Source organism: Artemia franciscana, unplaced genomic scaffold (assembly GCF_032884065.1).
Source record: "Artemia franciscana unplaced genomic scaffold, ASM3288406v1 PGA_scaffold_49, whole genome shotgun sequence".
Taxonomy (NCBI): domain Eukaryota; kingdom Metazoa; phylum Arthropoda; class Branchiopoda; order Anostraca; family Artemiidae; genus Artemia; species Artemia franciscana.
The window spans coordinates 445,083-589,261 of record NW_027062689.1 but is presented as its reverse complement, the minus strand read 5'-3'; the positions used below and the strand labels follow the sequence as shown (position 1 = coordinate 589,261).

At 35.4% G+C, this 144,179-nt stretch overlaps 1 protein-coding gene across 1 annotated transcript; it reads left to right on the top strand.

Annotated features, from left to right (window-relative positions):
* The first annotated feature begins 45,157 nt into the window (after nt 1-45,157).
* LOC136041890 (myotubularin-related protein 5-like) lies at nt 45,158-133,553 on the top strand. Its single transcript, XM_065726682.1, is given in 21 exon segments — nt 45,158-45,411; nt 48,356-48,668; nt 50,494-50,835; nt 53,860-54,123; nt 56,384-56,676; nt 59,254-59,422; nt 64,605-64,944; nt 73,576-74,021; nt 74,024-74,455; nt 83,559-83,837; nt 90,053-90,238; nt 102,492-102,705; nt 105,484-105,620; nt 106,879-107,057; nt 108,348-108,495; nt 113,583-113,831; nt 118,142-118,289; nt 119,520-119,705; nt 126,681-126,733; nt 126,735-126,764; nt 133,152-133,553. Coding segments are annotated over 21 exon segments (4,665 nt in total). The 5' UTR covers nt 45,158-45,250; the 3' UTR covers nt 133,248-133,553.
* The last annotated feature ends 10,626 nt before the right edge of the window (nt 133,554-144,179 follow it).

Sequence of the window (144,179 nt, the reverse complement as noted above, 5' to 3'; positions counted from 1 at the left end):
CAGTCAGACAAACCAGACAGACAAACAGACATACAGACCAGAAAAACAGCCAGACTAGACAGACAGACAGAAACTCAGACTGAAACAGACAGGTTTGTCTGTCTGTCTAGTTTGTCCTTCTATATATATCCTGCTCATTGCTGCATTTATTGTTGACTTGAGCAGCTGTTCTATAGGTGCAACACACACCAGGGTTGTATCATCAGCAAATAAGGGTATAGTAACCTGGGTCTTACTCAGACCGTTTTCACCAAAGTCGTCAATTCTGGGCAGAGCCTTCACAACATTCGGTAGATCATTAATAAAAATTTAAAACAGAGTCAGTCCCAGTACTGATCCCTGGGGAACTCCCGAACCAAAAAAAATTTACTAGACAAAAATCGTTGTGAATTGACATAATGCTGTCAATTTTAAGTTAATTGCAAAGCAAACCCATTGTGGCACCCCTTAATCCATAAAATTCACATTTTTTTTAATAATATTTGATGATCAATAGTGTCAAACGCCTTAATTAAATCCAAAAATACACTAGTTACCCAAAGCTTTTTATCAAGAGCATCATTAATTATAGTTGTAATAAATAAAATTGCCATTGTGTTGGTTTACCCTTTCTGAAACCAAACTGATTTGGATGTTGCAGCTTATAACACTCCAAGTACTCTTAAATTCTAATATTAATACATTTTTCTATAACTCTTGAAGCAAAAGGTAATAATGACAGATAGACCAGACAGATAAACCACCAAACCAACAATATATTTATCTAGACTGATATTCACTTTAGCCCGTGTCAACTGCTTCCAATCAACAAGCTCAATTTTACTTTTCGATTTGAGCCCCCTCATATAAGGTCTGGAGATGATCGGCAGAGGTTCCGGTTGCAAATTTATAATATTAACTACACACTTTGTACAATTTTCGAACATGGGTACGAAATCGAGCAGAGTGAATGGCAAATAACCAATAAGCCGTATCGTTGCTAATTTCTTACATACATTTGTGCCAAACACTCGCCTGACTTCTCAATACCAGAAAGAAGTGACGGTTTTGATCTGTCAAAAGTTTGACACAGCAAACGGAATGAATGCTTGCCAGCATTCATTCCGTTCAGAGCTAGTGCGCGTTGGTGGATGCTATTGCTTATTTAGGATATTTGTTCTGTTTGAATTGTTTGAACACTTGCCAGTAAGTCTCTGTTTAATGGATTTTTGATTTGGTTATTAGCCAATCTAGGGGAGATTATTGAATAATTTTATGATGTCTCTCACGAAGTCGTACTTTGATCAGAAACACACTGAGCTTATGATGAAGATTCTTAGCCTGGAAAAGGGGATTGAGGCTTTGCGAAATGAGAATTTGGAACTCCAAGAAGAAAACACGGTTCTCAAAACCGAAGTAGTAAATCTAAAAAAGTCTTGTCTTCAAGTTGAACTTGTTTCAAAAAGACAGAATATTCTACTTCACGGTATACCAGCTGTTAAAGGTGGTAACTCAGAAAATGCTACTCGTGAGTTTCTCTCTGAATTAGGAGTCAGTAACGCAAATTCAATGCCCTTCGTCAAGTGCTATCGTTTGAATGGAAATAAACCACCAAGCTCTAATACTAGGGCAACGTCTAGGACTACACTAAAAGCCGGGCCAGTTTTCGTGACTTTGGCTAATTTAGCAGATAAAGACGCTATTATGAAAAATTGTGGTAGGCTGAAGGGATCTGGAAAAAGTATCACTTCCGATCTCCCGCGTGAATTGGCACGTCGTAGAAAAGAACTGCTATCTTTTGGCTATAATCTGCGTACATCATCTGACACTTCAACTAGAGTTGCTGAAACCCGAGTAATAACGAAAGGGATTAGCGTATGGATTGAAGCGAAAAAGTCTTTAAAGAGTTAGACTTGGTTGCGAATAGAGGACTCATGTTTTGATCCCTTTAAACTATCTAGTAATGTGACCTCTGTGGTTCCCTCCCCCGCTGTGATAGTCGGAGGTGATGAGTAATATGTGTGATTTGCTCATTTTTATTTTTTTTTAGTGATTTGTTTGATGTTTGTTAGTTGTTGTTGTTTTGGTTTTTTTTCGTAAGTTATGATATATAAATTTTTCTCCTGGATTGGGAGATTTAGTTATGTTTTTGTTGTTTTTCATTTTGTATGCAAGTTTTTTTCTTATTCAAGTTTTCTGTTTTTGGCCTTTATTTTTTCTGTTTCAGTTTCTTTTTTCACAAAAAATGAGTTCATCGTTCTGTTTGCCTAGTTGCTGTCCACATGTCATTGTTATGAAGATGCCAAGCTGGGTGGTGGGTGGCGCATGATGGATCATAGTTTGTATTTTTTTTTTTTTATTTGTCTGACTCTAGTTTGGGTGACATCTCCTCCTTGGGTGAGCGACTATCTCATCTTCAAAATAACCCAATTGATGTTCTTAGTTTGATAAATAATTCAGTAGGTCAGTCTAACAAATCACCATCAAATCCCCATTTTTCAGTTAGTAGTAAATACGTATCTGATTTAGATCGAGTATCCAAACGAGATGGTACATTCTCTGTACTTCAGCTTAATGTTCAGGGTCTTTGCTCTTCGTTTGATGAGTTGAAAAAATTAATGCATAGTGGCCACCCTGACTTCATTGGTCTTTGTGAGACTTTCCTTGATTCAAAAAACGAATCTCTATTGCATCTCCCTGGGTACAAGATGGAATATTTGAATCGAAGTAGGATGGCTAAAGGTGGCCTTGCTGTTTATGTTTCGGAATGTCTTCCGTACTCTGTTAGACATGACCTGTCAAGAAATGAAGAAGGAATTTTTGAATCCATATTTATTGAGATTAAAACCCAAGCTAAATCTTTGATTGTTGGTAATATATACCGGTCTCCTAGTGGGTCTGTTCCCTCTTTCCTTCAGATTCTTGATGAGGTCTTGGAAATAATCCAACTTCATTCATGTGAACTTGTAATTATGGGCGACTTCAACCTTAATTTGTGTGACCGGAGGTCATCCCCGTCCTTGGATTTTCTTTCAAATCCCAATGCTCGCTTGTGGAACACTACCTTCTGCATGCATTCCAACTCGCATAACTAACACTACCGCTTCTTTGCTTGATAATATTTTTTCATCTTTGACGTTGGTGCGAAATTCTATATTGATGAGTGATATCTCAGACCATTTTCCTGTTTTTTCCATGCATGATTTTTCTGATTCGTTGCCAAGGAGGAGCCAAGAAGCTGGTTCTTCCTCTTTAAAATTTAATGATCAGGGCTTGCATATTCTTAGGTCACGGTTGGCAGGTCGTTCGTGGAGTATTTCTACAAATGGATCTCACATAGATTCTTTGTTTAATTCGTTTTATGATTCTTTGAAAGAAGTTATCTTTGATACATGTAATGCACCCCAGTCGAATCCAGCATCGAAAAGAACAACACTTTTGAATCCTTGGATGACCCCTGGACTTCTTAAAAGTTGGAGGAAGAAAAATTATCTTTGGAAGGCTTACAGGTGCTCTAAGCCATTTTTGCGTGATTCTCGGCTTCAACTTTTCAAAGCTTATAGAAGAGTTTACAATTCGCTTGGCCGAAGGGCTAAATCGTTATTTTATCATAGAAAATTCTCTGCGTGCGGTAAAGACATTAGGAAGACGTGGCAAGTAATCAATTCTGTTATCAGGCCATCTTTTCTGCCTCCTTCTGTCCCTTCAAGTGTTGTGATTGACGGGAAAAATGTAGAGGGTGAGCTAAAAGTTCAAGATGCGTTTACTTCCTAATTTGCTAATATCAGCAAAACTACAGCCTCTTCTGTAAGTCCTTCTTCTTCTCTACCTGATTTTAGGTCTTATCTAGGACCACCTTGTCCTAAATCAATGGCATTGGAACCTGTCTCTGAAGCTGAAATAGCCAGAATTGTCAATTGTTTGAGGGGTTCTTCATCCTCTGGCCCAGACCGTATTCCGACTAAGGTTGTCAAGTTCATTCTTCCTGTCATTGTGTGTGCCCTCACGAGACTTGTCAATCTTTCTTTTGAAAATGGTGTCTTCCCAAGTGCTCTAAAGCGTGCTCGTGTTATCATCCTTTTTAAAGGTGGATCAAGGAATGATCCTGCAAATTATCGTCCCATATCTCTTTTATCAGTGTTTAGTAAAATTTTTGAAAAAGTTATGCTTTCTCGACTTCTTGATTTTCTTAATTCTAAACTCTTTTTTCATGATTTTCAGTTTGGTTTTAGGGCCAAACATTCAACTGAGCATGCACGTGCAACTCTCTTGAATTATTTAAATTCAGCTCTTGACTCTGGTTTGATACCTGCTGCTCTTTTTCTTGATGTTCGAAAAGCGTTTGACTCATTAACACACAAGATTCTTCTTCTGAAAATGTGCCATATTGGAATAAGAGGGAATGCTTATTCATGGTTTCTATCATATTTATCTGATCGAGTCCTCTCGGTTCATTCGGACTTTTCTAATCCTTCTGGAATAGAGTTTGGTGTTCCACAAGGATCTGTCATTGGGCCAATAGTCTTTTTAATCTACGTCAATGACCTTATTAATGCGGTTAAAAATTTAAAACCTACCATTTGCTGTCGTCTTTGTCAACCAGTATCCGTTACTAGCTGTGACAAGAGTTTGTCCTTACCGGATACACTTATTGCTTTTGCTGATGACAGTACTCTTGGCACAACTGGTAGAACTGAGTCTGATCTTCGTTCAAGGATGATAGCCCTTTTTGAAAGAGTTATCCAGTGGTTTGATGTAAATTATCTTTACATCATAATTGCCTTAAAGGTCGAAAAGTCATGTTTTCTCATTTTCTCCAGAGTCTCAAAGGCTTGCCCTGATTTAAATGAAATAAATGTATCAAGAGGTTCTCTAAGTAGACCTAAGGAACGTTACGTTCGATTCCTAGGCATCTTGCTTGACGAAAATCTTTCGTTCAAGTATCATATTGACCTGATTAAAATGAAAGTCTCCAGGAGTCTTGGAATCCTTAGAAAGCTCAAATATATATTTCCAGGGTCGATTCTTAGACTCTTGTTCTGCAACCTAGTTCAGTCTTATATTTCATATTGTTCTGTTATTTGGATGTCAACTTTTCCCTCGTCTCTGAAGCCACTTTCAAAACTTTATGATAAAGCAAGGACTCTTATTCAGGAAACTAACCGTTTTTCACTTAAACCCTTGCTTGATTTGAAATCTCTCTATTTTCTTTCTTGTTCTTCTTTCGTTTTTTTACAGTTGCACGGTCATCTTCCTGCTGTCCTATGTAATAATATATCTTTTGTTTCTGATCAATCAGAAACATCTCCGCACTTCCAACAATTTACTGGTTCTTCACACACCGTCAGTGAGGTCTGACTTCAACCCTCTGACAGCTTGCAACAGGATCTGGAACACGCTCCCAGAGTTCGTACGAAGCTGCCACTCGTTTGGTATGTTCAAAAATTATGTTAGAGATTTTCTAGCTAGTAAATAATTTTGTTTGTTTGTTGTTGTTTTTTTCTTTTTTTGTCTTTATTTCTTATTCCGGTTTCCCTTGGAGTTGATGTCTCTGGATTGAGTTGGATATTTAATTGAGTTGGTGAAATCATGTGCTACCCCCTGCCTAGCTTGTCATTTTTTGGAGATTATTAAGGTGGGCGACTCAATTTTCGGTTTTTGTTTATATTTTTTTTTTTTGGTATTTTATCTCCCCTGTTCTTTCCCGGCCATGGAGCCTTATGGGGGAGATTGTCTTGAAGTAATTTTTTGTTTATGGATTTTAATGTTAAATAAAGAACTCAGAACCAGACATAACCAAGTGAAACTGAAAGGGAACATTAGAGCTCTCTCTCTTGCACTCTCTCTCTCTCTCTCTTTCTCTGTCTCTGTCTCTCTGTCTCTCTGTCTCTCTGTCTCTCTCTGTCTCTCTCTCTCTCTCTCTCTCTCTCTCTCTCTCTCTCTCTCTCTCTCTCTCTCTCTCTCTCTCTCTCTCTCTCTCTCTCTCTCTCTCTCTCTCTCTCTCTCTCTCTCTCTCTCTCTCTCTCTCTCTCTCTCTCTCTCTCTCTCTCTCTCTCTCTCTCTCTCTCTCTCTCTCTCTCTCTCTCTCTCTCTCTCTCTCTCTCACTCTCCCTCTCTCTCGCTCTCTCCTTGGGTCCCACACTGGTATGCTAGTCAGCTTTGCTTGTTACTGGTTTTCAATTCCATACACAATCTACCTCGTCCATTGATTACAGCTACACTGGTACACGGATGCTTAAGGCCGTGAATGGTTAGACCTTAGCTCAAGTGGTAACCATGTACTACACCAATACCAACAACATGTTAATCTATAATGAGATTCACTTTAGCCCATTTCAACTGCTTCCATTCAACAAGCTCAATTTTTCTTTTTGATAGTGACCGCCTCATATAATATCTTGTGATTATCGCTGGGGTTCTGGTTGCAAATATATGATTTTAATTAATTAAACAGACTTTTAACATTTTTCAACTTGGGCAATGAATTAACCAATACAGATAGACCAGACCAGACAGACAGATCAGACATACAGGAAGACAAGACACACAGAGAGAAAGACAGAAAGTTGGGATTAGTTACACCAATTGGTGTGTCAAACTTTGACAGATCAAAACTGTCACTTCCTTCTTGCATTGATAAATCAGGTGAGAGTTTGGCACATATTTATCTATGTAATTAGCAACGATAAGACTTGTTGGTCACTTGCCATTCAGTCTGCTTGATTTCGTACCCATGTTCCAAAATTTTCCAAAGTGCGAAGTTAAAATTATAAATTTCCAACCGGAACCTCTGCCGATAATCTCCAGACCTTGTATGAGGGGGTTTTAATCGAAAAGAAAGACTGAGCTTGTTGATTGGAAGCAGTTGATACGGACTAAAGTGAATATCAGTCTAAATGAACATGTTGTTGGTATTGGTGGTCTATCTGTCTGGTCTCTCTGTCATTATTACCTTTTGTTTCACAAGTCTTAGAAAAATTTATTAGTATTACAATTTATGAGCACTTATGAGCATCATAACCTTTCACATCCAAATCAGTTTGGTTTCAGGAAGGGTAATACAACAGAAATGGCGATTTCATTTATTACAACTACAATTAATGATGCTATTTATAAAAAGCTTAGGATAGCTGGTGATTCTTGGACTTAAATCAGGCATTTGACACTATTGATCATCAAATATTATTATAAAATTTGAATTGAGTAGATTAAGGGGTGCCACATTGGGTTTGCTTTGCATTTAACTTAAAAATTGAAAGTGGTATGTCAATTCTCAAGGATTTTTGTCTAGTAAAAATGTTATTAATTGGGGAATTCCCCAAGGATCAGTACTGGGTCCGACTCTGTTTTTAATTTTTATTAATGATCTGCCGAATGTTGTGAAAGCTCTGCCCAAAATGTTTTCCTGTCTGTCTGTATGTCCTGTCTGTCTAGTCTGTCACCCTTTCTGTCTGTCTGTTTTTTTCTGTTTGTCTGTCTGTCTGTCTGTCTGTCTGTCCGTCTGTCTGGTCTGTCTGTCTGTCTGTCTGTCTGTTTGTCTGTCTGTTATAGTTTGTTTTGTCTGTCTGATCTGGTCTGTCTGGTCTGTCTGTCTGGTCTGTCTGGTTTGTCTGTCTAGTGTGTCTTTTTTTCTGTCTGTATGTTTTTCTGTCTGTCTGTATGTCCTGTCTGTCTAGTCTGTCACTTTTTCTGTCTGTCTGTTTTTTTCTGTTTGTCTGGCCTGTCTGTCTGTCTGTCTGTCTAGTTTGTATGTCTGGTCTGTATTGTTTGTCTGTCTGATCCTTCTGTCTGTCTGTCAGTCTGTATGTCTGGTCTGTTTTGTCTGTCTGGTCTGGTCTGACCGGTCTGTTTTTCTGTCTGTCTGTTCTGACTGGTCTGTCTGTCTGTTTGTCTGTCTGGTCTGTCTTTCGGTCTGTCTGTCTCTCTGTATTTCTGTTTGTCCTGTATGTCTGGTCTGTATGTCTTTCTGTCTCTTTGTATGTCTGGTCTTTCCGTCTGTCTGTCTGTCTGTCTGGTCTCTCTGGTTTTTTTGTGGTCTGTCTGTCAATCTGTCTGTCTGTCCGATCTGTCTGTCCGTCTTTCTGTCTTTCTGTCTTGTTTGTATGTCTGGTGTGTCTATCTGTCTGTCTTTTTGTCCATCTGTCTGTACATCTGTCTTTCTGTCTGTCTGTCTCTCTTTTCGCCTGACTGCTGTTTTTGTCTGTTTGGTCTGTCTGTCTGGTCTGTTTGTCTAGTTCATCTGTCTGATCTGTCTTTCAGTCTCTCTGTCTGTCTGTTTTTCTGTCTGTCTGTCTTTCTGTCGGTCTTTGTGGTCTGGCTGGTCTGTCTTTTCTGTCTTGTCTCTTTGTCTGTCTGATCTATTTGTCTGTCTTTCTTGTCTGTCTGTTTGTCTGTCAATTTGTCTGGTCCGTCTTCCCGGTCTGTCTCTCTTTCTGTCTGTCTGTCTGGTCTGTTTTGTCTGTCTGGTCCGGTCAGTGGTCTGTCTTGAAAGTCTGTCTGTCTGTTTTTCTGTCTGTCTGTCAGTGTGTCTGTCGGGTCTGTTTTGTCTGTCTGGTCCGGTCTCTAGTCTGTTTGTCTGACTGGTCTGTTTGTCTTCTTTGTTTTGTCTCTCTGGTCCGGTCAGTCTAGTCTGTATGAAAAGTCTGTCTGGTCTTTCTTTCTGTCTGTCTGAATGTCTGTCTATCTGTTTGTCTGTCCTGTATGTTTGGTCTGTATGTCTTTCTGTCTATCTGTTTGGTCCGTCTGTCCGTCTCTCTGTCTGGTTTGTATGTCTGGTCTGTATGTCTGTATGTCTGATCCTTCTGTCTTTCTTATCTGTCTGTCTGTCTGTTTTTCTGTCTGTCTGTCAGTGTGTATCTCTGGTCCTGTCTCTCTGGTCTGTTTGTCTGTTTGTCTGACTGGTCTGTCTGTCTGTATTTCTGTCTCAATTTCTGTCTGTCCTGTATTTCTGGTCTGTCTATCTTTCTGTCAATCTGTTTGTCTGGTCTGTCTTTCTGTCAGTTTTTTGGTCCGTCTGTCTGTCTATCTGCTATGTTTGTATGTCTGGTCTATATTTCTGTCTGTCTGTCTTGTTTTTATGTCTGGTCTGTATGTCTGTCTGTCTTGTCTTTCTGGTCTGTTTTGTCTGTCCGTCTGTATGTCTGTTCTGTCTGGTCTGTTTGTCAATCTGGCTGTCTGCCCGGTCTGTCTGTCTGTGTGGTCTGGTCTCTCTAGTCTGTCTGGATTTAATGTCTGTCTGTCTGTGTATCTTTCTGTCTGTCTGTCTGTCTGTCTGTCTTGTTTGTATGTCTGGTTTGTCTGAAAAGTCTGTCTGGTATGTCTTTCTGTCTGTATGTATGTCTCTCTATCTGTCTGTCTGTCCTGTCTCTCTGGTCTGTCTGTCTTTCAGTTTGTCTGTCTGTCTGTCAGATTGGTCTGTCTGTCTGACTGTCTGTCCGTCTTTCTGTGTGTCTGTCTTTCTGGTCTGTCGTATAAATCTGGTCCGGTCTGTCTGGTCTGTCTGTCTGGTCTGTCTGGTCTGTCTGTTTGGTCTGTCCTTCTGCCTGTCGGTATGTCTGTCTGTTTTTCTGTTCTTTCTGTCTGGTCTATCTCTCTTTCTGTCTCACTTTTTGGTATGTTTGTCTGGTCTGTCTGGTATGTACATCTTTCTGTCTATCTGTTTGGTCGGTCTTTCCTTTTTTATGTCTCTCTTTCTATCTGTCCTGTATGTTTGGTCTGTCTATCTTTCTATCTGTCTGTTTATTTGTTCTGTCTGTTCGTCTGTCTGTCAGTCTTTCTTTTCGTCTGTCTATCTATCTTTCTGTCTATCATTCTGTCTCGTTTGTATGTCTCGTCTGTCTGTCTGTCTGTCTGGTCTCTCTGATCTGTTTGGTCTGTCTGTCTGTCTGGTTATTTGTCTGTCTGTCAGTCTGTCTGGTCTGTCTTGTCTGTGTCGAGTGGTCTCTGTGATGACAAACAGAGAGACAGACAGACAAACAGACACACACACAGACAGACATACAGACCAGACATACAGTGAGACATACAAATAAGACAGAACAGAAAGACCAAACGAAACAAGACAGACCAGACAGACAGTCTGTCTGTCTGTATGTCTGTCTGCTTGTCTGACAGACCAGATAGACCAGACCACACAGACAGACAGACATACAGACCACATAGATAGACAGATTGACGGACAGACCAGAATGAACAGACAGACTGACAGACAGAAAGATAGACATACAGACATACAGACCAGACCTACAGACCAGACAGAGAGACATACAGACTAGACAGACAGACAGACAGACGGACATACCAGACAGACCAGACAAACAGACTAAACTGACAGACAGAAAAACAGACAGACAGGACAGATAAACCAGACGGACCAGAGAGACAGACAGACAGACAGACCAAACAGACCAGACAGACAGACAAACAGACCAGACAGACCAGACAAACAGACTAAACAGACGGACAGAAGGACACAAAAGACAGATTTTTCAGACAGACCAGACTGAACGGACCAGACCGACAAAACAGACCAGACAGGCAGACAAACAGAGAGACAGACAGACGAGACAGACAGACCGGACGGACGGATAGACAAACAATTAGACAGACAGACCAGAAAGACAGACTGACATATCAGACAGACCAACCGACTAGACATACAGACAGAAAAGACAGACCAGAGAAACAGACAGAGAAGACAGACAGGAAGACAGACAGACAGAAAAGCAGAGAGACAGAAAAACAGACAGACAAACCAAACAGGCAAACCAGACAGAAAGACTGGACAGACAGACCTGAAAGATCAGACAAACAGACAGACAAACAGAGAGACAGACAAACAGACAGACAAACAAACAGACAAAAAAACAGACCAGAAAGACAGACAGACATACAGACAAGACAGACCAGAGAGACTAAACCACAAAGACAAGACAGACCAGAAAGACCCACCGAAAAACAGACTAACAAAACGGATAGACAGACAGATTGACAGACAGGCCAGACGAGCCAGACAGACAGACAGACAAACAAACAGACAGACAGACAGAAGGACCAGATATACAAACGAGACAAACAGACAGACAGACACACGGGCAGAAAGACCGACCGACAAGACATACAGGACAGACAGATAGAAAGACAGATCAGACAGACAGACAGACCAGTCAGACAGAAAGACCAACAGACTAGACAGACCAGACAGACAAAAAAGACCAGACAGATAGATTCATGCTTATGAAGGGGACTGCCAACATATGACGAAGGTAAAATCGTTTATCTTCCAACGTTTGTAGTATTACTGTCATTTACAACTGCATCTCGCAAATGAATGTATTGTTCAGAGCGGAGCTGGGTCTGATTCAGACAGATAAATAGTAAACGTTTTTATTCAATTTTTGCATACATATCAACGACGTATTGGTAGAACAACTGACAGCATTTTGAAATATAATTGTCTTCATACGGCCGATTCATTACTCCATAGAAATAATAATGCATTGCACTGCATTTCTTATTCATTTCTTTGTTAGTGGCTGGATTCATCAATCTAATATTAAAGTGATAGCCGTCGGCTCCATCCCAAAAAATGATAGGATATTGTAGGGCATCGTAGAATTGATGAGTTTCAGCAATTCTTTCCAACTGAGCGTTTTGCTTATGAAGAATAATATCTCGAGATAAAAACTGATCACCGACCATAACGATTGCCACTTCTTCTATAGCTGGAGCATTGTATCTACACCGATATTGGCCAGGAGGCGTTTTGTCAGCGGAAATGACAATTTTATGCGTATCAGTAAGCATTAAATCCATGGCTGTTTTGAACAGACGCACTAGATTATTATTTTCGTGGAAAAGATGTTGCAATTGGGAAACGATTGTCCTTTCAACGTCGGGAGAAATTTCGCAACGTGCATTCAATTCAGAATTTCTATCACTGATGAAGTATAATTGCAAAAATTTATGATTCTTGCCTGAGAATGGTAGAAGGGACCCTGCTCTATGACAAATTTGCCCTTTTACTTTGAAGGAGAGATATGCCCCATAGCCATAGAGCAAATAAACCCATAAAGCCTCTTGGCTTTAAATCACATGATTTCTGAGCAAAAATAAAGATGTTTTAAGTTGTCCAAAGACTTAAATTTTGTCGAAATTTTTTTGAAGAATAACCTTCAATTTGATATTTTACTGAGGATTAAGGAAATGGTCGTTAGATCTTTCCAACATGATTTCCGCTTGTCAAAGGTTCGTTTGGTCGACAAGTTCAATAGCCTTTTGTTTGAAAAGTTCCAGAATTCGGATACTTTTTATCCTCGTCTTTGTCTGGGTCCTGCCACTATAAAATTTTCGTCTAAAACTCTTAGTAGTCAACAAGAGGCAGTTTTGTCGAAGAATTTAGATTCTGTTTTCCAACACCAGTTTCTTATTCAAAAATAATTTCCAAAGTAGAGTCAGTAATTATGGCTTCTATTGATAAAGTCGAAGCTCCTCAAGAACTTAGAGCTGAAATTATAAGGAAACTTAAGTCTTTTAACATGAAAAAAATTGATAATGATATAATAAAAATGACATTAAAATGCTTTCTGAATTGAAAAAGGATGAGACCCTTACTATCACTAGGGTATTGCCTTTAGATAAAGGCAATACCATTTTAATTATGGACACCAATAATTATGATCATAAAATGAATACAATCATTTCGGATAACACTTTGTACAAGAAATTGGATATCAATCCTAAGGATAAATATGTAAAATTGATTAAAAAGGAGTTGGAGTCCCTGAAAAATAATTTACACATTACCCCACAATTTTATAAAAAATTTTATCCAAGAGGTTGTTCCGCACACAAAGATCTATGGTCTACCTGAAATTAATAAGACGGGAGTCCCCCTCTGTCCCATTGTATAAACTTTTTTATCAGCAGTGGCAAAATTAGGAAAGTGGTTGTCGGTGGCATTGCGTCCACTCTTAGGAATACAAAAATCATATATACAAAATTCCACTGATCTTACTAATAGGATCAAAAATTTCACATTGGAGGAAAATTCAATTCTCTGTAGTTTTGATTTAGTGTCCATGTATTCAAATTGTAACGTGAAAAAGTGCGAGAATATATTAAGGATTAAATTACAAAAGCACTTTGATTTAATACAAGAAGTGACAATGCAAGGGGTAATACAAGCGGTAGCTATTACAAAATAAAACATCCCTCAAATATAACAATTCAGAATCTAAAAACTCCCGGGAACAAATTCTGAAAGTTCTATCCACCAGTGCAATCACAACCCCTCGTTTCACTGAGATAGGGTGGCAAGAGTGAAAGTTCAAATACCTACCAATGTGGGTAGGCTTTCTGTAAATTGAAAAAAGTAAATGGAACTCACTTTTGATCAATAAAATATCCAGAAAAGGTAGTTTATCACTTTCTTCAAACTCCACTGTAAATTTTACGATTTTGTCAAAACTATTTAAATGTTTATGGAAAAGGTCTAAAGACTCTAAACCGTTTTTCCAAATGCAGACGACAACATCCATAAATCTGCCCCAGAAACAAGGAGAGAGCCTAAAACTGTGTATGGCGGAGGTTTCAATAGATTCCATGAAGAGATTTGCCAACAAACGGGAGAAAGATGCCCCATAGCCAAACCAAACACCTGTTTATAAAATTCAACTCTAAAACCAAAATAAAGAGAATGTTCATTTGCAAGAATAACCAATTTCATATTTACTTCAATCTCCAAACTCGCCATGGTCACATCTTGTATCAAATCAAAGTGCTTTTGTAATTTAATCCTTAATATATCCTCGCACTTTTTCACCTTACAATTTGAATACATGGACACTACATCAAAACTACAGAGAATTGAATTCTCCTCCAGTGTGAAATTTTTAACCTATTAGTAAGATCAGTGGAATTTTGTATATATGATTTTTGTGTTCCTAAGAGTGGACACAATGCCACTGACAACCACTTTCCTGATTTTGCCACTGGTGTTGAAAAAGTTGATACAATGGGACGGAGGGGGACTCCCGTCTTATGAATTTTGGGTAGACCATAGATCTTTGTTGCGGAACAACCTCTTGGATAAAATTTATTATAAAATTGTTGGGTAATGTGTAAATTATTTTTCAGGGACTCCAATTCCTTTCTAATCGCTTTTACATATTTATCCGTAGGATCGAAATCCAATTTCTTGTAAAAAGTGGTATCCGAAATGATTGTATTCATTTTATGATCATAATCATCGGTGTCCATAATTACATAGGTATTGCCTTTATATGCCCTAGTGATAGTAAGGGTCTTATCCTTTTTCAATTCAGAAAGTATTTTAATGTCATTGTTTATTACATCATTATCAATTTTTTTCATGTTAAAATATTAAGTTTCCTTACGATTTCAACCGATGAGTTTTTAGATTCTGAATTGTTATATTTGAGGGATGTTTTATTTTGTAATAGCTACTCGATTAAATTCATTGATAAAATAATAAAAATAGACACATTAAACACAACAATAGGGTTTTCGGGGTTTCAGAGTGCACAGAATTAGACTTACCGAAACGTTTCATTTCTTTACCTTATGTACCTACTATGAGGGAGATGTTTAAAAGAATTTTGGGTAAACATAACATTGATACTTGTTTCCAATCAGTGAGACCATTAGGCAGTTTTCTTAATTCTGGGAAGGATTTAACCAGGGGAGATTTAGTTAGTGGGGTATATAAAATACCTTGTTCCTGTGGAGAGTTTTATTTTGGTAGAACTCACCAAAAATTTATTGAGCATCGCAACTCAATAGAAAAAACCCTACAACTGAGAAAGCCTCCCGAAACTTTTGTTTCGGCTCTATTGGAACATACATTCTTTTATCCTGAACATTTTATACAATTTGATGAGGCTACAGCTATTTCTAATGATAGAGGTTTTTCTCAGTGAGCAAGGGAGGCTATAGAAAATAAAAACATATATTTGCTAATATTTCAAAAAATAGTGACACAGGGAATTTAAATATTGACCCAATTTATGATATTCTTTTAAAAAATGAGCCAATAGTTGATGGGGGTAATTAAATTTTTACACAATCACCAGGGGACAAGATTACCCACTAGACCAAAAAGAGTTGCTTCGATGTTAGCTTAAAAGAGAATTAATTCGCAACAGAATAATTACTAAGTTTCAATTTTCATAAATTTTTCCTCAGTTGCTCTTTGATTCTCATTGAAGTAACTCGTATAGCTGCTTTTCCCTACGTGGATCAGTAGCGACAATTGTATTTATTATATTTGGTGGTGGTTTTTATTTGTTTTTAGATTAGTTTTTTTCTTAAATTTTCTATCTCGTGCTGAAGATGTCTTGTTTTATACAGGCGAAATATCCGCGCTGTTTTAGTCTTTTAATTCTACTGGCTGTCCTCTCGTTTGAAGCTTTCTTTTTGTAGAGTTTTATCTCTCTTGATTGTTTATTGTCATGTCTGGCCAGTTTGGCTTAAGAGCTTTCATTCGTCAAGCTTACGGGCAGCAATTAGCCGCTTCTTTCAATTATTATTTATCTTTGGTTAAAAAACATGCAAATCTGTTAAATCAGCAGATTTTCTGAAAAAATTGCAAGAAGGAATCAATGATTTCTAGACCTTTTAGAATCAAAACCCATTTTGGTACTGAAAATGAATCAAAATTAAGAAACAAATTAAGCCTCATGGCTTTAAATCACATGACTTCCGAGCAAAAACAAAGATGCTCTAAGTTATCCTGAGACTTAAATTTTGTCAAAAAATTTTTGGAAATAACCTTCAATTTGACATTTTTTTGAGGATTAAGAAAATGGCAGTTACATCTATCTTCCATGATTTCCATTTGTCAAAGGTTCGTTTGGTCGACAAGTTCAATAGCCTTTTGTTTGAAAAGTTCAAGAATTCGGATACTTTTTATCCTCGTTTTTGTCTGGGCCTGCCACTAAGAATTTGTCGTCTAAAACTCTTAGTAGTCAACAAGAGGCAGTTTTGTCGAAGGTTTTTAGATTCTTTTTTCCAACCCCAGTTTCTTATTCAAAAATAATTTCTAAGGTAGAGTCAGGAATTATGGCTTCTATTGATAAAGTCGAAGCCCCTCAAAAACTGTGAGCTGAAATCGTAAGGAAACTTGAAACTTTTAACATGAAAAAAATGATAATGATATAACAAAAAATGACATTAAAATAATTTCTGAATTGAAAAAGGATAAGACCCTTACTATCACTAGGGCAGATAAAGACAATACCATTGTTATTATGGACACCGATGATTATGATCATAAAATTAATATAATCATTTCGGATACCACTTTTTACAAGACATTGGATTTCAATCCTACGTATAAATATGTAAAATCGATTAGAAAGGAATTGGAGTCCCTGAAAAATAATTTACACATTACCCAACAATTTTATAATAAATTTTATCCAAGAGGTTTTTCCGCACCAAAGATCTATGGTCTACCCAAAATTCATTGGACGGGAGTGCCACTCCATCCCATTGTATCAACTTTTTCATCACCAGTGGCAAAATTAGGAAAGTGGTTGTCGGTGGCATTGCAGCCACTCTTAGGAACACAAAAATCATATATATAAAATTCCACTGATCTTACTAATAGGTTAAAAAACTTCAAACTGGAGGAGAATTCAATTCTCTGTAGTTTTGATATAGTGTCCATGTATTCAAATTGTAACGTGAAAAAGTGCGAGGATATATTTAGGATTAAATTACAAAAGCACTTTGATTTGATACAAGAAGTGACCATGGCGAGTTTGGAGACTGAAGTCATAATGAATTTGGTTATTCTTGCAAATGAACATTCTCTTTATTTTGGTTTTAGAGTTGAATTTTATAAACAGGTGTTTGGTTTGGCTATGGGGCATCTTTCTCCCCTTTGTTGGCAAATCTCTTCATGGAATCTATTGAAACCTCCGCCATACACAGTTTTAGGCTCTCTCCCTGTTTCTGGAACAGATTCATGGATGATGTGGTTTTCATTTTGAACCACGGCTTAAAGTCTTTAGACCTTTTCCATAAACATTTAAATAGTTTTGACAAAAATGTAAAATTTACAGTGGAGTTTGAAGAAAGGGATAAACTACCTTTTCTGGATATTTTTTTGATCAAAAGTGAGTTCCATTTAATTTTTTCAGTTTAAAGAAAGCCTACACACTGTAATAGGTATTTGAACTTTCACTCTTGCCACACTATCTCAGTAAAACGAGGGGCTGTGATTGCACTGGTGGATAGAGCCTTCAGAATTTGTTCCCGGGAGTTTTTACATTCTGAATTGTTATATTTGAGGAATGTTTTTGTTTGTAATAGCTACCCGATTAAATTCATTGATAAAATAATAAAAATAGACGCATTAAACACAACAATGGGGTTATCGGGGTTTAAGAGTGCACAGATATAGACTTACCAAAACGTTTCATTTCTTTACCTTATGCACCTACTTTGGGGGAGATGCTTAAAAGAATTTTGGGTAAACAAAACATTAATATTCAAATCCTCGTTGAGCAATTGTGCAGTCATTCCCAAGTAGTTTTGTTGTTGGCAGACCAAATGTTTGTTGTCAACGACATGGAGTCGGTGAGTTCAAAATCACAAACCATATCTTTCTGTACTTCAACAAACTTAGTTTCAATTTGCACAGCTAAAGCTTTTCTTCCTGGAACCTTTGCATAACGTGGAAGACCTGTTATCAGTTATTTGAATAACGGCCTTTCAGCAGTGTAAAGGGGTCAGATCTCACCCATAATATAGTCCAGTACCAATGAATTCACTTTTGACTTTGTCAATTCCAATGGTCTTGCAGCAAAGAAATCTCCCTTAACTTTTTTAGAAGGTGAGCAATAATCAGGGCCAGTATTATTTTCATTAACTTCAGCTTCAGGCGACTCCAAAAGTGAGCCTACAAGTTCACTAGCTTCTTTGCTACTTAATTTCCTTTTGTTCTTACTGTTCTTGTTCAGCTCAGCAAACTTCTGGTAAATAGAAGGATGGACAAAATCACCTTGAGATGCTTGTGGAAATGCGTTGTTGCTTCCGTGTGACCCTTCAGAATTTTGTTTGAACAGTTTTTGCATGTGGCAGATACTGTAACCTCCTTCTGAAATTTCCCATTTATCATGAAAAACTTTCCATTCAATAAATATATGGTAGTTCCGCCATAATAGCTTCAGTTTTTGAAATTTTGCGCCGGGCCGAGCCGCTGTTCTCAAAGACTAAAATCCATTCATCCGCTAACAAATAGGTAGTTATATTATCGCATGACCCTGCGTCATGCCGGTATAATTTTTCTGTGCCATGAAGAAAGTACTTGAGCACTTAAGTACCCTTAAGTACTTCAATTTTTTACTTAAGTATAAGTATTATGTACTGTAGAAATTTTTTACTTAAGTAGAGTACAAGTACTCAGATTTTTTACTTTAGTAATTACTTAAGTATTTTACTTAAGTATTTCCCAACACTGGGCAGTGTTGTGCCAAGTACTTATTTTTTTTACTTAAGTTCAAGTACCAAGTACTCAGAAAATTTTTACTTAAGTACAAGTATCAAGTACTTCTCTAAAAATCTACTTAAGTAATAAGAATGTGAAGATGATTGGTTACTTCACCAAATGAGAACGGTGAAAGCTTCAGCCACCATACAAAAAATGCTGAAGACACATCAGGAGAAGATGAGGTCTAATTACGTTTTAAAAGTTCCAATTGAACATTATTAAACATCTTGTGCTGTAATCTACATTACAGAATTACATTTTCTTTTCGTATTTAGCTGATGATTAAAAAGCATTTTAAACGGCATGACAGGACATTATCTTATGGTACTGATAGCTAGACTTCAATCTAAGAAGCCAAAATATGTTACCAGTTCAGGGAGTAATTAGAAAATGGGAGATTTTTAGGGATTTTGTAACTGAAGATGGGGATTTCTAGGGATTTTTCAGCTCTTTAATAGGGATTTAAAAAATGAGAAAGTGGAAACACTGCGTCAATTGCGAAGTCATCGCTCAAGGGCACCGGCAGAAAATTTTCCAAGGGGTCAAATGCCAAAATTTCAGTGGTGGTTGGGTGACAGGGAATATTTTTCAGGAAATTGTTTTGTAGGAATAAGTTTATTTCTAAAAATTTTAGGAAAGAAACCCTCAAATAAAAAAAAACAATTAAATTCAATTTAATATGAAGCAAAATACTGTAACTTTTAAACGACAAGGACTCCTGGTAAAGGGATCAATTTTTTTCATCAATAATATTTTTAATTATTATACATTTAATTTTAAAAGAAAATCAAACTCACACCAAAATTACAGAACGATTTATTATTTCCCTAGATTATAACAGATATAGACTTGTCTTTATGCAATTTTCCACGCCTTAGAATAATTTACAGAGTTAGTAGAGATACTCAAAACTCATCCTGCCTACATAGATTTCACGTTTTAACTTTATGGCAGTCATTTAAAATATACCTCTTTCAAAACAGGACCACCCCCCCCCCCCTCTCGAGCTCAAAACCCTTATATATTCAGATATAAAAAAAAACAGAACAGCGAAAGAAAAACTAAATTTAAACTTATTACTCAGCTGTCAAATTAGCCCTCTTTTTTTGTCCCATTTAACTAAAGAAAATGAATAGATTCAAAAAATGTTGTCATAAGAGAATCTTATCAAATAATTTGTGATAAAAAAAAAACTGAAAGTAAAAACTGAAAACTGACTTGGCCCAATATTCAATAAAACTAAAAATGAAATTTTCATGACAATTGCTATATCGGCAGTATTGGCGTTTTATGCTGATTCTAAATATATAAAATTCTTTCAGTTTATTAATACCCACCCAAAATCAAAAATTTGAGAAAGTTTGCCTGATTTTTGAAAAAAATCAAGTATTTTTTCCCCCAGGCGAAAAAGTGTTTTTTCTCAGCCAAAAAAAGGGTTTTTTCCCCCAGGAGTGATTGTATAAACCGATGGTCCAAAATAATTTGAAGGAAGCTCATTCAAACGTAAATTTAACGCTCTTTTTTAAGTGACCATGCATATTATATTACACTTATTATAGAAGGAATTTTTATTATAGAAGGAGGGATTATTATTATATAATTATTATAATTGAAGGAAGCTCATTTAAACGTAAATTTAAAGCTCTTTTTTAAGTGACCAAACTATACATATTAGGCCAGGGAAATGTCATTATTCTGCCATTTTAGGGCATCAAACTACGACTTTATCCCAAAGAGGACGAATCTGCAATCAAACCAATACAAAACACCACCAAATATAATAAATACATTTGTCGCTACTTATCCACGTAGGGAAAAGCAGCTATGCGAGTTACTTCAATGAGAATCAAAGAGCAACTGAGGAAAAATTTATGAAAATTGAAACTTGGTTAATTATTCTGTTGCAAAATAATCCTCTTGTAAGCTAACATTAAAGCAACTCTTTTTGGTCTAGTGGGTAATCTTGTCCCCTGGTGATTGCGTACAATTTTAATTACCCCATCGACTGTTGGTTCATTTGTTAAAAGAATATCATAAATTGGGTCAATATTTAAATTCCCTGTGTCTCTATTTATTGAAATATTAGCTAATACATGTTTCGTTTCGAGAAATGAGACGTTTCAGTAAGTCTAATTCTGTGCACTCTGAAACCCCGATAACCCTATTGTTGTGTTTAATGCGTCTATTTTTTAATTTTTTTATCAATGAATATAATCGGATAGCTATTACAAGATAAAACATCCCTTAAAAATACAATTCAGAATCTAAAAACTCCCGGGAGCAAATTCTGAAAGCTCTATCCACTAGTGCAATCACAACCCCTTGTTTCACTGAGATAGGGTGGCAAGAGTGAAAGTTCAAAAACCTATCACTCTGGTAGGCTTTCTGTAAACTGAAAAAAGTAAATGGAACTCACTTTTGATCAATAAAATATCCAGAAAAGGTAGGTTATCACTTTCTTCAAACTCCACTGTAAAATTTACGTTTTTGTCAAAACTATTTAAATGTTTATGGAAAAGGTCTAAAGACTCTAAGCCGTGTTTCCAAATGCAAACCACATCATCCATGAATCTGTTCCAGAAACAGGGAGAGAGCCTAAAACTGTGTATGGCGGAGGTTTCAATAGATTCCATGAAGAGATTTGCCAACAAAGGGGAGAGAGATGCCCCCATAGCCAAACCAAACACCTGTTTATAAAATTCACCTCTAAAGCCAAAATAAAGAGAATGTTCATTTGCAAGAATAACCAATTTCATAATGACTTCAATCTCCAAACTCACCATGGTCACATCTTGTATCAAATCAAAGTGCTTTTGTAATTTAATCCTTAATATATCCTCGCACTTTTTCACGTTACAATTTGAATACATGGACACTACATCAAAACTACAGGGAATTGAATTCTCCTCCAGTGTGAAATTTTTTAACCTATTAGTAAGATCAGTGGAATTTTGTATATATGATTTTTGTGTTCCTAAGAGTGGACTCACTGCCACCGACAACCACTTTCCTAATTTTGCCACTGGTGATGAAAAAGTTGATACAATGGGACGGAGCAGGACTCCCGTCTTATGAATTATGGGTAGACCATAGATCTTTGGTGCAGAACAACCTCTTGGATAAAATTTATTATAAAATTATGGGGTAATGTCTAAATTATTTTTCAGAGACTCCAATTCTTTTCTAATCGATATTACATATTTATCCGTAGGATCGAAATGCAATTTCTTGTGAAAAGTGGTATCCGAAATGATTGTATTCATTTTATGATCATAATCATCGGTGTCCATAATTACAATGGTACTGCCTTTATCTGCCCTAGTGATAGTAAGGGTCTTATCCTTTTTCAATTCAGAAAGTATTTTAATGTCATTTTTTATTATATCATTATCAATTTTTTCATGTTAAATGTCTTAAGTTTCCTTACGATTTCAACACTAAGTTTTTGAGGAGCTTCGACTTTATCAATAGAAGCCATAATTCCTGACTCTACCTTAGAAATTATTTTTGAATAAGAAACTTTGGTTGGAAAACAGAATCTAAAACCCTTGGACAAAACTGCCTCTTGTTGACTACTAAGAGTTTTAGACGACAAATTCTTAGTGGCATGACCCAGAGAAAAACCAGGATAAAAAGTATCCGAATTCTGGAACTTTTCAAACAAAAGTCTATTGAACTTGTCGACCAAACAAACTTTTGACAAATGGAAATCATGGTGGAAAGAGATTTGCCAACAAAGGGGAAAGATATTTCCCCATAGCCATAGAGCAAATAAACCCATAAAGCCTCATGGCTTTAAATCACATGACTTCCGAGCAAAAATAAAGACGTTTTAAGTTGTCCAAAGACTTAAATTTTGTCGAAAATTCTTTGAGGAATAACCTTCCATTTGACATTTTGTTCATTTTTGACATTTTTGTCAATTTGACACCAGTTGGTGTGTCAAACTTTGATAGATCAAAACTGTTACTTCTTACATGTATTGAGAAGTCAGGCGAGAGTTTGGCCCCAATTTATGTATGAAATTGGCATTAAAATAGCTTGTTGGTCACTTGCCATTCTGTTTGGTTTTGCGGTCTAGTCTATCTGTCTGTTTTGTCTTTCTGATTCGTCTGTCTGTCTTCCAGTCTGGTCTCAGTATGTATATCTTTCTGGTCTGTCTATTTGTTAGGTCCTTGGGTCTGTCTTTCTGTCTGTCTGTCTGGTCTCTCTGTCTGTCTGGTATTTCTCATATATCTTATCTGGTCTATCTGAACTGTCTGTCTGTCTGTCTTGTTTGTCTGACTGGCCTCTCTATGTTTCTTGTCTGTCTGTCTTTCTGACGTGTTTGTCTGACTTGTCTGATTTTCTGTCTGATCTGTGTGTGCCTAGTGTGTTTGTTGGTCTGGTCGGTCAGTCTAGTCAATCAGTCTGTCTTTCCACTTGGCCTGTCTGTCCGTATGGTCTGTCCGTGTGTCTGGTCTGTCTTTCTTGTCAGTCTGTGTCTATGTCTGGTGTGTCTGTCTGTCTAGTCTATCTGTCTGGACTATCTGTCATTATTAGCTGTTTTTTCGAGAGTTTTAGAAAAGTGTGTTAAAAGAAGAATTTTTTAGCACTTGGAGCCTCATTAACTTCTACATCCTTATGAATGAAGGGATGCTACATTTGATTTGCTTTGCAGGTAACTTTTACATATAATAGACTGCAGTATGTGAATTCACAAGGAGTTTTGTCTCTTCCATTCTGTCTGATCTGTCGTTGTGTCTGGTCTGTCTGTTTGTCTTGTCTGTCTTGTCTTTCCGTTTGTTTGTCTTGTTCGTCTGGTAAGTCAAGTCTGTTTGTCAGTCTGGTCTACCTGGTCTCTCTGGTTATCTAAACTGTCTGGTCTGTCAGGTCTTTCTATCTTGTCTCTCTGTCAGTCCGTTCTTCCTATCGGTCTGGTCTATCTTTCTGTCTTTCCTTCTGTCTCACTGTTTGTCTGGTCTCTTTGTGTTTCTGGTCTGTCGGTTTTTCTGTATATTCGGTCTGTCTGAGTGTCTTGTCTGTCTGTCTGTTTTGTCTGTTTGTATGTCTGGTCTATCTGTATGCCTGGTTTATCCAGAACTGTCTTTCTGTCTGGTCTTTCTGGTCTTTCAATCTGTCCGTTCTGCCTTTCTGTCTGTTCTGTCTTTCTGTCTCTTCTCTCTGTCTGTTTTCCTTTTGTCTGGTCAGTCTGTTTATCTGTATGCTCTTTCCGCCTGTGTGTCTCTCCTCCTGTCTGTCTGTTCTGTTCATCGGTATGACTAATCTGTCTATCTGGTTGTCTGTCTGTCTTTTCTGTATGGTCACTCTATCTATCCATCTATTTCTCTATTTGTCTTGTCAGTCTGTCTGTCTGTCTATCTGTCTGTCTGTCTCCTCTGTCTGTCTGTTTGTCTGTCTTTCTCTTCTGTCTGGTCTGTCTGTCTGGTTTGTTTGTGTGTCTGGTCTGCCTGGTCCCTCCTTCGGTCTGGTCATTCAATCTGTCTTGTCGGTCTGTCTGTCTTGTCTGTCTGTATAGTCTGTCTGTCTCTCTGTCTAGTCTGTCTGTCTGTCTTGTCTGTCTGTGTGTCTTGTCTGTTTATCTGGTCCATCTGGTCCGTCTGCCTGTCTGTCATTTTTGACTGTATGTCTGTCTTGTCTGTCTGTCTGTTTGTTTGTTCTTAGTGTCTGAAAACTCTGTCTGTCTGTCTTGTCTGTCCGTCCGTCTGGTTTCTTTGTCTGTCTGGTCTGTCTTTCGGTCTAATTTGTCTGTCTTTCTGGTCCGTCTGTCTGTCTTGTCCTTCTGTCTGTCTGTCTTTCTGTCAGTTTTGTCTGGTTGTCTGTCCGGTCTTTGTGTCTGTCTTTCCTGTCTATCTGGTCTTTCTGTCTGTTGTCTCTTCTGATATCTCTCTGTGTTGCTTGTCTGTCTGTCTTGTCTGTCTGTCTGTCGCTCTGTCTTGTGTGTCTGTTTGTCTGGTTTGGTCTGTCTGTCTGTCTGTTTGTCTGTTGGCATATCCGTCTAGTCTACCTTTCTGTTTTTTTGTCTGTTTGGTTTGTCTGTCTGTCTTGCCTTTCTGTCTGTCTGTCAGTCTGGTGTGTTTATTTTTTATTTTTTTGGTCTGTCTGTATGAGTTTCTTTCTGTCCTTCTATCTTGTCTGGCTATTTGTCTGTCTGTCTGGTCTGTCATATCTGTCTAGTCTGCTTTTTTTTCCTGTCTTTCTGTCTCTCTTGTCTGACTGTCAAGCTGGATGTCTGGTCCTTCTGTGTGTCTGTCTGTCTGTCTGGTGTGTTTTTATCCTCGGCTGTTTGTCTATCTGGTCTTTCCATTGGTCTGTCTAGTCTGTATGTCTGTTTAGCCTGTCTTTCTGTCTGGCCTGTCTTACTCTCTGGTTTATCTGGCCTATATTTTCTGTCTCTCTACATGGGTGGTCTGTCTGTCTGTCTTGTCTATCTATACGTCAGGTCTGTTTGTCTGTATATTCCGTCTGTGTGTCTGGTCGGTCTTTCTCTCTTGTCTGTTTTGTGTTCTGTCTGTTTAGTCTGTCTTGTCTGTCTATCTCTCTGTATGGTCTGTCTGTCTGTCTGTATGTCTAGTATGTCTGTCTCTTTGTCTATCTTACTGGTCTCTCTTTATGTCTGCTATGTCTGTGTGTCTGTCTGCCTTCATTGTCTGTTTTTTTTCTGGTCTGTTTTTGTATCTGGTCTGTCTATCTGGTCTATCTGTCTGTCTGTTTATTTATCTGGTCTGTCTATTTGTCTAGTATGTCTTTCTGTCTGTCTGTCTTGTCTATCTGTCTGTCTTTCTGGTCAATCTTTCTGTCAGACAGACAGAAAAGACAGACCAGCCAGACCACTAGGACAAACAGAAAGACAGACAGACAGAAAGACCGACATACAAACCCGACAGAAAGACAAAACAGACCAGACAGACATACAGAGAAGCAGACAGACAGACAGACACACAGACAAGACAGACAGACCAGATAGACAGGACAGACATATCAGACAGACAGATAGACAAACTGGACAGACAGACCAAACAGACCAGAGAGACGGACAGACAAACAGACAGACAGACAGACTAGAGAGACAGACCAGACACACAGGCGAGACCAATCTGACAGATCAGACAGAAAGACTGACAGATAGAACAGACAGGTCAGACGGACAGAGAGAGCGATAGACAGAAAGACCAGACAGACAGACAGAAAAATAGAGAGACAGAGAGACACACAGACAAACAGAAAGACAGACAGACCGAAAAGGCAGACCAGCCAAACCACAAAGACAGACAGAAACACTGACAGACAGAAAGACAGACAGACAGACAGACCGACAGAGAGACGAGACACTCAAACCAGACAGAGAGACTAGACAGATAGACCAAACAAATAAGACAAACAGTCAGACGAACAGAGAGAAAGAAAGATATTGACAGACAGACAGGCAGGCCACGCAGAAAAACCACAAAGACGAGACAGACCAGACAGACCGACAGACAGACCAGACAGACAGGAAAGAGAGACAGACAGATCAGACAGACAGAAAGACAGACAAGACAGACAGACCAGACAGAGAGACTTTTAAGACAGAAAGACGAACCAAGAGACAGACAGACAGACAGATAAAATGACAGACAGACAGAAAGATCATCAACAGCCAGGAAAATGGCAATATCGGAGCCATTTTGCATTTCCATCAACCTCAACGTAGGAAATATTTTCAGCGATTGCAATTACAATGGTACAACCACGGTGTTAACTCAAGTAAAGTTAACTCAATAAGCCAAAGAAAAGTTTTGTGTTTTTATACACGTTCATACAGAACTTTAGCTATGACTATCCAAAAAATTCACGAACAGGTGAGACAAAATTTTTATCAGCCGGGAGAATTGCAAGTCTGGACCCAGTCTATGCAAATACAATGCTGAAGCCACGGTGTTGACCAGCTTAATTTCAATTTACCAGAGCCCCCTGGCGTTACTGCAAATAGTCTAAATAAATTTCTCACTTCCATTGGCCAGAGCTTTCCAGCATTGCCAATCCAATTATCAACAGAAGCCTTATCCCTCGTTTTCCCGACTGTTTCCCTGTCTGATATTGAGAGAAGAATTGATAAACTAAGAAAGACAAATGTATGTCCTTTGGATATCCCGTTTCCCCTTATTAGAGCCTTCGGTGTCTTCCTGTCTAAGCCCTTGTCTGTCCTGTTTAACGAAATTACTAAGTCTGGGCAAAATCTAACAATTTGGAAACAGGGTTTCATTACCCCTTTTAAAAAGAAAAACGGAAAGCCTGGCTTTGATGGCGTTCGACCTATTACACTTACTTCTTTTTTTTCAAAATTGTATGAAGGATTCCTTGCAGGTTGGCTAAAGGAAAAAATCCTACCTCTTACTGACCTGAAGCAATTCGGAAACCTAAAATCAACTTCTACTTCCCACTACCTCGTTTCTCTTATTGACCATATCGGGAAAATCCTTGAAAAACCTAATTCCTGGCTAAACTTAATTTCTATTGACCTTCAGAAAGCCTTTGACCTTGTTAACCACAATATTTTAATTTAGAAACATGAAAGCGAGTTCAATATCGATCCCTTACTGGTAAAATTGGTTGCCTCCTTTTTAACAAATAGATCACAGCAGTGCTGTCACTTACTTAAAGTACTTTTACTTGAAGTACTACTTAAGTAAAATTTTCCATTACTTGTACTTGTACTTAAGTAAAAACTCTAGGGTGTACTTATTACTTGATACTTAAGTAAGATTACGAAATACTTACTACTTAAGATACTTTTAATGTACTTGTTTTTCATATACTTCACCTTTGACACCAAAATTTTGTGTGTGTGTGCTTTGGCAATGTACAAGAAAACATCACTTTTAGATTTAGAGTAAACTCAGATATACCTCCATGCCCTATTTTTGGATATGAAATAAGGTATTTGTTTTTAACGAAAAAAATTATGGTATGATTAACACTTGGTTTAACTTTTGTTTAAAAGTTATAGAACAAAGAAAATTGAAATTATTTCACAGTCCACTGGTCAACAGTGAGCTAAAATCCCTTGTTTTGTACTAAATGTTGAATACTGTAGTCAATTTGGGCTTATATTTCCGACATTATTGTTTAAGTTTTGTCATCTTGTCAACTGAACCAGATTTCTACCATTTCATTATCTTCAGGACCATATTATTGGTAAAACTACTGAAGCTATGAATCTTTGCCCATCTAAATGCTGTCTGCAATAAACAAGTCTAGGCAATTCTAGCTGGATTCAATGCAATGGTATTTTGTCAAATTTGTTCCAACAAATTCAGGTATTCAGACGAATCTGACTTCAGATTTGTCACTCCATTCATAAGTTATAGGCCCTACTAAACTAAAGGAAAACTCAACTTTCTTAAGACTTGAAACCCTCTCCCCCCTCGCCCTATTTGAGATAGGGTTTTTGATACCAGAACTTGATATGAGCCCAGATCCTTGGCATCTTTGGTCTAGTTTTCATTCTGATCCGTTACTCAATTTGCAAGTTATACTAAATTAAACAGAAAACTTAAATTTTCAGGAATTAAAACCCATTCACCCATGTTAAATTTGAGCTAAGGTCTTTATCTCAAAACTTGATATGTGTCATGGTCGAAAAACGAAAAACTGTTTTTAGCAGGTAAAGCCTTCTCCCCCCTGTTTTATTTGAGCTAGGGTCTTCATCTTTCAACTTGATGTGACTCATGATTCTTGGTACCAAATCTGGCCATCAAAATTTTCATCCAAATCCAACCAGCGTTTCTCCCCCTATACGTGATTACACAGACGGACGGACAGACAGAGAGACGGACGAACGGATTTTGCAACGTCTTAGGTAGCCATGTTGGCTAATTGGATCCAAAAAAAGGAAAAAATGGCATATCATCATCCAGGTATTTGGATATTGGAAAATATCCATCAAGATAGGTTTTTGAGATCTGTCTGTCTGTCCTCCCGTCTGTGCAATCGACTATAGTGGGAGAATCGCCAGTCAGATTTGTATTGAATTTGAACTATTTGGATTTAAAATTGAGCTTAATTAGGGCGATGGGGCTTTAAGTGTTAAAAAAATTCAAGTTTGTTTATTTAATTCACTGTAACTTGGATATGGAGATGAATTTCGATGCAAATTGAATAAAGATGCCTAGGAGTATGGTATGCATTGAGTTCTGGGATGGAGACCCAAGCTTAATTAAAAGTTGAGTCTTTCATTTCATTTAGTTTAGCTTGCGAGAGATTGATGGATATCAGTGAGGCTTTTGGTTTAGTTTAGTATAACTTGCGAGTGGAGCAACGGATCCAAATGAAAGCTTGACCAAGGATGACAAGGATTAGGGCTCATATCGATCTCTGATATCACAAACCATATCCTCTGATTTCACTTTTAAATTAATCTATTGATTCTTATAATTTTGCTAGAGCTCATGCCATATGAGCTCTTGGCTCTTCCGACCTCGTCACAAGTGCCATAGGAACTCTTAGTTCTTGTTTATTCTTTTTAATCAGAAGATTTTCGACTTAGTCTCGTGGTTTTTGCCACTTCATGGTATGCAAACTGCTGCTAGAAATAGATAGGTTCTGCCGTATTTTCTTTTAGTATATTTAAATATGTGCTTGTATCGTGCCTGCGTCCCTTTTAAAGTTATGTTTCTTACGGTAATATTAGCCTGTCTTCTGTTGCATATGCAGACGACGTTCTTCTTGTTGCCCGGACTCATCGTGAATTGCTTTCCAATTTTACTATATTAACCAATGAGCTATTTAGGATTGGACCGTCAGTTAATGCGTCTAAATGTGAATTTATTTGTTTCAATAGCCCTTATGCTGTCGCTCCATTCGTTGCTGGGACTGCAATTCTGCCATCTTCTTCTTTAGTTAGTTGGCTTGGTCTGTGTTTCGGTCCAACACTTTCCACTACCTTTACATCCCTAGTGAATCAAGCCGTGAAAAACCTATGCGTCACTTACGAAAAAATGTCTCCAAACAAAAGCCGTTACAACCGCAACGGTTTGTGCATGATTTGTAACGCTTATTGCGCCCCTGTGCTTTTATTTTTATCAGGCATTGCTCATCTGTTTCGTAAGAAAAATCCCCATACTCTACATGCGGCTTATATCAGGTAGGAGGATATTGCAAAATCCTCCTCCGGCTTCCTAGATGGCACCGAAACAGAAAAATAATTGATTGATTTGGTTTAATAGATATGCCTTCTTGGATTTGGTCTTCCAGTCATGATTTATATAAAAAGACTGTCTACTTCATTCACGTTTACGACCCTCTGCAGCCTTTTTTCTATATTGATACTGGTTGATTAGTCCATGTTGTCTTTTTTAGTTTTTTTTTTCTTGCTGTTTATAGTTTTTGTTTTTTTTATATATAATGCTCCATACTTTGTGTTTTTTTTATAAAGTTCATTCATTTATTTATTCATTTATTCTGCAGCTTGACCAGCCGTATAGAATGCGTTTGAATAAGCGGGCTTGCTGCAGGCCCGTGATTTTATAATATATGTTTATAAGGAGTTTTACCAACCATCTGAATTGACTACACACCATGCGGCTTGCTTGAGTGAAAACCAGCCAAAGGATATAGATGACATACATTTTCATAGCGTGTCTGAAATTTAACTTGAAAACTTGAGGCAGTTTCCTTGTAAAGGTGCCGAGGGCGAGACATGCCATCAATTGATTTGTGATTATTGAGCTTTAATTTTTCTTATTAAAACAGTCTTCAACTGACTTCTTACTTTTTACACTTCGTTCCTTACTTTTAAATTTGATTTTTTGGTGTTGCTAGGGTTTTTACTTATTGAATCAGAGTACCGACTACTTTATTACCTTTTATCTGTTTTAAAGCCAATCCAAAATTTATTTTTCTATTTTCATAATTTTTTACACCATTCCGACATGTTTCAGAATAACCCTGTTTTTTTTAATTGTGCCCGATTTGACAGAACACCAATCGCCAGAAGTTCAACTCTATGTGCACTGTATTAATCCTGTCATGTGATCTGTCTGATCCAATCAGAAGTTTTTTGACTGCACTTAATTGTTTTGATAGTCTTTTTCTTTCATGCCGTTGTGTTGAAAATTTGTTCAGATTATTTTTTGGACTTCGTCGGGTGTCTACCAGCAAAACAAGGGAAAAATATTATCAATATTTTTTTTTAGCATTCCCACATTTTTCAGAATAACCGCGTATTTTTTCAAACGTGCTAGATTGGCTGAACACTAATCACCAGAAGTTAAACTGTATGTGTACTGTGTTAATCGTGTCTTGTGATTTTTCTGAACCAATCAGGAGTATTTTGACTGCACTTAATTGTTTTGAAAGCCTTTTTCTTTCAAGCCATTGTGTTGAAAATTGGTTCAGATTATTTCTTGGACTTCGTTGGGTGTGTACCAGCCAAACAATGGAAATAAAACTTTCAATATTTTGTCCATCATTCCCACATGTTTCAGAATAACCTTGTATTTTTTCAAACTTTCCACATTTGATTGAATACTAATCACCACAAGTTCAACTCTATGTGTACTGTATTAATCCTGTCATGTGATATGTCTGATCCAATCAAGAGTTTTTTGACTGCACTTAATAGTTTTGATAGTCTTTTCCTTTCAAGCCGTTGTGTTGAAAATTGGTTAAGATTATTTTCTTGGACTTCATTGGGTGTGTACCAGCCGAACAAGGGAAACGGTTAAATACTATAAAACAAAAATTCTGGTTCTTGATTAAGATTTCCAAGAGAGGAATGACAGAGGACATTTTATAGGCAAGGGAAGGGGCCTAGAAGCCTTCAGAATGGCTTTAAAAAGGTAGCATGGGCTTTATATCAGAAATATATATATATATATATATATATATATATATATATATATATATATATACTAGCTGTTGGGGTGGCGCTTCGCACCACCCCAACGCCTAGTTGGTGTGGCGCTTCGCACTCCCCAAGCCCCCCCCCCTATGTGCGTAAGTCGTTACGCGCTATATTAGTTACGCACTATTGTAGTTATGTCCCTGTGTCCCACCTGTAAATAGAGATAGATATATCTATATATGTTTTAAACTACGTAAAACATACAAATATACAACATTCTTCGCTGTCCCATTGTGTGTGCATATAAACAGATTGTCAGGTTTACTGACTCTTGAACATGCAACATATAAGATATATCTATATATGTTTTTAAATAAGTAAAACATGCGAATATACGACATTCTTCGCTGTCCCATTGTCTTTGCATATAAATAGATTGTCAGGTTTACTGACTCTTGAACATGCAACATATAATTGTCCATGGGAAGAACAATTCGTATTCAGATCTATACCTCATTATTCCAATTATGTGTCCCTGTGTCCCAGTCGTCATTTATATTCCCTGTGTCCCGGTGTCCCGGTCGTCATTTTTGTCCCGGTGTCCCGGTCACAAATTTCTATTCGAACAATCCCTGTGCCCCGGTCCTCATTTATATATCCCGCCTGTGCCCCCGGCTTCCCCGTTGTAGTTGTGTCCCTGTGTCCCGGTCGTCATTTATATTCCCTGTGTCCCGGTCGTGATTTGTGTCCGGGTGTCCCAGTCTGTAATTTCTCTTTGAGGTTGCCGTTCGTCATTTATATTCCCTATGTCCCGGTCGTCATTTGTGTCCCGGTGTCCCGGTATAGAATTTCATCAGTTGACAGACATGACGTCAGTCGACAAACAACTTCATGACGCATACTGCCCAACCCTTATAATGACGTGAGTCGACAAACATGACGTCAGTCGACACATAAACATGATCTCACTTGACACACACACACACACAACTTATTTTTAAATATATAGATATATATATTTATACATAGAATAAATACTTGAAGTAGTACTTGAAGTATTACTTAAGTACAATTTTGGCAAGTACTTGATATTTGATACTTAAGTAAGAATTTAGAAAGTACTTATTACTTGATATTTAAGTAAAAAAACAATGAGTACTTAATACTTGATACTTAAGTAAAAATTTGGAGTACTTGTTGCAGCACTGGATCACAGGTGGTTAAATACCAGAACCATTATTCAAATCCTCTCCCTATCTACAATGACATACCCCAAGGAACTCTCCTAGGCCCCCTCCTTTTTTCAGTCATTGTTAACAGCCTCGCGAAGGAAGTTCCTGACCGTTGGAAATTTGTTGATGACCTAACGATTGTTGAAAGTTGCTTCAGAAATTTAAGCGACCCTATGAGTATTCTCAATGAAATTGGAAGCGAGGCTTTGGACCTAGATATGACTGTTAACCCCTCTAAGTCCATGATAATGCCGATTTGTTTCCTCAAATCCTCGCCCTGTTTTCTTAATCCTATCCCTCCTGAAATTTATGTATCCTCGGTTAAATTACTTGGAGTCACAATTTCTTCAAATTTAAAGTGGGATATCCACGTTAAAGATATCATCCATAAAGCTAATGCGTCTATCGCCCTCCTTAAGCTCTGAAGTAAATATAGCGTCCCCCCTTCTCAATCCTTCAGGTTGTTCCCGTCTTTTGTCCGCCCGCATCTTGAATATACTTGTCCAGTTTGGCACCCTGGCATCTCCCATAAAGAATCTGACAAAATTGAGTCAATCCAAAAAAGAGCCTTGCGAATAATTTTCAAAGAAGGCAAGATGTCTTACTCTCTGCTCCTAGGAAAAGCTAGTTTGGAAACTCTTGAGCGAAGGAGGTCGTCGTTGTGTCTCCGTTTTTCAAAAAATGCAATAACGAACCCTCGGAAGGCAAGTATTTCCCCCAAACATCAACGACAGCTTCGAGCTGTTTCTGAGCCTATCCCAGTTTTGTCTCCCATTCGCTGCGTTACATCCAGATACGAAAAAACCTTTGTCCCCTTCATCACAGAAATAATAAATGCAAAATCCAACTAGTTTCCCCCCCCCCTCTTTTTTTCATGTGAAGTGCTTTAGGTCGTTACACTATTTTGCCTGCCCCCCGCTGTTTTGGTTTAGTTTCCCTTTTAAGTCATATGTGTTTTCGTGTGTTTTATACTTCGTTCTTTTTTTGTGAGTTTTTGGACTTTTTTTTAGTGTCCCTTTTAATTTGTAGATATATATATTTATTTCTTGACTTTTTTATGTCACCTTCCCTTTTTTTCTGACTTATATTTTTTTACTTTTTTTCTGACTTGTATTTTTTATACATAATTTGATTATTCAGCATTGTTAGTGTTTTTTTGCTTTGTTTGTTTTATTAGTCGACTCCGAAGTCCGAATTTGGCCCCTTGACGGCTTGTGATAGTGATTTTTTTGAAATAAATATCTTATCTTATCTTATCTCAAGTAAAATTAACAGAGTAAACCAAAGAATTTTTTTCACGCCCTCTTACAGAACTTAACTACGACTATCCAAAAATTTCACCAATAGCGGAGACACAATTTTTATCAGCCGGTGGAATGGCAAGTTCAAACACAGTCTATGCATTTCCATCATCCTCAAAGAAGCAAATATATTCAGCGATGGCAATTACAATTGTGAAATCACGGTGTTAACTCAAGTAAAATTTACGCAGTAAACCAAAGAAATATTTTTTTACACGCCTTCATACAGAACTAATGCTAGGACTATCCAAAAAATTCACCAATAGCTGAGACAAAATTTTTATCAGCCGGGGTAATGGCAAGTTCGGACGCAGTCTATGCATTTCCTTCTACCTGAAAGAAGCAAATATTTTCAGCGCTGGCATTTACAATGGTACAACCACGTTTTAGCTCAAGTAAACTAACGCAGTAAACCAAAAAAAAGTTGTTTTTCTTACACGCGTTCATATAGAACTTTAGCTAGAAAAATCCCAAAAATTCACCAATAGGTTAGACAAAATTTTGGTTTCCCCCTCCAGCTCCCCCCAACGTCACCAGATTAGGTCGGGATTTAAAATGAGAGTTCTAAAGGACAAGTTTTTTTTCTAAAGATCAAATTTTATTAAGATCTAATCACCTTTTCGTAAATACCTCATTTTTTCTAATTTTTCAAAACTACTACCCCCCCTTCCTCGAACTCCACCAAAGAGAGCAGATCCGGTCCGGTTATTTTCGTCATATATCTTTGACTTGTGCTTATTCTTCCCACTAAGTTAGGTCCTGATCTCTCCGCTTTAAGCGTTTTCCAAAATTTCTGCCCCCCCCCAATGACACTGAATCTGTTCGGGATTTAAAATAAGAGATCTGAGTTACGCCGTAATTCTGTATGGTCTGTCTTTCTATCTGGGTTTTCCGTCGGTTTGTTGCGTCTGTATGTCGCCTAGTCTCTCTGAAGACCAGACAAGACATGAAGACAGACAAGACAGAAAAACCAGACAGACAAGCAAGACAGAGAGAAAAGACAGACAGAAAGACCAGACAGAAAGACAGACCCGAAGATCTAACAGATAGACGAACACAGAAATAGATAGACCAGAAACATATATAGACTGACAGAAAAAGAGATCAGACTGAGAGACTGATAGACGATAAAGAAAGACAAGACAGACAGATAGACCAGACAAAAAAAACAGACTGAATGGCAAGTGACCAACAAGCCGTATCGAGGCGAATTTCATAGAGATAGAGACTGAAAGAGAGACAGACAATATACCGACAAACCAGACTGACAGACAGACAAAACAGCAATGGAAGTCCAGCAGAAAGACGAACAAGACAGAAAAAAGACCAGACAGACCAGAGAGACAAACAGAACAGACTTACAGACGGGCCAGACCGAAAGACAGAAAGAAGGACAGACAGAATAGAGAGACAAACAGACAAGACAGAAAGACAGACCATACAGACAGATAGACCGAAAAGACGGACAGACCAGAATGATTGATAGACAAGACTGACAGACACTCCAAACAGAAAGATAAACCTGACAGACAGAAAAACAATAGACGGACAGACCAGAACGAGAGACAGAAAGCCAGACCAGACAGACAGACAGACCAGACAGTAGTAGAAGTAGAAGAAAAATGTTTTTAGAAATACACATGTCTTAATAAATAGCACAAAACAAGTGAAGCTTGCAAGACTGTCCTAAATTCAAGGAAAATAAAGACAGAGAATGGAGAATGAGACCATATACCGAAATCGACAAAAAAGAATATAAACATTATATTACTTTGCGTGACCCCAAGATCTGCGTTACGCCGTCCCTCTAAATTTGAAATTTCATTAAGATCCAATCACTCCTTCGTATGTTAAAAATACCTCAATTTTTCTAATTTTTTCGAATTAACCCTTCCCCACCAGCTCTCTAAAGAGAGCGGATCCATTCCAGTTATGTCAATCACGTTTTTAGGACTTGTGACCATTTTTCCCGCCGATTTTCATCCCAATCCCTCTACTCTAGGCGTTTTCCAAGATTTTAGGTCCCCCCCCAACTTCTCCAAATGTCTGATCTGTCTCGTATATCTGTATGTCTAGTCTGTCTGTCTGTATTGTCTTTCAGTCTCTCTCGTTTGTCTGTCTGTCTGTCTGTCTTGTCATTTTTTCTGTATGGTCCGTTCGTCTGTCTGTCTTTCTAGCCTGTCTGTCTGTCCTTTCTGTCTGTCTTTCTGGTTTGTCTGTCTGTATTGTCTCTCCGTCTGTCTGGCTGGTCTGGATTTTTAGTCTGTCTTTAGTCTTACTGGTCTTTCTTTCTGTCTTGTTTGTCTGTCTGTCTGATATGTCTGTTTGTCAGGTTTGTTTCGTCTATCCGGTCTGTCTAGTCAGTCTATGCGTAGGTCTGTCTGTCTGCCTGTCTTGACTGTCTGTCTGTCTGGTCAGTCTGTCTGTTCTGTCAGTCTGTCTATCTGTCTGTCTCTTTGTCTGTTTGTCTGGTCTGTGCGGTCTGTTTGGTCAGTTCAGTCTGTCTCGTCTTTTTTGTCTTTTTGTAGTATGTCTCTCAGGTCTGTCTTTCTGTCTAGTCCGTATGTCTGTCTTAATTTTCTGTCTGTCTGGCTTGTCGGTCTGTCTGTCTTGGCTGTCCGTCTGTATTGTCTGTCTGTCTATCTAGCCTGTCTATCTGGCTCTCTAGTCAGTCTGTTCTGACTGGTTTTCTCTACATGTCTTATCTGTCAGTCTGTCTGGTCTGTCTGTCTGGTCAGTCTCTATTGTCCGTTTTCTCTCTGGTCTGTTCGTCTGTCTGGCCTGTTTATTTGTCTTTCTATGTGTCTGTCTTGTCTGTCCGGTTTGTCTCCTACGTATGTCTGTCTATCTAGTCTGTCTAGTCTGTCCGTCTCTCTGTCCAGTCTGTTTTTTATCTGCCTTGTCTGTCAGTCTGTCTGTCTGTTTGTCTGGTCTGTCGGTCTGTCTTGTCTATTTTGCCTATCTTTCTATCTGTCTCTCTGTCTGTCTGTTTGTGTCTGGTGTCTTTGTAAGTCGGTTCTGTCTGTCTAGTCCGTGTGTCTTTCTTTCCATCTGGTCTGTCTGTCATTCTGGTCTCTCTGTGTGTCTGGTCTCTAAGTCTTGTTTGTCTCTCCGTCTGGTGTGTCTATGTGTCTATGTGTCTTTATTTTGAAAAAGTCTGATGTTCACCACCATATTACTCGGATTCGAGGTAATATTTACGTTCCTCGATTACTTTCAAGTAGGTCTTCTTTTTCACTTATTTACAAAGTTTCAAAACTATGGAATAAATTGAGTATAGATATTAAGGAAAAAGGTAGCCTTGACCAGTTTAAGTCTGATTTACGTGTGGAGTTAAACTAGAATAAATTTTCCATAAGTTATTCATTTGTAATATTTATGTATTTTTTTTGCTTGTTAATTTTGTTGTCTTGGGGTCACGCAAAGTAATATATTGTTTATGTTCTTTTTTGTCGATTTCGGTATATGGTCTCATTTTCCATTCTCTGTCTTTATTTTCCTTGAATTTAGCACAGTCTTGCAAGCTTCACTTGTCTTGTGCTATTTATTAAGACATGTGTATTTCTAATAACATTTTTCTTCTACTTCTACTATTGTCTGGTCTGTCTGTCTTGTCTGTCTTTCTGTCTCTCGTTCTGGTCCGTCTGTCTATTGTTTTTCTGTCTGTCAGGTCCATCATTCTGGTCTGTCTGTCTTTTCGGTCTGTCTGTCTGTATGGTCTGTCTTTCTGTCTTGTCTGTTTGTCTCTCTATTCCGTCTGTCCTTCTTTCTGTCTGTCGGTCTGGGCCGTCTGTCAGTCTGTTCTGTTTGTCTGTCTGGTCTGTCTGGTTTTTTTTATGTCTTGTTTGTCTTTCTGCTGGTCTTCAATGGCTGTTTTGTCTGTCTGTCTGTCTGGTTTGTCGGTATATCTGTCTGTCTCTCTTTCAGTCTCTATCTCTATGAAATTCGCCTCGATACGGCTTGTTGGTCACTTGCCAATCAGTGTGGTTTTTCTGTCTGGTCTATCTGTCTGTCTTATCTTCCTTTATCGTCTATCAGTTTCTCAATTTGATCTCTTTTTCTGTCAGTCTATATATTTTTCCGGTTTATCTATGTCTGCGCTTGTCTATCTGTTAGGTCTTTGGGTCTGTCTTTCTGTCTGGTCTTTCTGTCTGTCTTTTCTATCTGTCTTGCTTGTCTGTCTGGTTTTTCTGTCTGGTCTGTCTTCATGTCTTGTCTGGTCTCCAGAGAGACTAGGCGACATACAGACGGACCAAACCGACAGAAAGCCCAGATAGAAAGACAGACCATACAGAAAGCTAAACCAGATGCACAGACAACCAAGACAGAAAGACACACCAGACAGATAAACAGATTGACAAGACAGACAGACTGACAGACAAGACAGACAGACAGAAGGACATACCAGACAAACAGACAAAACAGACCAGAAACACAAACAGACCATACAGAAAAACAAACCAGACAAACGAGGCAGACAGACGGACACACAGAAACACAAAACAGACAGACAGACTCGACAGAAAGACAGACCAGTAGACAGAATGACAGATCAGACAGAAAGACAAGACAGACAGTCACATGAGACAAACTGACCCAAAAGACATACAGAAAAGACACACCGACAGCCAAAATAGACAGAAACACAAGATAGACAGACGGGCCAAACAGAAAGACAGACAGAGAGAAAGACAAACCAGACAGACAGAAAAACCAGAAATAAGGACAGACCAGACAGACAGACAGACTAGACGGACACAAACAACCGACAGACAGATAGACAGACAGGATAGACATACAGACAGACATGGCAGACAGGCAGACAGACCAGACAGACCAGACAGACCAGACACATAGACAAACACGACAGACAGACAGGCAAGCCAGACATACAGGCAGACAGACAGACAGAAAAGACAGACAGACAGATCAGACAGAAAGATTGACCAGACCGACGAAGGGACGGTAGATAAAACTAGATAGACAAACCAACCATAGAGACGGAAAGACAGACAGACAAAGCAGAGATACAAACAAGACAGAACAGACGGAAAGAAAGACAGACAGAGAAGACAGACCAGACCAACAGACGGACGTGACAAACAGAAGTCTGTGTGTCTTTCTTATTAAAGATCTGCCGCATGTTTGTCTGTCTGTCTCGTCTGTCTTCCTGTCAGACTATTTTATCTGCTCTGTCTGTCGCTCTGTCACTTCTGTCTGTCTACTTTTTCATTAAAGACCTGTGGCATATTGTAAAAACTCTGCCAAGAATTGACGACTTTGTTGACAGAGGGCCGAGTAAGACCAAGGGTAGTATGCCCTTATTTGCTGATGATACTCCCTTGGTGTGTTTAGCTCCTACAGAACAAGTTTTAAGTCAACAATAAATGCAGCAATGACCAGGATATGTACATGGCTTATTATAAAGACCAAAAAGACCAAACAGACTAGACAGACTGACAGACTAGACAAAAAGACAAACAAGAAAGACTGACTGGCAGATCAGACAGACAGACCAGACACAAAGACAGATAGATATATCAGACACACAGACAGAAGAGACATTCAAAAAGACAGAAAGACCAGACAAACAGACATACCAGAAAAACAGACGGACAGACAAGACAGAAAGACGGACATACAAACCTCAAAGTCAGGCAAGAAAGACAGACAAACATACAGAAAGAAAGACCAGGCAGAAAAAACAAACCAGACAGACAGATTGACCGGACCGACAGACAGACCCGACAGACAAACAGACCAGACAGGCAAACTAACCAGACATAAAGACAGACCAGAGAGACCCGACTAACAAACAGAAGAGACAGACACAAAGAGAGAGCAGGCACACAGAAAGAAATGCCAGACATATAGACAAACAGACAAATAGACGAGAAAGAAAGACAGATCAGTCGAACAATCAGAATAGACAGACAGATAGACTAGATCGAAAGACAGACCAAACAATAAGACAGAACACACAGAAGGATTGACCAGAACAACGGACAGACCACACGGACAGACATAAGAGACAGACAGACAGACAGACAGAGCAGACAGACAAGGCAGAAAGAGAGACAGAGAGACAAACAGACCAAAAGGACCAGGATGGCCGACAGACAAGACAAACTGACAGACTAGACAGTTAGACACAAGAGACAAACAAAACTACCAGACGGACAAACAACCCAAACGGAAGGACAGACAGACCGACTAGACAATCAGACAAAACAGACAGATCAAACAAACTGGACAGACAGATAGAACGGACAGACAGACGGATCAGAGAAACAGACAGACGAGACGAACAGACAGACCTGACAGACAGACAGAAATACAGACCACACCGAAAGACAGACGAGACACACACACAGACCAGACAGATCGGACAGACAGTTAGACTAAACGGACAGACAAACAAGACAAACAGACAGACAGAGGGACAGACACACAAGACAGACAGACAGAATATACAAACAAACAGACCAGACAGACTGTCTGGATACAAACAGATACAAGCAGACAGACCAGACAGACTTTCTCAGGCAGAGAGAAAGACACAACAGTCTGTCTGGGTTGTCTGTGTGTCTTGTCTATCAGTCTCTCTGGTTTGTCTTTCTGTCTGGGTTGTCTGTCTGTCTGGTCCGTCTGTATGTCTGTTCCTTCTACTCTGTCTCTCTGTCTGGTTTGTTTGTCTGTCTGTCTCGTCTTTCTTCTTGTCTGTGTATTTAGTCTGCTCTGTCTGACTGTTTTTCTTTCTCTTCTGTATGTCTACCTTTTTTATTAAGGGTGTACCGCATGTTGTGAAAACTCTGCCCAGAATTGACGACTTTTTTGACAAAGGGCCGAGTAAGACATAGGGTACTATACCCCTATTTACTGATGATACACACTTGGTGTGTGTAGCTCCTAAAGAACAACTGTTAAGTCAACGATAAATCCAGCAATGAGCAGGATATGTACATGGCTTAAAATAAACCACCTTCACCCAAAAATCTTATAGCAGAAGATCAGAGAAGCTTTGGAAATTGCTAAAAATAAACCAGTCATCAATAAAGACAATGGTGAGTTTCATATTATCGAAATTTAGGAACCCATCACCCATCAATTTAAAACTCACAAAAGCTCCACCCCTTTCCTAAAGGTAAGTTTCATCAAATTTAGTCTTTGTCATCAAAAGTTACGAGCCTGAAAAAATTTGCCTTATTTTAGAAAATAGGGGAAAACACCCTCTAAAAGTCACATAATCTTAACAAAAATCACACCATCGCATTCGGCGTATCAGAGAACCCTATAGCAAGGTTTTCAAGCTCCTATCTACAAAAATGTGGAATTTTGTATTTTTTGCCAGAAGACAAATCACGGGTGCGTGTTTATTTTTTTTTTATTTTTTTTTCTTTTCCCCAAGGGTCATCGTATCGACCAAGTGGTCCTAGAATGTCTTAAGAGGGCTCATTTTAACGGAATTGAAAAGTTCTTGTGCCCTTTTTAAGTGACCAAAAAATTGGAGGGCATCTAGGCCCCCTCCCACGCTGATTTTTTCTCCAAAGTCAATAGATCAAAATTTTGAGATAGCCGTTTTGTTCCGCATAGTCAAAAACCGTAATAACTATGTCTTTGGGAATGTTTTACTCCCCCATAGTCCCTGGGGGAGGGGCTGCAAGTTACAAACTTCGACCAGTGTTTACATATAATAATGGTTAATGGGAAGTGTACAGTCGTTTTCAGGGGATTTTTTTGGTTGGGGGATGGTTTTGAGGGGGGCTATGTGGGAGGATCTTTCCTTGGAGAAATATGTCATGGGGGAACAGAAATTCAATGAAAAGGGCGCAGGATTTTCTAAAATTACTATAAAAAAACAATGAAAAAATAAAGATGGAAAAGTTTTTTCAATTGAAAGTAAAGAGTAGCATTGAAACTTAAAACGAACAGAGATTATTACGCATATGAGGGGTTCTAAAAATACTTTAGCATAAAGAGCGAGGTATTTCGGAGGAGATAAATACCTTGCTCTTTGTGCTATAGTATTTTTAGTAATTTCAACTATTTATTCTACGGCCTTTCTGATTCAGGGGTCATTCTTAAAGAATTTGGACAAAACTTACGATTTAGTGTAAAGAACGAGGTATTAACGAGGGTACAAACCCCCTCATATACATAATAAAAATTAAAGAATATAAAAGTTTGTTACGTAAGTTAATTCTTAAGTTACGTATATTTTTTACTAATAAAAAAATTCGTTAAAAATTTAAATTTATAGTTGCCTTTTTATGTAACCGAAAAATTATATGGCAACTAGGCCTCCTTCCTCATCCCTTATTTCTCAAAATCGTCTGATCAAAACTAAGAGGAAGCCATTTAGCCAAAAAAGGAATTAATATGCAAATTTCATTTTAATAATTTATGTGTGGAGAGCCAAAATCAAATATGCATTAATTCAAAAACGTTCAGAAATTACATAAAGAAAAATTAGTTTTTTTAACTGAAAGTAAGGAGCGACATTAAAACTTAAAACGAACAGAAATTACTCCATATATGAAATGGGTTGTCCCCTCCGCAATCCTTCGCTCTTTACGCTAAAGTTTGACTCTTTGCCACAATTCTGCTTTTTAAAACAATTAAAAGCTTTAGCGTAAAGAGCGAGGGATTGCGCAACTTTGTGTAAAAAGAACAACTTTTTACACAAAAGGAGTTTCCAGAGAAAAGTAAAAAAAAAAATCTTAAAATAATTCAAATTTCAGGTTGTTTTACAACCTGAAATTAATGTGAATAGATAAACCTAAAACTAACAAAAACTTACTGAATTAACAGTTAATTCAAACTTACAACTAGAAACAGAGATTACTATTAATAAAGATAGAACTACCGCCCTTCTAAAACCTCCAATTTTTAGGGAATGCCAGAACCTGATTTGCGCGTTATTGAAACGATTCGGAGTTCGATTTGTGTGTTTCTATTAGTCATAACAGGGAAAACAAGGGCAAAATAGTATCACCAGGCTATTCGGTCGTACGAACTAGAGCTATCATAAATAAGGGAGGTACCTCTAAGGTTTGGTTGGCATCACGTTTTAGTGAAAGAGCTGTGTATTTTGAACAGTGCGGTTATATTTACAAAATATTGACTCAAACCACAGCAAAAGAGAAAAAGATGATAACTATTAAGGTTGTTCGAAGAACGCATCAAAGTAAATGGATTGTTTAAGAAGTAATGAAATTGATCCTTGGAAGTTCAAACAATTTTTTAATTTTGGTGTTGCAATTATGGAAGAAAAACTGTTTGAGTTTTGTATTGTATTCAGTCAATTACAAATCTTTCCTATAAAGCTGTAATAGCCTCTTCTTTAAAACTGCACTTGTAGTGTGATATTTTTGTTGTTTTGTTGTTGTCAATTTTATAACGAATAAAAGACACACTGCTCGAACTATATATTATTTTAAGTAAACCACAAACCGCGTTCTGGCCCTAGAAAGTTTTAGGGTGACAATAATTCTACTCTTATTTTTTTGGGGTTTCTTCTATTCATTCATAGTAATTTATTGCTTGTTCTAGATTTTAAGATGGATTCTTTAATTTTGCGTGAAAAAGTCCTTTCATGAAAATTTGTGTAATTTCTTTCTGTCTATATTTATTGACCTAGTTTTATTACCGGTCAATTGTAAGACCGCTAGTAAAGATTTTATATATTTTTTGGATTAAAAATTAAAATACTGGTCTGTAGCTTAAATTTTGGGCAGAAGTTTAATATTTGGTCAAAATGTTTCATCATCAATGTTTTGATCTATAATTTCTTGCAAATGTTTTCACTGTATGTTTAGTTTGATGGGGAGGAGAATTTTCGTTTGACATGTCGTTTGAATCTCAAATTCAAATTGTGTTAAAATAGCTCGCTCAAATTTTGAATTGAGATTCTTGCAATTCTTGGCCTTCTGTACGGCCGAAGCCATCATTGAATGTACATATATAAATCCATCATTTTATTCTAAAAATATATTTTTCGTATCATATCTTATTGTAATCGTCTGTTCTCTTTTGTTTAGAGAAATCTATGTCAATTATAAAAAGAAATAGTTCTGTTTTGTCGTCTTAATACTACTACTACTAATAATAATAATAATAAAAAAAATCCAACGTCACAAATCATTACAACCAGATTCATCTCCTTAACCTTTTTGTCTTAAGGGAGCATACTTGCCTCTTTGCATGTCCTGAAATTTTCAAGTCGGTCAGTGAAAATTTTCTTGTATAGTATTTTCACTTGACATAGCAACTTTAAATTTTTGTATTTTTGGGATAGAGGTGTTGGTCTTTTTTGTCTTTTTCCCAGGGAAGCCATTTTTTCCCTTTTTTGGCGTTGTAGTCTTTTTGGCTGATGGAATAAAGGACAGAATTTCTAATTCCTTTTTGGAAAAAATATTTTTGGCCCTTTTTGATTTACTCCTTCCGATCTCCATTTTTAAGCTAGGCATTTTTTGGCCTGGGGTGTTACAGCTGCAAGTTTAAAATTGATCAAAGATATCAAGATTTTTAGCCCATTATCAGAAACCCTTGCACTGTCCCCACTCCAAACAATTTTTTTTGTCCTCTTGGCTCATGTTATGATCCCTCTTAAGTTTCACGCCGATCAAAAAAAAATTGACCCTTCTTTGTCCCCATTTTCAGAAGAATAAACGTGCCCCCAAACTAGAGTCTGCATTAAGTTCCACTTTGCCAAGGGACTTGCAGCTTTAAACTTTAGTATTTTCAAAAAGAAGAGTCTGGTGGCCTTTTCTTTCCCTTTTTTGAGGCAGCGATTTTTTTTTATTTTTGTATTTTCAGTCTTCTTGGCCCAGGGACTAAAGGACAGAAATCTCAAGCTGACCAGAAAGGAAATTTTTGGTGTCTTTTCAAATTCATTTTTCGGGAGACCCATGCCCCTAAGGAACTTTTTTTTTACGTCAGGCATTTTTTGGCCCAGGGAATTACTACTGCAAGTCCCTAACTGATTTGAGATAAAACAGTTTTTTGTCCATTATCCAACCCTTTAGCACCATCCTCCTGCAGACAAAATAGTCTGTGCTCTTGGCCCAGATAATGGCCCTTGAAAATTTCAAACAAGTCGAAAAAAAAACATTTGCTCTTTTTGGGTCACAATCTTGAAAGTTTTCTTGTAGATAGGGGTCCAAGGCAATAAGGGAAAGTTCCAAAATATTTGACTCGAGATATAACTAATACTAAAATATATCTAAAATTCCTATCCGTTTCCTCTGCACCACCTGAAAATTTGGTCTTCAAAATTCGTGTGAGTCTTCATCTCACAGATATAATAGATATTTTATTTAAATAATGAAAATGATTCTTAATCCGTTATTCAAGCACTGGTTTCCTCATTTAGGATTTAGCCCGTCAGCTTTTGATGAATGAAAATCCAGCATCGTCAAACTTTGTCGCTAAAGTTGACAAGCCCACAGAAGGAGCTTTCACCCGAATACATCAACCGATATTTCCTTTACTGGACTCTTTTAAGGTTCAGGAAATTATTGATGAAGGGATATCGCAATGGAGTGTCAAATGTCTGTAGGTATCTTAGACTTGATTAGTGTTTAGTCATTATTATGCTGATTTTGCAATTGCAATTTTACCATATTGTTGAACTACCGTTGCTGAAAACTCACTGCAGCAACAGCTGCCAAGGCTAACACAGCTGCACACGCTCTTCCTCCACCCAAACTTTTCATAATTTAAATATTTACCTACCCCCCCCCCCTCCCAAGAAGTCCCAATGTCCTTTAGCAGTAGTAGTAGTAGTAGTATTAATTTATTAACCAAAGGAAATAACACAGACAAAATCAATCGGTAGCACACCAAAAGCGTTGCTTGCGAGGGTGTGTTACTAACAAAAAGAACAAAAAATAGAAGAAAAAAAGAACAAAAACAAAAAAACAATGAGTTAATCTAAAATGAGCAGAAAGGTGAAACCGTGTACCGAGAAAAAAAAATTATATAAATAATTCATACACAATCAAACAACATAATATCATGATCCCGAAGCAAAATAAAGAAAACAAAAGAAAAAAACAATAAACAATTATTTTCAATACTAAATCAATCAATCTCAATCTATTTCAAAGGTATACCTACCAAGAAACCCCACACGTAGCACGGCCTTAAATTGATTAATGGGCAATTTTTTAATACTTGGAACAAGCTTATTCCATAGCTTAGCCCTCTATAAATAATTGAAAAAGCAGTCCTACTTGAAACTAGGCAAGGAACCTCAATATCTCCACTTGTTCGAGTTCTATGATCATGAATATTAGACCTATCCCGAAAACTTCCTGTAAAACATTCTGGAACGCACCCATAATGGTACTTATACATAAAAACCAGTGTATAAAAATCACGCAATCCGGCTGCAGGCATTATATTTATCATACTATACATTGACCTGACCGAATCCCGGTTCCCTATTCCACAAAGTGATCTAATGGCATTATTCTGCAGTACGCGGATTGGGCGAAGTATTGAGGGGAATGTCCCAAGCCATACAGACGAGCAATACAAAATATACGGATGAATCAGAGAAAAATATAATAACCGTATAACATTTGAAGGAAATAAATGTTTTAGTTCACGGATAATCCCTAAATTCCGCGATAATATTCTATTTATAGCTTTTACATGGCACTTAAATGATAAAATTTCGTCAATAATAATCCCAAGGTACTTAACGGACTTTGACCGCTTAACAATTCCCTTCGGTGTAGCTATTTCCATAATCCAAGGATAATAATTTGGGGACCGTGAAAAAATAACAAAATTTGACTTATTTATATTTAGGTCAAGGCGGTTTATCTTCAACCAAAGACATGTCATAGTCATTGCTGCATTAATTGTTGAGGTAAGTTGTTGTTCAGTTGAGGCAACACACATTAATATCGCATTATCAGCAAATAAGGGCGTAGTGATCCTGCTTCCCGAAGGTGCGGGATTCACTATATCCCCTATTCTAGAAGTAGTTGCAAAAGCATTTGGCAGATCATTTATGAAAATCAAAAAAAAAATAGGCCCTAACACAGAACCCTGGGGGATACCATATTTAACAAGACTCTTACTTGAAGAAAATCCATTAATGTGAATATAATGCTCTCTATTTTGGAGATAATCACAAATCAAAGCTAAAGTAGCCCCTCTTAGTCCATAAAATTCACATTTTCGAAGTAGTAATTGGTGGTCAACAGTATCAAATGCCTTAACCAAATCAAGAAACAGACCCGCTACTCTAAGCTTATTATCAAGAGCTCCATTGATTATCGAAGTTATATATGATAATTCCATCTCTGTGGTTCTCCCTTTTCTGAAGCCAAATTGAATTGGATTTAACAGATTATGCAGTTCCAAATGATCATAAACTCTAGTGTTAATACACTTTTCAAGCAGTCGAGAAATAACGGGTAAGACTGAGATAGGCCGATAATTTCCTAGATCATTCTTATTACCGTCTTTAAAAACAGGGGTAATCTTAGCAATTTTCAAGCAATCAGGAAACGTTCCCCGTTTTAAGAACAAATTAATGAGAGAAGTAAGAATATCAGCAACATAAGGAAACGCTATTTTTAACACCAGAAGATTGAGTGAATCACTACCTGCCGATGTATTTTTCATCCCAAAGATAATTTTCTCTACTTCATCACGAGAGAAGGGTCTCATATACATGGAAATATCAATTGGAGTCTTCCATAAAAAACTCCAAGGGAGGATCATCATCAGAAAATACTATACGGGAAGATAAATCTACGCCAATATTAGCAAAATGTTTGGAAACAGCATTACATATCTCTTCGGGTTCCTTCGTTGGTAGGTCATTCTGCATTACTACTTCATCGGGAATAATAGAGTTCTCTGTCGATATCACACTTTTAATTATTTTTCATGTTTTGGCAGGGTTACCACAAGTCTCAGTGAATTTATTTACGAAATATTTTTTTTTTGCATTTCTCAGTAATTTATTCAGGGCATTTCTATAATTTTTATAAATTCTTAAGTCATGACGTTAAATCCTTTGTCATGACGTCATAGCACCCAGTTCGAGGACGACTTTTTTTTCTTTTTTTTTGGCCTTAAATGGATGCCCAAGAAGAACAATTTTTAGCAGTCATCCTTCTTCCGCAAAATATTTTCTATTCATCTTAACGTTTCTTTCATTTAGCCATAGAATGTGGGTAGAACCCCATATTTCGTACAGTTGTTGTTTGACATGCTATCAGTCAAACGGGTACTTAAAAATGTTCATACATAATTCCTCTGGAAAACAAAAATTAACAAACATTATTTCGGCCATCAAAGTGCCCACGTTTCAGTGCCATATTTGACTAATGGCATTGCTGTAATTTCTAATGTTCTCATTTTTGGTTCGGAAGCTTAATTTTCCATTCTTCCAAACTTTTTTTAACTTGTTTCTATTCAAACAGCAGGTTGTATACAAAAATTTAAATTTTGTATTCGTCTTTTTATTTTTAAGACAATTAACTGGGAAGCCACTGATATCAAAATTTGTTCCTATTGGCCCTGAAATTTCAGTCCTTCAACAATCTCGCCAATTGTTTTCAAATTCGGCCCGAAGACTCGAAGTTTTACGTACATGCGTCACATATATATTTGAGAATAAGATTGCAGATGCACGAAAGATCTTTCCAGCTGTTTTAAGAGCCCTGCAGACAAAAGATGCTAGATTGGCTCTCTGCTCAGAACTATCACACGTGTTCTCTACCAAAGCTTTCTTGGAACCTGCACAGTTTGATATGGTCATCAGACTAATGAATAGAGCGCTAACGGTTTGTGCTTTTTTTCTTCTTTTTTTTAAATTCAAATTTTGAAACGAACTAATCTAACAATTTGTTTTCAATTTGGGAGATATTTTAGATATATTGAACGACTTTGCTGCAACATATATGAATAAGTTTTTTCGAAGTTTTTTTTCTTAGGTAAAGGGTTCTGACAGATACTGTTTTGCTGAGTTAAAAGGAATATGCGCCTACTCGAAACATTTTCTATGTTGAGATTTTCTGTCACATATAGGGTAAAAATTTGGTAAATCACGATTTATGCAAACTTTACTAGTCTTTTTCTTGATTTACCAAGTAAGCATTGCGCTTTTAGTGACAATGCAGGCATCAATGAATAGAGAAAAAGATAAAAAGGTATTTTTAAGGCGTGAAATGTGAAAAAAAGAACATATTTTCATATTTTTCATATTTTTCTAACAAACCTTAGGAACGATCTGGTAGACGCATTGATACGGAAAATAAAAGTTAATCTTTTTCTACATATATTCATGCATGCAAACGGGCTGTTTTGGGTACCCGGCTGACCGACCGTATTTCAAACAGTAGGTTGTACGAAATTAGGTTCAATCTTGGTTTCTAGGACTATAATGAGAGAAAGGTTGAGATGGCTAGGGCACGTTCTGCGGATGAAGGATGACGGATTGCCGAAGGTTGTCCTTTTTGGCCAACCATCTTGGGCTAAACGGAAAGCAAGTCGTCAACAAGTGGACGGGGAGGATGTCTGAGGGAAATCGAAACTTTCTGGGAGGGTTTAAAGAGGGAGGCTTTGAATAGATTAGGATGTAAGAGGAGCGTGCTTAGCTGTGTTGACCTCAGGTGACTTGGTGCTGTAGTGAGTTGTTAGTAGCAGTAGTAGATACTTGCGTAGTCACTTAAGTTCTATAGTTACTAAGTAAATCGTGAAAAGGAATTCTGAGAACCATAGTAAATCATGAAATCTAAACCGAATGTCCACTCTTTACTCCAAACCTGTATTACTAGTTGAATAACGCATTGCTTTAATATTACCCACAAGGATCAATTTTCATCCAGCTGCGTATCGTAATCTAGAGTTTACGTGTCAATATTGACTTAATGAGGAGTCAGGTGCATCCTGTCTCTTCTTTTTCTTTGTCTTCTTCGTATAGAATGGATAGTCTTGGGAAAATGGAAGAGGACTCATTCGGTAGGATATTAAAAGTTCAGAAATTATTTTTATAAGGTAAAAAGCTATTGGAGGACAACTCGCCACCCTTTTAATACTCGGTACGCTCCTGGGTCCCCTCCAATATGTCATGGCATCGAAAAAGGGATTTCAAGATATTTATTTGAATTAGAACGGACTCATTTGGTAGGAAATTAAAAGTTCAAAAACCGTTTTATAAGGTGAAAAGCCTCTGGAGCACAGCTTGCCACCTTTTTAATACCCGGTACGCTTCTGGGTCCCCTCCAACCTGTCTTGGCATCGAAAAAGTAATTTCAAGATATTTATTTGAATTAGAACGGACAGAAGATCCGAAAATACGCCTCCGAGGTTCAGGTTATTTTTTTTAGGTCATGCATACATAGCATACTAAATATACAAATATCTGACAGAGAGACCAGCTATCGACAATCTTCACTTGGTAATCGCAACTCTAGTGGTAAGAGCCCCTGTTATGTAAATAGTCAAGGTAAGACGGAAATTTAATAGATACATTATAATAGAAAAATGGATACGTTATACCCTGTTGAAATCAGAGCTGCGTAATAATCTGTATAAAATGAAATAAAAAAAAAATCAACAAAATAATCATCAATAAGATAAATGAACTAAGCCTTGTTATTCTTGTAGGAGGGTTCTGTCATTGATGAGCATGGTGTTGCTCGCCGGATGTTACCACTCGCCACATCATTTTGCCGCCGTCTTTCACCTGGTGTTATGCAATTTGCTTTTACTTGTATTCAAGAACACGAAGTTTGGAAAAATCCACAGTTTTGGGCGGCAGCATTTTATTCAGACGTTCAGAATGATTCGAGATCGTTCTATGTTGAAAACAACTTATTACGGGAAAATATTCCCGTAAGCCCGTCAAGAGAGGTTATACTCAGAGGAAGAGACAAAGTTAAGAGACAAGATGCAACGATGCTGGAATTAGCTGGAATGCAGCTAAGTGGTATGGAGAATATATCGGACGTAAGTTAAATACTTACTCTTGAAATTTGAAAAAATGTGCATTTGTGTAGTTTTTAAGCTTTTTGCTGAAGCAGTTTTCTTTTTGACGACTTAGGTGGAAAAATCTTCTTAAAATGTGCAAAGAATAAAGTCAAGGATACAAAGAATAAAGATCCTCTGGAGCCGTGATTCCCAACTTGGGGCACAGACCCCACCGGTGGGGCATGGTAATATTTTGGTGGGTCATGGGCTGAACATACACCCTTCGGGTAACTATACTTCAGAGCCTTAATTAAAAAAAGAAAGCGTGCGGGTGACGTTACATTCGTATGTCTCTAAAGAGCAAAAAATATACATGATATTATTGCAATGACGCCATACATTATAAAATGCGGTGTATTCATACTGTTTTTTTCATTAGTATAAATTCTGCCTAGAAGGCGGCCCAAAAAACCATACCAAATTAATGCCTTTTAAGCTTTTTTCAGGTTAATCCATTTAAAATTTTTAATTACACAATTTGAACATCACGAGAGGGACATCAAGATTTAAAAAAAGCCTAGGTGGTGCATACCCCAAAATCGGTTGGAAACCCCTGCCCTAGAGCCACCGCTTGATCCATAGGACGTTGATTTGAAGTTTCCGTTTGTGGGTCTTTTTTTACAGGAACAAATAGCAAGCCTGTCGCCCACCTTTGCTGCAGCGGCATTGATCCCTGGGCCTCTTATTACCAAACAGAGCATTACTCCACTGTACTACCACCCATTTTAGTCGACAGTGCATCAATGATTGTAAATTTATTATAAATTATGGTTGTCTGTGTTCCTGGGATTCTGAAACATTTATGTCTCAATCGTAGCCGGCCCCCCTACCTGTTTCATTTAGTAAATATCCTTCTAGAAATGCAATCATCTGACAAAATGTGCTAGAGTAAAACAATCTTTGTTACTTCTTAATTCAGCCGTCTTCGACCATCGACTTATTTGTACTTACTTGTGCTTGAGAGGTGATACAGGCTCTTCAACCCCTCCCCCTCCTCCCAAAAAAGATAAAGCAAATGCAAAGATGGAATCAACTGTAAAATCAACTTAATCAATTGCGGAATTTACTTGTACAAAAATGCCTGTGTATGGGGTTGATGGTAGTTGCTGATATGTTCCTCTTTTTTCAAGAGTGTTTTTGTAATTTATGTGGATGGTTTGTGAAGTACATTTTTCTTCTCTTTTTTCGATGTTGGTTTTTATGTTCTCGAAAACTGTTGTTGCAACTACTGTATTTGTTGCTTATCATGCGCATTAGATTCTATTGGCTTTGGTTTCTAGCAGTGACGCCAATTCTAGAAAGCTTAGGGGGGAGGATATTTTGTTCGAAGTATAGGGGAGGTGTGCAATCTTTTTGGTTTCTTTCAATGAGAACACTAATAAAGGTATGCTCAAAATCTAGGGGTCATGGGAATATCCCCCTCACTGATTTACCATGTCGACTCCATGACGCCACTGGTGTCTAGGCTACCTTTGTTTGGGGCAAGAGAAAGAAGAAGTTCATTTAAGCATGTGCTTGAGAGGTGATACAGGCTCTTCAACCCCTCCCCCTACTCCCAAAAAAGATAAAGCAAATGCAAAGACGGAATCAACTGTAAAATCAACTTAATCAATTGCGGAATTTACTTGTACAAAAATGCCTGTGTATGGGGTTGATGGTAGTTGCTGATATGTTCCTCTTTTTTCAAGAGTGTTTTTGTAGTTTATGTGGATGGTTTGTAAAGTACATTTTTCTTCTCTTTTTTCGATGTTGGTTTTTATGTTCTCGAAAACTGTTGTTGCAACTACTGTATTTGTTGCTTATTATGAGCATTAGATTCTACTGGCTTTGGTTTCTAGCAGTGACGCCAATTCTAGAAAGCTTAGGGGGGGAGGATTTTTTGTTCGAAGTATAGGGGAGGTGTGCAATCTTTTTGGTTTCTTTCAATGAGAACACTAACAAAGGTATGCTCAAAATCTAGGGGTCATGGGAATATCCCCCTCACTGATTTACCATGTCGACTCCATGACGCCACTGGTGTCTAAGCTACCTTTGTTTGGGGCAAGAGAAAGAAGAAGTTCATTTAAGCCTGAAAATCGCCAAAGATTTGCAATCTTTGTCTTTTCTTAATTCGTTTAACTCGTATAAATAATTTCCAAATGTAATTCTATATTAAATGTAAGAAAGGAAAATGATATAAAAACTAAATTACTAAGCCAGAGCTATAAGAGACATGAAAAAGATAAAAACCTGTAGTGAATACTCGTTTGCGAAGACCGGAGAAATAGTACTTTACCCCCGTCCCAATAAAAGATTCATGATCCCCTTTCAACCATCATTCTCCCCCCCCCCCACAAAAAAAGATCTTGCAAAGTTTCAACTATAATCCCTACTGTGCGATAAAACAGCGTAACCAAACTACATATAAAAATTTTTGTTATGTAGGAAAAGCTACTGACTGTGGATGATATTTGCTTGCCTTCAAGCCTCAGGCACAGAACAGAAAAAAATAAGAAACTTAAACTCCCTCTAATTATCGATAATCAACTGATAGTAAGATGTACAGAAGCAAACAGACCAAACTCAACTAATGTGCCAAATACCAAAGTTAATAACGAAACGCAGAGCAGTCTATGGGTTGTTCAACATTCGAGTTTATATCTGTTGCAGTGCTAATAGAATAAAAACCACTGTATCCTTTTTTTTACTTCTCTGTATTCTGTTTTTATTTTCTATTGTGCTATTATTATTTTGTGATGTTTTATTTTCTATTGTGCTATTATTTTCTATTGTCCTTATTTTATGTTGTATTATTTTAATTTCTATTGCACAATTTTATTTTCTATAGTGCTATTTTCTATTTATATTATTTTCTATTGTGCTGTTATTTTCTATTGTGTCATTTTATATTTCTACTATTTTCTATTGTGCTGGCTCATTTTCTATTGAGATTTTATTTTCTTTGCGAATCAGTCGTCAAAAAAAAGAAAAGAAGTTGTGTTCTAATTAGTGTTCTTCTTTCAGAGAGAACGAGATGGACTTGCTCAAAGTGAAGAAGCAACTGTGTATAGTCAAGAAAAACACTATGCTAATCGTATGGTCTCACTCCTTGTCCCCTTAGAATCGAACAGTGTGGCAAAAAAGCATATATCTAGCGATATTGATAGTATTGCAGACAGCGTTTCCAATAGCAACCCCGAATCAGAAATAGAATCAGGGTTTGAAGAATCCCTTCCAACGGATACTAGTGTCACTGTGTCTAGAACTATTTCTTGCTTTATTGATAAGGTTTGAATTCAATTTTTCCTTTCCCTGCTCAATGCCAAAATTTGTTTTGATGATATCTACAAATATATAAAATTTTGGTCAATGACCATTATCCTCCCATATGAGGTACATATGGAAGAAGGAGGAACTTTATGATTCTCCCCCTACCCCTTCAGTTTCGTGATTTTCTGTTTTCCCTACAATTTCTTATATTTCTTTAACTGTGCTTTTGACATTTTTTAATCTTTTCCTTTCTCCTCCAATTGAAGAAAAAACCTGTTGAAAATTCTCCTTCATATCTATTTTGTTATGAAGTTGTTTGATTCATTTTTTGAAAAGTGATCCTTCCCCTCCCCAAAGTCAATTTATAGGGTTAATCTGGCCTAGGTTCTGTGAATTTTCCTCTGTCTTAACTTCTATCATAAAATCGTTACTAAACTATCAAATGAGATTGAAAACTGAAACAGCCACGCTGTTTGTATAGGTAAATGAATAATAACAAGTTGACAAAATAACATCAAAAATTGTCAAAATGACAAAACAAAGTATGTAGCAACATATAACTACCACTAAAAAACTGTGCAATGATCGATCAATCAGGGACAAAAATACGCTTATCAATGTAAAACCGTCAATGTAAGAGGACTTTTTTTTCTAAGAAAAAAGTTACTGGGTATTAAAAACATTAAAAAAACGTTAAGCGAAGCAAGGTAAATCTCCAAGGTTTCTAATCTTCATATGAAGACCCTAAAAATCACAAAACCAGTGAAAAACAATCTAAAATACTAATTTTTCTGACTGCTAAAGGTTATTTTGCTTTATTTATTCTCTAAGATGATTAAATTCTTCAATTTGTTAACCCAATACTGTTTTTGCAACCCTTCTTCCAGTTTTTCTCCCTTATTTATGTATATTAAATGTTTGAAATATATAAACTTTATCTTGATACAGGGACGTATCCATGATTTTTTTTAGTGGTGGGGGGAGGGTGTGTGATTTTTTCGGGGCATCAAATTTTTTTTATATGCATTTTGTTACATTTTATAAGTCAGAAAAAAATTTGGAGAGGGTTCAAACGGTACCCCCTGGATACGGCCTTGCCTGGAAATAATTAGAAAATATCTGGAAATTTCTATTTTCTGGAATAGATGAACATACATTTCAAAATGTTTGCCGACTCTATTAAATATATTACTATTTTTGATAACGTCGCCTCTTCATTCCTCCAATTCTATATCCATGAAAAAAGTTATAAGCAAAAGTTTTCCTTCAATGCTAAAAAATGAATACTTTTAGAAACATAGGTTAAAAGCGAAGTTTTGAAAGCCGGTTAAATATACTGCTTAGGTTGCTAGCACGCCGCAAGTTCCATAACTTTTGCAATTTCTTTGTATTAGTTTTTGTAACTTAGATTCATTAAGCTTTATAGATTATAAACCCTGCGAGGGTAGAAAACGATAATGGATGCCTGTTTTTACTGTACTGAAAGTTGAAGATGCATTTAAATTATCTTTATTTTCCACCTTAAGGTGGCTGCGAACAAATAAACAGTAATCAGCATTAGCCCATGTTTAGAGGTTCTTGGCCATGTTTAGCGGTTCTTGACTTCGTCTAATCGGGTGTATAAAGATATCTAGCGCATATGCAAAAGGAAGTTTCTTTTTTTGTTAAAAGCTTATGACAATATGCTATCAATCACGGCTCATGAGAAAGATACGACATCCTCTATGGTTTCAGGGAATTTTAATATATTATCAAGGCTATGGGCTCGCCTGCCATGATATTACTTTAGCCCAAATTGTTAATAATATTCTGTCAAAACAAAATGTAAATGAATAACGAAAAACTGGATTATGTCTTTGTTCTCATAAGTTTTTAATTGGCCTATTGTTTTGCCATTTTTCTATTTGTTTACGTTGATTTCAATTTTATTTGTTTTCAACTCCTAACTTATTTACTTTTTGTCCAATGATTTAAGACAAACTATTGAAAGTTCTGTCTTTGAGCTTCTCCTATGGGGGTATGAAGGTAATATAAACTATAGAAAGAAATATAAGAATGAAAAAAGAAGCTATAAATATGAAAGAATACAAACGTTGCAAAAACGCTGTAAAAACAAACGTTGCAAAAAAAGTGGAACAAGAATATTTACTTACCAGCTTCATAAATTGCAGTCTGCCCTCGATGGCAAAGAGCTATTCTAGCAACAAAAGTCTGTTGATTCCGTTTTTCTTAATTATACTATTGCAATTAACATTGAAAATGCTATGATCACCTTTAGGTTTGTACCCACGGAGAAGTAACAGAATCACACCTTCGTGCTCTTCATCAAATGATATCAGGAGTGGTGGCAATGCACATCGAGTCTCTTGAAGCTGTTCATCGCGAAGCATCAAAACTGCCACCTATCCAGAAGTCTAAAATCGTTTATCCCACTTTGTTGCAAGGAGAGGAGATAATGTTCGAACTATTAAGGGTCTATCTACTTCCAGACGGAAGAGAAGATGGTACTGGACAGTTTGGGGGGCCTCTTCTTCTCCCATCTCAAGGAGCCATTTTTCTTACCAACTATCGGTTAGTTGCATTTTTGTTTATAATTGAAATGCTATATTATCAATCTGATCGTGTAAACTTGAAGTTTTAGTTTTATTAGTTAGTTTTATTGTTGATTCTGGGCAGCGTTGCTTTTATGATGTCCTTTTGGAATGTATTTTATTATCTTGTCTCTTTAGGGGGGGTGAGGGGGTCAAAATCTGATCGTGTAAACTTGAATAACTATTAGTTTTATTGTTGATTCTGGGCAGCGTTGCTTTTAGGATGTCCTTTTGGAATTTATTTTATTTTCTTGTCTTTTTAGGGGGGGGGGGGGTGAGGGGGTCCAAAATTTTGAAGGGGCCCTTGTAAACTTTTAAAACTGTTTGTCATATTTTTTATAACCCCTTCCCCTGCTACGCTTCTGCCTGTAATTTATAGCTATTTTTTTATCTCTAGTTTGAATGCGCACCCCTTGATACCATCATCTTTACCTTTTCTGAGAAAACTACTGAAGATAATAGGGTACTTCTCTGAAAACATTGACGATTAAAGTGTGAAATTATGCCAGGAAAAAGTAACAAAAATGTTGGATGGAATCAAAATGGAGGAAAACTTCATAGAAATGGAAATATTAACAAAAATCTATTTACTTTAACCGATGAAAACGTCAATTGGATGAAGTCCAAATGTATAGAAACATGATAGACGCGGAAAAAGTAAAAGAAATCCACTTACTTTAATATATGAGAACATTCATTGGGCAGAAACCTTATGACGAAAACAATGTAAACGCAGAAAAATTATCAAAAACTCATGTACTTTAATGGACGAAAACACCTATCTAATGGTTGTTTATATACCAATATATAAGAAAAGATAGCCATCCTATACTTTCGTACTAAAACTGTGCTTCAATTCCATTGGTGTATGCCTGTGACGTATTTTGGCAAGCCGAACACCTGATTCCTTATTTCTTGAGAGAAAATTACCCCAATTTCTTAAGACACGGTTTAATAATGCTGAAAAACCCAATGAGACACACAAGCAAATGCGATTTCTGAAGAGACAAATTCAAAATCTGATTGGTTCTTTAGTCAGAAATATTAAGAGAGTAAAGAGAAAGAAATGATTTCTGAGCCAGTACAACTCAGATAAACTCTATTTCTCTTTTACCTCACAGCATAACAATATCGTAACAAATACCTAGTAATATTATCAATATCAGTAACATTATGAGTAATGAAGACCTTTCTATTGATGGTTGTCATGGGGACATCCTATATATGGGAACATTTTCTCTTTCCCCATAGGATAAATCAGATCTATAACAAAGAGCTAGTAATGCTATCAATATTAGCAGTATTTTCAATAATAAAGACCTGTCCATCGAAAGCTACTATGTGTGCATCTGGATTGTGTCAATATTTCGTATTTATAAATATTTTTGTCCGTATGTCATAAGAAGTTTTCTGTGTAAAGTTTGTCAAATGAGGTGAATGATGAAACTTCTTCTCGCAAAAGATAATCTGAAATATTTGAAAATGTTATTATTTCTTTTTTTTCGAAATGATAGAAACACTTCATAATAATACAAAAACAGCTGTATTATATCCATTAAGAATCGTCTGACTTTTTTTGCATCTATTTATTTGAAATAACTGATAGCTTGTTTTTTAATTTTGTTAATATGTAAAACAATAAAAACAATTGCAAAAAATGTTTTTTAGTATCAAAAGCCTATATTATCCAACACTCTCGATTTAGGTATAACAACTGATAGCTAGACAAAGCACTCAACAAATTTTCGCTGATTTTCCAATGGTTAAAAATTTTTTAGACCCTAGTACTAAAATGTTGAAAAGGAAGGAAGTGTTATGGGATATTATTAATATGTGATTTTAAAACACAATTATAGTAATGGCAAACTCAAAAAAGAAAAAGAATTGGGTGACTTGTGTGCACCTTATGTGACTTTGCTTGAGTTTGTTATTTTGTTATTGCCTAGTTCTTTTTAGCATTTAATTTAGGCATATAATGTATTCGATTCATCTTATCGGAGTGGTTAGCTCACTGAACTTAAAATCCTGAGAACAGTGGTTTGGTGCTCGAGTGCTCGAGGTTCGAGTGCTGGTGCTGCTGGTTATTTGGTTTGGAATGGGGGTTAATGGCGTGACTCTAGATTCAGAGTCGACCCAGCCTTAAATGAGTACGTGGAGAAATCTAGGGGGAAAATACGCGAAGCGTTTTGGGATTTTCCCCTACCAGGCATTGCATTCCCGGCCGAAGGCAGTGAATCGGGAGATCTACGCAACGCAGACCATAGGTCAGCATGCGAAAAAAGTTAGTTTTAATATAATATATTTGGATATTAGAAGCCTCTTTAATTTTTTCTTTTTGTTAATCTCAGTCGTCTTACATTTTGAATAATATAATTTTTTGTTTATATGCTTTGGAATGTAACAAAACCAAAATGCTTTAACTCGCGCACACACGTAGAATTTTCTCTAGGGCAGCGAATAATAAAAAAAACATTTTTGTTTGACAATCAAGCCCCCACCCCCTCCTGATCCTTCTCCGTCTCAGCTGATTCATAATTTCAGTTGATCTTCTCTGTAGGTTGATTTTCAAAGGCTTTCCGTATGATGCATTTTCTTCAGAATTGTCTGTTGTTAGAGTATTTCCTGTCTCATCTGTCACCAAAGAGAAACGTGTCACGGTGCAGCATGTAGCTCATATTGATCAGCGGCTTCAGGAAGGACTTCGACTTCGATCTAATACTTTTCAGGTAATGTAGATTATCTTCCTTCTTATTTTAGCCAATGCTGGTTGTCAATTTAACTTTTGATCTTTCTTGAAATAATTTTTGTAAACACCATATTTAAAAAATCACCGGTAAATATGAGATTTTCTTACCATCTCTGTTCCTTCTGAGATATTTTTTTTTTTTTTTCGGGGCCGGTCATTTGATTAGTGAAGCCAAAACTGATTCTAGCAAAAACCTTAGTATGCCATTCTGCTTAAGTAGCAAAGAATCACTATTAATTTTAATTCTTCTGAAGTATCGTGCAAAGAGTAGGCAAAATATCAACTTCAAACGTCGAAGTTAAAGATACCGACATAAAAAAACAAAAATCCATATGTAACCCATTAGTATTGTATTTAGGGCGGGAGGGGGGATAGATCCGCCGCAGCTTTTACTCCTTGTGCTGATGAATTACCCCCCTCACTCATTCCGAAAGAGCCTGCATCCATGATACCAAACATCATACTCCAATCCCTTGATTTTATTTCTTTTGCTTCTTAAAAAAAAAGCCCCGAAGGAGGACTATACTTTTGACGGATAAGAATTTGTCAGCACAATAATTGAAATTTAAGCGCAATTTATTAGACGCAGAAAATATAACAACTATACCACTAATAGCCGCCTCAGAGTACGATACAAAAAAAAACACTTGCAACATTGTGGCTACTTATATTTTTTTTTTTTTTTACAAATAATTTATTTAAGAAAAAAAAATTACACAGCTAGAATATTTGACAATTTTTGTAAATTATGCACATAACCAAAACCCGAACTATTACAACTACTTATCGCTCATGAACCATTCTACAATCAGAAAAAATAATAACAAATAATCAAAACTATATTTTCTCGATAAATGTCTCCTCAGTTTACTTTTTAAACAACTCAAGCCGCTCTAATGCTATCCATTCTAAATAGTAAAAAGATTCTAAATTTTTCTTCGTATGCACTTTATACTTCACTGGAAAACATCCTAACTAGGTCTGTACAAAAATACGAAAACTGACAAGTATAAAGCGTAAAAAACTTGTCACAAGAACAAGACCTCCTCTTTGGCAGTTATAAATGTTCATTATATATTCATAGCCTATACCAATTGGTGTTTCTGACATTTTTCTAAAACGCTCCTCTAATAAAACCTTGTCCACTGGACATATTTGCTGATTACACTTAAGTTGTAAAACATGGGGAAAGAGGGGTATTCCACAATTAAGAAAAGAGCGTCTCAATGCCTCTAGTTCGAAGACTCCCTGACTTGGTTTTATGGCCCCTTTGCCAAAACGAACATGCTTTGTTTAGCCACTCTGTAATCTTGTTAAAAAAAAAATGGTTTCCATGGATAGTTTCGAAAGCCTATTTTCTTATAATATGAAAAAAACTTCGTTTTCTTAAAGAATTAAAGAGGCTGCGTCCCAAAGTCAAACCTTAAAACGTATTGGAATTAGAAGAGCCAGTTGGGGGGCTGCCGCCCCCCCAAACCCCCAGCTTTTAAAGACTCTTTTGTACAGTTTTTTTTGTGGGGGGACTTCATTGTTACTAATTACTAGTTTCGGCGCAATGGTTCTCCTGTCCTCTTGTGTTTAACATTTTTCGAAGTTATTCCATTATTCATTCATTTCAATTTTTTGTTTATTAAAAGAGGGCCTTTCCGAAGCCAAGAGCGGGGGGTTAGCAAAAAAACAAAAAACCTGTACAAAAGAGTCTTTAAAAGCTGGAGGTTTGGGGGGCGGCAGCCCCCCAACTGCCTCTTCTAATTCCTGTACGTTTTAAGGTTCGACTTTGGGACGCAGCCTCTTTAACTCTTTAAGAAAACGAAGTTTTTTTCATATTATTTCTGTAAGTTTTTCTACAATCCACGGTGGATGTAATTTAATAATTCCTGTACTCCTCGTACAGGAATTAGGAGAGGAACTTGGGTGGCTGCCGCCCCCCCCCCCCCCCGCTTTTAAATCATTGTATAAAATAGAAAAAAAAATAGATAGAATGACCGAAATGTTTCTTTTGCTCATAAGAAGCTAATATTCTGTTATCTCTCAATTGATAAGCTGTCCAGGTGTTATCAAAATTATACACTTTTATTTTGATGTTGTTAAAAAAAACCACCCGTAAGGGACTTGAACCCCTGACCAGAGGATTAAGAGTCCCACGCTCTATCGATTGAGCTAATCACTTGCATATGTGTAAATTTAACTTCTAAATAATTTTTAAAAATTTCAAATTAACATGAGCTCTTATGGAGAGAAATGCGTTAATTAAGTAGCTAATGCGTGGTTTCTGGAAAACAGGGAAGGAGTTATCGGATCGAGCTGAAATTTCGCGGATAAGCTCCTGGGCCGTAGGGGACCTTAACTTGTGAATTTCAGCCTGACCGGGAAACGTTAAAAGGGGGGTGGGGTTGGGGGGTCGAAACTTTCGGGGGGTTAAGATTTTCGTACGAAACTTTCCAGGAAAATTACTCGGAGAATTCCGCATCGAATGAGTCTTCGTACACCCAGATCCGATGTCGTCTGTGACCTGTAGGCGTCTAGGAAAGAAAGAAAATGAAATTTAAGTGTCTATTCGTGGTTTCTGGAAAACAGGGAAGGAGTTATCAGATCAAGCTGAAATTTAGCAGATAAGCTCCTGGGCCCTAGGGGACCTTAACTTGTGAATTTCAGCCTGGTCAGACAACGTTAAAGGGGGGCTGGGGTTGACGGGTGGAAACTTTCGGCCAGATTTTCCCCATGAAGAAAAAGTTGGAGGGGGGTGAAATTTGGCAGGTTTCTTAGTTGGAGCTCGGGCTACGAAATGCATCCCTCCCCATTCCTCTGCGACCACTGAAACTGAAGATCGCTTAACATGTCGTGGGTCGCCTCTTTATAGAGGCACGAGTGTGCCTCCTTGATTTTCCCCAAAATTTGAAAAATTTACAAAAACTATTTTAGATGTAAAACTAAATATCAGTTGTTGTGTCGAAGTACTGTCGACATCGAAATAAAAAACTTTTTTGTTCCCTGGACCTATCTTAGGTACAGACAACCATGGTTTTTTAAAGTTTTGTTTTATTTTGTTTTCATGGCACTTGGTATTTACCAGGTGACATATAGCGATCGCAAATTCTGTTGGTCTGTCTGCCCCTGTTTTGCTAGTTTAGGCACTTCCAGATATGCTAGGACGATGAAATTGAGCAGGCGTATCAAGGACCAGACCATATCAAATTAGAAACAGTCGTTTCCCCGATTCGACAATCCGGGGGGAGTAGGGGAACGGTTAATTTGGAAATATTAAAAAAAATGAGGTATTTTTAACTTACGAACGGGTGATTGGATCTTAATGAAAGCTGATATTTAGAAGGATATCGTGTCTCAGAGCTCTTGTTTTAAATCACGACCGGACCCGATGACATTGGGGGGAGTAGGAAAGGGAACCTAAAATCTTGGAAAACGATTAGAGTGGAGGGATCAGGATGAAACTTGGTGGGAAAAACAAGCACAAGTTCTAGATACGTAATTGACATAACCGGAACGGATCTACTATCTTTGGGGAGTTGGGGGGGGGTGTTAATTTTAAAAATTAGAAAAACGAGGAATATTTAACTTACGAAGGAGTAATCGGATCTTAATGAAATTTCATATTTAGAAGGACCTCGTAACTCAGATCTCTTGTTTTAAATCCCGAACGGATCCAATGTCATTGGGGGTAGTTGGGGGGGACTGGAAATCTTATAAAAGGCTTAGAGTGGAGAGATCAGGATGAAACTTGTTCGGAAGAATAAGCACAAGTCATAGATACGTGAATGACATAACCAGACCGGATCCGCTCTCTTTGGGGGAGCTGAGGGGGGTATTTCGGAAAAGTTAAAAAAATAAGGTATTTGTAACTTACGAATGGGTGATCAGAACTTAATGAAATTCTATATTTAGGTGGATCTTGTGCTTCAGAGCTCTTATTTTAAATTCTGACCAGATTCGGTAACATTGGGACAGTTGTAGGGGGAAACTGAAATCTTGGGAAACGTGAAAATTGAGGTATCTTTATCTTACGAATGGGTGATCGGATCTTAATCAAATTTGATATATAGAAAAATCTTATGTCTCAGATTCTCCATTTTCAATTGGAATCGGATTCAGGGGCATGGGGGTTGGAGGGGGGAAACAGAAATCTTGGAAACCGGAAATCTTGGAAAACACTTAGAGTGGAGAGATCGGGATGAAACTGGATGGGAAGAACAAGCTCAAGTTCTAGATATGTGATTGACATATTTAGAACCGATCTGCTCTCTTTGGCGGAGTTGGGGGGGGGGGTTAATTCGGAAAAATTAGAAAAATTAAGGTATTTATAGCTGAAGACCGGGTGACCGGATTTTAATGACATTTTATGTTTAGAAGGAACTCATGTCTCAGAGCTCTTATTTAAAATCCCGACAGAATCTGGTGACATTGCGTGGAGTTGGAAGAGAAAACCGGAAATCTTAGAAAACGCTTAGAGTGGAGATATCGGGAGGAAACTTGGTTGGTAGAATATGCAAATGTTGTAGATACATGATTAACGTAACCGGACTGGATCCGCTCTCTTTGCCATATGAGCTTTTAGCTCTTGTCGAAGTTATTAAGTTCTAAGGGTAATAAATTTTATTTAATGTTGCCAGACAGAACCATGAAAATAAACAAGCAAGACTAGTTCGTTAATTTGGCAACGCTTTTCGTCCGCAACAAATTCAAATAATATTGAGTTCTTTTTGCCTGATAAACTGATTGAGTTCAATAGGTTATTGAATAGGTATAGGTTATTGATAAACCTACTGAGTAACTTATTGAGTTCAAAAGAGAACTACATCTCCAAGGAAAGCTGTAAAGTTCTAAACTGTTTGGTACTCCATGTTCTTAGCTTATTTTTTTGCTGACTTTTCACTCACACTTCGTTTTTGTTTTGTTTTAATTTGGCCCCTGCTACTACCAGAAATTGCATAGCTCTACATTGAGGGTTTCTCCATTAAATACTTAGATCCTGATTTAAGTGTGATTATGTATTTGTCAGGATATATATGGTTGTTTAAGTTTTCACTTAACAAAGAAAAAACAGATGTCATAGTACTTAAGCGCTCGGAAGCACACATGTGCCTCTTTTGTTTTAGGTTCTAGTGCTTAAATATTCATATTTCTAATTTACTCTGTTTGAATTTTAGCTAATGCGTATAGCTTTTGATGAAGAAGTAACACCAGAAAAAGCGCAAATCTTTCTGAAAAACATACTCCAATTTCGAAATCCTTCCTCGGTATCCCACAAGTTCGCCTTTAGAGCGTTACGAATTCAAGGATTTTCACCTTCTGTTTTCAACCAGCCTGCTGTACGAGATAAGGATAAGAGTGGTACTCGTCGAGGTATTGCTAAAAACACTTTCTTAAAGACTGCCCACCAAGTTGGACTGAAGCCAAAAAAGGAGAAAGAATCTCCTTGCAGAATTCAGCTTTCAAATAGTGGTGTATCGATTTCTGAGACTAGAGAAGAAGAAGACGATACATCTGGTAAAATTGAAAAAAAATTATTTACTTACTTATTTTAAAGCTTATCTACTGTGTATAGCTTATTTTGTAAATAATGAATACAGTAAAATACCGATCAAGTAAAAATAATAATTATTGTAAAGCAATATTTCTAATGAAGAATTAAAGTAATGTTATAGTAAAATTTGGTCTTCCTCTAAAGAAGGAGAAGATGATACTTCTGGTAGACTAGAAGAAAAATCGTCTTAGTTTTATTTTTGCTGCTTTATTTTTGCAGCTAATTTTGTAAATAATAAAATATTAAATAAAACAAAAATAATAAATAGTATATATGCAAACATTTCTAGAGAAAAAATAAAGTAACATGTAAAATAACATCTTTTCTTCTTCTAGAGAAGGAGATGTTGCTTTGGTAGGCTTGAAGAAAGATAATTTATCTTATAGCTTTCTTAGTATGTAAGGTTAATTTTATAAATAAAATTGGATCTAAATTAATAAATTAAAGGCAATAAATACTATTTAAAGTGATAAATCTTGAGAAGAATTAAAATAATGTATTTAATAATATTTCTTCTTCTTCTGGTGAAGAAGGTGTTATTTTTAATAGGTTTGAAGAATGAAAATTTACCTTAATGCTTAATTACCATGTAAGGCCAATTTTATAACTAAAAAATAAACTAAAATGATCAATTTAAAGTAATAAATACTATAAAGTTATTTTCTGGAGAAGAATTAAATTAATGTATATAGTCATATTTCTTTTTCTTCTATAAAAGAAGATGATGCTTCTGGCAGACTTGACAAAACAAATCGTCTTAACTTTATTGTTATACCTTTATTAATATTTAAAGCTAATTTAATAAATAATAAATATGTAAAAATATTAATAAAATAAAAATAAATACTGTATACAGAAATAGTAATATATCTTGTTTGTTTAGAGGATAAAATGCTACTTCTGGTGGGTTTGAACAAAAATAATTTACCTTATTTGTTTACTTTTATGGCTTCATCAAACAGTTCGTGGTAACGAACTGTAGTAAGGAGTGACCCGGCTCAATAGTAACCAAAACTCTAAAACATGGAATTTTGATACCAATAGCTACACCAAAAGAATCGCATTTTAATGCTGATTTCAAATATATAAGTTTCATCAAGTTTAATCTTACCGAACAAAAGTTACGAGCCTGAGAAAATTTGTCTTATTTTAGAACTTAGGGGAAAACAACCCCTTATAGAATCAATCATAGAATCTTACCGAAAATCACACCATCAGATTCAGCGTATCAGAGAACCCTGTAAAAGTTTCAAGCTCCTATATACAAAAATGTGGAATTTTGTATTTTTTGCCAAAAGGCAGATCACGGATGCGTGTTTATTTTTTTTTTTTCCCAGGGGTAATCGTATCGACCCAGTTGTCCTAGAATGTTGTGGGAGGGCTCATTCTAACGGAAATGAAAAGTTCTAGTGCCCTTTTTAAGTAACCAAAAAACTGGGGGGGGGGCACCTGGGCCCCCTCCCACACCAATCATTTTCCCAAAGTCAACGGATCAAAATTCTGATATAGCCGTTTTATTCAGCGTAGTCGAAACACTTATAACTATGTCTTTGGAGACGACTTACTCCCCCACAGTCCCCATGGGAGGAGCAACAAGTTACAAACTTTGACCAGTGCCTACATATAGTAATGGTTATTGGGAAGTGTACAGGCGTTTTCAGGAGGATTATATTTGGTTTGGGGGAGGGGTTGAGAAGAGGGGGATATGTTGGGGGAACTTTCCATCGAGAATTTGTCATGGGAAAAGAAAATTTCCATGAAGGGCGCGCATGATTTACTAGCATTATTAAAAAAAAACAATGAAAAAATAAACATGGTAAGGTTTCTCTCAGCTGGAAGTAAGGAACAGTATTAAAACTTAAAACAAACAGAAATTATTACGCATATGATGGGCTGACCTCCTCCTAATACCTCGCTGTTTATGCTACAGTATTTTTAGTAATTTGAACTATTTATTCTACGGCTTTTGTGATTCAGGGGTCATTCATAGTGAATTGGGACAAAATTTAAGCTTTAGTGTAAAGAGCAAGGTACTGACGAGGGGGCGAACCCCCTCATATATGTGATAAAAACATGAAAATACAAAAGTTCTTAACGTAAGGTAATTTATAAGTTACGTAAATCTTCTACTAATAAAAAGATTCGTAAAAAATTAAAAGTTCTAGTTGCCTTTTTAATTAACCAAAAAATCGGAGGGCAACTAGGCTTCCTCCCTCGCTCTTTTTTTCTCAAAATCATTCTATCAAAATTATGATAAAACCATTTAGTCAAAAAAAAATATATATACAAATTTCGTTTTAATTATTCCTCTGCGGAGAGCCAAAATCAAAACATACATTGATTCAAAAACGTTCAGAAATTATATAAAAAAACAAGTTTTTTTAACTGAAAGTAAGGAGCGCTATTAAAACTTAAAACGAACAGAAATTACTTCTTATGTGAAAGGGGCTGCTTCCTCATCAACACCCCGCTCTTTACGCTAAAGTTTTTTACTGTTTTAAAAAGAAGAATTGAGAGAAAGAGTCAAACTTTAGCGTAAAGAGCGGGGCGTTGATGAAGAAGCAGCCCCTTTCATATGCGAAGTAATTTCTGTTTGTTTTAAGTTTTAATGTCGCTCCTTACTTTCAGTTAAAAAAACTTGTTTTTTTTATTCAATCAATATATAAGGTCAATTTTATAAATAAAGAAAAATAATAAATTAAAAGTAGTAAATACTATGTAAAGTAATGTTTACAGAGAAAAATTAAAGGAATACGTAAATTGTTGTTTCATCTTCTTCTAATGAAGAGGAAGATGATACTTCAATTAGGCTTAAAAATACGAATCATTTTATTGCTTTTCTTTAAGCTAATTTTGTAAATAATAAGAAAATTAAAATGCAAATAAATGAAAAATAATAAGTACTATATAAATAAAATTTTATAACTATAAATATGACTATAACTATAGTTATAATATATTTTATAACTATAATATATTTTATAACTATAAATAAATATAATAATATTTTATAATATTTTATATATATTTTAAATAATATTTTATAAAAACAATAAATAATATATAATAATATTTTATAAAAATATATTATACGTAAATAATATTTTAAAAGGGCCTTCTTGTAACTGTATAGCTCTATTAGTGTTATAGCTTAATATATACCTTTAAATAGCAAATGGCATTATTTCTACACTTTTAAATCCTTACTGTTGCTCATTCTCTATATTTTCTTTATTAGTTATTTTTAATATTTGCCTGTTTTATTAGATTAGGAAGCTTTCCATTGCTTCAAGACAGAAAAATTTAATCAATGCTTAAATTTTTTATTAAAACTTAAGGCAAAAAGCCCGGATTTTTTTTCTAGCATTGTTTACGACCACGTAGACATCCATTAAGAGGTTTTATAATACATACATAATTTTTCATGTTAAGCTCTTAAGGTTCATCTTCCCTGTGAAAGTTGCAGCCGGTTATTTTTCTTCTCTCCTTTGGTTTTAATGTATCAATAAAAGACGAAAATTTTACTATTGATCTGTGGCTTATGATCATTTTTGCCCATTTAATAACTTAAACTTTTTAAATTCGGCATACTTTTTTTTTCTGATTAAAAATATGTTGAAAATCATTGAAAAAAGGATAATTTTCGTCTTTTTTAAGTGAATTTATATCGCTTAAAACTTCAAAGTAATATAACAATTGTAGGTGAATTAATAGATAAGTTTTAGAGTACTGAATGAAATAATATGAGTATTTTGTACTTGTGCAGGTTACAGCTAAAGGTTTCTCACAAAATTTTTTGTATCCGAGGGAACATATACCTAAAATTACGTTACATTAAGTACAAGCTTTCACATTTAAATAGATTTGTTCATGCCAGAAATGTAAAATAAAACAGAGTCATCATAATCATTATCTAAATCATCATAATTATCATAAATAAAATATTTAAATACCAAGCTCTTATCAGGCATGAAAGGCTTTCCAGGAATAATTTGTTTTCAAATATTTAGTAGTTGCTCATTCACAAGTTCCATTTAGCTGCTACTAAGTTGACTTTTCCATAACTGTAACACAAATTTGCGTAAAGTAAAATTACTTGTAGAGCTCGAGTCTACTTCAGACTGGCTACTTCAAAATTCACTTCGTAAGATTACATAACGTAACTTAAGTTGTACTAGTGTCGAAGGTTTTATGGTGTAATTTGGATGCACTATTAGTTAGTGCATCAATGCTTATGACACTTAAACCTTAGCAGATAGCAGTACCTGTGCATTGACCTTTTGCAAGAACTTTTTCTTATAGTCCCAAGGTTAGTATAATAAAGGGATGTGTCCCGGAGATATGGTAATACTACCCACCTAATAGATTATACTAAACCACCCTCATCCCTTAAACTCAAGAAAATAATGTCTTTTGTTTAAAGTATGAGGGATATCAAGATAAAATAATGATTGTCCCATCGACCCATTTTAGTTCTGTTTATACCCGCGATTTTCGAAGATTTATCTTATGGATGTTTCAAAATTATTCAGTTTTTAAAGCAGTATTACATTTTTGTGATTGTTACCACATGAAACCGAGAAAATAAATAAAGAAAACTAATTATCTAAATTTGAAATCGATTTTCGTTTGTAAAAACTACAACTTTAATATCCTGAGGATTCCCAAAGAAAATCACTCCTTGAAATGAAAGTATAAGGTGTTTAGTACCATATTTTTTTTTTTTTTTTTTTTTGCTGCTTTTTATTTCAAGTTGCGTTTTTAAATTTGTTACCCGCTACCGAAAATGTAGGTGTTTTCACTAAAAATTGAATTTTACTTTTTTCTTACTTTTAAGATTTATATGTTTGTGTAAGTTTTCCATCTAGCCAACACAAACAGACATATTTCTTTTTCACTGTCATTGGTACTTTAAAAATGGTTTCCTGGTGTTTAATTTGACCTGAGAGTAATGTTACTGTATGTGAAAAATAAGGTGTACCAAAAATTAAGTTAAAATCAACTCTCTTGGGCTGTAATTATAGAAAGGCTGACGTTCCGTTTTAGGATTTGGGGTTATGGATTTCCAAAAATCGAATTTTTTTGCAAGCCACTCTTGTCTAAACGAAAAGCTGATCCTAACCGAATGGGATGCATATAGGTAGTAAGAAAGGACTTGAAGACAATCCACCTTTTGGTGATTCACTTTTGGCCAAAGAAAAAGCCAGACCTCGTTGAATGGGGTGCAAATAGGTTCTAAGAAAGGATCTAAAGGGGTTAGAAATTTTATGGCAGGGAGGAGACTTGTGCGCAGATCTTTTGGTATGAGTTGGCCTGTTGCAGTGACGAATTAGTAGTAAGAGTCTAGAGGCAAAATCTATTTTTGTGAAATACTGATATTAGGGTGTATAAAATTTTTTGCTGTAGATAGCCTCACCAATATTTTCTTATACCGTTTGATGCTCATCAAATAGCTGGAAGTTTAGTCCCTCTAATTTTAGGAAGCTGTGTGCCTAAAAAGCTTAAAGCTTAAATATTTCACTAAAAATTATACTATTTTGCTTTGTTATATTAAGCGAGGAGCAATTAGACAGGGTACCAGGTAGAAATATGGTGTTTTTGCTAGGAGATTTTAATGCCCAGGTTGGTAGAAATAGGGATAGATGGTATCCTAGCCTAGGTAATTTTGGTGTAGGAAAAGAAAACAGTAATGGCTATAGGCTTTTGCAATTTTGTAGGTATAACAACCTAGTTATAACCAATACGGTGTTTGGTCACAAAATGGCCCATAAGTTGACATGGTATTCACGTGATGGTAAGACAGCAAACCTTATTGATTATGTTATTGTAAACAGAAGACTAGCAGGATCAATACAAGATACTAGGGTGTATAGGAGTGCCGTTATTGATGTTAAAAGTAAAGATCACCATCTAGTAGTGTCTAAGGTTAATTTAAAGCTGAAATTTCGGAAGAGTAACTCCCTCCCGGGAAGTTATGATGTTGGTAGACTTCAGGATGAAAATTTGAGAAAAAAAATTCCAGGAACAGTTGAGTACTAAACTTGAGGGTTTAAAATTTGACAATGTGGAAGATGGATGGAATAATTTCAGAAAAACAATTTGTGAAGTTGCTGATGGTGTCCTAGGGAAGAGTGCTAAGACAGCAACTAGGAATATTAGTGAAAAAGCTTTAGGTTTAATAGAGAGTAGAAGGGGTTTGTATAAGAATTATCTGAGCGACAGGTCGTATGAAAACAAAAGGAATGTAAAGAAAGTGGAGAAAGCATTAAAATATGAACTAAGGAGATGTGAAATGGAGGCGATGGATAAAATTGCTGAGGATCTGGAAGATGCGGCTAGACGGCATAATAGTAAAATATTATACTGGCATGTTAATAAATTGAAAGGGAGTAGCCGATCCGGACTAGTCCCAGTTAAAGATAGAAATGGGGTCACAATTAGTGATAAGGAAAAAGTTAAAGAAAGATGGGTGGAACATTTTGAGAATGTGCTAAACCGAGATACAGTTGCAGGAAAAGATATAGATGAAAATGAAAAAGTTTGTGATACCTTGGATGTGAAGGAAGATTTGTTTAGTGAGGAAGAATTAGCGACAGTACTAGAAGGATTAAAAAATAATAAGGCCCCAGGTGCTGATAGTATGATTAATGAGTTCCTTAAATATGGTGGCTCTGAGGTTAGGAATAAGCTACTGAAGATTATGAACATGATTTTTGAAAAAGGGGAAGTACCCAATGATTTTAGGAAAACCTTAATTAAACCACTGTATAAGAAAGGTGACAAGAGTGAATGTCGGAATTATCGAGGCATTAGTCTGGTCTCTGTAGGTAGCAAATTACTGAGTAATATGATACTTTTTAGACTGAGACATGCTGTAGACAAAGTTTTAAGGGAAGAACAATGCGGTTTTAGAAAAGGTAGAGGATGTGTCGACCATGTTTTCACTCTTAGGTTAATAATTGAGAAGTCCCTTCGTTGTCAAACACCTTTGGTCCTTAGTTTTATCGATTATGAGCAAGCTTTCGATTCTGTTGATAGAACAGCGTTAACAAAGGTCTTATCGTTATATGGTATACCAGAAAAATACATTAAAGTGATTTGCGCTATGTACGAGAATAATACTGCTGCGGTTAAGGTAGGAAATGAGGTTAGCAACTGGTTTTGTATTAAATCAGGAGTTAAGCAGGGTTGTGTTCTATCCCCCTTTATATGGATCATTTTGATGGACTTCGTCTTAAGGAGCACAGGAAAGGCAATTGGAGACCATGGAATCAAATGGGGAGGAAGAACGCTCCTGGACTTAGATTATGCTGATGATTTAAGCATATTAGATGAAAGTGTGAGCAAAATGAATGAATTTTTAGAGGTTTTACGAGTTCAGAGTGCTAAAATAGGCTTGAAAATTAATGTTAAGAAGACTAAGTCACTAAGGTTAGGAATAAGTGAAGATGAACAGGTGACCTTAGGTAACGAAAAGATTGATCAGGTTGGGAGCTTCAGTTACCTTGGTAGTATTATTAGTAAAGATGGTGGGAGCAGTGAAGATGTTAAAAGTAGAATAGCTAAAGCTCAGGGTGTTTTTTCACAGTTAAAAAAAGTTTGGAAGAATAGAAAGATAAGCCTACAAACCAAGATTAGAATATTGGAAGCTACAGTGATGACAGTGGTCAAATATGGCTCTGAAGCATGGACACTCCGAAAAGCAGATGAAAATTTACTAGATGTTTTCCAGAGAAATTGCCTACGGATTGTTCTGGGTACCCGGCTGACTGACCGTATTTCAAACAGTAGGTTGTACGAAAAGTGTGGTTCAATCCCGCTTTCTGGGGCTATAATGAAAGAAAGGTTGAAATGGCTAGGCCACGTTCTACGGATGGAGGATGACAGATTACCGAAGATTGTCCTTTTTGGCCAACCGTCTGGGGCTACACGGAAAGCAGGTCGTCCTTGTCTGGGTTGGGAGGATGTCATAAATAAGGATTTAAAGGAAATGGGAACTTCCTGTGAGGGTGTAAAGAGGGAGGCTTTAAATAGATTAGGTTGGAGGAGGAGCGTGCGTAGCTGTGTTGGCCTCAGGCGGCTTGGTGCTGCAGTGAGTTATTAGTAGTAGTAGTAGTATTAAGCGAGGGTGTCAATTATTTAAGATATTTTCTAATGTCTATTGCTTCTAATTTGTATCAGAACACTTGAAACACTTGATGTTTATTAAATAATTGTGATAAAGTAAAAATAAAAAAAAGACACGATAAAAGTTTCTAATTTGTCTAGTAAATCTGTCTAGTAAATCTGTGTAGATCCACCTCTGTTCAATTTATTTTATACCTAAAGAAAAGAAATTAGGGCCTTAAAAAAGCTTTTTGAGACATCCAAACTCGATGCGTAGATGCATAGCAAACGTATTATTGCTATTTTTTTATTTCGTTTTGCCTAATTACGCCAGCTGCACAGAATATACGACTACATTTGTTCCAAAAATATCTCAAAGTATATAAATGATTTATATCATGTTTGTTGTTTAAATAGGTTATGCTCAGGTTACAACGTTTCAAAACGTTCAAATAATATTCCTAGTAATTACTATGATTATTTTCTAGTTTGTGATGATAATGAGTTGAATAGAATATCTGGATCATCTTCCGTAAATCATCCAATCCAAGCGGACCCCCAAACTCTAAAAAGAATTAGTGAACGTCGATATTGCAAAGACTATGTTCGTCTGGGCCTTGGAACATTACCAGTAACTGCCAAAACGTCATTACGGCAAAGAGATCCTTTCCGTATCAGTCCAGTAAATTCGTATTACGGTTTGTGTAGTTCCTACCCAGCATTAATGGTCATGCCTACTTCGTTGTCTGATGACAGCATTCGGAGGTTAATCAGAAGTCATAAATGTGGGAGGCTGCCTGCAGTTATCTGGAGGCATAAAAAACCGGTGCAATTCTGTTGCGATCAGCCAGTTTCCATAACAAAAGCGTTATGGGACGAATTATTGTGTCTAATGCTCCCACAGCTAGTAGTAATGTTGAAGTGGGTACTGCAAATTTGGAACAGGAAAGGTATTTTTCAGCTATTGTAGCAGCCACACCGAAGTCAGTGCCACGTCTGGGATCATCTTGGGGTTCTGCTGAGAGCATGCTTTCTATCCCTAGCTTAGTTTCAGCAGCTGGTACTCCTGGATTGAGTGTCTCAAACCAGGATACAACCCTTACACCAGACTCTAGAAGAAAGCCTAATCATCTGGGCCAAAAATTTTCTAAAGCTATGCAAAATATTAGAACAAGTGGCAAAGATGCAATTAATAGATCTACCGCTGCACTAGGCCGCTGGCAAAATAGGAAGAACAGTGGAGGTTCTCCGACACCACCTTTACGAAATCTCAGAAGAAGATCTATTGATGTTGACTCTGGCTCTGACTGCAATAGTGTTTTTAAGATGGCAGCTCTGTATATTCTTGGAGAAAAATCTCAAATGAAGGTAAGTGTTTTTATGCTTGTTTTTTTTTGTCTGTTTGAAAAAACTGCGAACTTTCGCTTCTCTTTACGCTGATGTTATTCTGTTGTATTGCCTGATTTTTAACCTTAATTGCATAGATCAGTTCTCCAAAACTACATTTTGATAAAATTCAGCTTCAAGCTTGTAAATGAAAAGAAGAAAGGATATCCCTCACGTAACTGGCGTAATTTACAAGAAATTACAGACAATCAACTAAATATTTTACAATCGATCAAACAGTGTGTTGTAACGAACTGTAGTAAGGAGCGACCGGCTCAATAGTAACCAAAGCTCAAAAAAATGGATTTTGATATCAATAGATACATAAAAGGATCGCATTTTAATGCTGATTTTAAACATATAAGTTTAATCAAGTTTAGTATTACCCATTAAAAGTTACGAGCCTGAGAAAATTTGCCTTATTTAAAAAAATAGGGGTAAAAACCCCTAAAATTCATAGGAATTTAACGAAAATCACAGCATCAGATTCAGCGTATCAGAGAACCCTATTATAGAAATTTCAAACTCCTATCTACAAAAATGTGGAATTTTGTATTTTTTGCCAGAAGGCAGATCACGGATGCGTGTTTATTTGTTTGTTTGTTTGTTGTTTTTTTCCCCAGGGGTGATCGTATCGACACAGTGGTCCTAGAGTCTTGCGGGAGAGCTCATTCTAACGGAAATGAAAAGTTCTAGTGCCCTTTTTAAGTGACCAAAAAAATTGGAAGGCACCTAGGCCCCCTCCCACGCCAATTATTTTCCCAAAGTCAACGGATCAAAATTCTGATATAGCCATTTTATTCAGCGTAGTCGAAAAATCTTATAACTATGTCTTTGGGGACGACTTACTCACCCAAAGTCCCCTTGGGAGGGGCCACAAGTTACAAAGTTTGACCAGTGCTTACATTTAGTAATGGTTATTGGGAAGTGTACAGACGTTTTCAGGGGGATTTTTAGTTTGGGAGGGGGGGGGGTTGAGAAGAGGTGAATATGTTGGGGGTACTTTCCTTGGAGGAATTTGTCACGGGGGAAGAAAATTTTCATCAAGGCAGCGCAGGATTTTCTAGCATTATTTAAAAAAATAAAATGATAAAATAAATATGAATAAGTTTTTTCAACTGAAAGTAAGAAGAAACATTAAAACTTAAAACGAACAGAAATTATTACGCATATGATGGGCTCACCTCCTCCTAATACCTTGCTCTTTACGCTAAAGTATTTTTAGTAATTTCAACTATTTATTCTACGGCTTTTGTGATTTAGGGGTCATTCTTAAGAAATTGGGACAACATTTAAGCTTTAGTGTAAAGAGCGAGGTACTGACGAGGGGTTGTACCCCTTCGTATACGTAATAAAAATGTAAATTAAATAAAAAAATTAATTTGTAAGTTACGTATATCTTTTACTAATAAAAACATTCGTAAAAAAATTAAAGCTTCTAGTTGCCTTTTTAAGTAACAAAAAAATCGGAGGGCAACTAGGTCTCCTCTCCCTCTCCTTTCTTTCTTAAAATCATTCGATCAAAACTTTGAGTAAGCCATTTAGCAAAAAAATAAATGTGCAAATTTCGTTTTAATTGTTCATCTGCGGAGAGCCAAAATCAAAACATGCATTGATTCAAAAACGTTCAGAAATTAAATATAAAAAAAACAAGTTTTTTTAACGGAAAGTAAGGAGCGACATTAAAACTTGAAACGAACAGAAATTACTTCGTATATGAAAAATGATGCTTCCTCATCAACGCCCCGCTCTTTACGCTAAAGTTGTTTTTACTTTTTTAAAAAGTAGAGTTAAGAGAAAGAGTCAAACTTTAGCGTAAAGAGGGGGACGTTGATGAGGAAGCATCCCCTTTCATATACGAAGTAATTTCTGTTCGTTTTAAGTTTTAATGTCGCTCCTTACTTTCCGTTAAAAAAACTTGTTTTTTTTTATTTATCACTTAACAGAATAATAGAATCCAATATGGAAATTTAAAGTAGAAAATTAGCGGTTTGCCCCCTCAGAAGAAAACATTATAAAATTCTGAAAACCACTTTTTAAAAATTCTCAATTACTTGTTTTTATCATTTCTAAAAGCGTTTCACTTTACTTTACCCCGTCCCTCTAATGGTTCAATATATAGCTCAATTTATATGTTCTCTGTGAATTTTTCAACCATGACTGTTTTCTTCAAATACATTGAACGGCTAACAAGTAACGTCGACGAATCTAAGTGACGGAAAAATTCACGGAGAATGTGTAATTTTGGCTATATATTTGATGAAAGAGGGGGGGGGTTGAAATAATGTAAATCGCTTTTTGGACTGATGTAAGAATTTTTTTGTAATTATTAAACCAAAATTAACCAAATTTGCACCAAATTTATTTTTTTTTATTTGTTCTATTTTCGATGTTTCTTTGAGGTGTTTTTTGGCTGAAGCTGCCTGATTATTTTTTGCTGTATTCTAGATGCTTCTAGATTACTTATTGTAGCTTTTATCTTGAACTTGTGCAATATGTTTCTTAAGTGATATTTTTTCCTTTCTGTAAAACACTATGAGGATCTAAAAATTTTTCCAGAATTTAGTTATCATTGCATTAGCTATTTCCTCTATTTGGCTATTTCGGAACTGCTTAGGGATGAAGAAAAACCGAGAGCAAAACTACTACTACTACTAACAAGTTTCCGCAGCCCCAAGCCGCCTGAGGCCAACACAGCTACGCAAGATCCTCTTCCAACCCACTCTATTCGAGTTCTACTCTATTTCATTTAAATCTTTATTTATGACATTCTATACCCCAGACGAGGACGTCCTGCTTTCCATTTAGCCCCAGACGGATGGCCAAAATGGATAATTTTGGCCATCCGTCGGCCACATTCTTCGGCAATATGAGAGCAAGAAATGAGTTAAAATGAGTAAGAATTTATTGAAAATCAGAATATTGCCTCCAATCGAGCTTGTACGGAGAACCAGCAAAAATGGATACCTAAAAATAGGAATGAAATTTTATAACTCAAAAATCTTTCCCTAGGGGCTGGGAGGGTTTATGTTATCTCCAAACGCTTAGTTATTAAGCCTTTCAAGTATGTTGAACAGAATGGCCAAAATTTTTATCTGATGATTTTGGGGAGAATCGAGGCATGGGAGTTAGTTGCCCTATAGTATTTTTAATTACTTAAAAAGGCACTAGAACTTTTGATTTCCGCTCGAATGAGTCCCGGTGCTCTAGGATTATTTGTTCTATGTGCTCATCCCTTTGGAAAAAATAATAAAAATATAAACACATCCATAATTTTTCATCTGAAAGAAAAAAAAATACAAAATTTCGATGTTTGTTGGATACTACCTCAAAATATTTAAAGTGGAGTTCTCTGATAGACCGAATTACCCCGAGCTTTTTGATTTAACCGAAGCCTAAACAAAAGCAGGAGATTCACGAATAAGGTGGAAAGAGGTTATAAGAAAAAATAAATTATAGAAAGTTGAAAATCTATAAGGGAGAGAGGGTTAAGAGTGAAGCTATAAATGGAGTTGGAAGTAAGAAAATGCACAGATGTGTTGACGCCAGGTGGGTTGGTGCAGCAATAAGTTTTTTATAGTTTCTGCAGTAGTAGGAGAGTTGACATTTCCCCTTGCAGGCGTAGGTTACGCGCGAAGATAAGAGACGTGAACTTATCTTATGACTTGTCTAAATTAACTTTTCTCTAATCTAAGCCTTCTAACTAAATAACAAGATCTCAAATGAGGGGAATAAGATAAAAAAATGTTTGAATATGTATCAATAGAGGGTTTATCAACATTGTGTATGTATCAACTTATATGTTTGAATCCATAAACATATTCAAAAAACGTTTGGATATGTATCAGTAGAGGGTTTATTAACCTTGTATATGTACCAACGAATTAGTATCAACATTGATACCTAATATGTATCAATGTATCAATATCTATCAACGTATCAATAACGTAGAAAATATAATAAAAGGAGAATACACCATCTTTATGTTAATTTGTTACTGCATGACTTTAAGATTTAAACCGTCGGGTAAACAAGGGTATGACCAATCACAGCAATGGTTTTTACAGGGTATTAGTTAGGAAAACTATCATAATAGCCAATAAATATAAGCTGTTTGATTAAACCACATTCAAAGGTATGGGGGTATACCGTAAATTAGTGAAAAACCACCAATCAGGCTCGTATGACATTTCCGTTTACTTATTAATGTACTTGTATATTTATTTTGTACTTATGTAATTGTTTAATACTAAGGTACTTATTTAATCTTTGTTCTATTTTCTTGTAGTTAATATAGTTTTATTTTATTCTAAAATTATTTTTCTATCTAATATATATTTTCTTTGTTTACTTTTTCGTAAATTATTCTAGCTGTAAAAAAGATGCACATTTGAATTGTTGTCAAGTGAAGAAGATTGTGACAACGTACTATTGGATGACAAATTCTATTAATTGTAACGAGAGTTAATAGCAATTCTGCAATTTTTGAGTATTTTCAATATGTTTTGCTACCGCTGTTTTGCTAATGAAGTTTTGCTACCGCACACTATCGTTCTCACGCTATTTGTTAGTAATAAACAAACGTACCTTACGAATTAATTTACGTAGCGAACTTCTATATCTGTGTATTTTTATTACGTATATGAGGGAGTTTGTCCCCTCGTCAATACCTCGCTCTTTACACTAAAGCTTGAATTTTGTCCCAATTTTTAAAGAATGACCCTTGAATCACAAAGGCTGTAGAGTAAATAGTGGAAATTACTTAAAAATACTTCAGCGTAAAGAGCAAGGTATTGTGGAAAAGACGAACCCTCTTATATACGTAATATTTTAGTAGTAGTAGTAGTAGTAGTAGTAGACAGGTTTAATAGCAAAAACATGACAGCTATCGCTGATTTGTGTTTCTTTACAACATATACAAAATCAAACTACACTTATAAATATAAATATTAACTCTTATTATACATTTTGACGAAAACCGGGACGAAGGAATTACCATATCGGTTTGTTCTTACTTTAACGGGAACTAACTTATCTTGCTTTTTCATTCTTGATGGTAGAGGTTGATCTGGTAGAATGTCACGGTGCTGAGGTTTAGAAAGCAAGTTCTTTCCGAAACTCATTATCAGAGTTTCGTACCGGTTTTGGAGTGATGGCAGTCCTAGCACTTCCAGAGCCTTTTTGCAGGGGATGTCACGGCGGCCCAAGATGATCGATACCGTTCGCTTCTGAACCGATTCAAGCTCCTGACAAAGATACACTGTTCTAAGTGCTGAGGGCACCCAAACAGGGCAAGCATATTCCAGAATGGGGCGGACATACGCTATGTATGCATACTTAATACTCTCTGTGTTTGCACTGAACCTACGCATACCGTTTAAAGTCTGTAGACTAGTGTTTGCACTTTTAACCACGTTTTCAATATGTGCGGCAAAGCTGAAGTCATTGGATAAAGTAACTCCAAGGATATTGATACTGTTTGTTATAAGGAATGGAACATTTGGCTCCATAACATCACTTTTTAGCGGGCTAAAGCGCACTATCTTCGACTTGTTTACATTAATCTCAAGATTTAGCTCCGCGCACACTTTTGTGAAAACACTGAAAAACTTTGAACTGAATTGTGGCGTCACAACTCTGTTTTGTACTGAATATTTCAGGATAAATGTCAGATCATCCACGAACTTGTAGCGGTTGTCACAGTCAGCTATGAGGAAGTTAATTACAGACGAGAATACAATAGCTGCAAGCTTAGTGCCCTGAGGGGCTCCACAGGTGGATGAGGACCATTCGGAATTGCTATCACCTTCGTAGAGAGCAAACACACGATGCATCCTCTGACTGAGAAAGTCCAACACGAGCGCAAGAGTCTTTTTCTTAGCCCCCATTAGCTTGAGATTAAGGGCAGCTACAATGTGATTGATTAAATCAAATGCCTTTCGGAAATTATGTTCGTTTTAAGTTTTAATGCTGCTCGTTACTTCCAGTTGATTTTTTTTTATTTATTTTATTTTTCTTTTAAATGATGCTAGAAAATTCTGAGTCCCTTTCATAGATATTCTCTTCCCTCGTGAAAAATTCCTCCATTGAAAGATCCTCCCACGTAACCAGCTTCCAACGACCCACCCAACCCCAACGTGAAATCATCCCCCTGAAAACGTCTGTACGCTTCATAATAACCATTACTATATGTAAACAATGGTAAAAGTTTGTAACTTGCAACCCCTCCCCCGGGGACTGTGGGGTATTAAGTTTTCCCCAAAGACATAGTTATTAGGTTTTTGACCAAGCCTAACTTGCGTGGAAGGGGGCTTAAGTGCCCTCCATTTTTTGGACACTTGAAAAGAGCATTCTAGGACCACTGGGTGGATACGATCACCCCTGGAAAAAAAAAACATAAACATGCATCCGTGATCTGTCTTCTGGGAAAAAATACAATATTCCATATTTTTGTAGGTAAGAGCTTGAAACTTCTATAGCAGAGTTCTCTGATATGCTGAATCTGATGATAGTGTTTTCGTTATGATCTTATGACTTTTAGGGAGTTTTCCCCCTATTTTCTAAAATACGGCAAATTTTCTAAGGCTCGTAACTTTTGATGGGTAAGACTAAACTTGATGAAACTTATATATTTAAATTCAGCATTAAAACGCAATTCTTTTGATGTAACCTATTAGCATCAAAATTTCATTTTTTAGAGTTTTGGTTACTATTGAGGCGGATCGCTCCCTACTACAGTTCGTTACCACGAACTGTTTCATTACTTTGAGGTATATGCATTTGGATGCAGAGGCAGAGCTAAAGGGGAAGGAAAGTAATTTTTTAGATGACACTGGTTTTCCATTTACGAAAAGTTAAGAGAGGAAAACAGGTTTAATTTGAATAAAGCATTTTAACCAGCAACAAAATAAATAAAAGCAACAACGAGACTTCAATTAATAAAAAAAAATCTGAATATTTTGGCTCCACATCCGTGAACCTTTCTCAAAGAAAAAACTTTCAAGAAGAAGAACCTGTTTTTTAAAATAAAATTATCTAAAAATGACAGCTAACACACAGGAGAAACAAGAAAAGAGTAACAAGAGAAAGAAAAGAAAAAACAACTAAAAAAGAAACAAATATTTATAGCTCACATTCTAACCCCTTCCAGAACTGTTTTTAATCCCTGATAAGCCAAAACGAATGTGTATTAAACAGTTCTTGGTAACGAACTGTAAGTAAGGAGCGATGCAGCTCAATAGCAACCGAAACTCTTAGACACAGAGTCTTGGCATTATTAAATGTATCAAAATAATCTAATTTTGATGCTTGTTGAGAATGCATAAAATTTATCAAGTTTAATGCTACCAATCAAAAGTTACGAGTCTGAGATTTACCCGATGTTTGAAAAAAGGGCGAAACATCCCCAAAACATCAAGTGATCTCATTGAAAATCATTCTACCAGATTTATCATATCAGAGAACCTTAGAAAGCGTTTCAAGCTCCTATGTAAAAACGAGGAATTTTGTATTTTTTTCCTGAAGCAAGATCACGGATGCGTGCGAATTTTTTTTTTCCAGGGGTGATCATATTGAACTACTTATCCTAGAGTATGGGGGGGGGCTCATTTGATCGTAAATCAAGATTTTAGAACCCTTTTTACGTAACCGAAAATTTTGGAGGGCAGCTAACCCCCCTCAGTCCAATGTCTTCCTATCAAAATTTTGATATAGCCATTTTGGTCAACATAGTCAAAAGAACTAATAGCTTTGTATTTGAGGATGACTTGCCCCGCCCCCTAATAGCCTGTGGAAGAAGGGGTAGACGGAGGAATTTTTGTTTGGGAAGAGATTTTCAATGGAGGTGGAGCTGGATTTCCCGGTATAATTTAGAGAACAATATGATATTAAATAAAAACAAACAAGTATTTTCAACTGAAAGTAAGAAGCAAGATTTAGGGTTAAAACCAAGAGAAACTATTAAGTATATGAGGGGGTTGCCCCATCTCAGTACGTTGCTCTTTATGCTAAAGTTTGACTTTTTGTTCAAATTATTTAACAATGACAATGACAGAAGGAACCGTTAATTACTTTAATAAGCTTTTTTAAAAGTTCCAAAAAAAGCGCACAGAAAATTGACCTCTGTTGCCAAGATCTTGTGAAGTGTTACAGAAGCTCTAACCTACGAGTCAGAGACTCGTCACAAATGACCATTTCAACTTGAACTTAAAGCCCCTAAAAAGCTAACAAAATGCTCAGTTACTAATTTCTGCCAAATTTGGCTAAAAATCCGATGAGTCATTTTTTGAATACGGATGGCAAGGGTCCCTTCCCTTACGGAAATCCAATCAAGCACAAGCACCTCAAACTATAGCTAGATATCTCAATAAGGCTATTTTTTAGACTCTAGACAATCTTGATTCTAGGCTTACGAAAAAAAGACTTTGGTACTTCCCTCCTCCTTCCCCCGCCTTCCAAAAAAGTTCGATCAGTTACAGATTTTACGCTGTCGTAATTATAGGCTTATCTCATAACTGCAACTGAGTTTGGCTCGAATCTAACGCCCAATCTGATAATTGATATTATAGTAAGAATTTGTAACCTGCTTCCTTGTCCTCTGAAGAGGTCAAATCGATCCTTGAGTTAGAAAAGCTTAATTAGGACATTACGTTCAGTTCTGAATTCTGACTTTCAGAAATTTTTTAATGCTGAAAGTCAAAATTGGAAGTTTTGATTTCCAGTTTGACTTTTCTAGTAGATCTTCCTAGAAAACTAGAAGACACACAATGTTTCATATTACTTTGATACTATTCAGTGCGCTAGAAAATAGGTTTTTTTTGTTACAAGCTTTGAAAAATTTTGCAAACTTCCAAGGAACTTTTCTTCTCTGTTTTATACCCTCTAAATTAAAAAATATTTTCGAATTTTTATCTCCTTTATAGGTCATTGTTAGTGAGCTATAGACTGCTGAATACAATACAAAATACGCATTGCTGTGACATAGAAGAATTGTCCCAAATGTAACAACAAATTCATTAGATATTTTTGTTTGACACCTGTTTGAATATATGTTCAAAGTAGGGCTTAGTTTTTTTTTTCTTTCTAGGAAATGAAAGATATTTATCCTAAGACCGATTTCATTGGTGTTGAATATCCAGACGCAAGACAAATCAGAGTATCTTTCAAGAAGCTGATGCAATCCTGTGTTCCCAGCAACTTAGTATCTGAATCAGATCAAGGCTTGTATAAAAGAATTGAATCCTCCAAGTGGCTTGATTGTACCCACAATATCCTACAGGTGGCTGGAACAGTAGTTGATCTTCTTGATATTCAGGGTGCTTCTGTACTGGTGGCACTGGAAGATGGCTGGGATGCCACACCTCAGGTACATTTAGTCTCATTCAATTTTGGTATAAGAATATAAATAGTTCAACCATAACTTTTTATTCGTTGAAGCTAAGTATTACATGACTATCTATCTATTTCGCATCCATCTTTCCAGTTCTTGAGAAGTTGTGCTATCAATAACTATTGTGCAATTTCTGAACCTCATATCCTTATATATGTTTTGTTCGTATTAAACTGGGTATTTTTCTGTGTTCTGTAGTTATTTGGGGGGGGGGGTATTTTTTATGGTTGTCATCTCCATACAGCCTATTGGGTGTAGGGGAATAGATACCAAAAGCATTAAATATAAAGGATGCTCTATAATGGTCACAAACAAAGAAATATGCTTAGAAAACAATAGAGAAAATTTTCCTCAAGACAGTGGCATTCAATTCAGCGAATTCTTAGGCCGTATGTCCAAGGGCCGTCCTCAGCACAACATAAGTAAAAACATACAAAAAGAAACAAACATCAAAATGGAACTTTAAACCTAAAAAGTTTTAAAAAACTTTTAAAACAGCCCTAGTATCCATACTTCAACGAGGCTCAACCAAGACTGATAAATATAGCGAGGTTAGATGATAAACTTTATTCAGACGAAATAAAGTTAATTAAATACACCCTTCCAAAGCTAATTTTGCTTTTTTGTTAGCAAGGTTTAAAGGCCTTTTTGTAACAGGATCAATACTATATCAGAAAACCAACGAAAAAAATATATACCTTTTCATTTTAAATCTAATCAAATTAAACGAGATTAAAATTAAAGGAACGAATTAAAAGAACAATTGTAACTTCTCTCAATGATCGTGCCCTGAAAATTTGCTACGATTTGTGCATAAATGCAGAAACACATTTTATCAGACATATTTTTTTGGTAACGGATATCCCATTCTTTTTGTAAATAATGGCCTTAGCCGTAAACTAAAAATATACTCCTGTAAAATCAAGGATCTTTCACAATTTGAGGCTCCTGGCAAGCTCACAAATAGAATCTATCTTCCACGCATCGTAAAAAACGCAACAAAATTAAAAATATAATTGCAAAAAAAATAATCTGTATGTAGTGTTCACTAATAATTTTAAAATCACAAGTTTCTTAAAATATGGGAAAGATAAAACCCCAGGTACTCGCCAAAGAGGGGTTTATCAAATACCATATGACTGTGGCAATTGCTATGTTGGCAGAATCTATCAAAATTTCGAAAAACGCCTACACCAGCACAAAAAAAAACATAGACGAAGCATTAATTTCTAATAGTTCTAATAACTCCTTTGATTCTACTTTAGGGAGCCATATTTTGATAACCCCAGCCACAAAATAATTTTTGAAAAATCTTCTCTCAATAGTAATAATTCGGGCATAAAACAGAGAGTTAAATAGGGACTTAGAGGAACATTCATTAAATTCTGTATGCACAAATTTAATTAAAAATGATCAAAAAAATATTTTACTAAACCAATAGATAATAGTAGTTAACCTGTAGCAAAAACACCTTTAAGGCTAGCTGCCAAAAAAGCAAGATTAGCTTCGAAAGCGTGTATTTAACTTTTTCTTATTTCGTTTTAATGAATTTTATTATCTCAACTCACTTTATCTATCAGTCCTGGTTGATTGTCGTTGAAGTAAGGATGCCAGGGCTGTTTTAAAAGTTTTTTTAAAAAACATTTGTAGTTATAAAGTTCACAGTTTATTGCAAGTTTCTTTTTTATATTTTTGCTTGTGTTGTGCTGAGGGCGGCTCTTGGACGTAGGGTTGAAGTATTCCACTGAATTGAATTCCATTGTCTTGGGGAAATTTTTCCTATTGTTTTCCAAGTGTTTCTTTGTTTGTGATGGAAAGACAGCGTGGTCCTCGTTACTATTTTCTATGATTTTCATCTATTAATGATTGGAAGGTTAAATTTTAAAGAGACCTAAATCTTTTTTTTTATTTCTACGCGGTGATATTAGGTGGAAATGGGGTTGAGTAGGAGTGTGTGCAGCTTTGCTGGCTTTTGGTAGCTTTTTGCCACAATGAGATGTTGGTAGTAGTAATTGTAGGTATCCCAGCGAAGCTGAAATACATTTGTTTCCGTAGGTTTACGAACTTGCATCGGAATTGCGCTTTGGCAGAGATATGTCAGCCGTTGCTGAAGTCCTCTAAAAATATTGCGCCCCTTCCATTACAGCAGTGAGTCAAGCCCACTCTGTATTGGTTAGGCCACTGTTAACCATATCCTTTAAGCCTCTCAGCTTTTGCCATAGGGTTACTGTAGTTTAAATTGTGAATTGGATTTTCAATCATTTCCGATTGGTCATACAAAACTATAATCAAAATTAATAAATTCAATTTTAGGCAACTTTAATCTTTGGGTGCCCTTATCTCGAAATATTTGTATAGATTATAGATATTGAGGTATTTATGTTTAGATTTAGTCTGCTCTATCCTCATTGCTGAGGTTTTGTGGCAGTTGCTTTGATGTTCCAAAACTTTTCTTTTACCTTTAGGCACCTTTTCGGGAGGGAGTAAAGAGGGGGGCTTTTAATTGATTTGTATGGAGAAGCAGCGTGCTTAGCTGTGTTGACCTTAAGTGCCATGGTGCCGCAGCAAGTTGTTGGTTGTGGCAAATGGTAAATATATCACATCAGATCTTTTTAGGCCTTATTTTGTTTCCATTTCATAGAGATACTTCAGTAATTAGTTATGTGATAGCACTATAAACACTGTTTAGAATACAAAATTAGTACATAAATTGCACAAAGATTATGTTGATGGCTCTGTAAAAAAAAAAAAAAAAATAAGAAAAAGCATGAAAATCTATAGCTCATAAAAATTGCCTGGAAAAAAGTGTAAAAAAAACTACAAAGATGTTTAAATCAAATAATATATAGCCTAAAAGAGAGCGAATAGAAATGCTTCCTTAGATTCTCAATTCGTCTCTGAAACAACTGACAAGATATTCATTTCGAAAATTTTTATCACAAGTCCCAAAGGGCTGAATTTGAGTTTTGAGAACATAAAAAGCAAAACAAGCAAATAAATCATAAAAAAGCTAGAAAACAAAAAAAACTGGTAAACAAAACCAAATCAGCAATTTTAGAATGAAAAATCATGCCTTGTCAAAGTGAATAAAATACAAAGAGTCATATTAAGTTCGAATGATAAAAAATTAGTAAAACTAAAAGCATTACAGGTACTTGTATGATCTACGCTCTACCGCTCTAGTTGTTCATTCATTCATTTGCAGAACCGGTTTTTTTGTTAGTCTTTTGCAGCTTAGCGTGAGACAAGACAAACAGAAGAGACAGAATAGATGCAAATATATATAATTTGGGCTATATATTTGCACATTAGGGGAGGGGGAAAAAGTATTAAACAGTGTGAAGTTAGAAAAGAGTTCTTACTACATAATATGCAGAATGATTGTATCTAACACAGTAGGTATGCAGACCCTCTATAATTTATCCTCCCCTCGCTCTAATTTACAAATATTTAACCCGATTTTGTTTCTAAAGTAATACATTTTATCATACGCGGGTATGTTTCATTAGAATTGAGCGTCAGAAAAACATATTAGAAGAACATTAAGTAGGGCGTAGATCATAAAATACCAAATTTGGTATTATGTGCATTTAAAAAAGGCAGTTAAAGGGACATATAAAAAAGGGGGGACGAAGCCAGCCAAGGAAATACAAACTTCGGTAACATCAGTACCAAACAATAAAAAAGAAAGTTTTTTTGTAATGAAGGGGACAAAGATCCTTTCGTACCTGGAGGTAAAGCAACGAATGGGGGACAAGATTGGAACGGAATAGAACAATTTACTAAATATTCTCAATTTACTAGAAAATTGTTAAAAAATTATAATATACTATAATAATTATGATTACAATATATAATAATATATTATAGTAATTATGAAATTGGTGCAATGACTTAAGAATCAAATCGTTTTAGTTTGTATTATGATAGAGAATCTTCCCATTCATTGTCGTGATGAAATCCTCGTTGTTGATAAACACGAAAATGGTAGTATAATATGGTATCTTACAATTTAGGGTCTAAATTAAAGTATAGTATGGTACAGTAAGTACAGTATTTAAAGTGAATGGTAGGTATAGTATGGTATCGGGAAATTTAAAGCCCTGAGTGTTTTAATGTGTTGGAGCCCTTGTTCAGCCCTTTTTTATTGTTTATTGTAAACTTTTTTCTGTAGTTTTTTTTTTCAATTCAGCACACATGCTTATGGGAATGTAATTCAAACTAATTCAATCAAATTTTCTTGGAAATTGTTAAATGATATTGGTATTTTTGACATGTTGACATAAATGAAATGAGGCTACTAAATTGTCTTGTATTATATTAGAGACATAGAGAAGTGTATTAATTGTTCATTTTTATCAGTTTCTTTTTCCGAATGTTTTATATGTGTAACTAACTTTCCAATTTGGTTTAAGAACACTGATCTACTCTCGAGATTAAAGTTAATAAGTAGCTGGGAAAATGTAAGATTAAAACGGATGGCTCTTGCTGTTAATTTTAAAATATTTTCAAATAATTTCTTAGGCCACAATGCCTTTCTATTTAAAGCCTTAAACAAATGAAAACATAGAAAAACGGGTGCAATATTTTAAACAAGACAGTGGACAAAAAATAAACACACCATCTTTTAATAATAAAAAATCTGAATATTTGCTTATTTGTAGCAGGACTCAAGCATCTCAGCTCTCCCTGGCTTCCAGTAGCTTCGTCATTGTGGTAAGCCAAGATTCTCGGTCGTTTGTGATTAGCTAAACCAATTCGAGCCAGCACTTATCCCATCTTCGTATATACTTCTTGAAACCACCGAGTGGGTTTATGTCTGCCTTGATGCAGGCGATTCTTCTATTCTCTATGTCACTTTTTCCATCTTGGAAGAGGCGTACATCTAACACACCATCACACCAAACACACTATCTTTTAGTAATAAAAAAAATCTGAATACTTACTTACTTATAGCAGGACTCAAGCATCTTAGCTCTCCCTGGCGTCCAGTAGCTTCGTCATTGTGGTAGGTCAATAGCCTCGGTCGTTCGTGATTAGCTAAATCAATTCGAGCCAGCACTCATCCTATCTTTGTATATATTTCTTGAAACCACCGAGTGGGCTTACGTCTGCCTTGATGCAGGCGAGTCACGTTTTCTTCTGTCCTCCATGTCGCTTTTTTCATCTTGGAAGAGGCGTACATCTGAGGATTTTTATTGCCAAAGGTGTGCTGTGAAGGACAATTTGAAGCGAATGTGTGAGCGACTAATGACGAAGGGTGGCGAAGGGAGTTTAAGTATTTAAGCGAGATTAAAGCTTTTTTTAGAATAGCAGACATTCTGGTTTTGGGCTTTCTTGCGTGATTTAGATTTTTATTTAAATTTGAGTTTCTCGTCTTTCTCTCTTGGTTAACGTTTGTGTTTTTTCATTTTTTGTTTATACTGGTTTTTGTTTCTTTTTTCCCAAAAAAAGGGAAGAAAGTGGCTTTTTTTTCTTTACTTTGATAGAGGTTTCCTGATTTGAAACTGAAATATTCACATGTTTTTATTATTCAAATATGTGTTTAACGAAATAAAACAAAACTGTAGTGCCTTATGGATAAGATGATTGCTAATATTTTCGGGACTTGTGCTTTTCTTTTGAAGCAGAATAGCCGAGGCCCACAGCGTTCTTGCATCGTTGAAAAAGATTTTGAATTTCAGTAAGAAAAATCTGCCAACCCAAATCAGAATACTGGAAGCTATGACAGTACCAGCATAATTCTGATACGTGGGCGCTTCGAAAGGCCGAATATAAAAAAGAACGCATTAAAAAAAAATTTTGTAATTTTTGTTACGTTTTTACGAGACGGGCAAATATTTTTTTATGGGGGGAAGGGATCAAACTCTCAACCCTACCCTTGGATATGCCTTGAATAATGCTAACGGTTTTAATACGAATGAATTAAATCCGCACTGAGAAAAAGAAACAAAATAATAATGAAAATTTTTTAGTTTTTCGTTTGTCGATTCTTAATATGTTTATTTTTTTCTTTTGGAGCATCCAAATAAATAAATAAAAAAATGTAATCCATGTAATTGAAGGTAAAACTTAAAATAAAAGTGAATTTAAGAAGTGAACTTAAGCTTTCTGGATTTTAAAGCTTGCACCCAATGATTTTGTCATTGAGGATAAAATCATGATGACAATGATTTTATTATCCATTTCAGATAACTTCAATTGCACAGTTATGCTTAGACTCTCATTATCGTACATTAGATGGATTCAGAGATTTGATTGACAAGGAGTGGCTTGCATTTGGTCATCGCTTTGCTCATAATAGTGGACAAGATGGCTCAACTCAGAACAGCATATTCACTCTTGTGTTTTTGCTTTTTTTGAATGTCGTTCACCAGGTAAATTTCTTATACGCAAAAATAAAATAAAATTTGTCAGCCTTTTAATTCTCACTTACTGCTACAGTTAATAAAAATGTATTCCGTATTGAAATAATTCATCGGTGATATTACTAGTCAATTTTTTTGTTTGTTTAACTTTGTATTATTTCTTGTGCTGAAGATCCCTCTTTTCTTTCTTAATATTAAATAAAAAAAACTAGTTTTTTAAACTGAAAGTAAGGAGCGATATTAAAACTCAAAACGAACAGAAATTACTCCGTATGTTAAATGGGTTGTCCTCTCCGCAATCCCTCGCTCTTTACGCTAAAGTTTTTAATTGTTTTAAAAAGTAGAATTGTGGTAAAGAGTCAAACTTTAGTGTAAAGAGCAAGGAATTGCGGAGGGGACAACCCATTTCATATACGGAGTAATTTCTGTTCGTTTTAAGTTTTAATGTCTCTAGTCATGTTTAAAAACATGGAAAAAAACTAGTCAATGTTTACTTTTTCATTGTTTTTTTTTATAGTAATGCTAGAAAATCCCGCGCCCTTTTCATTGAATTTCTCTTCCCCCATGACGTATTCCTCCAAGAGAAGATCCTCCCACATAACCCCCTCCCCTCAACCCCAACCCAAACCAAAAAAGAAATCCCCCTGAAAACGTCTGTACACTTCCCAATAACCATTACTGTATATAAACACTGGACAAAGTTTGTAACTTGCAGCCCCTCCCCCAGGGACTGCTGGGGAGTGAGTCATTCCAAATACATAGTTAATATGGTTTTCGACTATGCGGAACAAAATGGCTATCTCAAAATTTGGATTCGTTGACTTTGGAAAAAAAATGAGCGTGGGAGGGGGCCTAGGTGCCCTCCAATTTTTTGGTTACTTAAAAAGGGTACTAGAACTTTTCATTTCTGTTATAATGAGCCCTTTTGGGAGATTCTAGGACCATTTGGTCGATACGATGACCCCTGGAAAAAAAATAAAATAAAAATAAATAAAAATAAACACGCACCCGTGATCTGTCTTCTGGCAAAAAATACGAAATTCCACATTTTGTAGGTAGGAGCTTGAAATTTTTTCTTCAGGGTTTTCTGATACGCTGAATGCGATGGTGTGATTTTTGTTCAGATTCTTTGACTTTTAGGGGGTGTTTCCCCCTATTTTCCACAATAAGGCATATTTTCTCAGGCTCGTAACTTTTGATGACAAAGATAAATTTGATGAAACTTACATATTTAGAATCAGCATGAAAATTAGATTCTTTTGATGTACCTTTTAGCATCAAAATTCCGTTTTTTAGAGTTTCGTTTACTATTGAGCCGGGTCGCTCCTTACTACAGCGCTACAAACAGCGCTGATGTCTGTATTTTTTTTACACTGGCAACGTTGCCAATCAAGAGCTTTTAGTAAAAATAAGTGAGACATCACTTATGATATCACTAATATTCATATATCACTTATTTCATATCACTTATGAAATAAGTGAGACGAACTGAGACATCAGTTCGTTACCACGAACTGTTTGATATTGGCGATTTTGAACTTGGTAAACTTGGTGATTTCTAGTATATTTTGGTTATTTTCAATCAGCTATTGTTAATTATATCTCTCCCAAAATTAATAGGTTTTCGGTATCGCTCAAGTTTTTCATTTTTGCGGTAATATTGTGACAATAGAACCCAAAAATGAAAAAGACAAGAATAAGTTGTCTCTTTTGTTATTTGGCGTACTTGGCGGTTATAAATTTATATACTTGACTTATTTTGACTAAAAGCTCTTGATTGGCAACGTCGCCAGTGTAAAAAAAATACAGACATCAGCGCTGTTTGTCTTCTCCTGAGTGGTCTGTCGAGGGTAATTAAAAGCTTAATTAAAAAGTAATTAAAAGCTTAAGCTTAATTAGGGTTGATACTCCGGGTAGTGTGTCCACCGTAGATGACGTCTGTCCTTTGCGTGTGTGGTTGCACGTCCAGCCGTTTGCAGTTGTATCAAAGTCGTCAACGGTAAGTTGAAAGAGTGCTTGAGAAGAAGACAAAGTAGATGATCGCACCAGAGCAGCGATAGTTTCGTCTGGACAGCATCTACTGTCATTGTCTGAGTCTTGGGCCAAGACTGTCGACTACAGCGCAATAATAGCAACTGAGGTGCAGTAGATTCGTCCTCTTCTGATGTGGCTGATCTGTGGTGTGTGAAATATTCTGAGAAGTCGGTGGCAGAAGAACGCATTCAAGTTTGCTGCCCTTGCTGATATCTCTCCTTCTAGATTACCAACTGAGCTGATAATTGTATCAACTTAGGTGACCTACTTGACTATCTTAACATCCTGGCAGCTCACTTTTATGTTTGTGTGTATCCAACTTGATGGAGACTTAGGTTTTAAAGGCCCAGTGCTTCCTCACCCCAACCGGCCGAATTTTTAGTCACACCAATAATCCCACAAAAAGTTAGTACTTTGGTATTAGCGCATCAGTATATGAACCCAAATCTTAAGGCCATAGGATTGCCGGTCCAGTGTATAATGCACTCCGCTATGGTGTCTCAAAGCTCAAAGTGGAAGAGTGGGTTGTTATTAGGTACAGGGGAGCCCTAAAACATGACCAAAGGTTAATGTAGCACCAGTAGAACCGACATCTATCACTATTTTAACTTTTGTCACCATAACTGCTTGTGACAGACACAGTATTCAAATTTCGCCGGAATTGTGTGTGTGTTGTATGCAAGATTGTTTCTTTGGTCTTGTAGGAGATATTTTTAAAGTAAAAAAGGAATATAGTTGGGACGATCCACATATTCTAATCATATGGTGTTTATGTGTCCTGGGATGACTCTTAAGACATGTTTTTCTGTTGCGTTAAGGTTGGACTTCTGTTGTTTTCAAAAATTATATTTCAAAATCATGTTAGGCTTATGCAAAAACAGTGTATTCATCCATTTTAAAAAATTTCTGTGAGTGTGCATAGTTTTCCTTTAAATATCATTCTAGTCCCTTAGTGTAGGAAATCGCAAAAAAGAAAATCTTTTTTTCTTTTTTTTTGTCTCTACCACCACAGGAATTGTTAAATTTTGGGCGTGAGAAAATGCTTCAAATCAAAAACCATGTTGAAAAAATGACACCGTTCGTACTTTTTGCGTTGTCTATTCAATTGTTTATTCAAAGCCAACAGTTGAAAATATCACTCAAGTTTTTAAAAATATCGTTGCAAAGTGTAACATGTTGCGTGGTTGCATGGTAACAAGAATCAGGGTCGGATCCCGGATTTTCTTTAGGGGGGGGGCGCATAATGGGTTGCTTCGATAAACTTGGGAACAAAGCAATACCAGTAATTTAAAGGGAACCTCGACAATTATGCGTTGTAGGTAGGTAGTGGAAATAGTCGTAAATTTTATCTAAAATCTGGTGAGGGTTGAAGTTTCAATAAATCTATTAAAATTAAAATGATATAGGAATATTGATACAAAAATTATTATGTTGTAAAATCCACCCCGCAATAAAAAAATAAAAACCTGATGATCATTTATAAAAAAAGATGATATTTAATATTTTCTGCATAATTGTTTGCCTTTGCACTTCTGACCACTATAATAAATGACTTAAGCTCTGTATTGTCAAAAAATAAAAACAAAAAAATATATTGTCTTGAACCATCTTTTGGGGTCTTGCAATCATTGTAATTATTTTTATAGGTCAAACCATTTGGCATCTTGCATAACTTTATGACATTGCTTAGTAATTATGATAGTAATTAAGAGTATGAAAAGAGGATTAAGATATAACTTTTATACTCGTAAATATGTATTAAACATTAAATACTAGTTCCTTTTACGGGTTTAACAAGGAAAATAGAACATAGAGATAGAAATACATAGAATATATTTAAAACGAGGGCTTTAAATATAGGCAGTAAAGCATTAACTAATCACTGTTTCTTTTTAAAAATAGTGCTTTAATAAACAATGTCAACTTTGACAAAATCTCAAAAATTTACTAATCAAAATTTTACTTTTCATAAAAACTTCGCGTATCTTTTCGCTTTTGAAAGTTTACGATATTTTGCTTAAATTACAGAATTCACAATTTTATAAGAAGAAGCCTATTCCTCTATGTTTACTCCCGCCATATTTATTTTTCTAAATAGAGTTTTGATAAACAGAGTCAACTTTGACAAATATCAAAAATTTACTTATCATAATTTCACTTTTCATAACAACGTAGCTCATCTACTCACTTCTTAAAGTTTGACATATTTAGCTTAATTTACAGAATTCAAAATTTTACAAGAAAACGCCTATATTTCTTTATTTCTACTCCCACTATATTTATTTATTACACGGTCGACGTCTACTTCAAAATTTTGGTGAATGTTCATAATAGCTAATCCTGTCAGTCTAGAGTCCTGTGAGTTTAGAGCCCTTCATTAGTATTTTCTGTTCTAATTATCCTAAAACATTCGACTTAAGACCAAAATCGTCAGAAAAACATGAACTCTAATAAAGATGCATGTGGGAATGTGATTCTAACTGAGTATACAAGTCGAAATACTCCTTTAAAAAAAATTTATGTGTTTGTTATTTTTGTATTTGATGTGTACACTACAATATCCATTTTTTGCTTTACTAGTGTTTGGAATTCTACTCTTGTCACTTTAATGTGCTCTTGTTTGCAAAGAAACACAGAACCTTTCAGACAGTACCTATTGAAGTGCTAAAAAAAGACAAAAAAACACAAAAGTTAAAACAATGAAGAAATTTAATTACTTGGTCATTATAAACTAAAACCTATCTACTAAATACTAAAAGATACTTCAATGGAAATACTTTACTGTTAGACTTTTTCTACTATACCAGGCTTTTCCACCTCTTTGATAGATTATTTATTGGTTCCAGACACACTAGTTTCTTCTTGACCCTCACCATACACAAGTTATCAGTTATCTACTGTTACATCAGCTGTTTTTGGCTCTGAAGTACAGAAATTGGCTTCTGCTTCTTTAGTCGCTACTTCTACTTGAGTCTGAGCAGCATCCTTAGTCTCATTAGGACATGATTCATTCGGATTTACTTTTTCTGTTTTCGCCTCACTCTTGTTCCTAGCCAAATTCTGTTTTCAGTTCGAGTTGGAATTTGATAACATCTTTCTTTAACATGCTTTCAAACTTAGTGTATTTCTCTGTTTTTCTTCTTTTTTTTGCTTTGCCGCAAGTGCTGACGGACCTCACTTTTTTGTTTTTGTTTCTTGTTTTTGCTGGCCGGAGCATTAATAAACATAGCCTCATTGGATGGTTTTGGTTCATTGTTTTCTCTAGAATGATATTTAATCTCATCTTTATCTTCCCATGAAGTTAGATCCATTTTGGATGCTTGAATAGCTACTTATTCTGAAGTTCATCTCCTCATCTTCCTTCGTTTCGGCAGCTGGTTCATTCTTTTCTCTGGGATGAAATTAGAGCCCATCTTTAGGTTCGATTGAAGTTCTTTTGGTGGCTTTAAAGTCCTTCAACCTTTTGGGTATTTAAGCAAAACTTCCCCTTAAATGTTACAGCCACGCCAAAATGAATCGATTCTTGTTTGGCTACATTCCGCCAAGACTAACGAGCAACTCGTTAGTTGAGTCCAACTCGAACTGAAAAAGTCAGTTAAAAGATTAATTTTGATTTGTAAATTTTAAATGTCTTCAACTTCAACTTTTTCTTTATTCAACTTAAAAAACACCAAAACAATATTATGCCCCAACAGAGAGCAAAGCTCGTAAGGCTGGGACAGTGCAAAACATAGAAAAAATATCAACATCTCACCATAATAATGATTCCAAAATTTAACACGGCAAAAGACAAACAAAATAGAAAAAAAAGCTCATAAAAGAAAAGTAACAAGGATAATTAAATGAATAAATATCGGACATGAGGGGTGTGGGAGGCCATCCCAAACACAGGGACACAAAAACAAAAACACACAAAGAAGAAGATCAAATAATATAATTTTCCATCATCAGTGGTGAATACTCAAAATTTTAGCAAACATTCTTTAATATTTGCTTTTTTAAATTTAGCTGAGATTTTTGGAATGGATCAAAACGAATTCTGTCATTCAGCTTATACTTATTTGTAATGAAGGGTGTTTGGCACCTAATCGAAAACCTTGACCTTTCAGAACTTACAAAAGGAATTCGGTGCATCCCAGACCTCCGACAATCCGAACGAGGAAGTAAAATTGACAGAGATTGATCACAGAAATAATTATTAAATTTTGGATTTGAAAATACCTTGCTGAAGTATTTAATACTTTTATACCATTTAAATCTAACAAATTTAAGAAAAGGAATAACGTTTTAGTTTTCGAAACATTTTCACGTTTTGAAGGTCGATGTAAAAAATTTCCAAGTATTCTTATTGCCCTATTTTGTAGTACCTGTAAGGGTTTTATATTCTTCCAAAATGTGTTAAGATATACAACTGAGCAGTAATTCAAATGAGAAGCAATTAGAGAGTAGTAAATTATTTTTAAAATGGTAAAAGGAAAAACATTCGTCACACGATACATCGATCCAATATTTTGAGCAATTTCTAATCTTAAATACTCGATATGATTATGAAATGACAAAAGGGGATCAAGAAAAACTCCCAAATAACGAGGTCTCTTGCCATGATTTATAGACAATAATAAAACAATGGACATATTTACATTTTTCTTCAAGTGGCAGAGGTAGGCATACCCAGGATTCTTCAATCCGGTTTTTTTGTTTATATTTAGAAAGGGCAGATGAATATCTGTTTTTTTTTTTTCGGAATTAAAACTATGCCCTCGTTCTTTAGCCTTTCTTCTTTCTTAGAGTTATTTTGCTAAGGTAATTAACCTTATCCTTCGAAATTTTTTGTTTTACTTTTACTTCTTTATTCATCTTATTTCGACAATTTAGTTTGTTCAACTTAATTTAGCAGATTGCAATGCTGGAGGGGGGATTCAAAGTAGATTTATAGTCAAAACAGCACGAAGTTCTTCATATCTTTGCTGCAACAAGTATAGCCTTTATTCTTCTTGCTATCAAGCTGCTTGCCATATTTTTATGCTTCTGAATCCTACTCTTTCAAATTTAATTTTCAAGAGCTTATTATTTTGTATTATTGACTTCATAAAATCATTCTAGAAAGATTTTCCTGCATTTGTTTTCTTTTTCTGCTGTTTGCTTTATTTATCTTCTGGGTATAAATCCAGTTGACAACAATGCGTTAAGTAGTACTGTAATTTTACCACTGCGCGGTAATGTCTTACCTATGACCTTGCTCTGATACTATTAATAAAACCTTACGTAACCTTGTGTATTGTTGCTAAATGAAACAGGAACAGGTAAATTAGCTAAGGGTGATACATGGTACGGTAGAGCTTTATTTAAGGCCTGGTTGCTTTGCCATATATAAGGTATTTTCTAACTTTAGGTATATGTTCCCTGTTTAACGTTTTGGTATTTATTTTTCTGCAATTCTACTTTTCAAAGGAATTCATTTCTAGATAAGCAAATGGGTCTATAGCCAGTATGAAGGAAAAGAAGATAAACAAATACATAGATATTTCGCCTGTTCAGATCTTTTATTAGTTCTATAGTTTTAATGACCGAAATTAACGCAACAATTGTGGCACCATTGGATACCTGAAATTCATCTTAATCATCTACCGAATTAGTTTTTTTGTCTAATTTGTATTATATTTCATATTGAATGTATTACACATTTTGAAATCTATAATATAAGGAAAAAATCACTATATTTTAAACAAGTTTAACTTATTCTCAATGGAAAACTAATATCATAGCTCTAGCACGATGAATGGATATATTAAAGAGGATGGGTAACTTATAAGAATGAGAATCAGTGCCAGTGTTGATAAAGAAAAACTCTCCATGCCATCGAGCGTTAGACGACCCTTGGTATTTTTTCAACCTCTGTAGTCATTTTTTTAAAAGTTAAAATCAAACACTTGCTACTAATAAGTACTAATAACAAGTACTAATAAGTAGGTAGTCTTTGGGATAGCTCTGAAACTAATGAATTAAATGTTAACAAATATTGTTCTTTCTATGTAGATGTCACAAAATCTCATAATAAAAGGGAATATAGCACTTAATGAATGAGAAGGAAAATGGGTTACATGTAAGAGTGGAATCTGGAGCTAGTATTGACAAAACACCAACGTCATCTAGTATATGTGTCTCCTGGTATTTTTTTCAAGCTTAGTTATCGTTTTTCTTTTATCAAACAGTTCGTGGTAACGAACTGTAGTAAGGAGCGACCCGGCTCAATAGTAACCAAAACTCTAAAAAATTGAATTTGGATACCAATAGCTACATAAGAAAAATCGCATTTTAATGCTGATTTCGAATATATAACTTTCATCAAGATTAGTCTGACCTATCAAAAGTTACGGACTGAGAAAATTTGCCTCATTTTAGAAAATAGGGGAAAACACCCCCTAAAAGTCATACAATCTTAACGAAAATCACAACATCAAATTCAGCGTATCAGAGAACCTGATTGTAGAAATTTCAAGCACCTATCTACAAAAATGTGGAATTTCGCATTTTTTCCAGAAGACAAATCACGGATGCGTTTTTTTTTTTCTTTGTTTGTTTGTTTGTTTTTTTTTGTTTTTTTTCAGGGGTGATCGTGTCGACCCAGTCGTCCTAGAATGTCGCAGGAGGGCTCATTCTAATGGAAACTAAAAGTTCTAATGCCCTTTTTAAGTGACCAACAAATTGGAGGGCACCTAGGCCCCCTCCCACGCTCATTTTTTCCCAAAAGTCACCGAATCAAAATTCTGAGATAGCCATTTTATTCACCATAGTCAAATAACCTAATAACTATGTCTTTGGGGACGACTTACTACCCCGCAGTCTCCCTGGGAGGGGTTGCAAGTTACAAACTTTGACCCGTGTTTACATATAGTAATGGTTACTGGGAAGTGTACGGACGTTTTCAGGGGGATTTTTTTTGGTTTGGGAGGGAGAGTTGAGGTGGGGGGGGGGTTACGCGGGAGGATCTTTCCATGGAAAAACTTCTCATGGGGGAAGAGACTTTCAATGAAGGGGGCGCAGGATTTTTTTGTATTATTTAAAAAAACAAGGAAAAAATAAATATGAGAAGTTTTTTCTGCTGAAAGTAAGGAGCAGCATTAAAACTTAAAACGAGGAGAAATTATTGCGCATATGAGGGGTTTACCTCCTCGTAATACCTCGCTCTTTACGCGAAAGTATTTTTAGTAATTTCAACTATTTATTCTACGGCCTTTGTGATTCAAGGGTCATTCTTAAGGAATTTGGACAGAATGTAGGCTTTAGTGTAAAGAGCGAGGTATCGACGAGGGGTGAACTCCCTCATATACGCTATAAAAATATACGAATATAGAAGTTCGTTGCGTAAGTTAATTCGTAAATTACGTATATTTTTTACTAATGAAAATTTTCGTAAAACAATTAAAAATTCTAGTTTCCTTTTAAGTAATCAAAAAATTAGAGGGCAGCTAGGCTTCCTCTCTCTCTCCTTTTTTCTCAAAATCTTCCGATTAAAACTTTGAGAGAGCCATTTAGCCAAAAAGAGAATTAATATGCAAATTTTGTTTTAATTATTTATGTGCGGAGAGCCAAGATCAAAACATGCATGAATTATAAAACGTCCAAAAATTAAATAAAAAAAACAAGTTTTTTTCAAATGAAAGTAAGGAGCGACATTACAACTTAAAACGTACAGAAATTACTCCGTATATGAAAGGGGCTTTTCTTCCTCAACGCCCTGCTCTTTACGCTAAACTTTTTTCCTTTTTAAAAAAGTAGAGCTAAGAGAAAGAGTCAAACTTTAGCGTACAGAGGGAGGCGTTGAGGAAGAAAAGCCCCTTTCGTATACGGAGTAATTTCTGTTCGTTTTAAGTTGTAATGTCGCTCCTTACTTTCATTTGAAAATACTTGTTTTTTTTATTTAATCACAAACTGAGATCAGACACTTATTACTACGCCAATTACATTAATTAAAACATAATTTTTCTTATTATTACATTAAAAAAAATGTTAAAAACGCCAAACGCTCGATGGTGTTAATGTATGTTTTGTAAACACTATCGCCACTTCCCACCGTTATAAGTTGCCCACACTCTTCGGAATGGGAGTTAAATGGAGTAATACCATGTCAATTAACTGAGTAAAGATGCAGTAAAAGTTGATAATTTTTATAAGAGGGCTGAAGCCATGAATGAACTTTGATATCCTTAAAATAATTTTGAAAGCATATGTATTTCTTTTTTTATTATAGTTATCTTATGGTGGAAAGAAATATCAGCTACTCTGTCTTTAAAAGCAATCAAACAGTTCGTGGTAAAGAACTGTAGTAAGGAGCGACCCGGCTCAATAGTAAACGAAACTCTAAAAAACGGAATTTTGATGCTAAAATATACATCAAAAGAATCAAATCTTCATGCTGATTTTAAATATATAAGTTTCATCAAATTTAGTCTTTGTCATCAAAAGTTACAAAAAAATTTGCCTTATTTTAGAAAATAGAGGAAAACACCTCCTAAAAGTCACAAAATCTTAACGAAAACCACACCATCGTATTCGGCGTATCAGAGAACCCTATAGCAAAATTTCCAAGCTCCTATCTACAAAAATGTGGAATTTCGTATTTTTTTTTGCCAGAAGACAAATCACGGGTGCGTGTTTATTTGTTTGTTTTTTTTTTTGTTTTTTTTTCCAAGGGGTCATCGTATCGACCAAGTGGTCCTAGAATGTCGCAAGAGGGCTCATTCTAACGGAAATGAAAATTTATAGTGCCCTTTTCAAGCGACCAAAAAAATTGGAGGGCACCTAGGCCCCTCTCCTACGCTCATTTTTTCTCCACAGTCAACAGATCAAAATTTTGAGATAGCCATTTTGTTCCGCATAGTCAAAAACCATAATAACTATGTCTTTGGGAATGACTTACTCCCCCACAGTCCCTGTGGGAGGGGCTGCAAGTTACAAACTTCGACCAGTGTTTACATATAATAATGGTTATTGGGAAGTGTACAGCCGTTTTCAGGGGATTTTTTTTTTTGGTTTTAGGGGTGGGTTTGAGGTGAGGAGGCTATGTGGGAGGATCTTTCCTTGGACAAATATGTCATGGGGGAACAGAAATTCAATGAATAGGGCGCAGGATTTTCTAAGATTACTATAAAAAAAAACAATGAAAAAATAAACATGGAAAAGTTTTTTCAATTGAAAGTAAAGAGTAGCATTGAAACTTAAAACGAACAGAGATTATTACGCATATGAGGGGTTCTAAAAATACTTTAGCATAAAGAGCGAGGTATTTAGGAGGAGTTACATACCTCGCTCTTTATGCTATAGTATTTTTTAGTAATTTCAACTATTTATTCTACGGCCTTTCTGATTCAGGGGTCATTCTTAAAGAATTGGACAAAACTTAGAATCTGGTGTAAAGAACAAGGTATTAACGAGGGTACAAATCCCCTCATATACATAATAAAGATTAAAAAATATAAAAGTTTGTTACGTTAAGTTACGTATATTTTTTACTAATAAAAAAATTCGTTAAAAATTAAAGTTTATAGTTGCCTTTTTATGTAACCGAAAAATTGCATGGCAACTAGGCATCCTTCCCCATCCCTTATTTCTCAAAATCGTCTGATCAAAACTAAGAGAAAGCCATTTAGCCAAAAAAGGAATTAATATGCAAATTTCATTTTAATAATTTATGTGTGGAGAGCCAAAATCAAACATGCATTAATTCAAAAACGTTCAGAAATTACATAAAAAAACTAGTTTTTTTAACTGCAAGTAAGGAGCGACTTCAAAACTTAAAAAGAACAGAAATTACTCCGTATATGAAATGGGTTGTCCCCTCCGCAATCCCTCGCTCTTTACGCTAAAGTTGACTCTTTGCACAATTCTGCTTTTTAAAACAACTAAAAGCTTTAGCGTAAAGAGCGAGGGATTGCGGAGGGGACAACCCATTTCATATACGGAGTAATTTCTGTTCGTTTTAAGTTTTAATGTCGCTCCTTACTTTCAGTTAAAAAAACTAGTTTTTTTTATGTAATATTAACTAGAGACAACAAGATTAAAAAAAAAATAAAACAAGTAATTTCTTAGCAGACCGGTTAGATTTAGTTGGTCTAGCTGGTCTAGTTAGATCTAGTTGGTCTGCAATTTCTTAGCATATATGAGAAATCATCCTTCTGCTATTTTACTTTATTGACAATCCTTACTTTTCTCATTTCTTTGTTTACAGATACAACGGCAGTTCCCTATGTCCTTCGAATTTAATGAATTCTACTTGAAATTCATAGCCTATCATACCGTCTCATCCCGATTCAGCGATTTCCTTTTTGACTCTGAAAGAGAGCGACCTGAAGCCAGTGAAGAGTTAAATTTTTCAAATCAAAGGAGTAAAGGTAGTTCCCTTTTCTGTGGGGATTATTCTGATGATGATAGCGTTTTTCCCGGTTAGTTCTTTATTCATTTATTTATCTTAATGGTTTATTTTCTATTTTATTTATTATTTTCTTTTTTTTCTTCTTGTTTATCTTCTTTTTTTGTTATTTTCTATTTTTATTATTTTCTGTTTATTTTCTATTTTATTTTATTCAGATAGTGTTTAAGCTAATTAATTTAATTAAATAATAAAAAAAGAATTTAAATTTTAACAAAATATAGTTTAGCTTTAAATTTAAATTAAATTTCAGTTATAAAAATGAAAATTTATACTTTAATTGAAACTAATTTAAATTTAAACAATTGTAATTTCAATTCAATTTTTTTTATTCACTATTTTTTTTTTTTTTTTTTTTTGATACGCCGTTCATTGTCAAGCTATACAAGGGCTAATATACGAAAGGAAATTATATGCAATGTTTAACCATTTTAGTCGGTCTGATTGCTCTTACAATTAAGATTGATAATTGAAATTTCGAAAAGCCTACCGACTTTTCATTTTAGGTCAAGTAAAGAAAAGAGAAACAGAAAAGATCCAAAAACCTTAAAACTAATAAGAAATTAAACGTGACGAACATAAAATAAACAGTATAAAAATTAAAGGAATTTTAGTATGATTTAGAATACACAGATGACATGTTCACAAGTTAGCTATAATAAACTTTACACAATTAGTAGTAGAAAGGTGGCTGAAAGTAAATTACTAGTAAAAATTATTACACAATTACTAGACGATTCACTTGGTGGAGAATTTTATTGGGGCATTTTTGTTAAAGCAGATTAAGGGAGGCGAAGTCTAAAAAGTTTCTCCGGTTTTATGAAGAGCACCTCCCTTGTTTTTCAATAGACCCCCCCCCCTCTCAATTTATTCTGTTTATGAAGCTACAATGAATTTCTATATATATATATAACAGTTTTAGGCTTGTAATGGAATTTTCGGCAAATTTTTGGAAATCTGGTTGAGTTGGTTGAATTGTTAATTTTTAAGCGTTTATTTAGTATGATTACGTATCCTCGTGCTCAAAGCCAAACGTATTGTATTGAGATATGTGTGTCCACTACCCACCAAAATAGGTAAACATGTATACCACACTTACACCAAGAGCTCACTTATAACTCTCTTTCCTAACCTAAGGCGGGCTAAAGAATTACCAATATCGTTATATTGGTTATATCGGTATATAATAACTAATATCGATATTATTGATCCCAGATTATATGTAACACAGGCCAAAACTTTCAATGAAGCTTAATATGAACTGAACTCCAGAGACCAAAATGAAGATAAGGTAAAGTTGTCTGTTTACGTGAACCAGGAAGTGGTTAGCTATTAGAAGGAGAGTTAATTGGATGGGCCAACGTTGAGGACATTAACAACTCACTAGCTTTTACTATTACGCCCTGTCATCGTGAATTTTGCTATTTCCATGGCAGAAAATTATTTGCCTTCGTATGTGAGTTTTCACTTACCGGGATAAACATAGGAACAGACAGTTTAAAGTTCAAAAGATTCAAAAATTTTCTAAGGGGGTAGTACAGAAATGTTGATGTTTATGAATATTCTAAATGTTGGACTCAGAACTTGAGTAAAACAAGTGCAAGGTCATAGGTAAGAATTGGGAGGGGGGGTTCATTTACCTATCGACTTGTTCCTAATATATTTGATGGTAAGGACAATAAGTTTACATACCCATCACCGAGACTCCCACAGAAATATTTGATTGAGAATTGCAAAACATCGTTTTGCAGTAATACAACATCGTTGTATTACTATTAAATGTTGCATAACCGCTTGTACTAAAACAAATCTACAAATCCTACTGTAAATCCTGCAAATCTTGCAGACTAATTAGCTCAAATTTTTCCACCAACGCCCCCTCCCCCTGACGATGAACATAATTTCTCTACTTTATGTGGCTCTCCGTGATAGATATGGAAGCGAAATTTTGCAGCCTAAATGCATCTAGCAATGCAATTAACGGGCACTTAGCACAAGTATTCTACCCCTCCTCTTGGAAACGAATGTAATCAACGATTCTTGTCTACAAGTCACTCTCTGTGATGATAAAACAAATTCTTCTGAGCCTCAAAAGTACATTAGAAACAAATAAAATGGGGATATACCGCTTATCAAAATTTTTTATTCCCTCATCACCAAAAATGGCTTTGGTGTAACCATTAACCATGACCTTCATATTCCACATATATGTGCATGTTGTGTTTGTGGACGTTAAAATTGAAGTTATAAACCGACTGGAGTTGTTTTCTAGCAGTATATCCCATAAAGGATTTTTAACCACCCCCTCCATCCTCAACTTCACTTGCATAGAGAAGGATTCAAACATTTATTATTAAAAATAATTTAGATAACAGTGTGAATTGCCTAAGGCAAACATCATGAAGCAAGTGTTTATCATTACAATATAAGCGTTCACAACTAAAATAAAAAGTACATATTTCACAAAAATACCTTGTTATACCATGGACATATCGGACGTGATACACTCTGTTACAAATTTTTTAGTTATTTAAAGTACAGCATCATGTAAGTTTTTCATCAGGAGTCGGACAGAAAAAAAGACAAGCACTTTCCATAACAATTTTTTAATGAGCCAAGGGGTAACGTTAAACTATATTTTTAATACAGCTTCACTAGTTTAATCCAGTGCTTAACATAAGAGATACCCCCCTCCCCGATTGGTGTTTTAATATATCCGAAGTCTCATTCTCTTTTTTCCCTCTTTGTTAAGTTTTTGATATTTTTTTTTATACTGTTATTCTGTATTTAGGTGGTCGGCTTGCAGGAAAGCGTGTTCAGTACCAAAGTGAGAACTCCACAACATCATTGTTCGACTACGTTTCAATACAGAATGTTAAATCACCAATATTTCATAATGTTTTCTACCTACCCAACGAAGATTATGAGGTGAGAATCTAAAGAGTACTTGATATAAAATGTTGAGAATAAAATGAATTAAAACTTGAGACAAAGTGAATGTTATGACATAGAAAATTTTTTTTTCTGTAATTCAATCTTAAAATAAGCGCTTTTATTTTGTTGGCTTACGTTTTTGACTCCTTTTCGTAAGCCTTCTCCATTCTTCTTATTTCTGGATAGATAAAGAGCCCCGCCTTCTTGAAACCTGATTGGCTGTTGAATATATTGTGTGAAATTTTAAGCAAGTAGAATGAATGAATCATTTCTGAGTTGTAAGATGTTCTTACAAGCAGTCTTTCTCTGTCCCTGTGGTGTTTGCATAGAAAAGAATATTGACGTGGGAAGTTGCGCATGGACTATACAATGGCGTGGGATTGGTTAAGAGGAAGGGCCTCTCTTCTATTAATATTGTTTGTGTTTTGTCCTTGCTATTTGCATGAAAGTAAAACTTAGTCCCTTTGATTTCTTCGATAAACTAAAGTCAGTGCTTCGGTACCTGGGTTGGGCTTCTTTTGTTGGAAGTTGGGGCAGCAGTCTACTAATTTGGGCTCAAAAGAAATTTACCGATATCTAAAAACGATGAATATGGACTATATTACATCATAGTTTTTCTATATTTGCAGGGCCCCCAGTGGGATCGTTACTTGCTATAACCGAAAAGCTAGAAAAAAAGAAGTGAGGAGTAAAGGTAGAATAAAATAGGGGTAAGACCCTCGTTGAAATACACTACAGCCCTCCTGGCCCTGAGAATCAAAAATATAAAGTCTTACAAATTAAACATTTATTTTTGCTAAAAAGCATTGATGGCTAATGTACCGTATCTCAGGGAGATTTCGTGATGCTATCGATTCAAATTATCCATTTCCTTAAGAAACCGGAAGTAGCAAGCTGGTATCCCAACTTTAGACGTCTTTGGCTCCCAAAATCAGCAAGTTGATACTCTTAATTTAGATCCAAAGAACCACCAACCCGGTGCATCGCTGGTTATTTGATTTGGAACGGGGGTCAGTTGTGTGGCTGTGTAAGCTCAGCCAGAGTCGATTCAGCTCTAAATAATTTTTTTCTCCTCCTCCCCCCTCTCTGATCAAAAATCCTGGATGCACCCTTGAATAGAATCATTGAATCAGCAGATGGGGCTAGTCAGATAAATCTATTTTTCTATTGTACTTCGCTCTCAATCTAGCCAATATTTACGAACAGTGTTTTGTTGATAATGATAATCTCACTAATACTTAAATTATCATAGATACTTCGGCCATGTAGCAATATATCGAGTTTATGCATTTGGAACTACTATTTTGAAGAGAATCTATCCCACTGGCCGTCCTATGATATTGAAGTGGCATCAGAAGACCGTCGAATAATGGAAGAATCGGCTATGGAAGACTATGCCACGTCGTCGCAAAGACGTATTGTAACTGTTGGGTAAGATTGTCAATAATATTAATATTAATATTTATTAATATAATAATATTAATAATAATATTAATAATATTATTCATTATTAATAATATTAATATTTCTCATACAACTGGAAAAAGGATGAGAAAAATGGTCAGCCCGCACCAGCCTCCATTTTCTTTTATGATTCAAACTCAAAAGATGTTACTTGAGAGTTATGTCCCCTCTTAAGAAAGCATGTTAATAACAAAAAATAAGTAGTACCAAACTTACATAGTGCTCCTGCTAAATATCATAGTTCCTTTTCAGACAAAACGCCCCCCCCCCCGATTGTCTTAGATACATACTTAAATAACGGGTTTCTCCGGTGCTTTTGTATCTCGTGATGTCTTCTTTATTAACCGGTCTCTTCAATTCTTTACCCGGTGAAAACCATCTCACTAAGGTATAAACCATCTCACAACAGAATTTTTCGGTAAAAATATTCTCCAAAAATGACCTGAAAATGCGGATAGGTACGAAAGAAAACGTGATAGTATGATCAATCGAAATATGCTGCATAATATAAAGTTATAATTCGATTGTTTTAGCGTTTTCTTTTAGTTTTGTGTATTTGCTAGGACTATATTTGGGAACATCAGGGGGGATGCATTTTCAAAAAAATGACTACGATATTTTTCTGAAAATGATTTTTTCAGACTTTTATTTTGTGTTACCACTTAAAGATGGATGTAAATAAAAAAAAAATGGTACATTCCTGTGGCGGAATCTTCTTCATTACTCCTAATGAATGTAATTTCTGGCTTAAGAAATTATCTTTGTTATTAATTTATTATTATTGTTATTAATTTCTTATTGTTATTATTAGTGCTCTAGCTACTGAAAGTGATGGTAATTTAGGGTAAAAAGGGGCTTTTGCATCTCATAGTTGGCATTAATGTGAAAAGACTATAGGGCATCTACTAGGAATAATAACAATAATAATATACTTATAATTAATAATATTAATTATAATCAGTTATTTGTTTCGTCATATAACTTATAATAATATAAATTATATAAATAATGTTGTTTATAATCAATAATTAATACTTTATTTTCTCAGCTCTTTGCCTTGTAAGTCTTTTAGAGGGAAGAACTAAGGATTTTTTCTCAGGGATTGTTTGCTTATTAGTAATTTTTACTGATTACAGAATTTGAACTTAGTAATTAGCTTTAGTCAAAATTAAACTTTGATTAAAGGTTTAAACTTATTTACTTGTTTTGATGTTCCTGTTTCTTCTGCCAATTCGAGACGTAAATTTTCTTTTCCAGGTATGATAGTGTGGATTTTGTTATACCGGATGCTTTCACTTACTTGCACAGTGAAATTACGAAATTGGAACAAGAACTTCGCCAGTTGCCAATGAAGTGGAAACAGTTGTGGGATAAGCTAGACTACTTACCCTTGGATGCCATATCTGTAAGAAAAATACTTGATTTAAATATTTTATTTCTCACTCAAGGTGTTCCTAATTTTAATACTACTACTACTACTACTAATAACTCACTGCAGCACCAAGCCACCTGAGGCCAACACAGCTACGCATGCTCCTCCTCCAACCTAATCTATGTAAAGCCTCCCTCTTTACACCCTCCCAGGAAGTTCCCATTGCCTTTAAATCTTTATTTATGACATCCCCCCAACCCAGACAAGGACGACCTGCTTTCCGTGTAGCCCCAGACGGTTGGCCAAAAAGGATAATCTTCGGTAATCTGTCATCCCTAGAACGTGGCCTAGCCATCTCAACCTTTCTTTCATTATAGCCCCAGAAAGCGGGATTGAACCTCACTTTTCGTACATCCTAATGTTTAAAATACGGTCAGTCAGCCGGGTGCCCAAAGCAATCCGTAGGCAATTTCTCTGGAAAACATCTAGTAAATTTTCATCTGCTTTTCGGAGTGCCCATGCTTCAGAGCCATATTTGACCACTGTCATCACTGTAGCTTCCAATGTTCTAATTTTGGTTTGTCACACTTTCATCGAATATGCTTAAATCATCAGCATAATCTAAGTCCAGGAGCGTTCTTCCTCCCCATTTGATTCCATGGTCTCCAATTGCCTTTCCTGTGCTCCTTAAGACGAAGTCCATCAAAATGATCCATATAAAGGGGGATAGAACACAACCCTGTTTAACTCCTGATTTAATACAAAACCAGTTGCTAACCTCATTTCCTACCTTAACTGCAGCAGTATTATTCTCGTTCATAGCGCAAATCACTTTAATGTATTTTTCTGGTATACCATATAACGATAAGACCTTTGTTAACACTGTTCTATCAACAGAATCGAAAGCTTGCTCATAATCGATAAAACTGAGGACCAAAGGTTTTTGACAACGAAGGGACTTCTCAATTATTAACCTAAGAGTGAAAACATGGTCGACACATCCTCTACCTTTTCTAAAACCGCATTGTTCTTCCCTTAAAACTTTGTCTACAGCATGTCTCAGTCTAAAAAGTATCATATTACTCAGTAATTTGCTACCTACAGAGACCAGACTAATGCCTCGATAGTTACGACACTCACTCTTGTCACCTTTCTTATACAGTGGTTTAATTAAGGTTTTCCTAAAATCATTGGGTACTTCCCCTTTTTCAAAAATCATGTTCATAATCTTCAGTAGCTTATTCCTAACCTCAGAGCCACCATATTTAAGAAACTCAATAATCATACTATCAGCACCTGGGGCCTTATTATTTTTTAATCCTTTTAGTACTGTCGGTAATTCTTTCTCACTAAACAAATCTTCCTTCACATCCAAGGTATCACAAACTTTTTCATTTTCATCTATATCTTTTCCTGCAACTGTATCTCGGTTTAGCACCTTCTCAAAATGTTCCACCCATCTTTCTTTAACTTTTCCCTTATCACTAATTGTGGCCCCATTTCTATCTTTAACTGGGACTAGTCCGGATGGGCTACTCCCTTTCAATTTATTAACATGCCAGTATAATATTTTACTAATATGCCGTCTAGCCGCGTCTTCCAGATCCTAAGCAATTTTATCCATCGCCTCCACTTCACATCTCCTTAGTTCATATTTTAATGCTTTCTCCACTTTCTTTACATTCCTTTTGTTTTCATACGACCTATCACTCAGATAATTCTTATACAAACCCCTTCTACTCTCTATTAAACCTAAAGCTTTTTCACTAATATTCCTAGTTGCAGTCTTAGCACTCTTTCCTAGGACACCATCAGCAACTGCACAAATTGTTTTTCTGAAATTATTCCATCCATCTTCCACATTGTCAAATTTTAAACTCTCAAGTTTAGTACTCAACTGTTCCTCGAATTTTTTTCTCTCAATTTTCATCCTGAAGTCTACCAACATCATAACTTTCCGGGAGGGAGTTACCCTTATGGAAGCACTTTCAAGTTATCCCATCACTGGAAGCAAATCCCGGGGCATAACTTAATTCACTCATGAATTTATTAACCTGCTTTATCATAATCCAAGCCTTAGGATAATCTCACTTAAGAGATATGTCGCCCATGGTTTTTTTCGTTTTTTTATCTTTTAGCTTCATCATATAGTTACTTCCAGCCTTCGGGTGGATCATTATGGTATCTACTATTTACCAAATGATAGCTTTCCAGCCAGATGGCCTGTTGCTATTGGCTTCCGGATCGTCGGTCATTTTTTGTGCCAGCAATGTCAGCAATTTTAGAAACCGCGATGGGCTGACAGTCCTATTGGTTGCAATTTAAAAGTCAAAAATCAGATTGTGGTCAGTACAAAAATGATGTTTTTTTTTCATTGAAGTTGATAATTAGGGATTCTAAAGTCACTAATTAGTAGCATAAGGATGAAATGATTTTTTTTTAATCAAAGCACATTTTACAGTACAAAATGATGTCAGTATAAAAATGATGTTTTGTTTTCATTGAAGTTGATAATTAGGGATTCTGAAGTCATTAATTAGTAGCATAAGGATGAAATAATTTTTTTTTTAATCAAAGTACATTTTACAGTATGTAAGATAACTCGGAAGACAAATCTCTTCTAAGTTCTAGCTGAGTTAATATGGAAAGATTTTTTTCAAATGCTTGATTACAAATCTGAGGCTGATATTGCAATGTAGAAGTCAGAATCAAAGCGTAAACATACTACAAATTGTTTCTGATGTTCATTACAGTTGGAATTAAAGAGTTTCAAGTCATTAATTATAGGCTACTTATCATTTATAGGTTATAATTATAGGTTACTTTTATTTTACTATATTATAGATTGCTATAATTATAGGTTACTTATAATTATAGGTTACTTATTAAGTCATTAATTATAGGTTCATATGGGGCGGACGAATTTTCAAGGTAGCCATTATAATCAAAATGGTAGCCATTACAATCTCTACTAAATTTCGGAAATTTCCTATTTCAGGACAGAAGCTTCATACATTTTAGTGATCCATTCAAATGATAAATTAAAATACAGAGGAGGAGGCCAGGTTGCAACTTAATGAAAAGATAATTGTGCAAGGATGTTTAGTTTTCTAATAGGGCACCAACTGGGCACACAGGTCCGAGTCCCCCTCCCTCTTTCAACTTTTTACATATTTATTTATTTATTTATTTTCTTTTATTCCCTCAAAAAATGAGGATTACGCTACAATATAATATAAAGAAAAGACAAATGATAACACTTACAATCAAAACCTATCAAATTTTGATAAATATCTTTATTATTCAGGAGCCTTAGGGAGCGACCCTATTACATATTGTTCTATCCTTATATCAGTACATCCATAGCCATCAGTTTAGTTTCACTAGATTTTTTCCATTTCTATCTATGAAAAAGCAATTGACAAAGAAAAAACTTTCATTCTAAGATTATCTTTTTGGTTTCAGAAAAGAGCAAATGATATTGTATTTTTAAGTGGTACTCAGCCCACTCCCCACACTTATAGGGGGTAATATATGTATATTTTGAGTCTGAATTAACTTTTTATTGAATCTTCTGATTAATTTGAGTTTTAAATTAGCTCTTCACTTTTCTTGTGGTCACTTGGTTTATTAATTGAATTAAATGAAAAATATAATGGCTTTTTTTTTCAAATAAAGAATGACTTTAAAACCCAGTTTGAATAACAATTATCCCATATATGAAGGTGGTTGCCGCCCTCCTAAACCCCGCACTCTTCACGCCAAAATTACAGAATTTTATAGGCGCTAATTATTCTATCAATCAAGTAAAATTTAAGCTCTAGTTTAGAGAGTAGTGGGTGTGATGCCAGCTATCCTGGTCTATTGTTTTGTTTCTATTCATTTTGAGTTTTAACTCTGCTTGGCACTTTCATTTCAGAAAACTCCCTTTTTTTTATTTCATTCTTGTTCGTTTTTAACATCTTATGCAGGGTTTTCTTAACTATGAGGGAGCTCGCAACTTTCTTAACCCCCTCCCCTCTAAAAGCCTATATTTAACGCTCTGTAAGTAATCCTTTAAAATGAAAATCACCCCCGCAAAACGGCATACTTTTAACTATAATTTGTGTGTGGTCGGGGAGGGGGTTTTAAATGAGCTTTTGATTTTAGACAATGTTATCTAGATAGTTTATGGGAAAGGGGGACGTGAAATATTGCTTCTAGGGGGATTCCTCATCCCCTATTACCTTTGTGTAGGTAAGCGTGTGAATCTGATTTTTTATTTAAAATTAAAAGCATATCTGCAATTAGAGCAGTGGTATCGTTCCCTCAGCTGCCATTCTGCACCCTTGGTTTGAAAATCTTTTTTGAAATGATCCAGGGGTAAGTACCTCTTCATGTGGTCGGAAGGACTTTTCGCTCTCTTTCTCTCTGACTTCACTGAAAATGTTCGGCACATAAATTTGTAGAATGTATTTGAATCAAGACATACGTGTATTATTCAGCCTAAATGATGAATCAGACTCATTCAAGGAAGAAAGACATTCAAGATTTAGAAAGGAAATAAGGAAGAAGAAAGGAATGTCGAAATGTGTAGCGACAGGAAAGGGTCATCAACATAGAAGCCCACCGGAGAACCTGTCAGCCACTAGTTACTGACCCTTTAAAACGTAAAAGATGGACTTACCTTGGCTACGTCTTTCGTGTCCCAGAGAATAAATTTCCAAATACAGCATATAAATGGTGCCCCGAGGGTAGGCGCATAAGACGTTGACCAAGATACACCTTACAACGGAAGTATGACCGGGACTTGAGAAGTGCGGAGCAGTCTGTTCAGCCACAGTGGGAGGACAACCATGCTAAAACTCTGCTCTAAGTTGTCTGTGAGATTTTGTTGACACTATTCCTGACGCTGGAGGGTCTAAGGTAAGAAAGGTTAATTAAATATAATTAGAATTATACCATGAGGAGTTAAAAATATCATATAAAAGCATTTCATTTATCCTTAAGTAGATTCTTGTTTTGTCGATGCAATGGTATAAAAGTCATTTGCCTCACAATTAGTTTTTGGTCCAACCTTAAAGCGTGGGCACCAAAAAAAACTTGTATCTTTCCATTATTTCATTCTTTATTTTTTACAGCATACCAACTGTGTTTCGGCAGCTGCTGCAAGAACACACGCAAGAACCCTGCACAAGCAAACAAGTGCAGGGCTCATTATACGATCCAAAAGAGGCGTAGCCGCCTCCAGTCTTGGATCAGCCGTTGGCCAAGGTAACGTAGAAGCCAGTGTTCCTGTTTATTCTCAACCCCATCGATTCGAAAAATGTAACTATACAACACCAAGTCATTGTGATCTTTGTTCACACATTCTTTGGGGCATTGTTAAGGTATGTTTCTTGTTGATTAGGCATAGCCCCCATAAATTATTGTCCTATAGATTCAAGAAATGTTACTATACACCACAAATTCAATGTAATCTTTGTTCACATATTCTTTCGGTCGTTGTTAAGGTATGTTTTTCTTTATTCTGTGCAGCCCCATCGATTCGAGAAATATAACTATGCATCAAAAAGCCTCTGCAACACCAAGTCACTGTGATCTTGCTTCACAAATTTTTGGGGGCAGGTGTGTTTCGTGTTTGTTCTGTATAGCCATCATAGCCCCCATAGATTATGGCTCCATAGATACGAGAAATGTAACTACGTGTTATCATTTTATAGTGACCTTTCTTTACATATTCTTTGAAGCATTTTAAAGATATATTTCTTGTTAATTCTGTATAGCCCTATAGATTACAGCCCCGGAGGCTCGAGAAATGTAATGATAATTCTTGTTTTGTTTTTTTCTGGTTTTACGACTGTTTTTATGTCATTATTCGATGCTTGTTAGCAGATATGATGAATAAGTATCCTCAAGACTCCTTTGCGAGCTTGATCGGTTGTGTGGCATCTTTCATTTGAGCCCATGGCGAAATATTCAAAGAAAGAATTTATTTCTGTAAGTTACTTAGAAAGTGGATTGCAAAAAGAAAATAAATATTCCTCTTTTTATGCTACGGATGAAATAAAATACTAATATAATAATTAATAGGAGATCAGTGTGATGACGAGAATAATTAAAAGAAAATAATTGCCTGTGATTTTTATCAGCATAGTCATAAATTTGTATATTTATATATATATATATATATATATATATATATATATATATATATATATATATATATATATATATATATATATATTATATATATATATATATATATATATATATATATATATATATATATATATAATACATATAAATATATATATATATATATATATATATATATACATATATATATATATATATATATATATAATACATATAAAAAACCAATTTTTTTCTTAAAGAATGCGCTATAATTGTTTCTGAAAACTGGCATACTATTATTCCCCGGTGTGAAAATGATCTAGACATGTCACGACTTTAGAAAAATTCGTTTTCCCTCCCAGCTTCCTTGCTATTTTTCATAAATTGTCTGCTGACTGAAACTAGAGATTCCTGAAGGTTAAAGCCTTGGTCATAAGTAAGAGGAGTTCCAAAACACAATTTTTTCTTGTTGACAAATTATTTGATTTCTAGTTTTTAGAAAAGTACTTTCACGTTTGATAAATGCGAAATGAGTTATGGATTCTTAATTGCTTTACGTGAAATGGCTGGCAAAGCTGCCGAAAAAAAACTACTTAATAATGTATTATTCACTTAATAATGTGTATATCAAAGAATCGACCCTCACTCTGTAGCTATTGTTGCTTTAATAAGATTGTTTGTAATAACATTATTGGACTTTTTCTGATGGGAAAAAAAATTAGATAGGTCACGACTAGACAGGTGGAAAAATTCGTTTATGGCCTTATTTAATTTTGGGAAAACATTTAAATGTGAACGACACAAATACCCAAATGTCCAGTAAACTATTGGTTTTACTTTCTACGGCAAATAAGATTAAATGAAATTAAAGTGTTTTGCGAATGAGATTAGAAAAACTGTCTGTCTTGTCACTAAAGGAAGCTCGGTCCCATGGCACTGTCAGTACATCAGCAATGGTTATTGAAATGACATTGTAACTCGTTTCTTTCTCAAAATGAAATTACACTTCTTGCTCTGAAACTGGGCATAATAAGGGCCTTTTGACTCCAATCCGAGGCTCTATCGGAACTAATCTGGTAAATGCGAAAGTAATAGTTAATGACAAAAATGTTTTTAGTTCTCAGGTTCGGAGAGCATTTTCTTTATAATAGATTTAAGAAGGAACATCAAATTTGTCTTATTCATAACCTAAAATGATGCGAAAAACACATACTTATACGTCTTACAAAAATACATATTTCTCTAATAAAACCTAGACAATAAACTTGTATTTGAGTTATTGCTAAATGATGATCTCTACATCAATAACATCAATCCTATGTACTTTAGTATCTAGCATCGATCCTGCCGGTCTTCGATTTAAGATAAAATAATCGATATGGTTGGCCATCTTATCATCATATGAGTACGATACTTCGTTAACTTATCGGCTATTTTATGACCAAGAACTATTTATTATAACTTGATTGTTATACCTACAGTTTTACAGCAGTCTATAACCGTGGCTATTTTTTTTTTTTTTTCTACAACAATTTTTCCTTGGCTATGATAAAATCTATCCTTTTCCTTCCAGCCCAAACATTAAAATCCCCAATTAAAAATTCATATTTTTGCAAGGGATCTTGTCTATTTGTTTCTGTAACTGCTAGTAAAATTCATCTGAGTCCCTATTCTCCGTAAGTCGGTTCCGAAGTGGCTTTTTTTCTTTCTTTTTTCTTATTATAGTGAAATCAAACGATTGTATGTATAAATGTTTTTTATCAGTTCATTCCACGCCAATTGTTTGGTTTTGGGCGAATTATACTGATTTTTGTATGTAAATTGCTTTTGTTGTTGTTAAATAAATATATTATCATCATCATATACTACTATGACTGATATCTTGCAATTTTTAGTGGTAAAATGAACAACTAAAATTTTATTGTTAATATTTTCCCAGCCTAACAAGACTTGGAAGCATCCTTATTCATCACGAGAACTACTACCTATGTACCCTTCCTCCCTAATTAAATAAATTCTATATCACTTAATTTTGTGTTTCCTACTCCTGAAAGATGAACTTTTTAAACCCGTTACAAGTCAAGGTCAAAACGCTTGAATGCCCGGTCAAAATGTCATACCATAGTTGTTTTTTAAGGTTTTACGTTCCAAGTGCACATAATACTGACCTACCAGTGATAATTTAGCCGGTAAAATATCATATTAATAATTCATATTGTCTAGGGCCAATTTAGCTCATTTATTAATATTTAAGAAATAGTTTCAGTTGATGTTAATTATAAGATCTTTAATATTGCCTGAATCATAAAGCAGATATTAAGATACCATATTAATGATTCCTGTGCTACTGATTGAGTTTTTTGGCTCCCTAACTCATCCTGCTTAATAAATTGCCATAGTTTTAAATTGCCTGGTATGGTCGAGCTACTATGCAACAAAATATTTGCTCCCTCTTTCCCATTTTCTAAAAGCATTTTATGGCACAATATTTTTGCTAGAATGTTAGGCTAGAATTGTGCAATCGAAGCCTGTCTATTTTAGAAAGGGTATAAGATACCATAAAATCACAAGCCCCAAAGGGCTGAATTTGAATTTCGAAGTCTTAAAAAAGAAAACAAGCAAAAATTTCATAAAAAAACAAGAAAACTAACAAACTGACAGACAATGCCAAAAAAAGCAATAATAGAATGAAAAATCTTTCTTATGTCAAAGTAATTAAAATGAGTTTCCAGGTTAAGTTAAAAGGGTAAACTAAAAGAATTGGGTAATATATATACTTGAAAAAGACATTTATACGGACATATAAAAAAGGGAGGGACAAAACAAGCGAACAAAATACAAAACTTGGGCAACTCCAGTACCAAATAATAACGAAGAAAAACTAGCGGAATTTTTTTGGTAATGAAGGGGACAAAGGTTTTTTCATATCTGGAGGTAAAACAACTAATGCAGGACAAGATAGGAACGAGTACGGAGACAGTCCGGGGTGGGCAAAATCTGGGTGGGAGTGTCTTTTGGGGAAAATGTTTTCCGTGCGAGGGTTTGCTATTGCTTTTTTCGCAAAACCGAGACACAACGTACTCTCCTGCGCTTAAGTGATTCAATGTGACTTTTATAGAAGAAAAGAGTATGGAACCTTAGCTTCTTTAAAAAATATACACAGGGCTCTTTTTTGAATAGATTAGATTTTACTAATTCTTTACGGGAGATGCCAGGGTGCCACACTGGACAAGCATATTAAAGATGCCGGTGGACAAAGGAAATATAAATCCTTAAATAATGGGAAGAGAGACACTAAATTTATTTAGGAGCTGAAAGAGGGAAATAGACGCATTAGCTCTATGGATCCCACGCTAAATTAGAAGAAATTGTGACACCAAGTACACCATGACACTGAAATTTCTGGAAGGATATGGTTAACAAAAGGGGGTGTGATTTTAAGGTAACATATGGTCATTATCGTTTATTTAGAGGGTTTACTCTCATATGTAAGTTCGATGCATCGTCTGCAATATGATAGTTTACTTTTTTTAAAGTATGACCTTTGCTGTCTTCCTTGTAGGGATTAAAATATGCCGATTGTGGTAGGAACTATCACGATAAATGTGCTGAAAGTGCCCCTCGGACGTGTCCACGTTATCGTGCAGATGGAATGCAGCCGTCACCTGTAGGACAAGGAGCTAATTCTGCCACTGCAGTCAGTATTTCAGGTACGATGTAAATTTATTTAGTTATTGGTTATCAACAATAACCATACAGTGCTTGTCGGGCAAAAATAAACACGGTGGTAACTGAAATGAAAATAAAACTCATGGGAAATGCCTTTATGTCTCTAAGAAAATCTATTATCGTACTGCAATAAGTGGAATGGTTTGCCTACAACTTGAATGTTGAAAGAATTTCTGAACGGGGAGGGTCGTAGCTGTTGGACCCTATTAACAACATTATAAACTTTTATGGGTCGCTGAAGCTTTCTTCTCAAATATTGTTTTTGATTTGCCATCTGTCCTGAGAAAAATTGTTTTAGTTCTTGCTCAACAATCATAGGCAGCAGAATAGCGCTGCCTAAGTAAAGAGTGATGTGTGCACAATGTATTATTATTATCTTTTCTTAAGACATCATAATATTTACTTAGTGTCCAATTTTAGTGAAGAGTCTCCATTCATCTCTTAGGTGAATACTGGCTTTGTTGGTGAATGCACTTTAGTTTTAATGAATAAATAAATATAACCACATTCAGGGTCGTATCCAGGATTTTTGTTCGGAGGGGAGAGGTACAAAAAATGCTTTAAAAAGCATCATATTTTTTTATGTATTTTCGTTACGTTTTCGTAAGTCGGACATACATTGGGGGGGGGATGAAACCCTCCTAAACCCTGCCCTGGATACGGTCTTGTCCACAGTTTAGGTTTTCATAAACATGTTGTTGTTTTTTCTCAGCATGGTAGTTTAAGATAAATAAAATCAGCGATAGAATTACAAAACTAATTTGAAGCCTTCATTCTCAAGCTCTTAATCATATCTTGAGCATCATTGATTGATTATAAGCTGATTATGAGTAAAAACACTGAATTAGTTTGAGATCTAAAATTAAAGAGCCGTTAGAATTAGCTAGAATTAAGAGGGAAAATTTTTATCATAGTCGGAAAATTCTTATTGCAAGTCTGAAAATTTTCTTTTTATGTACAACCTTCTTCCTTTTTCAGAATTTGATTACGGTTTATTTTTTTGCTGTTGTGTTTTTTTTTCGTATTTTATTCTTTTATGTTATTAAGTCTATTCTACATCAATGCTTTGTTTCATTTGTTGAAGTATCTCATTTTTCTTTTGTAATTTCATTTATGTGTGTTGTATACTGCCCAATTTTGAAAGAAATAAGTTCATAAATTAATGATTTTCACTTGTGAATATGAGTCATATCAGCATTTAATTATTTCAGGCTCAAATAGTGCGGCTGTTGGAAACCAAGAATTTCCAAATTTTGTGCTTTGGGGTACAGCAGAGAATCGAACTCTTGAAGGCTATCTCTACAAAAGAGGGGCATTACTCAAAGCCTGGAAGTTACGATGGTTCGTTCTAGACTCTACTATGCACCAACTACGGTATTACGATGCCCAGGTATTCTGACGTACAGTATAAAGGTTTTATCGGTAAGCCAATCTAATATTGATGAGTGGCCCAAGTTTCTAGTTATCTCAGCGTTATTGAATCGAAGGGAGTTAGACCCATGTCCCGTCTTCCCGTGACGACTGGGCTTGGTGATGCATTGACGGTTTTTATTGAATTCCATCAAAGTAGGAGTACATAAGAACTAAATTTTCTTGCCCTCGCGTAAACATTTTTATAATCTAGGACAAAATTGTGATGCACAAAATGAACAGATTACGAGGATATATGATACAAACAATTTTTCCTGTTTGGATACAAACGTGTCCCTAAATTGTGCTACAAAATACCAAAGTAGGATCTGAACACATTTGTAAATATTAGAAACATAAAAACAGCTTATTTTCATTATTTTTAAATTGATGAACTAGATATTACAATTAATTAATATTTCAATGTTTTAATGAATACTTAATAATAATTTTTATTTAATAATGATAATATTTAATAACATTTAAATTATTTTAATTAATCTCTTAATAAATGTTTAAATGATTAATTGATTATTATTGATAGAATATTTCGCAAATGAAATAATTTTAAGAACTTAATAAAATAAATTAATATTAATAGATAAAAAAATTGTTTAAAGTTACTGGCGAAGCGGACAGATAACTGGTAAAATGTCGAATAAACATATCGTTTATCTGCATTTAATTGCCTTCTTTATTTTGTCTGTTTGATTGTTGTTTTTACTCCTGGTTTTTCAATGTTTCTTTCTAATCCCTTTCAGTTACTACAACTGCAACTACAACATTTTGTTGTTTCTTATAGGCTGTGCCACTCTTGCTCAAAAGCCGGCCTGGTTTTGGTCACTTTAGCTTGATAAGGCTTTTCAAATTGGTCACACAAAAACGGGGCGTGTATAATTTTAGGAGACTAGCCCAATCCACCCTCTTGAATCCATGTACCTTACTGAAGTATATGGTGCCGTATCTAGCGATAGCGTATAAAATAAAGTATCTAGCGATAGCTTCGAAAAAAAGCGTCATCTAGCGCTTGGTGTTTGTTTGGTGCACTGTATATAGATAATTAGATATATATAGTAGAATCATTCCCTATCTCAGCTATTAGACAAAGCCGGACCGAAATGCAGCTGCTCCGGAGAACACATAAACAAGTATAAACATAAGCGATATTACATTTTTTTATTGGTAGGCAATCGTGTGGCAGAGGAAAATGATTGGTATGGCTGTAATATTGCAAAAGATAAAGATAACATTGGTTTAAGAATGGAAAGAAAACATATAATGAATTTATAAGGATAATCAAGGTAAAAATAAGTTTTATTTGAACCATACCATAGCGTGAGGTTATTTGATTAGGAAATTTGGCCCTTCGCATTGATATTTCAGTTCCATAGTTTTGTCAAATTTTCCTCAAAGGGAAATTATGTGATCGGCATGAATGCAGACTCGCAGCTATGTTTATGGGTATTGGTTTGATTTTTATTGTATGTAGTACTAAGGAACTCATTAAGGAGATAATCAAATACTAGTTTTTTAAAATTTTGCTTCCTTGGTCAAAAAAGAAGATAATCAAATATTTAAACTACTAAAACTAAAATACTTACTTGCTAGTTTATTTTCCTTGATAGGGGATTCTTTTCATTTCACGATTCTTAAATTTCACATCGTGATATGCACGGGTGCGCAAAAATATCGTATGAACTGTTAAAGGGGGAAGTCCTCACAGTCAGCTTCCCAGTTCGGGTCTTTGCACTCAAGCCAAATTCGATGGATTAGTCCTGGCTACAAGAATTTCTGTAATGTTTCAGGAAAATGGAGTCACAGTCTTGCAGAAATAAAACAACGCCTAACGAGGGGCTGTAAGGTTGGACAAATGTAGACTTGACTCCTCGTAGGACTTATCTGCTAGAAAAGAACAAGTTTCGTCGGAAACTTTACTATCGCCCTGAACTAGCTTTGAAGCACATATCGGACACTTGTGCCAAGTGAGCAGCTTCTTAACAGCATTAAATAAAAAAAAACTAGTTTTTTGTACTGAAAGTAAGGAGCGACATTAAAACTTAAAACGAACAGAAATTACTCCGTATATGAAATGGGTTGTCCCCTCCGCAGTCCCTCGCTCTTTACGCTAAAGTTTGACTCTTTGCCACAATTCTACTTTTTAAAACAATTAAAAACTTTAGCGTAAAGAGCGAGGGACTGCGGAGGGGACAACCCATTTCATATACGGAGTAATTTCTGTTCGTTTTAAGTTTTAATGTCGCTCCTTACTTTCAGTACAAAAAACTATTTTTTTTTATTTAATTTCTGAACGTTTTTGAATTAATGCATGTTTGATTTTGGCTCTCCGCACATAAATTATTGAAATGAAATTAGTATATTAATTTTTTTTGGCTAAATGGCTTTCTCTTAGTTTTGATCAGACGATTTTGAGAAATAAGGGGTGGGGAAGGAGGCCTAGCTGCCCTCCAATTTTTCGGCTACTTAAAAAGGCTACTAGAACTTTTAATATTTAACGAACGTTTTTATTAGTAAAAAATATACGTACCTTAAGAATTAACTTACGTAACAAACTTTTATATTCTTATATTTTTATTATGTGTACGAGGGGGTTTGTACCCTCGTTAATACCTCGCTCTTTACACTAAATCGTAAGTTTTGTCCCAATTCTTTAAGAATGACCCCTGAATCAAAAAGGCCGTAGAATAAATAGTTGAAATCACTAAAAATATTTAAGCATAAAGAGCGAGGTATTTATCTCCTCCTAAATAACTCGCTCTTTACGCTAAAGTATTTTTAGAGCCCCTCATATGCGTAATAATCTCTGTTCGTTTTAAATTTCAATGCTATTCCTTACTTTCATTTGAAAAAACGTTTTCATGTTTATTTTTTCATTGTTTTTTTTATAGTAATGCTAGAAAATCCTGCGCCCTTTTCATTGAATTTTTCTTCCCCCATGACATATTCCTCAAAGGAAAGATCCTCCCACAAAGCCCTCTCCCATCAACCCCACACCCAAACCAAAAAATCCCCATGAAAACGTCTGTACACTTCCCAATAACCATTGCTATATGTAAACACTGGTCAAAGTTTGTAACTTGCAGCCCCTCCCTCAGGGATCGCGGAGGAGTAAGTCATTCCCAAAGACATAGTTATTATGGTTTTCGACTATGTTGAACAAAAGGGCTATCTTAAAACTTTAATATGTTGACTTTTGGAAAAAATGAGCATGGGAGGGGGCCTATTTGCCCTCCAATTTTTTTGGTCATTTAAAAAGGGCACTAGAACTTTTCATTTCCGTTAGAATGAGCCCTCTCGCGACATTCAAGGACCACTTGGTCGATAAGGTGACCCCTGGGAAAAAAAAACAAAAAAAAACAAACAAACAAATAAACACGCACCCGTGATTTGTCTTCTGGCAAAAAATACAAAATTCCACATTTTTATGATAGGAGCTTGAAATTTTTGCTATAGAGTCCTCTGATATACCAAATGCGATAGTGTGATTTTCGTTAAGATTCTATGACTTTTAGGGGATGTTTCCCCCTTTTTTCCAAAATAGGGCAAATTTTCTCAGGCTTGTAGATAGGAGCTTGAAACTTCTATAGTAGGGTTAAGTTATATATTTAGAATCAGCGTAAAAATTCAATTCTTTTGATGTATCTTTTAGCATCAAAATTCCGTTTTTTGGAGTTCCGTTTACTATTGAGCCGGGTCGCCCCTTACTACAGTTCCTTACCACGAACTGTTTGAAAAGAAAATAATTCGGTATTTCGGGGCTTCTGACATTATTACTCCTTTGCGGAAGTTAGGCTCAAAATTGAAAAAGGATTATATTTTTTCTCTGGGCCCCTTCCACCTATTAGTTCGTTTATTTTCCCGTTAGTTTTCACCTGTTTTCGCTTTATAGTTGTGTTATCTCTTAGCAGTTCTTTCGTTAGTTGAGTTATGGTTGTGGTATATATGTTTTATCGCTCGTATAGTTGTGTTATTTTCGAATTATACTCCATAATAGAGAGGCTCCGAACACCCAGCATTGTATATTAAACTCTTAATTTGACGTTTTTTTCTAACGTGACCAGATTCGTCCTGCGCCCTTTTCATTGAATTTTTCCCCCCATGGCATATTTCTCCAAGGAAATATCCTCCCACATAGCCCCCTCCCTCAACCCTACCCCCAAAACCAAAAAAATCCCCCCTGAAAACGTCTGTACACTTCCCAATAACCATTATTATATGTAAACACTGGTTGAAGTTTGTAACTTGCAACCCCTCCCCCAGGGACTGTGGGGGAGTAAGTCATCCCCAAAAACATAGTTATTATGATTTTCGACTATGCTAAATAAAATGGCTATCTCAAAATTTTGATCCGTTGACTTTGGGAAAAAAATGAGCGTGGGAGGGGGCCTAGATGCCCTCCAATTTTTTTGGTCACTTAAAAAGGGCACTAGAACTTTTCATTTCCGTTAGAATGAGCCCTCTTGCGACATTCTAGGACCACTTGGTCGATACGATGACCCCTGGGAAAAAAACAAAAACAAAAAGAAAACAAACAAATAAACACGCACCCGTGATTTGTCTTCGGGCAAAAAATGTAAAATTCCACATTTTTGTAGATAGGAGCTTGAAACTTCTACAGTAGGGTTCTCTGATACGCTGAATCTGATGGTGTCATTTTCGTTAAGATCCTACGACTTTTAGGGGGTGTTTCCCCCTATTTTCCTAAATAAGGCAAATTTTCTCAGGCTCGTAACTTTTGATGGCTAAGACTAAACTTGATGAAACTTATATATTTAAAATCAGCATTAAAATGCGATTCTTTTGATGTAGCTATTGATATCAAAATTCAGTTTTTTAGAGTTTTGGTTACTATTAAGCCGGATCGCTCCTTACTACAGTTCGTTACCACGAACTGTTTGAAAACCAACAATAAATATAAAAGGATAATTTTCAAGGCTGTCAGATACTTCATTCTCTTCTTCCAACAGAAGGCTTATTGCTTTGGTGAGCCGTGGTAAGCCCAATCAGTTTCACCTATGGTATGTCACTTTTTTCTGTGAAAGGAAGTCAACCAAAATATCTCCCTGGTCAGGAATTAGCTCAATCAGTTGCTTGTATTTAGCAGCTACTAACCAACAATTATCCATGAATTGTCCAACAATTATGCAACCATTATTCAATAGTGACAAATACACACTGGATCGTTGATGGGAGAATAAATGGGAGGAGCTTTTCATACGCGCCGAGAATGTGGTAGCCAAGTATAATTGGTTATTGTTTAATTTATCTACAGTGCTTTGGTGTAGCAAAAGTAGTTTATTATTAAGTGCCAGATCCCAGTTTCTAAAAAAAAAATAAAAATACGAAGTTTAAAAAAATTCCAAGAAACACCCGACTTTTAAAATGTACTAAAATACATTTAAACAAATTTTTATACGTTTAAAAGAAGTCTTTAAATTTTGAATAATAAATTTTGCTCCTCCCCTGAACATTTTTGAGAGTTGACGCCACAGTATATGGTATGCAATCACTATGTTTGCATTTTTTTTTTTTTTTATCTCTTTATATATATTGTTTTTAACCTTATTCTTAAACTAGTCAAAATCCTTACAACAGGTAAAAAAAAATATATCATTTTTATCTGTTTGCTTTTTTGTTTTGAAATAGCCAAATAAGTAACATGACTTTGGGTAAAGATCTCTGCTTTAAATATTGTATTAGAGCAATGAGGGTAAAACAGTGGTGACAGTTTACAAAAACTGAGGGAAGGAAGGAATCTTTCAATAGCTATGGGTGGGTGGGTAATTTGTCTCTTTTTTGTAAATTAAAACACTGTTTTCAATAGAAATACTCCAAAAAAGATTTTTCAGAATTTAGGGGGTATAATCTTGGGGATGGCAAAAAATCTAGTGTACGTAGACCCTCAACTTCGCCTCCCTAATTGACACCACTGGGTAAAAATATCGAAAAGCTCATTCTTGCATTCTGAGGAGATTTTTTATTTATTTTTGAGACAGATATCATAAATATTCTTTTGGTTTCATCCATTATTGACTGTTTGTAGTTTTGTCACGGGAAATTTTTTTTGTGTTCTTTGTATAGTGACGGACATTTTAATTTAAGTTTAATGACAAACTTATCTTAAGAATAATCTTTTCTGACTGTACGAACTATGTATTTATTCTATTTTAATTTTATTTAATACGTAATTTATGATTAAGGTTTATTTTTGATTCGTTTAGTTGTATACAATAATATACTATACTCGTTTTATATAATTCTGAAGTTTGTTATATACTATAGAATTTTCATCAACAAAAATAGTAGATGTAGTGAAAATGCAAAAAAAAAAGAATAGTCAAAGCTCATTGTTTGTTCATAATTGAAAAAAGTTTGGAAGAAGAGGAAGGTAAAACTGCGGACCAAAAATAGAATATTGCAAGCTACGGTAATATCGGTGGTTAAGAATGGTTCTAAAGCGTCGGCGTTACGAAAGGCAGAGGAAAATTTTCTGATTTTTTTTTTCATAAGGATTGTCTACGGTTTGGTCTGGGTACCCGTCTCACTGACCATATGTCGAACAAAAAGTTCCTAGGAACAATTGATTCTATTCCACTTTCTAGGACTACACTGAGATCAATATTAAGAGGGCTAGAACATGTTTCACGTATGAAGTTGGCCCTGAATGGGATGGAAATGGTCAAAAGGAAGTATTTAAAGGAACTTGTAAGTTCGTGGGAGGGGTAAAGAATAAACTGGGCGGAGAAGGAGCGCCCACAAACTGTGTTGGCCTTGGGTGCCTGGATGCTGCAGTGAGTCGTTCGTAGTATCAGTAGTGGTATGAGTATTATTATATATTATGTACACATAAGCATGTATTACAAATAATTACGATTACGTGTTATATATTATGTAGTCTGTATGATTGTTGCTATAATTTATATAATTATGCTTTTGTTTTTCAGATCTAGCAGATGTAGTAAGTGTAGCTAATTCTGCTCCAACTCAAGGGGGCTCCGAAGAAAATTGATGAAAAGGCATTTTTTGATGTAAGTAATTCACATTAACTGCGGTTCCGTCTCTTTTCGTAAGGTAGTGTTGTTAAGGAAGAATGGGTAGAATTATTTTTTTTTAAATAAGTTTACTTGTTTATTTCTGATTTTGGTTTCACGATTGTCTTCAACAAAAGTTCAATAAGCAATTTACATTAAGCTTTGCTTAGTCAAGTATCTTTTGTATCAAGTCTCTCCTACTGTATCTTCCTTTGATAATTTTTTTTTTCGTTCACATATTGAAATATGCTTCTCTAAATATATTATCAATTCTAAATTAAAAAATGTAATAGTTTGCGTTGCCCAAATCTTAGAGGAATATTTCAAAATATTTCAATATTTTAAAGTTTTCAAAATGCTGTTTGTAGGCCTACTGAATAGTAAAATTTAGATTTTTTTTTTGAGCGCCCCCAGTTTTTCTATCCTTTTTTGTGTTATTAATATTTCAAAGAAATTTAAAATTATAAATATGCACTTTTTTGTACTCTAGAATTCAGAATGAATGATTGGACTAGAAAATTTAGTATTGAATTGAGAAAAAATTTAAAAATTCAGGACACCCATAGTTCATGAAAAAATAAACTAAAAGTGTATCGCTAAAAAAAAAATATTGACTTAAAATTTGAAAAAAAAAGCGAAACAAATGAATAAAGCGCAAGAAATTGAATAGGAAGCATTATAGATTTATCCCGATTTAATACAACCTCGATTAACCAGTATAATATAAAATTTTTATAGGTAATTATATTTTTGTGTAGTCAATATTTTAATATAATATTTAACGTAAAGTAAAAATTAATAATTGATAACCAGTTGGGGTTTCCGGTTCCAAATTTAAATTAAATAAAAAAAACAAGTTTTTTTAACTGAAAGTAAGGAGCGACATTAAAACTTAAAACGAACAGTAATTACTTCGTATATGAAAGGGGCTGCTTCTTCATCAACGCCCCGCTCTTTACGCTAAAGTTTGACTCTGTCTCTCAATTCTTCTTTTTAAAACAGTAAAAAACTTTAGCGTAAAGAGCGGGGCGTTGATAAGGAAGCAGCCTCTTTCATATACGAAGTAATTTCTGTTCGTTTTAAGTTTTAATGTCGCTCATTACTTTCAGTTAAAAAAACTTGTTTTTTTTATTTAATTTCTGAACGTTTTTGAATCTATGCATGTTTTGATTTTGGCTCTCCGCAGAGGAATAATTAAAACGAAATTTGCATTTTTTTTTTGCTAAATGGCTTTCTCATAATTTTATGAGAAAGCCATTTAAAAAAGTGCGGGGGACGAAGCCTAGTTGCCCTCCGATTTTTTGGTTAATTAAAAAGGCAACTAGAACTTTTAATTTTTTATGAATATTTTTATTAGTAAAAGATTTACGTAACTTATAAATTAGCTTACGTAAAGAACTTTTGTATTCTCATATTTTTATTACATACTAGCTGTTGGGGTGGCGCTTCGCGCCACCCCAACACCTAGTTGGTGGGGGCGCTTCGCGCCCCCCCCAAGCCCCCCCGCGCGCGTAAGTCGTTACGCGCCATAATAGTTACGCGCCATTGTAGTTGTGTCCCTATGTCCCACCTGTGAATATAGATAGATATATATATATGGTTTTAACTACGTAAAACTTGCGAATATACAACATTCTTTGCTGTCCCATTGTCTTTGCATATAAATAGATTGTCAGGTTTACCGACTCTTGAACATGCAACATATAATGGTCCATGGGAAAACAATCTGTATTCAGATCTATACCTCATGATTCTAATGATTGCCCTTGAGCTTTGTTGATGGTGATTGCTAATCGACCATTCCCTGTCCCGGTGTCCCGGTCGTCATTTACATCCCCCTGTTTCCCCCGGTGTCCCCGTTGTAGTTGTGTCCCTGTGTCCCGGTCGTCATTTATATTCCCTGTGTCCCGGGTCCCGGTCGTCATTTGTATCCCGGTGTCCCGGTCTGTATATACATTCGTTTTTTAGTTTTGTTTTTCTCCTTTATTTTTTTCCTTTTTTTTTCTTTTTTAGCTTATTTAGATTTTTAGATTTTTTAGTTTTTTTTATTAGTTTTTAGTTTTTTTTTCTTTTTAGTTTTTTTGTCCCGGTCGTCATTTATATCCCCCTGTTTCCCCCGGTGTCCCCGTTGTAGTTGTGTCCCTGTGTCCCGGTCGTTATTTATATTCCCTGTGTCCCGGTCGAACTTATGTCCTGGTCGTCATTTATACTCCCTGTGTCCCGGTGCTTTGTTGATTGCTAATCGAACATTCCTTTTGTCCTGGTCGCTTTCTCTTTGAGTGTCGTCATTTATTAGTTTTTTCCTTTTTTTTTTTAGTTTTTTATTGGTTTTTACCTTTATTTTAGCTTATTTTTCAGTTTTTTCCTTTTTTTTAGTTTTTTTTTATTTTTTATTTTTTTTAGTTTTTTACCTTTTTTTTAGTTTTTTTAGTTTTTTTAGTTTTTTAGCTTTTTTACTTTTTTTATTAGTTTTTAGTTTTTTTTTGTAGTTTTTGCCTTTTTTTAGTTTTTTCAGTTTTTTTTTTAGTTTTTTATTGGTTTTTACCTTTATAGTTTTTTTTAGTTTTTTAGCTTTTTTATTTTTTTTATTAGTTTTTAGTTTTTTTTGTAGTTTTTGCCTTTTTTTAGTTTTTTCAGTTTTGACGTCACCTAATCCAGTTTTTTCAGGTGACGTCACCTGATCCATCCATCCATCCATCCATCCATCCATCCATCCACAGACAGACAACTTATTTTTATATATATAGATAGATATGAGGGGGTTCGCCCCCTTGTCAGATCCTCCTTCTTTACACTTAAGCTTAAATTTTGTCCCAATTCATTAAGAATGACCCCAGAATCACAAAAGCAGTAGAATAAATAGTTGAAATTACTAAAAATACTTTACGTAAAGAGCGAGGTATTAGGAGGAGGTGAGCCCCTCAAATGGGTAATAATTTCTGTTTGTTTTAAGTTTTAATGCTGTTCCTTACTTCCAGCTGAAAGATTTTTTCATATTTATTTTTTCATTGTGTTTATAAATAATGCTAGTAAATCCTGCGCTCCCTTCATGGAGATTTTCTTCTCCCATGACAAATTGTCGATGGAAAGTTCCCCCAGCATATCCCCCTCTTTCCAACCCCTCCCCCAACCAAAAAAATCCTCCTGAAAACGCCTGTATACTTCCCAATAGCCATTACTATATGTAAGCATTGGTCAAAGTTTGTAACTTGTTGTACCTCCCATGGGGACTGTGGGGGAGTAAGTCGTCCCCAAAGACATAGTTATAAGGTTTTTCGACTACGCTGAATAAAATGGCTATCTCAGAATTTTGATCCGTTGACTTTGGTAAAATAATTAGCGTGGGAGGGGGCCTAGGTGCCCTCCAATTTTTTTGGTCACTTAAAAAGGGCACTAGAACTTTTTATTTCCGTTAGAATGAGGCCTCTTGCAACATTCTAGGACAACTGGGTCGATACAATCACCCCTGGGAAAAAGAAAAAAAAAACAACAAATAAACACGCATCCGTGATCTGCCTTCTGGCAAAAAATACAAAATTCCACATTTTTGTTGATAGGAGCTTCAAACTTCTACAGTAGGGTTTTCTGATACGCTGAATCTGATGGTCTGATTTTCGCTAAGATTCTATGACTTCTAGGGGGCGTTTCCCCCTATTTTCTAAAATAACGCAAATTTTCTCAGGCTCGTAACTTTTGATGGGTAAGACTAAACTTGATGAAACTAATATATTTAAATCAGCATTAAAATGCAATTCTTTTGATGTAGGTATTGGTATCAAAATTCCATTTTTTAGAGTTTTGGTTACTATTGAGCCGGGTCGCTCCTTACTACAGTTCGTTACCACGAACTGCTTGATTTTAGTTCCAGTTCCAAGTTGAGACTTCTCAGCTTCAATCAAGTATTGTTCAGTAAAAAGATATTCCTCGGTATATTGGTTGATAAAATGAAAAAAGGGTTGACGGAACGAACTTATGGTGACAGAATAGACGTAATATTTTCCATAAGTTATCGGGAAATTTTGATTTAAAAAAAATAAAATACACAGGTGAAAATTTTACACCAAAGTTCTGGAAAGGGTATGAGTGTCATTGCCCCCAAAAATAAAAAACTCAGTTTGAGCGGAAATACTGAAACTCAAATTTAGCTTTGAGCTGTATTAAAGAAAAGTGAAAAATAGTAGAAGTAAGAATAAATAAAACGACGAATAAAATAGAACAAAATAAAACAGAATAAGAATAATAAAATAAAAAGGAGAAGTAGATCTTCGTGACTTTATTTAACGACTTAAGAAGTGGGGCTACAGATCTTGCGTGTCTTTGCTACCAGGTCTCAAGGTCTTCTTTAATATTTTCATACTTCTGAGATAGTTCCCAAAACCGAATACTAAGCTGGTCTCAAAGAGAGGGTCAGCAGGGCAATGCAGATGTGAAAGATCAAATTCTGATGAAACATATATTGCCTTGCTAATTCTTTCTTTGAGGTTAGCAATCGATTTTTGGCAACTACCTCAGATGTGTGAAAATGTCAGATACAGTGACGACATGCTAATTTATGAATGACCGGTCAGTAAATCAAATTTACGTCAGAAATCTACGCCGAATTCGCGGAAATGAAATACGTCGAAGAAGTGGTCAAATGTACTTACTTGAAAATATTTCTTCTGCGCCGCTTGGGCTATAAGGTGGCAACAGTGTCTTTCCACCATGACCTCTCCAGTACCAAAAACCAAGGATCCTTCATTGACGAGCTCAACAGCGTAGCATTCTTTTCCAGACATCGACAGACCATTGTTCAAGACCGTATCAAGGGGGGAGGCTACCGGGTCTATGGTAGCCATTTGACCTGGTCCATGTTTCAGTAATATATTTACTGCATCTTTTTTATGTTTTCTTCATTGTAACTTATGGCGAAGATATTGTTTTGCTTCATTCTTTCTTGGGGGAACCTTCTTTGGAACCATGGGGTAATGGAAACCTATTGATCTAGAGCAAAATCTTGGGCGAAGCCCAATGTGACAAGGGTACCAATGAACAAAATTTTAGGGGAGGGGGCAGTTTGACAAAGGTGCGAATAATTTACCAAACCTATTCTAAAAAAAGAGTGGAAAAAAAACAGTGAAAGAGGACGCCAGAAAAATATTAGAGGGGGCCCTGGATCCGCCAGTGAGTTAGAACTGATAGTTTAAACATCTTTAATTATTACGGATACTACTTTTTTCGAGTAATCTGCTCATTTAGTACAAACACAATCAAATAAACTATTTTTTGGGGGGGAGGGGAATAATTTTGCTTTTTTATTCCACTTCTTTTGTGTCTTCACATGGTTTATGCGATCACAGCTATTTTATGCTATATTTATGCGATCATCTAGTTTTGGAGGAAATTATTTTTATATAGCTGTATTTTTATTGTTATTTATATATTTTTCTCTACTTCTTTATGTTGTTTATATGAAAAAAAATACAGTTATATTCCAATAATTGTTTATTTCTGAGAACGGTTTCAATGTCTTAAATTATCAAATGAACAATAATTGTATTTATGTATATTTATGTGTTTATCTATGAATTTTTTTTTCAAAAACGACACTGTATTTTGTTCTCAAAAGTTCCATGCCTCCCTTTCTGGGTGTAAAAAGACGATCTAGATTGGTGATGACGTTGAGAAAATTTGTTTAGGGTCTTAATTTTCGAAAATATTTTTCGTCTTAATGACGCCACAAATACTTTGAATGGTTACATTGTTTTTGCTGAAGATGATTTTCTTTGATAAATATTAAAAAAAGTAAATTACAATTTAATTTGATTGTTGATAGAATAAATATTTTTCATGTAGCATAACAATCAGAGTACATAAATTAAAAAAAAAGGGGTTAGAAAAGGTAAGTGTGAACGATATTAATCTTTCAGCTAATTTAAAGTACATAATTTTTGCCATAATTAAAGCTTCACAAGGGGTAGTTTCCACAAAAAGTACATAAATAATATGAATAAAACGCCCTTTTTTAAAATACTCTTATCTAAATTATTTTTTCAGTGATCGTCTTCATATTAATTTTCTAAAGAATAAAAGTGTATGTATTGTTCCTATAACTTTTCTTCAGATTCAAATTTTTAAATACTTAATTTGTAGGGTATTAAAACTTACGTACTTTTTGTATTGTATATAATATATCATTTCTTGTTATGAATATTCAAAAAAGCTTCCGCTGAAAATAGAATAAATTGAAAGTAAAAAGAAATTAAACTCTCTTTCTTATCACCAAGCGAAGTTTGGTCCCCTAGTAATACGTTTTTATTATTGTTTATATCTTATATTCTTCTTCTTCTTTGGATAGGATAAAACGAGGATATCCCTAATCTTAATGTTTTTTGTTTTTCTTAGTTGCGCACAACAAAAAGAATTTACAATTTCTGTGCAAATGACACAGGGTTGGCCCAGGAGTGGATTGAGAAAATCGAAGGATTACTTATCCAGTAACTGAACATAATCACATGGTTTAATACTCGTTAATTATGTATTATGTTTATTCTTTTGTTTCACTTGCTTCTCTTTTATTCTCATTGTTATTCCATGAAGGGATAAGTTTCGTTTTAAGGAGCAAAAAAAATGTATATATCTCTATGAGAAAATTGTCGTGAAAATTGTCGTGAAAATAGACACAAACCGAGGCAGTGTGAATGTGGACTCCATTGTTTCCGAAAATTTTGAAAGTGTTATCGAGCATTTAAGTCTTTTGAAACTTGTATGTTTCCGAATTAAATCAATAAATTGATTTGTCGATTATCTTAGTCTTTTCGATATGCTACAAGGTCATGTGAAAATTCTTCTTTATTATTTTGGTTCAATTTAAGGTTATAACGACGACGATCTTTGACTTTGCATCATCCAAAAGAAGTGTAGCTTTTTTAAATTGTATTGAAAAAACAAAAGAGGTTATCTCACACTAAAGCATTTGAATCATACAATCGCATTACACATAAAAATGTGTACCATTCAATCATGGAGGCCTAGTATTGAAAAATTATCCGTATCTATGAAAAGTTCACAAAAATAGCTCTTAGTTTGACTTTTCGATCATTTTATGTGAAGTTTTCCTGGAGATGGCCCAATTTTTGATGTGTTTGGCCTGACCGAATACATATTTGAACAATACTCTTATGCGCAGACGGTGAAGAGAGTGTAAAATAGCATTCTTCAATACTAAAATTGAATAAATATATTGATTTAAAGAATTTGCTGATTCAAAGAATTCAAAATGTAACCACCACCAAATAGAATAAATGCATCCAATCTGGTATCACTAGAATGCACTGATATGAAATATTTTTAATGTATTCACCAAATGGGATAAACATGACAAATCTGGCAACACTGATTGATACTAAAATTGAATAAATAAATTGATCTAAAGAACTTACTAATTTCAAGAATTCAAAACGTAGCCATCAAATAGAACAAACGCGCCCAATGTGGCAACACTAGAAATACACTGATTTTAAGAATTCAAAACGTAACCACCTAATGGGATAAATGTGACCCATCTGGTAACACTCATTGATACCAAAATTGAATATATAAATTGATTTAAAGAACTTGCTGATAAAAACTTATCCATTCATATAAGCAGATTGGTCAACAAACACATAGTCGCTTGATGTATGTGCAACATACTTGTTAAATACCCATATTTAGGATTTTCATTGCTGAAATGTCAACATCTACTAGATTTCGCTGTTCACGGTAACATGAATTTTCATTAAAGTTGAAGAAATCTCTGGACAGTGAAATATTTTTAGGAGAAATAACATTTTTTTTTCGAGGGACAATTTATACTAACCTGGTTGCAGGACTGAGAAAAACGTTTATGTTTATTTTAATACACGTTGTAAAATGTTTGTTCTTTGCTAGCTTTTGGTTTCCTTATTTTTAACTATGTGATGTTCTAAAGAAATTAATGGAAATTTAAAGTAAGAATGCTCAAGAATTAATTTTTAAGGTGTGATATTTTTTTAAGAATTTTTTTTAGTGTATTTTTGTGATTATCTGAATTATCGCTACAAAATATAATTTCATTTTCTGCGAATTAGACCGTGGATTTATTGGAAATGTTATTCAATAAACTGAATTTAGAGTTAAGGTCAGCCCAGATGATTATTCGCACCATATTGAAGCCATTATCTAAGATGAAGTGTATCAATTTATTATTCGTGGCTTTGTTTGTTTTATTTTTTTTTTTTTTTAGAGGGAGCATTTTCCTGGTTTAGAATATTCCTTATTGAGGTTTCGCTTTCTTTAAAAATTTTTGGTAACCTGAATATAAACTTTAAAACAAATTGGAGCCCTATAGTTTCAGTGTAATTGTTTTTATCAATTCTAAATAGAAGTTGTTTTGTTCTTTAAAAGGGGACGGGGGGTAAAGAGCTGATAATTTACGTGGAGAATTTCTGCTTCAAAAAGTGTTAATTTATACCGTCTAATGATAATCATTTGTTTCTAGTCATTGTGAATGAAAATTTAGCCATAAAAGGCATGGTCCTATGGCAGTGGCATAGCCAGCTTTGGGGGATGGGTACTAGGGAGTACAGTCCCACAGTGCAAGTCCTGTTGGGATTCTATTTAGATTAATTTTATGGACGATAAACTGGGGGGACGCCTCTGACTGAAATCGTCTCCAAGCACTAGAAAACCCACCTTCGCCTCTGCCTATATCCTCCCCACTCAGAATAGCATTTCTGGAACTTTGGGGCCATCTTTGAGTCAAAATTTGTGTTTAGTAAATTTGTTTAATTTTTTTTTAAGCTCCAAGTGGTCCGTACCTTTTTTCTTGATTAATTGGTATCGCTGAGTTTTAAATAGCGATCTGTGATGTGATTCTTTGATGAAATAAAAACTGTTCAAGTTTTAAAGTTTAAGCTCTTTTTCTGGAGGGTATGAGTCTTTTCGTTATTAGGATCTATATATTGTACTGACAGTTAAAGGGTGGAAGGCTTTTTCCGTGAGAAAATAGCTCATAGTATATCTTATAAAAGCCAAAATAATCTTATTATCCAATACAGAGTTTAAAAAAAAACAAGCTTAAGACTTGAAAAAGGAAATGTGCTTTCAGACAACTTAAGACTGCATCCAAAGAAACTTTCTTTAAATTTAGTTTAATTGTCTTAAATTCTGTTGATAACTTGTTTTGCCTTGTTTTCCGTTTTTTTTTTTTAATTTGAGAATTTTTTTTTGATGGGGGGGTGGTAACTTAACACCAAAAAAGACTAAATATGCTTTCAAAAAATTATGATTAGATCCAAAGAAATTTTAATTTAGATTGAATTTTAGACTAAAATCAAATTCAGTTGATAAGACTTTCCCAATTCGCCAAGTAACTATAGACGTGTTTAATTGTACACTGTACTAACTACATTTAACTTGCGACTGTGCATACATCACTGATTGGAAAAATATAGAAACCCTAGCAACGGAAATTAGAAAGAATGGAAAATATTAGCTTTTCATTTGCTAGAGTTTTGCATGTGAACAAAAATGTATTCAGAGGGATATATAAGGACGTCCATTCACAAAATTGCAAAGTAGGAGGGGTAGGGATCTGCTCATTTATTTTAATTATTTTTTAGTGAAGACAAAAAGATAAATTTTTGAATATCTAAAGGGATTTTGCTTCTCTTCTATATAATTACTGAAAACATGTATTATTCTATTACGACGCAACAAAAGGATAGCAATAGCCATCCTCTACGATAATTCTGTTCTAACAATCAACGTCATAATTTTTTTTAAAGATTGAGAAAGTTCAACACTGTAAAAAAAGCGCTGATATATTGTAGTATTTCAATATATCTATCATAACTATTGATATAACTATATATCTATACTATAACCATCTATACAATGTACTATGACAATTCATATATCTTCAAATGTATACTATAACAATCTATGTTATATACAATCAAATAAAAAAAAACAAGTTTTTTTTTAACTGAAAGTAAGGAGCAACATTAAAACTTAAAACGAACAGAAAGTACTTCGTATTTGCAAGGGGATGCTTCCTCATCAACGCCCCGCTCTTTACGCTAAAGTTTGACTCTTTATCTCCACTCTACTTTTTATAACAGTAAAAGAATTTAGTGTAAAGAGCGGGGCGTTGCTGAGGAAGCAGCCCCTTTCAAATACGAAGTCATTTCTGTTCGTTTTAAGTTTTAATGTCGCTCCTTACTTTCAGTTAAAAAAACTTGTTTTTTTTCAATTTAATTTCTGAACGTTTTTGAATCAATGCATGTTTTGATTTTGGCTATCCGCATATGAATAATTAAAACGAAATTTGCATTTTTTTTTTTTTTTTGGCTAAATGGCTTTCTCATAGCTTTTATCCAATGATTTTGATAAAAAAAACGGAGCGGGGGAGGAGGAGGCCTAGCTGCCCTCTGATTTTTCGGTTACTTGAAAAGGCAATTAGAGCTTTTAATTTTTTACGAATGTTTTTATTAGTAAAAGATATACGTAACTTGCAAATTAGCTTACGTAGCGAACTTTTGCATTCTCATGTTTTTATTACGTATATGAGGGGGTTCACCCCCTCGTCAGTACCTTGCTCTTTACACTAAAGCTTAATTTTGTCCCAGTTCCTTAAGAATGACCCGTGAATCACAAAAGCCGTAGAATAAATAGTTGAAATTACTAAAAATAGTTTAGCGTAAAGAGCGAGGCTTTAGAAGGAGGTAAACCCCTCATATGCGTAATAATTTATGTTCGGTTTAAGTGTTAATGCTGCTCCTTACTTCCATTAGAAAAACTTTTACATATTTTTTTTTCATAGTTTTTTTAATGATGCTAGAAAATCCTGCACTCTCTTCATGGAGCTTTTCTTCCCCATGACAAATTCCTCGATGGAAAGTTTCCCCAAGATATCCCCCTCTTCTCTACCCCTCCCACCAACCGAAAAATTTCCCTGAAAACGTCTGTACACTTCCCAATAACCATTACTATATGAAAGCACTGGTCAAAGTTTGTAACTTGTAGCCCCTCCCACGGGGCTATTTCAGAATTTTGATCCGGTGACTTTGGGAAAATGATTGGCGTGGGAGGGGGCCTAGGTGCCCTTCAATATTTTGGTCACTTAAAAAGGGCACTAGAACTTTTCATTTCCGTTAGAATGAGCCCTCTAGCAACATTCTAGGACCACTGGGTCGATATGATCACCCCTGGGAAAAAACAACAAACAAATAAACACGCATCCATGATCTGCCTTCTGGCAAAAAAAATACAAAATTACACATTTTTGTGGATAGGAGCTTGAAACTTCTACAGTAGGGTTTTCTGATACGGTGAATCTGATGGTGTGATTTTCTTTAAGAGTCTATGACTTTTAGGGGGTGTTTCCCCCTATTTTCTAAAATAAGGCAGATTTTCTCAGGCTCGTAACTTTTGACGGGTAAGACTAAACTTAATGAAACTTATATATTTAAAATCAGCATTAAAATGCCATTCTTTTGATGTAGCTAAAAATTTCATTTTTAGGGTTTTAGGTTCGTTACCACGACATGTTTGATAGCATATCTATATAGCTATTATATCTAATATAACATGTTATATATCTAAAAATCTATGCCTGTTTTATCTATGCTATAACAATCTGCTCCGTCTATTTTAAATATGATTACAATGTTAACCGGACTTACAGCATTATGTTGCGTGAGAACACATATTGTTTCTGCCAAGGTACGTATATATTTTAGTTTGTTCACCTCCTCTGATATTATTCGCCATGCGTAACGTTTTTCACGGAGGTCTTTCGGACTTCTCACAATAAAGGCAAATGCGTTTGGACACTCTGCAAAAAGGAAAAAAAACGAAATTAGTCAATGAGTGGTTCCAAAGTGATCTAGAAATAACACAACCTTGTTTTTCCAGACTGCTTCTTATGCTGGCGTTTCCAACACTTTGAAATAAACTGCACCGGTTTTCTGAATAAGATTGTGCTGCAAAAGGTTAATTAGGAACTGCAACAGCATGATCTGGTAAGTTGTTTCTGTCTTGTTTCTTCCTGCTCAAGCACAAAACAAAGCAAAACAGTGCCTCGAAATTATCTTGGTTAGAAAAACAAACATTATAACCACAAATTTAAATCCTGGAAATATGTATAAAAAAAAAAAAAAAAGTTGCACTAGTTAGGGCTGAGAATCGTTTCACGTTTTGTATTGACATAAATACAAATTCAAACAATTAAAAGTTATATAGTCATTTAACATTTTATAGAATTCAAGATTAAGCATTTTTATTTAAACATATGGTGCTGACGTTATGTAGTTTTTGGTAGCAGCAGGCGCCGAATTAAAAAAGAAGAAGAAAAGAAACGTGATTGAAAAAGAAAAAAAGAGCTAAAAACATATAATACCAATGAGCTTAAAAGGGGTGTATTTCCTTTGAAAATCTAGTCGTCTTTGAAAATTAACATATTGTCAATGTTTCAATTTATTATATGATCAACAATTTGAGCACTATAAGAACAACAGGTTAAAAATTTGAGGCAAGAAGAAGAAGCTTTTCGATAAACTAGAACTTGAACAGGTATCCGAGTCAGAAAGGAGCAAGTAAAACCAAAACATACTGCATTGTATCAAACCACTAATTTTTACCCAAAACGGTACAATTGTACCAGGTTGGCAACACTGCTCCCGATCCATCCAAAGGAGATTCCATTTTCCCTGCAAGTAGCGCAGCATGCGCTAAGAGGATAGGGCCAATTCCTCCAATTGCCAGAGGAAGCCCCATGTCGTCTCGTCACCGATTTCAGCCCATGGCCACTGAGAGGATACGACAAATGGTGGTCCAAGAATGAGATTGTAAGATAGTCTGCTGCAGTTCCTAAGAAAGTCAGGAATAAGATTTGAAGACGCACCCGCGGTTACTCAAGACCGGGTGTCCTGGAGGAGGATGGAACCTGCAATCTGAACGCTGGCACCAAGTCAGCATGAGAATTAACCCCAGTAAGGCAAGTTTCTGTTGCAGGACAGTAATGCAATGACTACTTTTCTTGAATTGCACGTAACCTTTTGACACTTCTTTAGAAAAAAAAGACAATTATTTTTCGAATGCCCGTACAGACACAAGGAGACACAAGGAGCAAGCTAAGTAGCACCAAGTCAAGGTATTTTCTGATTAAGACACGTAAGTCGTTTTTACACCTTACATTGAAAGATACATTCATCGGAATCCGAGAGCTAAATTCACTTGAATGCCAGATACTTCTATGCTTGACAAGCGCGCAACCTCTCGCCCGTTTCTTCAGAGGAAGAACATTATTTTAAATGTCCATGCAGAGACAAGGTAGAGGTGGAATAGTCACACCAATAGCAGTTGATTGACAAAATTAAGAGGCGTAAGAAATTTTATAAGATAACCGTAGATTGAAAGTACCTGTACTTTGCCCCTTTTCTGTGCACTTTATAGCAAAGTATGCATTCCGTGAATAATTATTAACTAAAATTAATATGTCAATAATGAACAATAAATAATAGATACTTAAAAGAAATTGTTATTCATTTCAATTATTTTAACAATGAATAATCGGTTCGTTTTGAATATTCAAGAAGAGGTTGGCAGACACGCCATCTGTCATGTCAACAATAGTAATCATGTCAAGCGTCATTATGTCACTTAATTTTACGATGGGTAATCGGTTTGCTTTGAATTTCCAAGAATAATATGACAGAAACGTCATCTCTTATGTCATCAATAGTAATCGTGGGTGCGTTTGTTTACTTGTCCAATGGGATTTTTACTAATCGAGGTTTAACCCCTAAAAGATAACAACAAATACTTGTCTGGCCACGTGTCACTTAAAACGGCAAGATTAATTGCGAATAATAACAACATTGGTCACGTGTAATTATTGTTTTAATGCTATGTGAAGTTTTGACAAGGAAGAGGCTAGGACTTTGGGCCTGTTTCAAATTAAATAAAAAAAAACTAGTTTTTTTAACTGAAAGTAAGGAGCGACATTAGAACTTAAAACGAACAGAAATTACTCCGTATATGAAATGGGTTGTCCCCTCCGCAGTCCCACGCTCTTTACGCTAAAGTTTGACTCTTTGCCACAATTCTACTTTTTAAAACAATTAAAAACTTTAGCGTAAAGTTTTTGGCCCTGTTTTTGGTCCCCTTGATCCAGTTCCTGATTCTCATTTACACTAAATTTCACTTTTTCTGTTACCTATTTATGTTTGCACCAGTTTTACCATTGTAAAACATTGTAGTTTTACCAGTGTAACTGGTACAAACAGTATTACTGGCTTTCATATAAAGTGAATATACCACTTGATGCCTTTTGTAATGCTGTTTACAAATATAATAATCGCTTCTACTGCAAGTTCAGATTTAAGCACTTTTTGACCTCTTAAAAATGACCTAGGTTATATATAGGGTCATTATAAATCTGTAATAGTTTAGAAACAAATTTGGGCTATATATTTGCACATCAGGGGGTGGGGGTAAAGTATAGCATATATTAAATATGTAAACTAACCATTGCTTGAATTTTTTTATGTGTGTGCTGTTGCACTGGTGATTTCTCTTTTCATTAAAATTTGATGTGCACAAACACGTTAAAAAAAACAGCAATGGTTAGTTTACGTATATAATATATGCTATGCTTTACCCCCACCCCCCTGATGTGCAAATATATAGCCCAAATTTGTTTCTAAACTATTACAGATTTGTAATGACTCCATTTATAGGTCATTTTTAAGAGGTCAAGAGGTGAAAAAGTGCTTAAATATGAATTTGCAGTAGGAGAAATTATTATATTTGTAAATAGCATATAAGAAGGCATCAAGTGGTATATTCACTTTATATTTAAGCCAGTAATACTGTTTGCACCTGTTTTACCCTTGTTTCTTGTTAATATTACTAAGGGGTCATAGTTAAGCACTAGAGAAGTCATTGTTAAATAACATGTGCTTATGTATATATAGCTTTTTGCTACTTATTCTTCTTTGGTTATATAATGCTTGATGTGGTATAAGCCAAGAGAAGGACCTGTAGACCTATAGAAGAAAGCCTGTTAAAAAAGATGATTCTTTGTAATTTACATAATAATTATACCTTTCTACATGCAGCCCTGCTCTACTTTAGCCCCAACCCTCCTAATATGGAAATCTATAGCTGAAATTACATATTTTCTATTGATTCTGCCAATCTATCCCTCAACCCTTGTACCTGTTAATTGAGGCAACTGTGGCAAAACAAGTAACAGGTGGCAGAAAACATTGGAAATATATAATTTGGGCTATATGTTTGCAAATTAGGCATGTTAGGGGTGAATTTCTTGTTGTTCATATTTTGATTTACAAATAAAGTGAATATACCACTTGATGCCTTTTTGTATGTTCTTTACAAATATAATAATTGATTATTTTGCTAGTTCAAGTTTAAGCACTTTTTGACCTTACTTAACCTAACAAATTTTGGCAGTGAAAAACATACATTATTTTGTCAAAAATGACCAAAAACACGTACCTTAATTGAAAATTTGGCATCAAAGAAGAAGAAATACAGCATAATATTGTAAAATTTATTAATCCAACTTAATTGTGGAAAATCAGTGCTCATAGATTGTACAACATGTAAAAAATGGATTAATAATGAAACAGTAAGTTTGAGACCAATGTTTTAAGCTTTCTTATACCCAAAAACTATTTGAGTATACTTTGGTCATTTTCAAGAGCTCAAAAACTTGTACTTGAAGCACTTATTATGTTTGTAAAAAATAAAAAAGGGCATCAAGGAGTATGTTCACTTTATTTGTAAATCAAACATATGAACAACAAAAAATTTACCAATTATTAGTGTAGCTGCACAATTTTCCCCTGGGTATGTAGGCTTAGTGGAAGGTCACTTATACCTGATCATGTCCCTACTGTTTTTACTTGGTTGAAAAAAAATCCAAAGAAAGTTCCTATTGAAAAGGAAAGAGATCAAAAGTGAGATTGAATTTGTCATAGCTTGGAGGTTTGTCCCTTCAGTCTGTTTAAAGAAAACAGATTCATAATTGAAGCTTTGTTCATTTCAATCTTAGGGATAATCTACATTTGTTACACTTAATTAAATGGTTGTAAACGGATACTTTTATTTATTTGTCTTGTTTGTTTTCTACATAATTTTTTAATCTTCAAATTGATATACATTTAATTAATTACAAATTAATAAGTCATATCATAGTTCCACTTGCAAGTTTTGACCTGCTTTGTAACCCTGGTCTCAAAATTGCATATAAATTTATTGAAGCTAGGAAACACAGAACTCCTCTCTGTTTAAAAGAAAATGGATGGACATGAAAATGGATGGTAGGTTTTAATACACTAAAGTCCTAGGGCCATGGAAATAAAAAAAAAACAATGAAGATTAACTTTAAAATTCTGGACATGACATAAATATAACATTCACAAAGAAAAACCATTCACAAAATTTTACTTTTGTGCTCAGTTGCCAACCTGAGCAATTGCCCTAAATTTTTAAACCTTGCAAAACATTCACCAGCCAATTCTTATGACCTACACTGTTGTCTGTACATCAAAAATTCATTGAAAAGGAAGGACCACCTTACTGACATTTCTTCCTTTGTACTTATATTTAATGGGTTTAAAAGAAAGCTCCTATGGCTAAGTCAGAAGCCTGGTAAAGGACCAGGTAATCCTTTAGACAGGAAGTGCAATAGGAAGCTAGGGGCCAGTCATCCTATGCTTTTGCATGTCCTTCCTGCTTACTGACCCCAGATTTCTCTAGGTAACCTGTTAAGTTTGGGCCAATTCTGGCTGAACATACAGAGTTGCGTTCGAATCACATTCCAAGTTGACTGAAACCAGCGTTCTGACGTTTTATTTGTGATTCCGAGTTAACTTTTAGCGTTCGATTTGTAAAAGTTGACTGAAAGTTAATGAAAAATTGACTTTTAACAACTTTTACATTTTGTACGTTCGTCTCAAGTTAACTCGGAAAGAGGGCAAAAGTTTCAATTATAGGTAATCATGGAGTATGTGTTCAGATGGATCCAGGATGAAGGCACCACTTTTGTGTACCAGTGTGGTGAGTTATTGAGCCAGATTTTTTGTTGTTGGGTAGGTTGCACTAAAATAGACTTAGAAACTATGTTATTATCCTTGTTAAAACTGGCTTTTTTCTTGTGTGGGTGGGTGGGTTTTATCTTTTACTAGGTGGGGGGATAGGTAGATAATAAAATGGTTAAGAAAAAACTTATAAAGTTATTGCAATATTAGTTAAAGTTACTGCAAAGCTACTTGAGCAATTATTTCAGAGCTGGGTATCCTAATACAATTTGTGTGGCCAGAAGTTTAATTGTTAGATTGCAAATTGTGATTTTCATTTGTCTTCTTTTAGTCATTCCAT